The sequence below is a fragment of the Cetorhinus maximus genome, chromosome 38 (assembly GCF_964194155.1).
Source record: "Cetorhinus maximus chromosome 38, sCetMax3.hap1.1, whole genome shotgun sequence".
NCBI classification, from domain to species: domain Eukaryota; kingdom Metazoa; phylum Chordata; class Chondrichthyes; order Lamniformes; family Cetorhinidae; genus Cetorhinus; species Cetorhinus maximus.
In genome coordinates, this window is record NC_135916.1 from 5,115,671 (window position 1) to 5,259,849 (window position 144,179).

At 45.6% G+C, this 144,179-nt stretch overlaps 2 protein-coding genes across 2 annotated transcripts; both read right to left on the reverse strand.

Annotated features, from left to right (window-relative positions):
- Window positions 1–18,777: 18,777 nt before the first annotated feature.
- On the reverse strand, window positions 18,778–27,371 carry LOC144672413 (Fc receptor-like protein 5). The gene is made up of 6 exons (XM_078534258.1): window positions 27,341–27,371; window positions 27,040–27,078; window positions 25,564–25,857; window positions 22,902–23,198; window positions 21,745–21,837; window positions 18,778–18,809 (listed from the first exon to the last, which is right to left on the reverse strand). The coding sequence occupies exons 1-6, from the start codon at window positions 27,369–27,371 to the stop codon at window positions 18,778–18,780; spliced, it is 786 nt and encodes a 261-aa protein (XP_078390384.1).
- A 9,189-nt stretch (window positions 27,372–36,560) lies between these two features.
- Window positions 36,561–96,688, reverse strand: LOC144672414 (Fc receptor-like protein 5). The gene is made up of 9 exons (XM_078534259.1): window positions 95,930–96,688; window positions 94,377–94,673; window positions 89,673–89,966; window positions 88,130–88,423; window positions 51,014–51,307; window positions 44,376–44,669; window positions 40,020–40,313; window positions 36,610–36,708; window positions 36,561–36,571 (listed from the first exon to the last, which is right to left on the reverse strand). The coding sequence occupies exons 2-9, from the start codon at window positions 94,579–94,581 to the stop codon at window positions 36,561–36,563; spliced, it is 1,785 nt and encodes a 594-aa protein (XP_078390385.1). The 5' UTR covers window positions 94,582–94,673; window positions 95,930–96,688.
- Between the last annotated feature and the right edge of the window lie 47,491 nt (window positions 96,689–144,179).

A 144,179-nucleotide genomic window follows, 5' to 3' on the forward strand; every position in this document is an offset into this window, starting at 1 on the left:
GGCTGTGGTGGGGAAGAGACCGTTGTTCACCTCCTTGTGGATTGTGCCTTTGCAAAGAAAGTCTGGAGAGAGATGCAGTGGTTGCTGTCGAGGTTCATCCCGAGCAGTTCTGTGACACAGGACTCTGTGCTCTACGGGCTGTTCCCAGGGACACACACCGAGACAAACATCAACTGCAGCTGGAGGATCATCAACTCGGTGAAAGACGCGCTTTGGTCTGCCCGAAACTTGTTGGTCTTCCAGCACAAAGAGTTGTCCCCGACCGATTGTTGCGGACTGGCACAATCCAAAGTCCAGGACTACGTGCTGAGGGACGCACTAAAGCTTGGGGCAGCTGCCGCAAAGGCGCAATGGGGAAGGGTCGCTGTCTAAGACCTTTCTACCACAGCGCACCGAGAGACTGGGAACTGTTTAGAGCCCCTCGGGCTGTACAGATCAAAATGAAAGGCTGTAAATGACTGTAATATTGTTTGTACTGATGCACCTGGTGATACATTTTGTAAAAGTTTAACCTGGATTGTACCCTTGTAATGTTGTTTTTGAAATGGTTTTGAATGTGATTGAAGATTTTTATGAATAAAGTATATTTTTACAAAAAAAAAAAAAGTGTGATGGAATATCAGGGGCGACACCATGGTCCTGCCATGGCAAGGTCGGGATGGAAGGGCGATAACCAATCGCAATCCAAATCTATACCGTGGGTTACCTATCACCGTCCGAGTCACGGTGAACCACAGCGACGAAGGAGGATCACCTATGGATCGGGGCTTCTTCACCAGGAGGATCCTGTTGAAGGCGTGCGGCTTCCAAGCTACGGAGATCTTCACCCTGCACGACTCCCGCAAAGGTGGTTATTTTGACGTGACGTTCAAGCAAGTGGCAGACTGCGTCCGGCTCCTGAGGGTGTTCGAGGAGAAGAGAGACCTGCCGGAGATGAAGATCCTGACGGCGGAGCCGCACTTTTCTCTGCCGTTGCAACGGGAACGTGAGGTGATGGTGCATGTGTACAACCCCTTCGTCCCTGTCGCCGACGTGGTCACCTTCCTCACCAGGTACTTCGATAAGGTGGGGAGCGGCACCGAGATTCGAGACGACTTGGGGATCTGGACAGGCAAACGCCTGTTTAAGGTCACGCTAAAGACCGATGGTAAGGGAGCCATTTTCCACCCTCCTTCCAGTTTCGCTATCGGGGGAAACCGGGGCTACCTGGTCTACGCTGGGCAACCCAAGCATTGTCGCTCATGCGGCAAGGCTGGTCATGTGGCGGCCAACTGCAGCGCCTCCCTCTGCAAGATCTGCAAACAGGAAGGGCACCAGACAAAAGACTGCAAACAGGCCAAGTGCTGCAACCTGTGTGGCGAGGCAAGTCACCTCTACAGGACCTGCCCCAAACGCTGCCGTACTTACGCACAGGCAGCCAAAGCCGACCACGGGGAAGCAGAAGAAATGTTCCGTGTCACTCCAACCACCAAGGCCCCCAGGGAGCTCAACGGGACAAAGGAGGACACAGAGAGAGACAAGGTGGAGAAAGAGATTGAGGCAACAGAGAGCCAATCAACAGCACCACCCCCTGAACCTCCCAGTCCTCAGGAATCAATGGAGGAGGAGGCAGCAGTGGAAAAGCAGCAGGGGGAGTGGCGGACGGTGAAGAACAAGAAAAGTAAGAGGGAGCGAAGAAGAAGCAAAGGCGTTTCCCAGAGAAGCGGCAAGAGGCGTCTCCCATCCGACACGGATGACAAGGGCAGCAGCTCTTCGGATGAGGAAGTGCCAGAGCGGCACCGACAGAAGAGGCGGCAAAGCTCCAGGGCGTTGGAGGACGAGACACCCGAGCTCCAGAAAATTGGAGACAACAAGGAGACCAACGCACCCCAACTTTGCCTGCAACCTGAGGAGGCCAGTGCACCACAGCCCCTGGAATCTGGGAGCAGTGAGGCAATCATCGCACCCCAGCTCCAGGAAGCCGGGAACAGCAACCCCCCAGAGGGGGTGAGTTTTGGAGAAGCTTCTCCAGCAAAGGTCATCTCAAAATCCGCTCACTACGTGAACCTCCAGATGCCACTGGAGCAGAACACGGCCAAGGAGATCTACCTCAGCCCATCCAAAGTGAAGGAATTTGAGCTCACTACGGGTATGAAGGAGCAGACTAAAGGTCTGGGACTCTCAGAGACAGTGGGTTTGGTAGGAGAATAAATGCTTTAATATGGGTTTAAAGATTGTATCCATAAATGTGCGTAGCATTAAATCTACTACGCGATGTGTTGCGACCTTGGACTACCTAGCCAAGGTCAAAGCTGACCTGTTGTTTCTGCAGGAGTGTGCGATACCGCACCTCAGCTCCTACAGGCAATGGTCACGATGGTGGTCCCACGGGCCATCGATCTGGTCGGGCGGAAACGACTCTCGTTCCTCCGGCCTGGGTATTCTGCTGCGGGGAGGCAACTTCACCGTCTCCGAGGTCAAGGAGGTGGTGGGCGGGCGACTCCTCGTAGCAGACGTAATGTACAAGAACGCTCCACTCCGGTTAATTAACGTGTATGGCCCGGCACAAGGGGCTGAGCGGCTGGAGGTTTTTCAGCAGCTCCCACTGCTGCTGGCGACCTCCAGGCCGGTCATTCTGGGCGGGGACTTCAACTGCATCATCGATGCGGCTGGACGATCCGGCAGGGCCGGCAGCAGATTGGACGCTACGTCCAGATCCCTGATGGAAACAGTTAAGGATGCCAAGCTGCACGACGTCTTCAGCAACCCTGCAGACGGAGCGCAGCGTAGATACACCTGGTCGCGGCCAGACGGGTCCATTCGTTCCAGGATAGACTTCCTGTTTGTGTCCCGTGCATTCACAGTCAGATCCACCGAGGTCAAGCCGGTGTTCTTCTCTGACCACTGCCTCCTACTGGCAGACTGCCACTTGGAGAAGGACCTGAGGGTGGGCAGGGGGGCATGGAAGCTAAATGTGCAACTGCTGACCCCAGAGAACATTGAGGAGCTCAAGAGGGATTACAAAGGTTGGAGAACCGTGAAACCCCTCTTTGAGTCCCTGACACACTGGTGGGAAGTGATCAAGGGAAGCATCAAGAGGTTTTTCATCCGCAAAGGCACCCAGAAAGCTAGAAAGGAACAGAGGGAAATGTCCCGACTCCAGAAAAACATGCAGAATCTGCTCCGGCTGCAGTCGATGGGGGTCGATGTCAAGGAGGAGCTCCAAGAGGTGAAGGGCCAGCAAGCCTCGCACTTTGCCTCGGAGGCCTCCAAGATCATCTTCCGTTCCAGAGTCCGCTCCGTGGAGCAGGATGAGACGTGCTCACGTTTCTTCTTCCAAAAGGTACACAGAGAGAGCTCTGTGATCAGCAGCCTGAAGGAAGAAGACGGCTCAGTAAAGTCATCACGGTCCGACATTCTGAGGATCAGCAAATCCTTTTATGCCGGATTGTATGACGTGAAGCCCACGGACAGCACGGCCTCCCAGTCCTTCCTGTCCTCTATCACGGAGGTCTTAGACCACAGTACGCGGGAGAGCCTGGACAAACCGCTAACTCCTGGTGAACTGACTAAGGCCCTCGAGTCCTTCGAGAAGAGTAAAACCCCAGGAAGCGACGGCTTGCCGGCGGAGTTGTATTCGGCTCTGTGGGACTTGATCGGCCCAGACCTGCTAGAAGTGTACGAGAGTATGCTCCTGGCCGGTAGTATGTCAGAATCCATGAGGAAAGGCATCATCACCCTCATCTACAAGCACAAGGGGGAAAGGGAGGAAATTAGAAATTGGCGACCCATTTCACTGTTGAATGTGGACTATAAGATTCTGTCCAATGTCATCGCCAACCGGGTCAAATCCGCTCTGGAATTGGTGATTCACCCTGACCAGACCTGCTCTGTGCCAGGCAGGAAGATCTCTGACAGCCTGGCGCTGCTCAGGGATACGATTGCCTATGTACAGGACAGGGGTGTGGATACCTGCCTCATCAGCTTGGATCAGGAGAAGGCCTTTGACAGAATATCGCACACCTACATGGGGGATGTGCTCTCCAAAATGGGGTTTGGGGAGGGAATTCGAAATTGGATCCAACTGCTCTACACTTACATCAGTAGCGCAGTCTCAATCAATGGGTGGGAAACAGATAGCTTTCCGATTAAATCTGGAGTCAGGCAGGGCTGTCCTCTCTCGCCTGTCATTTTCGTGTGTTGCATAGAACCCTTTGCCGAGTCCATCAGGAAGGATCCGGGCATAAGAGGAGTGACGATCCCAGGCAGTGGAGGCACTCAGGTAAAAGCCTCCCTGTACATGGACGACGTCGCCGTCTTCTGCTCGGATCCGCTGTCGGTGCGCAGACTGATGCACATCTGCGACCAGTTCGAACTGGCCTCGGGAGCCAAGGTAAATCGTGGGAAGAGCGAGGCCATGTTCTTTGGGAACTGGGCTGACCGATCCTTTGTCCCCTTCACTGTCAGGGCTGACGGCCTGAAGGTGCTGGGGATATGGTTCGGAGGGACCGGGGCATGCGTTAGAAACTGGAAGGAGCGAGTGGCTATGGTGAAAAGGAAACTGGGCATGTGGGAGCGACGCTCCCTCTCCATTGCGGGAAAGAACCTGGTCATCAGGTGTGAGGTACTCTCGCTGTTGCTGTACGTGGCGAAGGTCTGGCCCATTCCAGACTCCTGCGCGATGGCGATCACTCGAGCCATCTTCCGCTTTATCTGGAGGTCGAAAATGGATCGTGTCCGCAGGGACGCGATGTACAAGCCTCTAGATAAAGGAGGAAAAAACGTGCCCAACATCGCCCTCATACTGATGGCCACCTTTGTGTGTGGCTGCATCAAGCGGTGCGTAGACCCTCAGTACGCAAACACCAAGTGTCACTACGTGCTGAGGTTCTACCTGTCCCCGGTGTTGCGAAGGATGGGGCTGGCCACGCTGCCGCGGAACGCTCCAAGTAGTTGGACCGTGCCGTACCACCTGTCCCTCGTGGAAAAATTTATGCAGAAAAACACCTTTGACCACAAGTCCATCAGGCAGTGGTCAGCACGTAACGTCCTAGAGGCCCTGAGGGAAAAGGAGAGGGTGGACCCTGTGGGATGGTTCCCCGAGCAGACTGTCAAAGTCATTTGGCAGAATGCCTCATCGCCAGAACTTTCCAACAAGCACCAAGACGTAGCTTGGCTGGTGGTGAGAAAGGCCCTCCCCGTCAGATCCTTCCTACACGCCAGGAGGCTCACCCCCTCTGCACGTTGCCCTCGAGGTGGCTGTGGTGGGGAAGAGACCGTTGTTCACCTCCTTGTGGATTGTGCCTTTGCAAAGAAAGTCTGGAGAGAGATGCAGTGGTTGCTGTCGAGGTTCATCCCGAGCAGTTCTGTGACACAGGACTCTGTGCTCTACGGGCTGTTCCCAGGGACACACACCGAGACAAACATCAACTGCAGCTAGAGGATCATCAACTCGGTGAAAGACGCGCTTTGGTCTGCCCGAAACTTGTTGGTCTTCCAGCGCAAAGAGTTGTCCCCGACCGATTGTTGCGGACTGGCACAATCCAAAGTCCAGGACTACGTGCTGAGGGACGCACTAAAGCTTGGGGCAGCTGCCGCAAAGGCGCAATGGGGAAGGGTCGCTGTCTAAGACCTTTCTACCACAGCGCACCGAGAGACTGGGAACTGTTTAGAGCCCCTCGGGCTGTACAGATCAAAATGAAAGGCTGTAAATGATTGTAATATTGTTTGTACTGATGCACCTGGTGATACATTTTGTAAAAGTTTAACCTGGATTGTACCCTTGTAATGTTGTTTTTGAAATGGTTTGGAATGTGATTGAAGATATTTTATGAATAAAGTATATTTTTACAAAAAAAAAAGTGTGATGGAATACTCTGCACTTGCCTGGATAAGTGCAGCTCCTACAACACTCAAGAAGCTGGATACCATCCAGGACAAAGCAGCCCCGCTTAATTGGCACCACATTCATAAACATTCAATCCCTGCATCACCGACACACAGTAGCAGCAGTGTGTGTACCATCTACAAGATGCACTGCAGCAACTCACCAAGGCTCCTTAGGCAGCACCTTCCGAACCCACGACTACTACCATCTCGAAGGACAAGGGCAGCAGAACCATGGGAACACCACCACCTGGAAGTTGCCCTCCAAGTCACTCACCATCCTGACTTGGAAATATATCGCCGTTCCTTCGCTGTCACTGGGTCAAAATCCTGGAACTCACTCTCTAACAGTGCCGTTGGTGTACCACACCACACGGACAAAATCCAGGAACTCCCTCCCTAACAGCACTGTGGGTGTACCTACACCACAGGGACAAAATCCTGGAACTCCCTCCCTAACAGCGCTGTGGGTGTTCCTACACCACAGGGACAAAATCCTGGAACTCCCTCCCTAACAGCGCCGTGGGTGTACCTAAACTACACGGACAAAATACTGGAACTCCCTCCATAACAGCGCCGTGGGTGTACCTACACCACACGGACAAAATCCTGGAACTCCCTCCCTAACAGCGCCTTGGGTGTACCTACACCACACGGACAAAATCCTGGAACTCCCTCCCTAACAGCACCGTGGGTGTACCTACACCACACGGACAAAATCCTGGAACTCCCTCCCTAACAGCACCGTGGGTGTACCTACACCACATGGACAAAATCCTGGAACTCCCTCCCTAACAGCACCGTGGGTGTACCTACACCACAGGGACAAAATCCTGGAACTCCCTCCCTAACAGCACTGTGGGTGCAACTACGCCAACAGGGACAAAATCCTGGAATTCCCTCCCTAACAGCGCCGTGGGTGTAACTACACCACAGGGACTGCAGCGGATAAAGGAGCTGTCTCACCACCTCCTTCTCAAGGAGCAATTATGGATGGACAATAATTGCTGATCCAAACAGGGAAGCCCACATTCTGTGGAAGATTATATGTATGTAAAAATGAACTTTGGCGATTCAATGTGTAAGTTTGACCATTGTTCATTTTTCCCTGCCTTCTGTCTTGCAGTGCAGATCGACTGAATACCTGGTGCTTTGTGCACCAAAGTTCCTCTCCAAGACCAATAAGACACCATTAATGCGGGAATGCATTCCGAAAGGCTTGAGGGGGACAATTATCAAACACAGTTTAATACAGAGACACGGAAATCAAACACGTTGTTCAAACGCATGGGCAGCCATGAGCGTCTGAATGGAAGAGAAACTGTTCCAGCGACAGAGAGGCCCAGGGAGTGAATCCTGGAGTTCCCAGTCCTGGACTCGGGTTGACATGGATCACAATGGTGTGGCTATTAACACTGGGGATGCGGAAGAGGCCAATGTTAGTTAAACACAAGGATCTTGGAGTGATTCAGGGCTTGAGAAGGATATATATATATATACTTAGAGCAGGAGACAGGTCATTTAGGTGTTGGTATGCAGGGAACAGAATTCCGAGCCCACAGCTTTTGTGAACGAATATTCACCCTTTCCTGCTGCAGTCAGCAATATGTTTAAATCGCGACATTGTGAGCGGGTCCCTGCCCTCGGAAGTCGCTCTGCAATGTGTCGACATCAGGGATCATCACTGGGCTGCCGCTCTGTATCCCCATGGGGATGGGAAACACGTGCTCACTTGTAGGAAATTCTCCAGTATCTCCATAAACACAGGAAACTGTCCTGCCAGAGTTTTCTGTTAATGAAGGAATCGGCATTAAATTCAGGCAGAGTCTAGATAATAGTAGAATATAAATATATCTGGCTTGTAGCTCTAAAAAAACATTTACATTATCGTTATAGTTAGTGCGCAAGGAGACGCCTTTGGAATACCCTTTACATATTGTATTTGCTTAGCACTGACATGAATAATTATTCGCTGTCGGTTATAATTTATATGATTAAGTACATTTTCCCCGTAGAGACAAATAAAATCTCCAAGATGCCCAACATTACATGCTGCAGAGTTACATCAGTGACGCTGGTCGCCTGTTACCTAACAATTGGTGAATGGACAACAATCAGGAGAAACACAATGATATGTTCATGGTGATCACAATGGGGGTTTATATCGTCTTTCTTATTAAAAACACCTTAACGGGAGGATTTGTATATCCAAGAATCAATTAGTTAAGTTGTGGAAATGCAGGGTTTGCGTTGGAATCCTCGATCGATGTTGGAAATTCGCACTTAAAAATTAACATGACCTGCGATTCAAAACTGTAATTGTGCTGCATCAATTGCTTTTCAAAGGCTATGTTTCTACACTCTGGACATGCAGAGTTACAAACACAGAGACCCGTTTCCGCCCTGAATGCTGATGCAATGTTCCCAGGCATTTATATCATGTTTCTCTCTACCACGTGTGCAGGAAAGATCAGAATAATTCTGCCCGGACTCATGTCCCACAATCATCGAAGAACCTATAAGCCCTGATAAAAAATATTGTGAACGGGACAAAAACAAATTAGAGACTTCGTGTAACAGGCCAAATTCCAACCTGCTCACCAACCCGCCCCATGTGCCCGGCCTTGGGCTAATCTTACCTCTCTCCGACCGTCGGTCCGTCCGTCTAGCTACACTACACTGAATAGATTTTGAGACTGAAATCGGATATAATACAAGGAATGAAAGCATGTTTTAATTTGAAACAAACAGGACTGAAATAACATTAAACGACAGGTTCCTTCTCAGGAATGTGGGGTCAGTCAACAGTCTTGAACAATTAATACACAAATTATACCCTACAATAGGAATACATTGCCACAATCATCATGGCTGCCCTGCCCGCAGGCAGGTTCTTTACTCATGGCAGTCTCTCCATGTGTCTCTATCATGTGTCAGTCCTTTCATTTGCCAAGGACAACATTCAATTTCCAAGCCATCCTGCATTGATGGCCTCTGCTTTGCTCTTCCACTTTGACCTTGAAGCTTTCGCCATATAACTCGTCTTACAAATCCATCTGCCTTTGTGATGTGCCCTACCCAAACTCTGTTGTTTACTCTCCTCAGGATATCATCAGAAGTTGCTTCTTCCGCTTGGCAGATACCTTGAAACCAACAAAACTCCAGCGGCTTCCCAATCAAACTATAATCATATCACTCCCTGATATTCCCTTTCACTTCTCCCGCACTTTCTCCTTCAGAGAGCATCTCAGTTTGTCCCAACCCTCTCAGTCAAACCTGCCCTCCTCTGCTGTTCACCAAAGCACCATCGAAGAATCCTCACCACGAAGTCTTCACTGTTTCCGTCGCTCAGCCTCCGCAATGAGAGACTTCTCGTCTTCAGCGTGTGAGGCCTTGGGTTCCTTCCCTGACATCTCCATTGGTTTCCTATTTATTCGCGGGAGGTGGGCGTCAGTGCCTCTCGCCAGCATTTGTTGTCCATTCCCAATTTCCCATGGGAAGGTGGTGGTGAGCTGCTTCCAGGAAACGCTGCGGTCAGTATGGTGCCTGGACAGCGACAGTGTTGTGAGGAAAATAATTCCAGATGTTGACCCAGCTGTTGTAAAGGAACGGTCGATATATTTCCAAATCAGAATGGGGAGTTGGTTGGAAGAGAGATTCCATGTGTCTGCTGTCCATATATCTTCTGCCCTTGTCCATCTGGATGGTTGCGGTCGTCTGTTTTGAAGGCGTTATCCAAGGAGCCTTGGTGAGTTCCTGCAGTGAATCTTGTGGATGGGACACACTGTTGCCACTGTGCGTCGGTGTTGGGCGTAGTCAATGTTGTTAGAAGAAGCGCCAAGCAAGCGTGCTCATTTGTCTTGGATGGTATTGAGTTTCTTCAGTGTTGCTGGAGCTAAACTCAACCAGCCAAGCGGAGACTTATCCATCACACTCCTGACTTGTTGCCTTTTAGATGTTGGACAGTTTTCTGGGAGTCAGGAGGTGAGGTGTATCATTCTGGCCTCTCATCTGAGATTTTCTGGCCAGTCCAGCTCAGTGTCTGGTCAATGGTAACCCCCCAGGATATTGATAGTGGGGGTTCAGTTGTGGCAATGCAATTGAACGTCAGGTGGCGATGGGTAGGTTCTCCCTTGTTGGTGATTGTCATGCCTGGCACTTGTGTGGCCTGAATGTTACTTGCCACTTGTTAACACAGGCTTTGATATTGCCCAGGTCTTGCTGCATTTGGACATGGGCTGCTTCAGTATCTGAGGAGTCACGAATTTTGCTGAACATTGTGCAACCATCAGCGAACAACCCCACTCCTGACGTTATGATGGAAGGAAGTTCATCGATGAAGCAGCGGAAGAAGAACTGGCGAGACTCGCCAAATACTCTCCAACTTTTGGATAGAACAGAGGTCCTTTATCATTCCACTCACCTTCAAATGCACGAGCACGCAAAATTTAGGAAGGAAACAATGTTTACAGCACAGAAGGAGACCATCCATCCCATCATATCTGTGTTGGCTTTCATTTGACTTCTCAGAAGAGTGAAAATAAAAGAACAGCTTGGGTGAAAGGACCGAAAGGATGGTGGCTAAATTTACTGCTCGCACAAAGGTAAAAGGGATGGTAAGTTATGAAGCGGACATAATGAGGCTACAAAGGGTTAAGGAGAGGTCAGGCGAGTGGGCAAATGTATAGCAAATAGTGAGAGTTACAGAGGGATCCGGATGTTCTAGTGCATCAATCACAAAAATCTATTGTGCAGGTAAAGCAAGAAATAAGGAAAACTAAAACAATTTTGTCATTTATTGAGAGGGGGGTTGAATACAAAATAAGGGGGGTTATGCTTCAGTTTAACAGGGCATTGTTGACACTGCATCTGTAGTAAAGTGTACAGTATTGGTTACCTTATTTGCGGAAAGATGCAAATGCGTTGGGAACAGTTCAGAGAAGGTTTACCAGACTAATACGAGGAATTGGCAGGCTGTCTTATGAGGAAAGGTTGGACAGGTTAGGCTTGTATCCAGTGGAGTTTAGAAGAGGCGACTTGATTGAATCATATAAGATCCTGAGGGTCCTTGACAGGATGGATGTGGAGAGGATGTTTCCTAAAGAACTAGGGCTCAATCTTTGAAAATAAGGCTTCGCTCATTTAAGACCGTGATGAGGAGATTGTTTTTGATCTCAAAGGCCAGTGGGTCTTTGGAACTCTCTTCCTCAAAAGCAGATGGAAGCAGAGACTTTGAATATTTTTTTTACGGCAGATGGGGATAGATTGTTGATTAACAAGGAGGTGAAAGGTTATCGGGAGTCGGAGAAAATGCGGAGTTGAGGTTACAATCAGAACACCCATGATCATATTAAGTAGCGGAGCCAGCTCTAGCGCCCGAGTGGCCTACCCCTACTTGTAAATCGCATCCATAATGACCCTGGGGGGGCTTAAGAGCAATAGTAGACCATTCGGCCCTCGAACCTGCTCCACCATTCCATAAGAACATGGCTCATCTGATTGGGGTATCAAATACATTTTCCTGCCTTCCCCCAAACCTTTCGACTCGGGTTGGCGGTGGAGCAGGGGCTGGATAAGCCCCAGTCTCCGAGGGGGGAAGAGAAGTTTATGCCCCCCAGGCCTTGGTGAGAGAGATGCTGTGTGAGCCTCAAGCCCTGGGAGGAGGGAAAATAGAGGGCACGAGCCCCAGCTCCCGCTGATGGAAATCAGATCAGGTTCGATGGGCCGAATGGTCTACTCCTGCTCCTGTTTCAATGTCCCGATGAGTTTTATTTTTCTTACCAAACTGTAATGGGGCGGCTGCATCTCTGTTGATGCCCATTCGCCTGTTATATGCCTCTCTGCCAGTTTATTGACATGTCGTGGAATGTCCTCTGGTGCAAATCAGTGCGGACCCTCCCTCCCAATTTCATGTCGTCTCATGTCGTTTATAACAACAAGGTCTAAATCGTTAATCTAACTGCTGGTCTGATGACCTGTTGCGGATGGAATCTTCTCGTGACTGGAGTAAAACAAGAAGCAGCTCATTCGTCAAATTGTAATGTATTTATTGAGAAACTGAAAGCGTGGGATTGCTTTACAACCAGACTGGGAGAACATTAAAAAACTACCAAAACATCTTAACTAACTATGACATTAAAAAAGGGAGCTTCCCCAGCAATAAACATCATTAAAATCCCGCTCAGAAATGGAAATTGATTTTGGCCTTTAGTTTCTGGGCGTTAAGAATTTGCTCGCCTTAGCACAGAGAGGTAAACCTGGCAAATTCGCAATTTGGACCTGAGCGGTGCGGGATCAATAGGGCAGTCCAAATTCTCTCAAAGAGGTTGGGAATGCAACGGGGGTCGACGTTAAGCGTCAGGTGCCCGGATACACAGTGAGATCCCATCTGGAGTAACTGTTCAGTTCTGGTCACCACACCACGGGGTTGAGAATTTGTCCTTGAAGCGGGTGCACCACAATTGATACCTCGCTCAATGTGTTAAATGATGAGAATAGGCTCGATTCATGTTCCCTTGAGGACCGAATATTGATGGGTCATCAGGTTAAGGTGTTTGCAACGTTTAACCATTTTAACAAAGCAGAGAAAGTTAAACCATTTACACTGATCAGAGACCCCTGACAGCAGAATATATAGACGTTAAATGAGAGCGAGGAAGTTAAGGAATAATATCAGGAAGCGCCAATTAGAAATTGGGAACTCCTTCCTTGTTATGCAGGGGCTGACATTGATCATTTGGAGAAAAAACAGTGAAATGAACAGCTACAGAAGCATCATGATATAATTCGCCAACAGCAAGCTAGAGGGTCGAATGGTCTCCCCCTTTCTCCTGTTTCAAGATGTTAGTTCACCTGGCACATGATGTAAACTTAATTCCAGGAGTGAGGCAGCACTTCGCTAGTAGCTTCCGGTCCTCAGGAAAGCTCTCGTAAACAAAGAGTTTCCTTGCATGATAGTGAAATGGGAGACATGTTCATGGTCATTGGGCTGATCGGCACTGGACTTCTCGCTGAGGGCCCGGCATTCCTGGGATTGTTCTACAGCTTCACCTCTGCGTAGATGGTTCTCTCCTCACTCTGGGCTTGGCTGGTGTCTCGCTGACACTGAAAACAATGGTGCAATTGGTCAGGAATTCAAACAATCGTCTAATAATCTGATAAAAATTCACCAAATTCTATCAGCAGTTGAAGCGTGGGAGAAAGAGGCAAACACTCAACAGCGAGCTTGGTCCATTGAACAGTTGCTAATGGGGAGCAGGCCTTAGTGCTAAAGGGCATCGACTGTCTGCTCACGGTTACTTTTCACAGTGAAGCTATTAGCACAGAGGGGTGTTGTTTCTCGTATTAACAAGAAGGGAATCGCCAGAAAAGGCAGGGAAACAGGAGATTCCAAATAAGGGAGGGATTTTTGACCTGAACGCAGGCGATATGTTATCATCCGCCAATGTTCCATTGACTTCAATGGGAAGGGAATCTTGCGGATGGACATTGTTTGGCCGAATCCCGATCATCAGAAGAATATACCAACACAAGGAATAGGATCAGGAGTAGGCCATTCGGCCCCTCGACCTTGCCCTGCCATTCGACAAGGCCATGGCTTATCTGATGGTGTCCTGAACTGCATCTTCTTGCCTCCCACTCCCCACCCTCGCCCCTTAACCCTTGACTCCCTTGCCAGCCAAATTTCTATCTAACTCAGTCTTCAATATATTCAATATCACAGCCACCACTGCTCTGTGAAGGACATAATTCTACAGACAAACGATCCTCTGAGGGAAGAACTTGCTTCTCATCTCCGTGTTCAATGGGAGGTATTCTTTTTCAATCTCTGCACTTGCCTCCAGGCCTAGATTCCGACAGGAGGGGAGGGATCCTCAGAGTATCTACCGTGTCACCCTCCCTACTCCTCCTAGTATCTTCTGGGTTTCAAAACGATCATCTCTCATTCGTCTGAACCCAAAAGTGTCAATGCGCAACTTTCCTCATCAGATAACCTTCTCATGCCAGGGATCAGCCTAATGAACCTTCATTGACCTGCTTCCAATACAAATTTGTCCCGCTTCAAGTATGGAAAGCAGAGCTGCACACGCGGGCTCTCGCCACTGCTCTGTGCAGCTACAGACTTACGCCCAGAGAAATTGTCCATTGTTCATCAACAAAGCATCTATAGTAGAGGCAACCCAACATTCAGGCTAGAATACAATAATGGCTGGTGTAGGATATTGACATTTCACGCTTGTTCAGCCTAGAGAATAGAAATATGACTTTTTTCGATAATAATGTTTCTTGTATTCCGCACACAAACCACAAGTGTAACAATAACTGCTGTACAGTGCTATTTCCGGTTCTTTGGGAGTGTATTTAAGATGTGCAGCAGCAATGGCGTCACACAAATTATCAATTCACTCCATGCCCTGCAGAGGGAGCAACTCTTCACTTCAGTTTGAAACATTTGTGTCCTATTGAGAATCGGCTGTTCAATCCACTAAAACAAATATCGATCAGTTGGATTCTCTTCCCCGCATGCATTTCGGTGGCAATTTTAAACACGCTAAAAACGTGATTGAAAATGCATTTGTTCGAATAAAAATTCATTAACGGACAAGAGGATCATGATGTTAAAAAACAGAAATAGGATGAAGCGGGTGAATGCAGGAATATTTTGCACACATTCCTCCAGGAGTCTGAATGAGCAAAATAAAAGAGAGCATCTGAGGATATTCAAATCGCTCCCTCACTCGCACAAACCCCACCCCGCCCGCCAACTCCCCGCCTACTGCAAGTGACCTCCATTACCCGCACGCCCCCCCCACCCACCCCAGCCGCACAGCCTCTCACCCGCACTGACACTCACCCGCACAGACCCTCACCCGCACAGCCTCTCACCCGCACTGACCCTCACCTGCACAGACCCTCACCCGCACTGACCCTCACCCACAATGACCCTCACCCGCACTGACCCTCACCTGCACTGACCCTCACCCGCACTGACCCTCATCCGCACAGCCCAATGCGCTGTATGCACCACATCCCCGCACTTCACACTTCAGGATGCCCTCCACCCATACAGCCCCTCACCCGCACAGACCCTCACCCGCACAGCCCCTCAGCCGCATAGACCCTCACCCGCACAGACCCTCACCCGCACAGACCCTCAGCCGCACAGACCCTCACCCGCACAGACCCTCACCCGCACAAACCCTCACCCGCACGCCTCACCTGCACAGACCCTCACCCGTGAACCCCCTCACCCACACAGCCTCCTACCTGCTCAGCCCCTTACCCCGCACAGCGCCTCAGCCGCACAGCCTCCTCACCCTCACAGACCCTCACCCGCTAAGCCTCCTCACCCTCACAGGCCCTCACCCGCACAACCCCTCATCCGCACACGCCTCACCCGCACAGACCCTCACCCGCACAGCCCCTGACCAGCAAACTCCCTCACGCGCACACCCCCTTACCCCGCACGCTCCCAGCGAGACAACCGCAATTGCAACTTACATGACTGTTCGGCTTTGTTTGTAGGTTAAGAACAGCGTCTAAATGAAACAACAGCATATTAAAATCACATATTGATAAGTAAGTGCTGGTAATATTCGTCCCTTTCAGTGAAGAGTTTGATGTCAATAGTAGGCCCGTTTTCTCGAGGATGCTTCATTAAGTTACCGTTACTGCCAAGAGTTAGGAGCAACTATTCGTCAACCAGCACACAGAGACCTTTGACTGCTCGTGAGGCAGCGAATACAGTTCCAAAATGAGCGTTTCATTCCCAATTTCTTCTTCAATCCAGGAAATGGATTGGGCAGGGATTTTCCAGAGATTGGGGAGCAGATTTACATTATGTTGCTCTTTATGGTTACCAACATCACAAATGCAACATTGGTGTGATAAAGTGTCTGATTGACACGAAACGGGGTAGAACATTTAGGGCTGATATGAGGTGAAAGATCTTAACTCAGGGTGAGGTGGAACTATGGAATACTGTACTACTGAGGGCTGTGGAGGCCAACTCAGAATATATTTCAGAAGGATATAGTTTTATAGACTGAAGGCGTCAAGAGGTATGGGGAAGTGCGGGGGTATGGGGTAATGGCGCGAGTATTGAGATAAAGGTCCCACTGCATGGTGGACCGGGCTCGAAGGGCCGAATGGCCTCCTCCTGCTCCGATTTTCTAAGTTTCTATGTTTCAAGTTGGTCAGTCAGTAAAACCCTCACTTATCCGTCATACTTCACCCAGCCTATTCTTTAAAGCTTTTAAATTATTCGGAACAGTCACTCCCAGGGGTGACGTGATCCATAATCCCAGCATTTCTGGGTAAACATTCCTAGTTTAAGACCCACTCCCGCGCTTCATGATGAGATAACCGAACGGACATTCCAGTGCAGTACTGAGGGGGCGCTGCACAGCTGGAATGGACTGCAAAGAAAGGCTCCATCTGCTGGCTTGGCCGATGAAAATAACCCCGGAGAGGCGTTTCGCAGAAGAGTCGGGGAATGATTTTTTGGTATCCTGGGTAATTTTTACCCAACAATCAACATCACCAAAGGAAAATATCTGATGTTTGTCAAATTGTTGTTTGTGGGAGTTTGATTTGCGCATAATGGCGTCCGGTTCTGATACAGTTGAAAACTTCAAACATCCAGTTTATTTCTGCAGTAATTGCAGCTTTGAGGAAAGTGTTGACTGTAGCTTTAAGACTCATTGTGTTGAACAGCATCGCGTGACTGTGTGAACCAATCAACTGAAAGCGCAGGAGACCTTAGAGTGGGAGTTTTCTCCTAGTTGTGGAGCTAGATGAAAGCTTGTAACTGCTGCTGCAGCCGGTAAATAAAGTTCGATTATTCTAATGAGAATCCTGTGGGTATAATCATGTACTTTACACTTGCAAAACGCTTTCAAGGCGTCCATTGGTGGTGTAAGTTGTTATATTAATGCAAGTCTTTTTTCCTTTTTATTTCAAATTAGAACTTCAGAATACATAATTGATTTACTAAGGAGATACCATATTCACCACCTCTGGTTTTGCTCTCCCCACGACCAGAAAATTTCTTATATGTTTCAAAGAACTCTATTAGATACTCCCTCAGTCTCCCTTTTTCATAAGTAGCGAGACCCAGCAATACTAAATCCCTGCTGAAAGTTGCAGCTCCTTCGATCATCCTCGTAAATATGTTAGACCCACTCAATCCTCTCTGTGCATGTGTTTTTATCCTACGCTGGTCAGCATTGTTCTCAGTACTAATTGGTGGAACCAAGGTTTGCCACAGATTCCGCTTAACGTTTTTACTTTTCAATTCTACCCCTTTAGTAATCACCTGATTGGATTGCGAAAGGAGTGTTAACTTTCATCGCTTCATTTAGCAATTTGTATAACTGAAATAATATACAAATATACATTTGCAACTCTACAACTTTTAAACTTTCATTTTCAAAGTTTTCTACAACCTTCTTATAATGTCCTGCTGGTGGTTATGCATGGAGCGCTGACAAATCTCTGAACACATAGGACAATTCAGGCTGTCGGAATATTTATCTGAACTCACATGTAACATTTTCGTTGATTAGGTCTCCAGAGGGCACCGCATTCCTTCAAACAACAGAAATGATCAGTTAGTCACTTCATCTGATATGACCCGTGTCATGAAGCACTTGAGGCAGACATTGAAATTACTGCAGGCGCGATTCCCGTGTTAAGTGTGAAAGCTTTCCTGTCTGCATGACCAGGAGCATGTTTCCATTAAACCGTTTCAAACCCAGACTTATTACAGAGAATTAAGGCAGAATTTTTCAAGGGAATGAAACCAGCACATGGGTGAAAGAGAAGGTGCACGCGCACGCAGCGCGATGGAGCACGGGCACGCAATCCGGGTGAGGCCGCGCACGCAGCGTGAGACAGGCCGCGCAGGCAGCGGCGTCAAAAGGCCAGAGGGCAGAGTCTTTAATGTTTTTAAACCAGGGATTGATGAAACACCGGATTAACAAGGGGGTGAAAGGTTATCCGGGGTGGTCGGGAATGTGGGGTTGAGATTACAATCGGATCATCCATTATCCTACTGAATGGTGCAGCAGGCTCGAGGGGCAGAGTGGCCTACTGCAGCTCCTAACTCGTTTCCCTAATTACGCTGGGTGGTTTAATAGCAAGAGCAGGCCATTCGGCCCTGGAACCTGCTCCAACTCCATAAGAACATGGCTGACCTGATTGTGCTCTCAACTCCATTTTCCTGTCTGCCCCATCGCTCCCCCGCTCCAACATAGCCCTCGACTTCATTGCCTTTGAACAACAAACACTCTCTCAGTCAGCCTTGAGTATGTTCAACATCCACTACTCTCTGGCCAAGATGATTCCAACGACTAATGTCTCCCTGAGAGGTAAAAATGGAATTGGATCACAATAGGGACTCAATGGCAGATACATCTCGAAGGGCCAACTCCTTTCTTAGCCATTGCATAAGCTTCAACAGTGCAATGGACCAAATCAGTGCAGGCGGTCGAGTAGTTTAGTGGGAGAAGGTGCATGTACGCAGTATCGGTTTAGATCCCCGACATCACCATGTTGTGCGCTGCATAATTTAAATGAGTGTGATATATAAATAAAGCACACGGAGCGCGAAAGAGAGAGAGCGAGAGAAATCGAGTGCGTATGCGAGAGAGAGAGAAAGAGTGCGCTTGTGAGTGTGTCTCTGCTCCAGTATCTCTGCCTGCCTTCTGGTATGATTCAGTGAGTGTGTGCATGTGTCACTTTATCTGCGTATATGTTTGCTGGTCTGTCCTTTGTATTGAGAATGTTAGCTGCAGACCTCGTTTCTCAAATTACAAAGACACAATGCTTATATAGAATACAAATTGGCTGAACATTGGCTTCTGATCATTATGTTTGTCATATGTCATTGAAATGCAACACTTAATGGTCTCACCTGGTTTCCATGTTACTTTGCTTCTTTCCTGAGAAAGAAACATAAGGATTAGAAGCCGAGAACAGAATAGGAGTTTGAGAAACAAATCACAGAGCAGCGAATGCCTTTGTGCTCCTCATTGCCCATTGTAACGTGAATGGTGACATACTGGTTGGTTGACTGTCCTCTTATTAAGAATCCTGGACTAAGGGTCGGAAATCATGAGTTAATATCCCACCCCGGGAGCTGGGCACTTTGAATTCAGTTAATGAAACACAATTGGAGTAAAAGACAAGTTAGAATTAGTTATGGTGACCATGGACCACAATCAATGAACCATCTTGTCCAAGAATGCACTTTCGAGAATTCAAACTGCTGCCCTGCCTAGCCGAAATGCAACTGCAGAGCCCGCAGTGATGCTCTGGATAGTAAAATGCCTCCTGGGAGTCAGTAAGGACAATGAGTGATAGTCAACAAATGCTGATATTGCGAGTGATGCCCAAACCCAATGAAGAAATAACTAAAACAAAACATGATTCTATGAAAACAAACATTTGTCAGGTGTGAAACACGCATGTTTGCGTCGGTCCTCCTGATTTTTAGAACCGGGAGAGATGAGCACCACAAACAGTGCATTGAGGAACTACTCAAAGTGCATCAATGTCTGTTAACACGAATCAGCGTGTGGTTGCAGCTGAGGTGTCGATGGATGGGGCAGCTTGTGGTCATTATAAAGAGGAATCTTTACTGCATATTTCTCAACACTGTCATTAAGATATGGGGTGTCGGTAATGTTGCAGAGCATGTTAAAGGACAGAATGACATTACCCGCGCTAAATCACCCACTATCAACATCCTGGGGGTTAACGTTGAGTCCAAACTGAGCTGGGCCAGCCACATAAATACTATGTCCAGAAGAGCAGGTCAGATGCTAGGAATTCTGCGGCGAATAACTCACCTCCTTACTTCCCAAAGCCTATCCAACATCGACAGCGCCAAAAGTCAAGGAGTGTGATGGAATGCTCTCCACTTCCAACAACACTCAACTAATTTCTACACCATCCAGGACAAAACAACCCACTTGATTGGCACCATCCACAAACATTCACTCCCTCCACCATTGACGAGCAGTAGCAGCAGTGTGTAGCATCTACAAGATGCACAGCAGGAATTCACCAGGGCTCCTTTGGTAGCATCTTTCAAACGCACGAGCGCTGCCATCTAGTGGGACATGGACAGCAGACTCATGGGAATACCTTCACGTGGGAGTTCGCCTCAAGGCTCTCACCATCCTGAATTGGGAATATAACTGCCGTTCCTTCACTGTCGCTGGATCAAATGCCTGGAACTCCCTCCCTAACAGCACCGTAGTAGTAACGCATGGACTGTAGCGTTTCCAGAAGGTCGCTTTCCCCATCTTCTCATAGGCAATTGGATATGGTTAATAATTATTGATCTAGAGAGCTTCGCCCACTTCGCCGAATGGATTAAAAAAAATCAGATTGTTGCAGAGGCGGCCGTGCATCCAAGGGAGAGAAATTCATTGGAATCAATGTTTTGATCAGGGAGGGAAAGGCAACGGGAGAGAGCAGTTCCAGGGGGAAGGTCTATACAGGACAACGATCTGAGCAATGACTTACCCGTTAATGAATGGAGAGATCCAGGAATGTATTGTTTGCTAACAAGCCACTCTAACATTCAAACCAGAATAGTCTGTTATATTGGTTGAATGGAAGCTTGTTTGGAAGTTTTTGAACATGATGTTTAGGGAGCAATGAGGCCATATGCGGCGAAGATCATCACCTTTAAACAATTTATTGAAGACGCTGAATTTAGATGCGGAGGGACGGAAAAAGACGGACCATTTCCTCAAGCAGTCGTATTGACAAGTGCATCGACTGAGTGAATTGAAGACTCGTGTGTTGGTACAGAGGGAATTGAGGAAAGGAGCTTGAGTGTAGAGGCATTTCTTTTCGGCAAGTGCACATTGATCAGTTAGTGAGACACATGAAGTGGATGAAATTAACGGTGATGAGTGGCGAGGGGTGGGGGTGGGGAGAAATGTGATGGGGGTGTGGAGGGGCGCGGGAGGTATGAAACAAAATCACAATAAATATCAGGAGGGTTACCCAAGGCGCCAATGGCAGTGGGCTAGGAGGCAGAGTGGAGTGAAGGGTCACATTGGGAAATGGGTTTTCGCCGACATTCAAAGACAAGAGTCTTCCAGGAAAGGAAAGCCGTTCAACGAGGCTTCACACATATCCCACAAGGTGTGCACAGTGCCCCAATCCCATTGCAACATCCACATGTTTTTTCAATGATTCGAAGACGGTCGACTCCAGAATAGTAGCAGGTGTTATTTCTTAGCCTGATTGCTCTTGAAGAGCTTCCTAATATCTGACCCAGTTTAATGTACAGCGGCTGGAGACTGCCTCCATTTGTCTAACCCTCATTTCCTGCGCCCTGTTCCAGATCCCATACAATGTACTCTCTGAATAACCTGTATAAAATCACTACCCTGGGCTCTCCCTCCATTCTTCTTAACTTCAGGGATTTGGGCAGACATTTGAATGTTTTGGATTTTCCAATGCGATTCCTCTCATTCTATCCCCAGCCACGGAACAATTCTAACCGGGTGATATGTCCTGGACGGCTGCCCAAAGGCAGCGGTATGGCTGAGACACGCATCATGGACCAGCCATTTGTTCAGCTCTTGTGAAAGCAATGCCGCTGGATATTGGACGGAGTGTCTGACACGTAGTCGATGTGACCTTCCCGGTCTTGCCATCCCGCCCAATGTTGATTTCTACCCAGTCTTTTGCGATTGGCTATTTCACTCTTCATTCCGGGATCGCCCTTCATTTAATGTTGGAGGTTAGGGGTTGAGTGGTTTAGGGAATTGGATCATATTGGCCACCAAGAGTCGACTGGTACCTTTGTCAATTCATCTCTAATGACCGGTTGTTTCAAATGGTCTGACCTACCTTTCCTGCAGAGACAGACACCCAACAGAGCAAAGAGGAGAATCAGGCCCACAGCAGAACCGATACCAACAGCCAGGGCAAGATGTTTATTTTCTGAATGAGCTAATGGGGGAGAGCAGGACAATGTTAACGAACAGCTTCCACAACAAAGGGAATAATCTGCAATTTAATGCAGGACAACAAATGGGGCTAGACTGCAGTAGAAAACAAAGGCTGAGAGAGAGAGAGAGAGTGAGAGAGATGAAGTGCGAGTCATAAAATTAACAGGCAGAGGAGGGAGCCTATCGGTCCTCATGCCTGTGCTGAGAACCTGAAGGGCAGGATCAATTTTTCATACTATCCAAGCCCATTCGCACTTTCTTCATCGCACTGTAACATTATTCCAATATGATTTTTGATTTAAGTATTGGAAACTACAGAATCATATTCCACAGTGTTGCAGACCACAAAAAACTCGTTGCTTACAAATTAATGCAATTACCTTTTGCCTTTTGTCTGTGTTCCCTGGTTAGAAACTCTCCCGCCCGTATATGGAACTGCTTCCTGTTTAACTATATCGAACCGTTCTATTCAATCACCAATAAAGATTGTTCCCACGTCAGGCGGTGCAGCAATGCCCACGCTGCTGATCCATTTTGAAGTTTCTCTTTAGGCTTTACATTGTATGGATAACCTGCCGCAGCCTTTGGTATCCACAGCCCGTCTCCACTCCCATCTCTAAATGGCCCGCACGAAAACACTGTTTCAAAAGCAGCCAATCAGCAATGTGGTTGGCGAGGGGTCGGGGTCGGGGGAAGGGGTGTGGGAGCCATCACGCGGGGGCGTGGCTATATCCCCGCTGGAATGAAGCGGCTGAATGATCAATTGCAATTGGCCGACTTATTATTTGCGTCATTGTATCCACTAGCTCTCCATTGGATATTAACTGCGTACAAACTACCAGTCCATTATTCTGTTAGTTCAGTCCCATGGGAACAAGTGTAATTTTCACTGGGTCAATACTGGACGTGGGAGAAGAGAACACGCTGCTCTCACTTTCAAGCCAGTTTGAATTTTTAAGTGTGTTAGTCAGTGTCGTGAGGAAATGGCACAGATTGAAACACAGCAACACCTTTTATTACGGTCGGATGGTTACGTTAACTGGGAATCCCACTCACCAGTCACAGTGATGTGCACAGTGTCACTCTGAGCCGAGGATAGTTTTCTTCCGTTAATCAGTGCTTCATAACGGCAGGTATAATTTCCTATTTCAGAGTGATCGACATTCCTGATAGTGAAGGTGACATAATTGATCCCTGAGGCAGCAGGCTTGAGACCATAGTGATTCGAATCCCCTTGTCTGTACAGGTAAAATGTAATGGCAGAATTGTCCCGGGGGCCTGTACAGTTAAATGTGACAGCTTCACTCCGAATAACAGCGCTAGAATCCACGGATATGTATGGTTCGGGAAGTTCTGGAATTGGAATCGAAGAGGTAGTACCGATTTTGTCAAAAAATGAATTTCACAAAAAAACCTTTGATAAAATTTCATAAAACAATGCTTAGCCCTCATATCAAAACAACAATGTTGCCAAGAGCCAGGCATCATCTGTGGATAGAGAAACCGGGCAAAACTTTCCAGTCCGTATGAATTCTTCGGAGTTAAGGAGAATTAGGAATGTGATGGATTAGATAGTGAAAGGGGTGGAGCATCTGGAGCAAGATAGAAGGTCGCGGGAAGGTGGAAACTGAAGAGAAATTTTAAAAAGATGTCATGGACACAAAACCAATGGAATGGTAATGACAGTGTGAAAGACAAAAAGGGCGCTCATGATGGCATAAAGGTAGGGTTACAAAGTGTTAATTGGGAACTTTTCAGACTTTTAGACTTAACACTGAGTTAAAAAAACTCAGACCATGAACTCTTTCCTCCATTTTCACACATTCCCCATGCCCTGATCCCCACAGAGCCATCTGAAACCTATTTTGCTTTCAGTGTGCTGACACCTGTTCTCCCATTAACACATTCTGCTATCTTACCTTTCTTCCACTTTTAGCACCTACTTTAGTCTTAAACGCTACAATTAACACTCCATTTGTCTTTTCTACATGACATTTTTGTCAATCTGTCCTGAGCACCCACTTATCCCTGCCCTTCTATTCTGCTCCAGCTTCTCCACACCCTCTTCAACTCTGAAGAAGCGTCATACAGACGCTAAGTGTTTACCCTGTTTCTATCTTTATAGATGTTGCCAGATCTGCTGAGCCCTCCAGCATTCAATGTTATTATTTCAGATTTCCAGCATCCGCCGTATTTTGCGATTATTTTGCTGGTTAGCCCTCATTTGAAATTTTGTGTCCCGTTATGGGCGTCACCCTATGGGAAGGATAACCAAGCCTTGTCAAAGAGGAAGAGGACATTAACTAGAATTTTTTCAGAAAGGATGGCATGTAGAAGACTGGAGAAGCTTGGAATTTTCTCGTAGTTCAGAGAAGATAAACTGAGATTTTCATAAAGATTTGAAAAATCATTAAGAGCTTGATAAAGTAAATAATGAACAATTGTTTTTAGTGTTAAAATATTTAGTAACCAGATAACATAGATTTCAGGTGATTGCAAAAGAGCCGGATGGAATATGAGAAAAACCGTGTTAATGCAGCAATTTGTTAGAATTTGGAATGTCCTCTCTGGAAGTGAGGTAAAAGCAGATTCAACAGGAACTCGCAAAGGGAGCTGGATAAACATTGCTGAGGGATAACTTGGCAGAAATTTTATGACAAATGCCTAGGAGTGCAGATAACTTGGCTTCTAAAGGGCAACGGGAATCTGAAATAAATGTTCCCCTTGCCAGCTATTACAACACCTCAGGAACGAATACAGAAAAAGTTGATAGCTGTTTCAAAGAGACACAACAGGCAGGATGGGTCGAGTGGTCTCAATCTCTGCTGTTGCTTTTTCTGATTCTGTGATTAATGGAGACACTTGCAGTAATTTGTCAGTATGTCGGATGAGGATTAGACAAGAGATGAACAAAAAAACTCTCTCTGTGACTGTTAAACAATGTGTAAAACGTTTTTATTATTCAATTAACAAGAGTGAGTGATTAGGCTTGGATTATGGAACTCAAGTCCTAAAGCATATGAATCTATCTCCGACAGTGCACCACTCCCTTAGTACTGGCACCGTGGGAGTGTCGGCCTGGATATTGGAGCTCAAGGCATAGAATATATACATCTACATCCAACAGCGCCGCGGTCTCTCAGTACTGGCACTGGGGGGCGAGCCGGACAACATTTGTGAAGCTCACGAGCTGCTGTGAAAGTTGACCCCATTGCCTGATAAATCAGGCGAGGGTCAGAGTGCTACCAAAGTAGATATTCTTTTTTTCCAGTTGAGATAGCCGAACCACATCGATTGTATCAACTTATGGAAATAAAGCCAATACAGAGGCATGAAGGTACCATTCAGCACCGAGATAAGGAAGGTATCTTTGATGTCATAACGGGCCTAACACAATGACAATTAAGACTCTGAGATCTCGCGCCAATGGGCACTAGCTTCACGCGGTGACAGAACACTTGAGCTGCTGACTGTCCCGTTAAACCATACTCCTGCATTCCCCTCCGGCCCACCCCATCCCCTGCAATCACTGTCATTGTACAGCGGGTGAATTCAGCCCCCATCGGTCACAATTGTGCCATGAGATCGCAGGTCATTTGGGCTCCCTCCCGCATTATTTGAAACGAGTCATATTGTTACAGTGAATGAAATATTGATGATTTGAGAATACCAACGCTATAAATAGAAATGTTGAAATCTATGTTTCCCTGTCGCTCACCTGCTATGGTCACCGCTACAGCCTGGCTCTGTTTGGAATCGAACTGCCTGCTCTGGACGGCAATGCTGTATTTACATTGGTATTGTCCGCTGTGGCTTGGACTGGTATTTGCAAATGTTATAGTATTAGCATTTGTGATGTATGGATTAGAGGTCAGCTGTCGATATCCTATATAAAAATAGAACCTTTTCTGGCGAATATCTCCAGTCACGGTGCAGGTCATGGTGATCGGCTCTCCTACTGCATACACCCCTGTAGCTTGATCAAGATTTAACACTGGGATTTTTAGCGGATCTGCGGTAAAATAAATTGTAGGAACAATTAGAAATGGATCAGAGTCTTTCCATGTACAGCACTAGGTTATAAACACATTATTTGATCTCTGTCGAGACAAGGTGTCTACAAGTGTTTGAGAATTCACAAATGTTGAGATCAGGAATTGATGACGAAGGAAGAAGGTAGAGCGAACACATTTATAAACGCCAATCCGGAAAGCAGAGCTTTCCTACCAGCTCCACAGCTGATAAATTCCGACTGAAATGCATTCGTTAAGTTAATCGTCAATTCCTAAAAGCAGATTTGAGCAGGGCAAGATCCCATGAACGGACGTCAATTAATGACGGGACAGTTAACGTGATGCTTCCTTCAGTGATGTTGTGATAAGGATGTGTGTTTGGCCCATTGATACGGAAGCGAAGTTCCCACTGACATGACTCACAACTATGCCTATTGTATCTCTACACGACATTGCAGTCTGTTCCCTCGTTTTTCATTCACTTTAGAAATGGGAGAGGTCAGACAGTCCCTCAGTAATGGCAACGGCCGGGGTGGCCGTTAGGGTGGGGTGGTGTTGTTTGGGATGTTGACTCAGATAACATGGCTCAAGTCCAGGGGTACATACATCTTCCTCCGTCCGTGCAGCACTCCCTCATTGCTGGCACTGTGGGGCACTTTTGGAGCTCACGAGATCAAGTGAAATTTGTCTCCATTGCAATATAATTCAGGCAAGAGTGCTCCCGAAGGAGGTAAGTTTTTTTATTCTGTTGAGATAGTCCAAGCACATCGGAGATACCAATGCATGGAAATAAATCCAATGCATGGGAATGAAGGTACAATACAACATCGAGGTGTGGAAGGGATCTCTGATGTCAGAACGGGCCTAATCCAATTCCAATTAAGACTGAGACATCTCCCGCTAATGGACACTTGGCAGAGCACTGCAGCTGCTGCCTGCCTCTTCACACCACACTCCTGCCTCGCGGGTTGCCCACCCGAGCCCCTTGCAATCACAGTCGATTTACAGCGGATGAATTCAAATCCCATTTGCCTCAATTGTGAATGAGGTCGTAGATCATTTGGACACCCTCCCCGATTATTTGAAACCGGTCATAATGTTACAGTGAGTAAAATATTGATTATTTGATAATACACTCACCATTAACAGGAATGTTTAAATCTCTGTTCCCTATCACTCACCTGCTATTGTCACCGTTACAGCCTGACTCTGTTTGGAATCTATAAAAACAAAAAGCTAAAAGCTACTGCGGATGCTGGAAATCCAAAACAAAAACAAAAATAAAAACAAAACAAACCTGCTGAGTTTTTCCAGGTAATTCTGTTTGGAATCTAACTGCCTGCTCTGGACGGTAAGTCTGTATTGATATTGGAATGATCGCGGTCGCTTGGGAGGGTAATCTTGAATCTTAAAGTATAGGAATTTGTGATGATTGGGCTAGAGGACAGCTGGTGATAGCCTTTATGAATATAAAAGGTTTACCGCGATCATCTGCAGTCACGGAGCAGGTCATGTTGATCGACTCTCCTACTGCATACACCCCTGTGGTTTGATCAAGAGATATCAGTGGGGCTTTTAGCGGATCTATGGCAAAATGAATTGAAGGAACAATCCGAATTGGATCAGTCTTCACACGTACATTAGTTTGTTACAAACAGATTAATTGATCTGTGTCGAGAGAACGTGTTTACAAGTGTCTGAGAATTCACAAATGTGGAGATTAGGATTTGATTATGAAGCAAGGAGGATAAGCAAACACATTTATAAACGCCATTCAGGGACTCGGGCCTTTCCTCACAGCTCCGCAGCTGATTAAGTCCGACTGAAGTGCATTGATTATGATAATCGGCGATACTTACAAGCAGATTTGGGAAGAGCAAGATCCCAGGAACTGAAATAAATTAATGAGGGGAGAATCAACTTGATTTTTTCCTTCTGTACTGTTGTTTTAAGGATGTGTATTTGGCCCATGCAAACGGATGCGAAGTTGCAACTGATGTGACTGGCAATAATGCAGCTGTTTATTTTAGCTCAACACGCAATTGCAGAGAGGAACCTATTTTAAATGTTCCATTAGAAATAGCAGAGTTCGGACACTCCCTCAGTACTGGAACCGAGGGTGTGTTGGGCTGGAATATGGAGCTCAAGTCCAAGATGATATATATCTACCTGAGGCAGTAAAGAAGTCACTCAGTCCTGGCAGCGGGGGCAGTGGATGCGTGGAGTTGGGGGATGGGGGGGTGGGGCCGGGTGGTTGCTGTGGTGGTGGTGTAGGCGCGGAGCTAATGTAGTGTTGGCCTGGGCCTGGAGCATATACATCTCCCACCGACAGTGCAGCACTACGTCAGTAATGACACAGTGCCCGTGAGACTTCCTGGATCATGGAGCTAAATCTGGAGGAGTGCTTGATCACAGAACCTTCTCGTTAAGGGCTGCGTGCTGCAGTCCCGGTAAGGACATGAAGGAAGATAGTCCATGGCAACTGCTGATACTTTCACCATCAAGGTGGAAAATGAAAGCAAACAGTTAAAGAATTGGACGGCACACCATGCCGCACTACATGTGGGTTTTGGGATGGGGAGTCTCTCTTGTTTGACCGCTTCACTAGTCGGCATTGGACACTCGGACCCAGAATGATATCAGATGGAGCATCACCCAAACCCGAGTTAGACCGTGACGTCACCCAACAATGGACAGCACCTCCCCGAGTGACAGAATCCTTTAGCTTCTGACTGTCCCCTCACACTCTCCTCTTGCTTTCCTCCCCTTCCCATCTCAATATTTGCGCTGGTAGTTGATGCCCAGCGGGTTAATTCAGGCCCCATTCAAATTTCCTACATTCGAAAGTGAAACACTCCCTCAGTACTGTCACCGGGGGAGTGTCGTCCTGCTTTATGTAGCTCAAACACTAGGGTATATACATAAACCTCTGACAGTGCAGCAATCCCTCAGTACTGACACCAGGAGAGTGTCGGCCTCGTTTATGGAGCTCAAGCCCAAGAGTATATACGTCTATCTCTGACAGTGCGGCGCACCCTCAATACTGGCACCGTGGGAGTGTCGGCCTTGATTATGGAGCTCTACGTCTAGAATATATACATCTGCATCCGACAGCGCAGCGCTCTCTGGGGGGGCGAGCCGGACAACATTTGTGATGCTCACGAGCTGCTGTGAAATTTGACCCCATTGCCTGATAAATCATTCGATGGTGAGAGTGCTACCAAATTAGAGCTCAAGCCCAAGAGTATATACATCTATCTCTGACAGTGCTGCGCAACCTCAGTACGGGCACCGGGGCGAGTATCGGCCTGAATTATGGAGCTCAAGCCCTAGAGCCTATGCATCTACCTCCGACCGTGCAGCGGTCCCTCAATACTGGCACCGTGGGAGTGTCGGCCTGGATAATGGAGCTCAAGGCATAGAATATATAGTTCTACATCCGACAGCGCAGCGCTCTGTCAGTAGTGGCACTGGGGGGCGAGCCGGACAACATTTGTGAAGCTCATGAGCTGCTGTGAAAGTTGACCCCATTGCCTGATAAATCAGGCGAGGGAGAGAGTGCTACCAAATTAGATACTTCTTTTCTCAGTTGAGATAGCCCAACCACATCGATTGTATCAACTGATGGAAATAAAACCAAAACAGAGGCAGGAAGGTACCATTCAGCACCGAGATTTGGAAGGTATCTTTGATGTCATAACAAGCCTAACACTATCTTAATTAAGACTCTGAGATCTCCCGCCAATGGCCACTAGCTTCCCGCGGTGACAGAGCACTTGAGCTGCTGACTGTCCCGTTAAACCATACTCCTGCATTCCCCTCCGGCCCACCCCATCCCCTGCAATCACTGTCAATGTACAGCGGGTGAATTCAGCCCCCATCGGACACAATTGTGCAATGAGATCGCTGGTCATTTGGGCTCCCTCCCGGATTATTGAAACGAGTCATATTGTTACAGTGAATGAAATATTTATGATTTGAGAATACCCACGCTATAAATAGAAATGTTCAAATCTATGTTTCCCTATCGCTCACCTGCTATGGTCACTGCTACAGCCAGGCTCTGTTTGGAATCGAACTGCCTGCTCTGGACGGCAATTCTGTATTTACATTGGTATTGTCCGCTGTGGCTTGGACTGGTATACGCAAATGTTAAAGTATTGGCATTTGTGATGTATGGACTAGAGGGCAGCTGTCGATATCCTTCATAAAAATAGAACCTTTTCTGGCGATTATCTCCAGTCACGGTGCAGGTCATGGTGATCGGGTCCCCCAATGCATAGACCCCTGTAGTTTGATCAAGAGATAACACTGGGATTTTTAGCGGATCTGCGGCAAAATGAATTGAAGGAACAATTAGAAATGCATCAGAGTCTTTCTATGTACAGAAGTAGGTTATAAACACATTAATTGATCTGTGTCGAGTCAAGGTGTCTACAAGTGTTTGAGAAATCACAAATGTTGAGATCTGGAATTGATGACGAAGGAAGGAGGTTAAGCGAACACATTTATAAACGTCAATCCGGAAAGCGGAGCTTTCCTTACAGCTCCACAGCTGATAAAGTCCGACTAAAATGCAATCGTTAAGTTAATCGTCAATTCCTAAAAGCAGATTTGAGCAGGGCAAGATCCCATGAACGGACGTCAATTAATGACGGGACAGTTGACGTGATGCTTCCTTCAGTGATGTTGTGATAAGGATGTGTGTTTGGCCCATTGATACGGAAGCGAAGTTCCCACTGACATGACTCACAACTATGCCTATTGTATCTCTACACGACATTGCAGTCTGTTCCCTCGTTTTTCATTCACTTTAGAAATGGGAGAGGTCAGACAGTCCCTCAGTAATGGCAACGGCCGGGGTGGCCGCTGGGGCGGGGTAGTGTTCATTGGGATGTTGACTGAGGTTACAGGGCTTAAATCCAGGAGTACATACATCTTCCTCCGTCCGTGCAGCACTCCCTCATTGTTGGCACTGTGGGGCACTTTTGGAGCTCACAAGCCCAAGTGAAATTTGTTTCCATTGCCATATAATTCAGGCAAGAGTGCTCCCGAAGGAGGTAAGTTTTTTTATTCTGTTGAGATAGTCCAAACGCATCTAAGATATCAATACATTGAAATACATCCAATGCATGGGAATGAAGGTACAATACAACACCGAGGTGTGGAAGGGATCTCTGATGTCACAACGGGCCTAATCCAATTCCAGTTAAGACTGAGACATCTCACGCTAATGGACACTAGGCAGAAAACTGCAGCTGCTGCCTTGCCTCTCACATCACACTCCTGCCTCCCGGGCCTGCCCACCCCAGCCCCTTCAATCACAGTCGATTTACAGCGGATAAATACAAATCCCATCGGCCTCAATTGTGAATGAGGTCGCAGATCAATTGGACACCCTCCCCGATTATTTGAAACTGGTCGTAATGTTACAGTGAATAAAATATTGATTATTTGATAATACACACACCATTAACAGGAATGTTTAAATCTCTGTCCCCTGTCACTCACCTGCTATGGTCACCGTTACAGCCTGACTCTGTTTGGAATCTAACTGCCTGCGCTGGACGGTCAGTCTGTATTGACATTAAATTGCCCGCGGTCGCTTGGGCGGGAAATCTTGAATCTTAAAGTATAGGAATTTGTGATGATTGCGCTAGAGGACAGCTGGTGATAGCCTTTATAAAAATAAAAGGTTTACCGCGATCATCTGCAGTCACGGAGCAGGTCATTTTGAACGACTCTCCTACTGCATACACCCCTATGGTTTGATCAAGAGATATCAGTGGGGCTTTTAGCGGATCTGTGGCAAAATGAATTGAAGGAACAATCCGTAATGGATCAGTCTTCACATGTACATTAGTGTGTTATAAACAGAATAATTGATCTGTGTCGAGAGAACGTGTTTACAAGTGTCTGAGAATTCACAAATGTGGAGATCAGGATTTGTTTATGAAGCAAGGAGGATAAGCAAATACATTTATAAACGCCAATCAGGGACTCGGGCCTTCCCTAACAGCTCCTCAGCTGATTAATTCCGACTGAAGTGCATTCGTTATGATAATCGACGATTCTTACAAGCAGATTTGGGCAGAGCCAGATCCCAGGAACTGAAATAAATTAATGACGGGAGAATCAACGTGATTTTTTCCTTCAATGCTGTTGTCGTAAGAATGTGTATTTGGCCCATGCATACGGAAGCGAAGTTCCAACTGATTTGACAGGCAATAATGCAGCTGTTTATTTTAGCTCAACACGCAATTGCAGAGAGGAACCTATTTTAAATGTTCCATTGGAAATAGCAGAGTTCGGACACTCCCTCAGTACTGGCACCGAGGGTGTGTTGGTCTGGAATATGGAGCTCAAGTCCAAGATGATATATATCTACCTGAGGCAGTAAAGCACTCACTCAGTACTGGCAGCGGGCGCAGTGCGTGGGGTTGGGGGATGGGGAAGTGGGGGTGATGGTTGGTGCGGTGGTGGTGCAGGCGCGGAGCGGATGTAGTGTTGGCCTGGGTAATGGAACTCAATTCCTCGAGCATATACATCTCCCACCGACAGTGCAGCACTACATCAGTAATGACACATTACCTGTGAAACTTCCTGGATCATGGAGCTAAATCTGGAGGAATGGCTGATCACACAACCTTCTGGTTTAGGGCTGCGTGCTGCAGTCCCGGTAAGGACATGAAGGAAGATAGTCCATGACAACTGCTGATACTTTCAACATCAACGTGGAAAATGAAAGCAAACAGTGAAAGAATTGGACTGTACACCATGCCGCACTACATGTGGGTTTTGGGATGGGGAGTCTCTCTTGTTTGACCGCTTCACTGGTCGACGTTGGACACTCGGACCCAGAATGATATCAGATGGAGCATCACCCAAACCCGAGTTAGACCGTGACGTCACCCAACAATGGACCGCACCCCCTCCAGTGACAGAAACCTTCAGCTTCTGACTGTCCCCTCAAACCCTCCTACTGCTTTCCTCCCCTTCCCATCTCAATATTTGCAGTGGTAGTTGATGCCCAGCGGGTTAGGTCAGGGCCCATTCAAATTTCCTACATTCGAAAGTGAGACACTCCCTCGGTACTTTGACCGGGGGAGTGTCGGCCTGCTTTATGTAGCTCAAACCCAAGAGTATATACAAAAACCTCTGACAGTGCAGCAATCCCTTAGTACTGACACCAGGGGAGTGTCGGCCTGGTTTGTGGAGATCAAGCCCTAGAGCCTATGCATCTACCTCCGACCGTGCAGCGGTCCCTCAATACTGGCACCGTGGGAGTGTCGGCCTGGATAATGGAGCTCAAGGCATAGAATATATAGATAAAAACAAAAAGCTAAAAGCTACTGCGGATGCTGGAAATCCAAAACAAAATAAAAACAGAATTACCTGGAAAAACTCAGCAAGTCTGGCAGCATCGGCGGAGAAGAAATCAGTCAACGTTTCGAGCCCTCATGGCCCTTCAGCAGAACTGAAGCATAGTTTCAACAAGGGAGAAATATAAATTGGTTTAAGGTGGGTGGGGGGGAAGAGACACATTGAGGGTGTGGTGTGAGCAGATAATCAAAAGATGTCAGAGACAAAAGGGTCAAAGAGGTGTTGAAGGTGGTGGTCTTTGTCTGAGAAAAGTGCTAATTAAGAATGCAAGACAGGATATTCAAAGTACAGCTCTAGTGGGGGTGGGGTGGAAAGACTAAAGGTTTTAGTTTTATATTTAAAAATAATGGAAATAGGTGGGGAAAGAAGAATCTATATAAATTATTGAAAAAAAAGCCGGGTGGGTGGGGGGGGGGGGGAAAGAAACGGGGTGGGGATGGGGGGAGGGGGAGTTTAAGATCTAAAGTTGTTGAATTCAATATTCAGCCCAGAAGGCTGTAAAGTGCCTAATCGGAAGATGAGGTGCTGTTCCTCCAGTTTGCGTTGGGCTTCACTGGAACAATGCAGCAAGCCAAGGACAGACATGTGGGCAAGAGAACAGGGTGGAGTGTTAAAATGGCAAACGACAGGGAGGTTTGGGTCTTTCTTGCGGACAGACCGCAGGTGTTCCGCAAAACGGTCGCCCAGTTTGCGTTTGGTCTCTCCAATGTAGAGGAGACCGCATTGGGAGCAACGAATGCAGTAGACTAAGTTAGGGGAAATGCAAGTGAAATGCTGCTTCACTTGAAAGGAGTGTTTGGGCCCTTGGACGGTGAGGAGAGAGGAAGTGAAGGGGCAGGTGTTGCATCTTCTGCGTGGGCATGGGGAGGTGCCATAAGTGGGGGTTGAGGAGTAGGGGGTGATGGAGGAGTGGACCAGGGTGTCCCGGAGGGAACGATCCCTACGGAATGCTGTCAAGGGGGGTGAAGGGAAGATGTGTTTGGTGGTGGCATCATGCTGGAGTTGGCGGAAATGGCGGAGGATGATCCTTTGAATGCGGAGGCTGGTGGGGTGATAAGTGAGGACAAGGGGGACCCTATCATGTTTCTGGGAAGGAGGAGAAGGCGTGAGGGAGGATGCGCGGGATATGGGCCGGACACGGTTGAGGGCCCTGTCAACGACCGTGGATGGAAAACCTCGGTTAAGGAAGAAGGAGGACATGTCCGAGGAGCTGTTTTTGAAGGTAGCGTCATCAGAACAGATGCGACGGAGGCGAAGGAACTGAGAGAATGGGATGGAGTCTTTACAGGAAGCGGGTTGTGAGGAGCTGTAGTCGAGGTAGCTGTGGGAGTCGGTAGGCTTGTAATGGATATTGGTGGACAGTCTATCATCAGAAATTGAGACAGAGAGGTCAAGGAAGGGAAGAGAAGTGTCAGAGATGGACCATGTGAAGATGATGGAGGGGTGGAGATTGGAAGCAAAATTAATAAATTTTTCCAGGTCCCGACGAGAGCATGAAGCAGCACCGAAGTAATCATCGATGTACCGGAGAAAGAGTTGTGGGAGGGGGCCAGAGTAGGACTGGAACAAGGAATGTTCCACATACCCCATAAAGAGACAGGCATAGCTGGGGCCCATGCGGGTACCCATAGCCACACCTTTTATTTGGAGGAAGTGAGAGGAGTTAAAAGAGAAATTGTTCAGTGTGAGAACAAGTTCAGCCAGACGGAGGAGAGTAGTGGTGGATGGGGATTGTTGGGGCCTCTGTTCAAGGAAGAAGCTAAGGGCCCTCAGACCATCCTGGTGGGGGATGGAGGTGTAGAGGGATTGGACATCCATGGTGAAGAGGAAGCGGTTGGGGCCAGGGAGCTGGAAATTGTTGATGTGACGTAAGGTGTCAGAGGAATCACGGATGTAGGTGGGAAGGGACTGGACAAGGGGAGAGAGAAGGGAGTCAAGATAATGAGAAATGAGTTCCGTGGGGCAGGAACAGGCTGACACGATCGGTCTGCCAGGACAGTTCTGTTTGTGGATTTTGGGTAGGAGGTAGAAGCGGGCCATCCGAGGTTGGGCGACTATCAAGTTGGAAGCTGTGGGAGGAAGATCTCCAGAGGAGATGAGGTCAGTGACAGTCCTGGAAACAATGGCTTGATGTTCAGTGGTGGGGTCATGGTCCAGGGAGAGGTAGGAGGAAACGTCTGCGAGTTGACGCTCAGCCTCCGCAAGGTAGAGGTCAATGCGCCAGACAACAACTGTACCACCCTTGTCAGCGGGTTTGATGACAATGTTGGGGTTGGACCTGAGAGAACGGAGTGCAGTGAGTTCAGAGAAAGACAGATTAGAATGGGTGAGTGGAGCAGAGAAATTGAGACGGCTAATGTCACGCCGACAGTTCTCAATGAAAAGATCAAGAGAAGGTAAGAATCCAGAGGGAGGGGTCCAAGTGGAGGGAGAATATTGGATGTGGGTAAAAGGATCCGTTGAACGGGGAGAGGACTCCTGCCCAAAGAAGTGAGCACAGAGACGAAGATGGCGGAAGAAGAGTTCAGCATCATGCCGAGCCCGAAATTCATTGAGATGAATATATAGATCTACTTCCGACAGCGCAGCGCTCTCTCAGTACTGGCATTGGGGGGCGAGCCGGACAACATTTGTGAAGCTCACGAGCTGCTGTGAAAGTTGACCCCATTGCCTGATAAATCAGGCGAGAGTGAGAGTGCTACCAAAGTAGATAGTTATTTTCTCAGTTGAGATAGCCCAACCACATCGATTGTATCAACTTATGGAAATAAAGCCAAAACAGAGGCATGAAGGTACCATTCAGCACCGAGATATGGAAGGTATCTTTGATCTCATAACGGGCCTAACACAATCACAATTAAGACTCTGAGATCTCCCGCCAATGGGCACTAGCTTCCCGCAGAGACAGAGCACTTGAGCTGCTGACTGTCCCCTTTAAACATACTCCTGCATTCCCCTACGGCCCACACCATCCCCTGCAATCACTGTCAATGTACAGCGGGTGAATTCAGCCCCCATCGGTAAAAATTGTGCAATGAGATCTCAGGTCATCTGGGCTCCCTCCCAGATTATTTGAAACGAATCATATTGTTACAGTGAATGAAATATTGATTTTTTGAGAATACCCACGCTATAAATAGAAATGTTGAAATCTATGTTTCCCTATCGCTCACCTGCTATCGTCACCGCTACAGCCTGGCTCTTTTTGGAATCGAACTGCCTGCTCTGGACGGCAATTCTGTATTTACATTGGTATTGTCCGCTGTCGCTTGGACTGGCATTCGCAAATGTTAAAGTATTGGCATTTGTGATGTATGGACTAGAGTGCAACTGTCGATATCCTTTGTAAAAATTGAACCTTTTCTGGCGATTATCTCCAGTCACGGTGCAGGTCATGGTGATCGGCTCCCCCAATGGATAGACCCCTGTAGTTTGATCAAGAGATATCACTGGGATTTTTAGCGGCTCTGCGGTAAAATAAATTGAAGGAACAATTAGAAATGCATCAGAGTCTTTCTATGGACAGAAGTAGGTAATAAACACATTAATTGATCTGTGTCGAGACAAGGTGTCTACAAGTGTTTGAGAATTCACAAATGTTGAGATCAGGAATTGATGGCGAAGGAAGGAGGTTAAGTGAACACATTTATAAACGCCAATCCGGAAAGCGGAGCTTTCCTACCAGCTCCACATCTGATAAAGTCCGACTGAAAAGCATTCGTTAAGGTAATCGTCCATTCCTACCCGCAGATTTGAGCAGGGCAAGATCCTATGAACGGAAGTCAATTAATGACGGGACAATTAACGTGATGCTTCCTTCAGTGATGTTGTTATAAGGATGTGTGTTTGGCCCATTGATGCGGAAGCGAAGTTCCCACTGACATGACTCACAACTATGCCTATTGTATCTCAACAAGACATTGCAGACTGTTTCTTCGTTTTTCATTCACTCTTGAAATGGGAGAGGTCAGACAGTCCCTCAGTAATGGCAACGGCCGGGGTGGCTGTTGGGGCGGGTTGATGTTGATTGGGACGTTGACTCAGGTAACAGGGCTCAAATCCAGTAGTACATACATTCCTTCGTCAGTGCAGCACTCCCTCATTGCTGCCACTGTGGGGCACTTTTGAAGCTCACGAGCTCATGTGAAATTTGTCTCCATTGCCATATAATTCAGGCAAGAGTGCTCCCGAAGGAGGTAAGTTTTTTTAAATTCTGTTGAGATAGTCCAAACGCATCGACGATATTAATACATCCAATGCATGGGAATGAAGGTACAATACAACACCGAGGTGTGGAAGGGATCTCTGATGTCACAACGGGCCTAATCCAATTCCAATTAAGGCTGAGACATCTCCCGCTAATGGACACTAGGCAGAACACTGCAGCTGCTGCCGGCCTCCTCACATCACACTCCTGCCTCGCGGGCCTGCCCACCCCAGCCCCTTCAATCACAGTCTATTTACAGCGGATGAATTCAAATCGCAGCGGCCTCAATTGTGAATGAGGTCGCAGATCAATTGGACACCCTCCCCGATTATTTGAAACCGGTCATAATGTTACAGTGTGTAAAATATTGATTATTTGATAATACACACACCATTAACAGGAATGTTTAAATCTCTGTTCCCTGTCACTCACCTGCTATTGTCAGCGTTACAGCCTGGCTCTGTTTGGAATCTAACTGCCTGCTCTGGACGGTAAATCTGTATTGACATTGGTATTGTCCTCGGTCGCTTGGGCGGGTATTCTTGAATCTTAAAGTATAGGTATTTGTGATAATTCAGCTAGAGGACAGCTGGTGAGATCCTTTATAAAAATAGAAGTTTTTCTCGCGATCATCAGCAGTCACGGAGCAGGTCATGTTGATCGACTCTCCTACTGCATACACCCCTGTGGTTTGATCAAGAGATATCAGTGGGGCTTTTAGCTGATCTGTGACCAAATGAATTGAAGGAACAATCGGAAATGGATCAGTCTTCACATGTACATTGGTAGGTTATAAACAGATTAATTGATCTGTGTCGAGAGAACGTGTTTACAAGTGTCTGAGAATTCACAAATGTGGAGATCAGGATTTGATTATGAAGCAAGGAGGATAAGCAAACACATTTATAAACGCCAATCAGGCACTCGGGCCTTCCCTAATAGGTCCTCAGCTGATTAAGTCCGAATGAAGTGCATTCCTTATGATAATCGACGATTCTTACAAGCAGATTTGGGCCGAGCAAGATCCCAGGAACTGAAATAAATTAATGAGGGGAGAATCAACGTGATTTTTCCTTCAGTGCTGTCATCATATATATAAACCACCCCGAACCTCTCGATTAGATTCCAGTCTGTAACTCACTCCCGGGTATTTGTTATTCTATATATAAACCACCCCGAACCCCTCGATTAGACTCCAGTCTGTAACTCACTCCCGGGTATCTGTTATTCTATATATAAACCACCCCGAACCCCTCGATTAGATTCCAGTCTGTAACTCACTCCCGGATAACTGTCATTTTACATATAAACCACCCCGAACCCCTCGATTAGATTCCAGTCTGTAACTCACTTCCGGGTATCTGTTATTATATAAATAAATCACCTCGAACCCCTCGATTAGATTCCAGTCTGTAACGCACTCCGGGATAACTGTCATTATACATCTAAACCACTCCGAACCCCTCGATTAGATTCCAGTCTGTAATTCACTCCCGGATACCTGTCATTATATATATAAACCAGTCCGAACCCCTCGATTAGGTTCCAGTCTGTAACTCACTTCCGGGTATCTGTTATTATATAAATAAATCACCTCGAACCCCTCGATTAGATTCCAGTCTGTAACTCACTTCCGGGTATCTGTTATTATATATATAAACCACCCCGAACCCCCCGATTAGATTCCAGTCTGTAACTCACTCCCGGATAACTGTCATTTTACATATAAACCACCCCGAACCCCTCGATTAGATTCCAGTCTGTAACTCACTTCCGGGTATCTGTTATTATATAAATAAATCACCTCGAACCCCTCGATTAGATTCCAGTCTGTAACGCACTCCGGGATAACTGTCATTATACATCTAAACCACTCCGAACCCCTCGATTAGATTCCAGTCTGTAATTCACTCCCGGATACCTGTCATTATATATATAAACCACCCCGAACCCCTCGATTAGATTCCAGTCTGTAACTCACTTCCGGGTATCTGTTATTATATAAATAAATCACCTCGAACCCCTCGATTAGATTCCAGTCTGTAACTCACTTCCGGGTATCTGTTATTATATATATAAACCACCCCGAACCCCCCGATTAGATTCTTGTCTGTAACGCACTCCCGGATAACTGTCATTATATATATATAAACCACCCCGAACCCCTCGATTAGATTCCAGTCTGTAACTCACTCCCGGGTATCTGTAATTCTATATATAAATCACCCCGAACCCCTCGATTAGATTCCAGTTTGTAACTCAACCTCGGATACCTCTCATTATATATATAAACCACCCCGAACCCCTCGATTAGATTCCAGTCTGTAACTCACAACCGGGTATATGTTATTCTACATATTAAACCACCCCGAACCCCTCTATTAGATTCCAGTCTATTACTCACTCCCGGGTACCTGTCAATATATATATATGACCACCCCGAACCCCTCGATTTGATTTCAGTCTGTAACTTACTCCCGGGTACCTGTCACAGTGAATGAAATATTAATGATATGAGAATACCCACGTCGGAAATAGAAATGTTGGAATCTATGTTTCCCTATCGCTCACCTGCTATGGTCACCGCTACAGCCTGGCTCTGTTTGGAATCGAACTGCCTGCTCTGGATGGCAATGCTGTATTTACATTGGTATTGTCCGCTGTGGCTTGGACTGGTATTCGCAAATGTCAAAGAATTGGCATTTGTGATGTATGGACTAGAGGGCAGCTGCCGATATTCTTTATAAAAATAGAACCTTTTCTGGCGATCATCTCCAGTCACGGTGCAGGTCATGGTGATCGTCTCTCCTACGGCATACACCCCTGTAGCTTGATCAAGAGATATCACTGGGATTTTTAGCGGCTCTGCGGTAAGATAAATTGAAGGAACAATTAGAAATGGATCAGTCTTTCTATGTACAGAAGTAGGTAATAAACACATTAATTGATCTGTGTCAAGACAAGGTGTCTACAAGTGTTTGAGAATTCACAAATGTTGAGATCTGGACTTGATGGCGAAGGAAGGAGGTTAAGCGAACACATTTCTAAACGCCAATCCGGAAAGCGGAGCTTTCCTTACAGCTCCACAGCTGATAAAGTCCGACTAAAATGCATTCGTTACGGTAATCGTCCATTCATACCGGCAGATTTGAGCAGGGCAAGATCCCATGAACGGACGTCAATTAATGATGAGACAGTTAACGTGATGCTTCCTTCAGTGATGTTGTTATAAGGATGTGTGTTTGGCCCATTGATACGGAAGCGAAGTTCCCACTGACATGACTCACAACTATGCCTATTATATCTCTACACGACATTGCAGTCTGTTCCCTCGTTTTTCATTCACTTCAGAAATGGGAGAGGTCAGACAGTCCCTCAGTAATGGCAACGGCCGGGGTGGCAGTTAGGGCGGGGTGGTGTTGATTGGGATGTTGACTCAGATAACATGGCTCAAATCCAGGAGTACATACATCTTCCTCCGTCAGTGCAGCACTCCCTCATTGTTGGCACTGTGGGGCACTTTTGGAGCTCACAAGCTCAAGTGAAATTTGTCTCCATTGCCATATAATTCAGGCAAGAGTGCTCCCGAAGGAGGTAAGATTTTTAAAATTCTGTTGAGATAGTCCAAACGCATCGACGATATTAATACATCCAATGCATGGGAATGAAGGTACAATACAACACCGAGGTGTGGAAGGGATCTCTGATGTCACAACGGGCCTAATCCAATTCCAATTAAGACTGAGACATCTCCCGCTAATGGACACTAGGCAGAACACTGCAGCTGCTGCCGGCCCCCTCACACCACACCCCTGCCTCCCGGGACTGCCCACCCCAGCCCCTTGCAATCACAGTCGATTTACAGCGGATGAATTCAAATCCCATCGGCCTCAATTGTGAATGAGGTCGCAGAACAATTGGACACCCTCGCCGATTATTTGAAACCGGTCATAATGTTACAGTGTTTAAAATATTGATTATTTGCTAATACACACACCATTAACAGGAATGTTTGAATCTCTGTTGCCTGTCACTCACCTGCTATTGTCAGCGTTACAGCCTGGCTCTGTTTGGAATCTAACTGCCTGCTCTGGACGGTAAGTCTGTATTGGCATTGGTATTGTCCTCGGTCGCTTGGGCGGGTAGTCTTGAATCTTAATGAATAGGTATTTGTGATGATTGGGCTAGAGGACAGCTGGTGATAGCCTTTATAAAAATAAAAGTTTTTCTCGCGGTTATCTCCAGTCACGGTGCAGTTTATGTTGATCGTCTCTCCTACTGCATACACCCCTGTGGTTTGATCAAGAGCTATCAGTGGGGCTTTTAGCGGATCTTTGGCAAAATGAATTGAAGGGACAATCCGAAATGGATCATCTTCACATGTACATTAGTGTGTTATAAACAGATTAATTGATCTGTGTCGATAGAACGTGTTTACAAGTATCTGAGAATTCACAAATGTGGAGATCAGGATTTGATTATGAAGCAAGGAGGATAAGCAAACACATTTATAAACGCCAATCAGGGACTCGGGCCTTCCCTAACAGCTCCGCAGCTGATTAAGTCCGAATGAAGTGCATTCGTTATGATAATCGACGATTCTTACAAGCAGATTTGGGCCGAGCAAGATCCCAGGAACTGAAATAAATTAATGACGGGAGAATCAACTTGATTTTTTTCTTTAGTGCTGTTGTTTTAAGGATTTGTATTTGGCCCATGCATACGGAAGCGAAGTTCCAACTGATGTGACTGGCAATAATGCAGCCGTTTTTTTTAGCTCAACACGCAATTGCAGAGATGAACCTATTTTAAATGTTCCATTAGAATAGCAGAGTTCGGACACTCCCTCAGTACTGGCACCGAGGGTGTGTTGGTCTGGAATATGGAGCTCAAGTCCAAGATGATATATATCTACCTGAGGCAGTAAAGCACTCACTCAGTCCTGGCAGCGGGGGCAGTGGATGCGTGATGTTGGGGTTGGGGGATGGGGGGAGTGGGGGTGGTGGTTGGTGTGGTGGTGGTGTAGGCGCGGTGCGGATGTAGTGTTGGCCTGGGTAATGGAACTCAACTCCTAGAGCATATACATCTCCCACCGACAGTGCAGCACTACATCAGTAATGACACATTACCTGTGAAATTTCCTGGATCATGGAGCTAAATCTGGAGGAGTGCTTGATCACACAACCTTCTGGTTTAGGGCTGCGTGCTGCAGTCACGGTAAGGACATGAAGGAAGATAGTCCATGACAACTGCTGATACTTTCAACATCAACGTGGAAAATGAAAGCAAACAGTGAAAGAATTGGACTGTACACCATGCCGCACTACATGTGGGTTTTGGGATGGGGAGTCTTTCTTGTTTGATCGCTTCACTAGTCGGCGTTGGACACTCGGACCCAGAATGATATCAGATGGAGCATCACCCAAACCCGAGTTAAACTGTGACGTCACCCAACAGAGGACCGCAACTCCCCCTGTGACAGAATCCTTTAGCTTCTGACTGTCCCCTCACACCCTCCTCCTGCTTTCCCCTCTTTCCCATCTCAATATTTGCAGTGGTAGTTGATGCCCAGCGGTTTAATTCAGGGCCTATTCAAATTTCCTACATTCGAAAGTGAAACACTCCCTCAGTACTGTCATCGGGGAAGTGTCGGCCTGGTTTATGGAGCTCAAGCCCAAGAGTATATACATCTATCTTCGACAGTGCAGCGCTCCCTCAGTACTGGCACCGGGGCGAGTATTGGCCAGAATTATGGAGCTCCAGCCCTAGAGGCTATGCATCTACCTCCGAAAGTGCAGCGGTCCCTCAATACTGGCACCGTCGGAGTGTCGGTCTGGATTATGGGGAGTGTCGGGTTGCAATTTTGGAGTTCACGAGCTGAAGTGAAAATTGTCTCCGTGGCCTCATTCAGGCGAGAGTGCTACCAAAGTAAAGTTTTTTTTGCTCGCCAATGGGAACCAGTCTCCACTAGTTTCAGAGCACTTCAGCTGCTGACTGTCCCCTCCTGCCCACTCCAGCCCCTACAATCACAGTCCATGTACAGCGGGTGAACCTAAACCCAATCGTTCACAATTGTGGAATGAACACTGAGAACACCTCAACCCCCAGCCCACAAACCGCGCCCCCTCCGTGCTGCCACCTATTTAAAATGATTCATATTGTTACAGTGAATAAAACGTTGATTATTTGAAAATACCACGATCGTAAATAGACATTTTAAAATATCTGACCCTGTCTCTCACCTGCTATGGTCACTGTTACAGCCTGGCTCTGTTTGCAATCTAACTGCCTGCTCTGGAAGGGAATTCTGTACAGAAATTGGTATTGTCCGTTGTGGCTTGGACTGGCATTCGGCAATGTTAATGTTTTGGTGTTTGTGGTGATTGGACGAGAGGGCACCTGTTGTTGTAAATCAAGATAATAAAACTTAGTGCCAGTATGAATGTGGAGAATGAAAGGCAAACGCTGAAAAAATTGGACAGTACTTCATGCCCCACCGCATGTGGGTTTTGTGATGTGGTTTCTCTATATTGCGACCGGCTCAATGGTCGGGATGGACACTCCGGCCCAGTATGATGTCAGAAGAGCTGAATCCAGTCGCAAGTTATTGCGCGACCTCACTGAACAATGGAAAGCCCTTCCCCAGTGACACAATCCTTCAGCTGCTGAAGGCCCCCTCACACCCTCCTCCTGCTTTCCTCCCCTTCCCACCTCAACAATTGCAGTGGTAGTTGCCGCCCACAGGGTGCATTCAGCGACCATTCTTTCAGGGAATGTGTCAGGACTTGAACAAAGAAATCCATGGTTTTTGCATATTCTCCTTTCCCCGAACACTGGCCATTTCATTTTGAGGTTGGGACCTGGATTTGTCAAGATGCCAAGCCTGGCGAGTAGACATATTTACAATCTTTGTTCTCTGTCACTCACCTGTGGTAGTCACGGTCACAGCTTCGCTCTTTGTGGATGTTAGATGCCGACCTTCGAACGAAATTCCGTATTGACATCGGTATGGCCCGTCGCTACTTCTACCAGTAACCTGGAATGTTCCAACATTCCCTTTTGTGACATTTTGCCAGGAGTTCCGCAGTTCTTCATCTTTAGTAAAATAGAAGGTTTTCTTCCGAATGTCTCCAATCACTGTGCAGGTAATGGTGACCGTTTCTCCTATTACATACACCCCTGTCCTTTGATTAAGAGTTATCCTTGGCTTTCTTAGCTGATCTGTGGTAAATTAAATGTGCAGAACAATTTTAAATGGGGCAGAGAATCTTATGTACCGTCAGTGTTGGTAACAGCAACTTTAGCTTTTCTGTGTGGAAAGACATTGTTTAGATCCGGATCTGAGATTCCACAAAGAGAGAGCTGGGGGCTTGATTCCAAAATATTTAAGAAATAAAAATAATTTCAAGGCGTATTTCAGAAACTGATAGCGCCACAAACAGCCAAGGAAGTGTAGTCACAGCTGTAATGTGCAAACCTTTGCAGAAAAAATATACACAGCAAGTTATAAGAAACACCAATGAGGGTGTGACAGAGGATTAGATTTATGGATAATAATACCATCAAGTGCTATGGGGGCTGCGAGGGAAAGGGCGTTCAAGTAGATTATCATCCATGATGTAATTAAATGGAGGAATAGGCTAGTCTGGCCGAATGACCCACTCCTCCTGCTATGTTCAAACCTCCTTTGCCAGGACAATGTGTTTTTTGTTTCAGTGATGTTGGTACAAGGGTAAATATTTGGCCGCAGGGTTTTGGGGTGAATTACCCACTGACATTCCGTCGAAGTTTTGGCCCACAGGTAATATATGTCTAAATGATATGCAGAACGTTGGCGTGTTTTTTTAACGCTTAATCCGAAAGATGGATCAAAATCCTTGGAACTCTCTTCCGATACACCAGAGATGCAAAGGTTTAAGAAGGCTGCCGTAGTCAGGTTCTCAGAGGGATTTAGGGATGGGCACAGAGGGGAGAGATGGTCTAGATTATGGAGACCGAGATTGCAGGAGTTGGGGTGAATGGGTGTCCTTATGACACAGATGGGAGTGTGAACATACTAAGTTGGAACAGTTAATGGTGATGGGCCAACGAAATGGAAGTCCTTGTGGGGAATAATATGCCATGAGACCTAATGATTGGAGGATTCAGCCTCCAGCACGGAGGTAGGGGCGGGTTTGGGAGATGATGTGATTACTGAAATGGTGGGCGTCCCACACTCAGGGCCGCTGTGACGTCAGAAAATGCCTAACTCCATCCCGAGATAGGCTGCGAAGTCACAGGACATTACTCAAACCCTCCACACAGTGTCAGAGTCCTTTCTGCTGCTGACTGTCCCCTTCACCCAAACTAGGCTTTGAGGGACCCAGCCAAGAGGTCAATTAGAATTAGAAAGCTTCCCATGCACAGAGACACCTGAGGTTGATCTGCTTATACCTGTTTTCCTTAGCTTGCTTTTCGTGGAACGTGTGGTTGCCCTGAAGCCAGAGGAACGGCACTCCACATCATACCTGACCAGGAGCCTCTCCTTCCCTCCCCACCTGTCACAGGTAGAGGGATGTTGGAAGGATCTGCAGGCGCACAATCTGCCTGCTGGAGTGGGATTCAAACCGGAAGCTTCAGGTTCAGAGAGAGTGACACTACCTATCAGGCCACCAGGGCAGTGTTCCGTTATCCTTCTCTCCTAATATTCAACGTTTGATTTTGTTACACGGTGTAAAAGTTTGATCTGTGGAAGTAGCAGCGGGAACAGATATATGAACACGATCTGTTGGCATCACTCACCTACTATAGTCACGGTCACAGGCTCGCTCATTGGGGAAACAAGTAAGCGACTGTTATTGGATGTGCTATATCGGCACCTGTACTGTCCTCCTCGGTATATAGCCCCAATGGAAAGTGAAACAAAACTGTCCTGTGTGGCAGTTTTAGAAAAGTGGACCAGTTCATTATTCCGGTAAAACTCGAAGGCTTTATCGCGCTTATCTTCAGTCACAGTGCAGGTGATTGTTGCCATCTCTTCTGATAAATACACGCCAGTCGTTTGGTTAAATGTGATCACTGGTTTTATGGGCGGAGCGGTGGTGGAATAAATCAAGAGAACAATTACAAATGGGCCGTGTGAACCTAATGTACATCAGTACATTTGGGAACTCAATAACCATTGATATGTGCAAAGAGAAGGTTTTCCATCCGGGAATCAGGTTCCACACATGGAGATTTCGGGATTTGATTACAACAAAAGGAAGACAACACGTTACCTTCCAAGTCGCCGCTCAGGAATTCAGGACGTCCCAAACAGCTCGACAGTCAAAGAGCTGATATTGACATGTCGTGACAGCTGTAATACAGGAAGAAATGAGGATACATTACGCAGAGCAAGATCACGCAAACAAGGATGAGTGGCTGACTGCAAAACATGTTTAAAGTGTCATTGGCTGGGGAGTTAATATTGCAACATCAGTTCCGCACTCCCTCAGTACTTGCACAGGGTGGGGTGGGGTGTTTCGACGTGGATTACGGAGCTTAAATCCGTGGGTATATAAATCTACGTCCGACAGTGCTGACACTAGGGTGAATGACGACTTAGCGTATGGAGCTCAAGTGCTCGAGTATTACATGTCTCTCCGACAGTGCAGCGCTCCTTGAGGAGTGCTACCGCCGGATTGCCGTCCTGGAATTTGGAAGTCAATACCACATTGAGCTTTACGAATCAATGACATAGTTGAATTTATTTACTGGATTTCAGTAACTCCAATTTCATATATAAGGAGCGCCAATACCATATCAATGAAGAGTTGCCAGTTCTCTATTGCAGCAAATCAATAAGCAGGGCCAAATAAATTAATTCAGTTTGTGTTCTCTTCACAATGTGAGATGTTGGATCTGAATTTATACCCTGGGATACTAGTGAACCAAGGAGAATGTTTCACATGAAATGAAGATTTCTGCTAATTTTCCCGAGGTTCGAATACGATTAGAATAGTGAAAATCTCCAAAAAGCTACGCGGATTCACACTTCAAACATTGGAGTTGCTTTGGAGAACCGGAGTTATTATGCAATCATTCCGGCCGTGAGTGCCTCTGGCCAGGCTGATATTTTTTTGCCCGTCCCTAACTGCCTTTGAGAATCTGATGGTTAGTGTCTATGGGGCGATGCAGTCCATGATGTGTAGCTAAACCCTAAATGCTGATCGGAAGCAGGAAGTGGGATTTGACCGAGCTTTGATTGAGGGAGCGCCGATATACTTGCAGGTTGGGGTTGCGTGAGACAAGGAGGGATAACTTGCGGTGATGGTGTTCACAATCATCTTATCTGCCTTCGTGACTTCGCAAGTCAACGTGCTCCCTCCACACCCTGGGCACGAACTCTATCCTGCTCAGCGTCATCTGCCTGAGGCTGTCAGGGACAGCTCACAATCTTAGTATCATAAGTGACCCCGAGTTAGTCTTTAGACTCTACGTCTGCACTATCCTTAAGTTCGCCTATATCCACCCCGTGACTCCAGCTGACTCCACCCCTGTCTCGGCCTGCAGCTATGTGCATTGCAACTCTCTCCCGTTGGACCTCCTATCTGTCACCCTGCATAAAAATGATGCTAACCAAATAACTAATTCACACAAAGTTCCATTCTTCCATGATCCCTATTCTCACTGCAATACGTTGCCCCCTCCTCTACATACACCATTAAGCAACGGCTGGGATTGAACAACCTGATGCTTATTTTCGAACCCCTCCATGGCCCTCGGCCACTCTCTATCCGTGTACCATTCTCCAGCTCCTGAAACCCTCCGAGAAATCCCTCCGAGATCTCGACAATCGGATAGTTCCGGCCCCTTGAGCAGCCCCGCTTACCGTCGGTCCAAACCTGTCGCCTTCAGCCTCCTGGGCCAAAGCTCTCGAAATTGGTACCTAAATATCTCCGCATTTCCTTCTTCCCCTTGGAGACGCTTATTAAAAATTACTTAGTAGCGACAGTTTTATTCATCTGTTCTAAAATCTCCATCCGCATCTCGATGTCAAAATTCATTTGATCATGCTTCTCGGGAAATTGGTACGTTTTACCGTTTAAAGGCGCTATATAAATACAAGTCGCTGTTGTTTTGAGACTTTCGGGTGGGACTAGTATTGTTTGGAGAATAATAGTTCATGTAGAAACAAAAATCTAGCTTTTTTTTTGTTCGTTCATGTGATGTGGGCATCGCTGGCTTGGCCAGAACTGACTGGCTTTCCTGGCCAATTCAGAGTCAACATTGCTGTTGTTTTGGAGTCTTATGTTAGTCAGAGCAGGTAAGAACCACAGATTCCTTTTCCTCAAGGACATTCAGGAACCAGGTGGCTTTTTCCACAGTCGTTTCGTTGTCATCATTCGAATTTCAATTATAGATTTTTTTGATGGGGAAGGGAGGAATGGGGGTAGGGGAGGGTGATGTTTTGACCAAGGTTGCGGTGCTCTAATACTAGAATATATATATATATCTGCCTCAGCACTGGCACCGCGGGGAATGTCCGCCTGAATTATGGAAATCAGATCCGAGAGTAGATTCCTCAACCTCCGACAATGCAGCACTCCCTCAGTTCTAACAACGGGGACGACTGTCGGCCTGGATTATGGAGCTCAATTCCTAGAGTATATACATCTGCTTCCGACAGTGCAACACTGCCTCAGAGCTGGGACCAGCGGGATCGTGGGACCGTATTTTGGAGCTCAAGTCCGAGAATAAATTCGTCGACACCCGACATTGCAGCGCTCCCGCAGTACTGACACCGGGGGGAGTGTCAGCCTGGATTATGGATCTCACGTCGTAGAGTATATATATCTAATTCCGTGTGTGTGTATGTGTGTGTGAATGTGTCCCTGTATGTGTGTCTGTGTACATCTGTGTGTGTGGGCGTTACTGTGTTTGTGTGTTTTTGCGCGCGCAGGTATGTGTGTGTTTCTGTGTTTATTTGTTTGTGTGTATATGTGTGTGCACCAGGTGGACAACAGATGTCCAAAGATGCGGCACGTCACCACCTTCAAAGTACCACCACAGGCAGGAGGGGCTGAGAAGTCCCCATCTCTGCTGCTGCATTTTCTGATTCTGTGGTTAATGGTAACACTTGCAGCAATTGGTCAGTGTGTCGGGTCAGGGTTAGGCAAGACAAGAACGCAAATTACCTCTGAGTGTTAGAAAATGTGAAACAAGGGTTTTTATTTTAATAAACCAGAAGTGATTGAATAGACACATTAATATTCGCTGTCCCTCTTCACTCAGCTCCTATAGTGACATTCAGCGATTCACTTAGCCGCGATTCTAACTCCCTTCCCTTGACAAAGGCTTTTTATTTACAATGTTACCCTCTCCTTGTTTTCTACCGGGCACAGTGAATATTTCAATGTTGTCCTTTGTGATAATTTGATAAGAGGACAAATGGTGATTACCTTTGCACATAAACAGTAATGAGACAGTGACCGTATAATGTGCACATATTGAGTGAAGTGTTCCGATGGGTTCATGTTGGGACAGAGAAGAAAGGGCGGGACTTACTATTGATGTTCTGTGAAGGCAAGAGGGACCACGTACCTGAGAAGCGGTACTCTAGGCGTTTTTCATTGTCTCACCGGAAACACGGTACTTCTGACATTACAACTCTTCCACTTTACTCTTAATGTTTTAGGGAACTTGGATCCTGGATTTAACGTCCTTTGGAGCATTTATCTACCCCCGAATCTCAGCGCTCCCACAGTACTGGCACCGGGTGCAGAGTCAGCATGGGGAATGGATCTCAAACCGTAGATTATAAACATCTACCTTTGACAGTGCAGCAAATTTTCAGTACTGGCACCAGCGGATTGTCCGCCTGGATTATGGAGCTCAAGTCAAGGAATATATGCATCCACATTCGACAGTGGAGCACTCCCTCAGAACTGGCACAGGAGGAGTGTGGGCCTGGGTCATGAAGCTCAGGTGCGAGAGAAAACAAAACTACATCCGAAGTGCAGCACTTCCTCAATACTGGCGCGAGGGGCAGTGTCTGACTGGGTGATAGATCTCTAGCCTGGAATGGGGCTGGTCGTTAACCAATGCAGGTAGTGTAGCATCAATGTGGGGAGTGAATTGAACACGGTGAATGGATTGGAATGTATACCTTGCCCCACCACATGTGGGCATTGTGATGGGATTTTTTCTATTGTGTGGCCGCCTCAATGGCCGAGGTTGGACAATCGAGCTCAGTATGATGTCAGAAAAAGCATAACCCAACACCGAAGTTGACCGTGACATCACGCAACAATGGATACTCTCTCCTCCAATGACAGATTCTTCCAGCTGCTGACTGCCCCCTCGCCCTGCTTCCCTCCCCTTCCCATCTCAATACTTGCAGTGGCAACTGATGCCCAGCGGGTGAATCCAGGGCCTATTCTTTCAGGGAAATTGTCAGGACTTGAGCAATAAAGTCAATGGTTTTCGCATACACTCCTCTACCCGAACACTGATCGTTTAATTTTGATGCAAGAATCTGAGATTGTGAATATGCCAAGACCGGTGAATAGACATATTAACAATCTCTGTTCCCTGTCACTCACCTGTGGTAGTCACGGTCACAGCCTCGCTCTTTGGGGATGTTGAATCGCGACCCCCGATGGAAATTCCGTATTGACATTCGTATCGCCCTTCGCCTCCTTTACCAGTGATCGGGAATTTTCGGGTATTGTCACGTGTATCAATTTGCCTGGGGTACAGCCGTGCACCATCTTTGTGAAAATAGAAGGTTTTCTCTCGATCATCACCAGTCACAGTGCAGGTCATGGTAACCGTCTCTCCTATTACATACACGCCTGTCGATAGATCAAGTGTTATCACTGGTTTTCTTAGCGGCTCTGTGATACACATAAAAAAAATGGACAAGACAATTATAAATTAATCACACGAGTGAAATGCACAGTAATTGTTGGTGGCAGAAATTCAATTGACCCACACCGAATGATACTGTTTTCATCAGCGAATGAGATTCGTTAAAGGGTGGAGTTGGGATGTTGATTATATTTAAGAAATAAACAATATATTTCAAAGCGCATTTCTGAAATTCGTTCTTTTTCAATATTGCAACAGAGTTTCAGGCTCTTGCTGATATATCTAATTCTGAGTGTTTTGCTGTATGTATGTGTATGTGTGCGTGCATGCCTGTGTGTTTATGTGCATGTGTGTGTGTGTGCCTGTGCGCTGTGTGCGTGTGTGCGCGCGTGCGCGGGCATTTCGTGTGCGTGTGTGCCTCCATGCACCAGATGGATTACAGATGTTCGAGGAGGTGTCTCATCACCAGCTTCAGAAGGGCAACTATGATGTGAATTACTTCAGGTGAAAGCAGACTCAACAGAAAGCTTTCTAATGGAACTGGATAAACATTGCGAAGGTCTATTTGGGCAGATATTGTGGATAAATGTTTCGGAGTGAATATAACTTACCTTCTAAAAGGGAACTAGGTAGAGGCAATTAAAATCCACGCTTGTCATTTACTGCCGAATCTCGTGAACAAATTGAATAAAAATTTGATAGCTCTTTCAAAGGGCTTCCACACGAAGGATGGGCCGAGTGGTCTCCGCCTGCGGCATTGCATTTTCTAATTCTGTGATTAATGGCGACACTTGCAGCAACCGGTCAGTGTGTCGGATCAGGATTGGATAAATGGTGTGAATTATGTCAACAGACTGCACAATGCTGAGTATTGAACGCAAATGGACGAAATTTTGGAGTGCCAAGTACATAAAATTTCGTAAACAACATGGATAATCTACTTCCACTGGTTTCCCAGTCCAGAACGAGGGGAGCTAAAGTCGGCATTAATACTAATCCTTCCAATGTCGCTGTTGACAAGCAAATACTGAGACCAGGAGTAGTTTAATGTGCTTCTGCAGAATAACTCCAGAGCCTAGGTAAATTGACAGTTTGTTGGCTAGTTTAGTTTGTTAAAGATAATGTAACCAGGATGTGTAGAATGAGAGAACAGATAGGCCAGTCACGCTGGCATTTAAAGGCAGAACAGACAATGTTAGCGCTTGGAATGATAAATTCAAGTAATTATAAAATTCAATAGACCGCAAAGGCGCAATGGGGAAGGGTCGCTGTCTAAGACCTTTCTGCCACAGTGCACCGAGGGACTGGGAACTGTTTAAATCCCTTCGGGCTGTACAGCTCAAAATGAAAGGCTGTAAATGATTGTAATATTGTTTGTACTGATGCACCTGGTGATACATTTTGCAAAAGTTGAACCGGATTGTACCCTTGTAATGGTGTTTTTGAAATGGTTTGGAATGTGGTTGAAGATATTTTATGAATAAAGTATATTTTTGCAAAACAATAAAATAAAATAAAATAAAATTCAATAGAGCATTGGTCAGTGACCATCTTGAATGCTGGATCGCTGCCTCGTCATCTTCGGCATAGGAATGAAATGGGATAAAGTATTAACAAAGGGCATTTCTAATAGCATCATCACACGAAAAACTGGTATAATGCACGCTGCATTGGAGCTATCAATGTTACAACACGATGGGTTACAGCAATCAAATTCATGTCGAAAAAAGCAAACGGACTGATTTAACAAGATGGGCATTCATTTTTCAATGTGAGGATTTTAGAGAGAAATGTCAGCACTTACCTTGAGACACGCTCCGTGGAACCGCAAAAACCACTGAAAAGAGAGAAGATGAATTGATAAAATGAAAACCAGCACATTCCCTTGTACACTAGAATCAGAGAATGATACAATACAGTACAGAAAAGGCCCTTCATCCCATTGTACATTTGTCAGCTCGTTATGGTACTTTACAATTTACCCCAATCCCTGCATTTCCCAACATCCATGCATTCTGTTCTCCATACAGACAGTTATCTAATTCTTTTTCAGATGCTCCTAATTCCATTTTAGATGGTGCATTCCAGATCACAACAACACGCTGTTTGTGTAGACATTTGTCACCCCTTTGGTTCTTTTGCCAATGATGTTCAATAATGTGTGCTCAGGTTACCGACTGTTCCAACACTGGAATAATTTCCTCCTTCTGCAAACCATCAACATCCATCCTGACTTTGAACATCTCCATCAAATCCCCCCTTGCAATTTAAAAAAAAAATTATCTCAGTAGAAAAAGCTCAGCGTGCCCACTCCCCCCACACAACTGCAGTGTCGGACTGGGAGGCACGGGCATGACGTTAGAACTGGACACTTCAAGAGTGAACCTAGGAAAATAGGGAGATATAAAGTTGGAGCTATCGTCTGCCAAAGACGAGGAAACTGGTTGACTTGTTTACGAATTAAGGGCATTATTTGATATCGATCAGAGACTGTCATGTAGATTTGCTTTGTTTTTAACCTTCGTTCACGGGATGGGGACATCACCGACTCGGTCAATATTTATTATCCAATTGTTCCTGAGTAGGTTTAATAAACAACCACGCTGGTGGGCGACTGGTGGCATGTCAGAACAGGCAAGTTTTCCTTCCCTAATTGAAATTTTACAACAACAGAGGGAGGTTTCATAGTCATTTCGGATTTTTTATTGAATTGCAATTTCACCACCTGCTTTGGCATTCGAACCAGCATCCCCAGAGAATGAGCTGGGGTTGCTTGTCCCGTGAGAGAACCACTACATCACCACTTCTACGTCGTTGAATCGCAGTGGTGGATTTAATGGCGTCACAGTCTTGCAGTGATAAATGACCGATTCATTTTCCTATATCCTGTTCAGTTTCCTGATCTGTATTTACTCGGCCGAACCTGACACCTTCTGCCACTCCTGAAAATTGTCCTGAATTGAAATTTTAGAAAAGAGTGAAGAGCATAGAAGCAGACTTCAGATGGACATTGGCAGCCTTGGGAAATGAAGATGATATTTCATGAAGAGAAGTGTGAGGTGATGCATTCAGAGGGGACACAGGAGAAAAGGCAACCTGAAGACAATTGTAAAATGTTCCAAAGTGTGCAGAAAGAGAGTTCAGATACACCAATATTCCAACATGGAGGAAACAAGTTAGAGAAGCTCATTTAACAAGTTCAGAGAAGCTTTACCAGACTAATACCAGGGATGGGTGGGTTGTCTTGTCAGGAGAGTTTGGACAGGCTAGGCCTGTATCCGCAGGTGCTTAGAAGTATAAGAGGCGGATTGATTGGGGGATAGAAGATCCAGGGGGAACTTGACAAGGTGGATATAGGGAGGATGTTTCCTCTTGAGGGATAATTTGGAAGGAGGAATCTCTGTTAAAAAATATGCGATTGACCATTATAAAGGAAAATAAGGCGTTTATGTTTCCTTCTCTCAGAGGGTCGTGAGTCTTTCGAACTTTCTTGCTGAAAAGGCGGTGGAAGCAGAGCGTTTGAATATTTTTGAGGCAGAAGTGAATAGGTTCTTGGTAAGCAAGGGAGTGATAGGGTATCGGGGCAGGAGGGATGTAGCTGAGGTAATTATCAGATCAGCTATGACATTATTAAATGGCGGAGCAGGCTGGTGGGGCCGAATGGCCTATTCCTGCTCCTTTTTTGTATGGTCGTATCTAAACGTTGAAAATATGGGGCAAAAAAAGCCTGCAGGAATTTTCGCTCTGAACATCAACGCATCAAAATACAAAAGAGAGGAAGTGATTATGAAAAATATATAAATGATCGGCTAGGCCTCATCTGGGACATTACGTCCAATTCTGGCATCAGTTGTAGGGAAGATGTCAAAGACGTCAATGGGTGGAAAGGACATTGGACACATTGGTACCAGGGATGATGGAGAGATAGGAAAAGCCGGGATGGTTCTCCCCATTCCATAAAATTCAATAATTGAACAACAGACTTGGACGCACATACTGATACAGAACAGGGAAGACTATGAGGACACTTGCTGGAGGTTTCCAAATCATAAACAGGTTTGATCGTGTAAATAAGGAGAAAATGTATCCACGAGTGTGAGGGTTGGTAAGCTGATGAGCCGGATTTCTGGCGATTTAAAAAGAAAGCAGTGGTGGAGCTGGGGAAACATGGCGCTACCTGGATATGTTGTCAATACGGATTGGAGTCTGGAGGAATGTATTGTGACAGGCTCCTCTGGCATTCCTTTTCCGTTCAGGTTGGTTCTGGGAGATGGACGCAGGGTTAGCGTGATGTTATTCTCCAAATTCAGCCTTGCCCCTGCCTCTCTAATTCTCATCATTTGACATTTACCTGCAAGGTTCAGCTGTCACACCAGGGCCGCTGAGCTCACAGAGAATAAACGTTGCGTGAGGATCCGAAGGATCTTTAAAAAATCTCTTTGGTTAAGGGATCTTTGCATAAATGTCTGTCTGTGTATCTGTCTCTGTCTGTGCCCGTGTGTCTGTCTCTCTTTGTTCTTATGTGTCTCTATGTGTGTCTGTCTCTGTCTGTGTGTCTGTCTCTCTGTGTTTTTATCAGCCTCTCTGTGCGTCTGTCTCTGTCTGTGTATCTGTCGCTGCCTGTGTCTATGTTTCTGCCTCCCTGCGTGCGTATGATTCTCTCTTTGTTTATGTCTCTGTCTGTGTGTCTTTCTCCCTGTGTGCTTATGAGCCTGTCTCTGTGTCTGCTTCTGCCTGTGTGTCTGTCTCTCTGTGTGCTTCTGAGTCTCTCTTTGTTCCTGTCCCTGTCTGTGTGTCTGTCTCTGTCTGTGACAGTGCATCCATCTATGTCTGTGACTGTTTTTTTAATGTCTCCCTATGCTTGTTTGCCCCTGTCTGCTTGACAGTCTCTACCTGTGTGTCTGTCCCTGTGTGTGTCTCTGTCCCTGTACTGTGTGTATGTGTGCCTGTCGGTGTATCTGACTCTGTGTCACTATATTTGTTATGTGCCTGACTCTTGCATGTGGCTGTCTCTGTCTGTGCCTCCCTCTAAGTCTCTCTCCCTGTCGGAGTGCACCATAATGAAATGAATTTAGGCAAAAGCAGTAGCCTATGAAGTTGAATAAAAAACATCAGGAAGCTGCGTAATAAATTTTGAGGAGAAAGCTGTTGCTGCAATGTTAGTCTCCGCCCGTTTGCAGATCTCTATCTCAATGCTGTGACCAACTCAAGCCGACTAAAGGAGAAGGTGCCGTCTAAATAATAAGAACCGAGCAGTGTTTCAATTGATGATAATAAGAGCAGTTTACTGACTGTCACAAGCATCACACTTCGAATATCATCTAAATGGGTAGTGAAGGAAATTAATTATCAAAAGGCGAAACATTCTGAAATGTAACTGAATATTACAGAGGCAGTAAGGGTTTCTAACGCAAACCTGTGTTTTTACAGCAGAAACAAATCATTTCAGGCACAAAGCAATTTAAACCTTGACAGTAGAAACAATGGATCAGAGAGAGACATGTATTGAAACACAATTAATGAAAACATATTGCGAGAATTTGTATTATACACTTTGAACATTTTAAATAATTCATTCTGCAATATAACACCACCAGTGGTGCGGATATACAGACTGAATCATCCTGCACTGAATTACTTAAACAATTTAATGCAAGCTACTTCAAATACAAATCAGTTGTTAAACATTCCGCAAAGCAGTTCAGAAGTTGTTAATAAGCAGACACACTACATTATGCCACCTTTTGGAGGATTCGAACGGCATATCGCAGTCATTTTACAGACAGAAAAAAAGCATGAACAAATGTGTAAAAAGGAAGATATCTGCCGAAGTGAGCATTGGTCGCTGAGATGGGGAGGCTGGCGAATTAATAATGGGAAATAAGTGAGTAGCAGAGGTTTTGAGCAAGCATTTTAAATCCGTATCCACAGCCAAAGAATGGCAGATAATCAAGAAGTAGCCTTAAAACAAGGGATAGCTGCGACATATATGTTTCATACGTTTACGGGGTTTGGGCGTTGCTGGCTAGGCAAATAATCCCTAATTGCCCCATGAGAAGGTGCTGGTTAGCTGCCTCCCTGAACCGCTGCAGTCCATTTGGTATAGTTGCACCCAACAGTGCTCTTCGGGAGGGAGCTCCAGCATTTTGTCCCAGTGACAGTGAAAGATGTACTGCTTGTAATCTTCCAAATTACACCAGATTTTTAAAGGTACCAGTTGCTTGGAAAATTGGAAATCGAACATCCACTTATTAGAAAGGAGGAAGATAGCAAGCAGGGAACTGTAGACCAAATACCTAACATCTGACAATGAGATGAGAGTTCACATACACGAAGAAGTTTATGAATCTATGAAACAACAAATAAAAACTTACTTGATATTCATGTATTAAAAAAAACAAAGAGAACAAATAAAAGAGAAAATTGTCAAAAAACATAAATGAATCGCCGGTTAGGTCTCAGCTAAGTTATTGTGACCATGTCTGAGCAAAACAATTTAGAAAGGATTTCCAGGCCTTTGAAATGTTTAAATGGAGAATGTCCAAAATTCTATTGGGTATGAGGGCCTTCGATTTTACATTCTATTCCGGAGTTTGGGAGGTGGGCTGTTCGCATGGACTTGTGTTACGGATGTTTTAACATGGATAGGTATCTCCATCTCTCCATGATCCATAATGGCCGTTTTCCTTCAGGCATCATTGTTCCAGTGGTTGCCGCATGGTACAAAGAGCGGCAAAGGTGAGGGAAAATGAAACAGTGAGCGAGGGCCTGGTCAAGAATGTTTCTCTCTGGATAAGTGGCTTGTGTAAATGCCTCAATGTGTGGGGCTGTCTCTTTCTGTGTGCCTGTTTCTGTCTGTGCTTCTGTCACTGCCTGTTAGCCTGCGTTTCTGTCACTGCCTGTATGCCTGTGTTTCTGTCACTGTGTGTCTGTCACTGCCTGTGTGACTGCCATTGTCTGTGTGCCTGTCCCTGCCATTGTCTCGTTCTCTGCCTGCGTTTTTGTCACTGTCTCTGCGCCTTTCTGGGTCTGTGTTCCTTCCTGTGCCTGTGCTTCTGTCACTGCATGTGTGCACATCTCTGCCTGTGTATATGAGACGGTCTGTGTCTGTCTCTGTCTTTGCGCCTGACTCTGTCTGTGTGTCTGTCACTGTCTGCATTTCGGTCATTGTCTCTATGTATTGCAATGCCATTTTGTCTGTCACCGCCTGTGTGTCTGACACTCTCTGTGTTCTAGTCTCTGTGTGCATGCCTGTCCCTGTCGATATTTAGGTCGCTGGTTGTGCGACTGTCTCTGCCTGTGTGTCTCTCGCTGTCTCTGTCTCTGCCTGTGTGGCTGTCACTGTCTTTGCCTCCATGTTACTGACTGTCTGTGTCTCTGCCTCTGCATGTCACTCTCTGTGTCTGTGTTACTGCCTGTATGTCTGCGTCACTGTATCTGTATCTGCCTGTGTGCCTGTCTCAATCTGCGTTTCTGTCCCGGTCTGTGTGTCTGTGACTGATTGTGTTTTTCTTTGTCTTTGTATCTGTCTCTGTCTTTGTGCCTGTCTATTTATGTGTGTCTGTTACTGCCTGTGTGACTATCACTGTATTTGTGTTTGCCACTGTTGGTGTTTTTGCCTGTGTGTTTGTGCATCATTATGGAATGGCTTGCTTTACTAACAACAGATTTTATATTGGAACCAAGGAAGGAAACAGGATAAATGTAGGCCAGAAAGGGCAGCTGCTGCAATGTGTTAACTGACGGAAATTGGTCTCCGCCCTCTATACAGATCTTTATCTCCGTCCCAAGGATGTGAGCAACTCAAGCAGTCCAAAGGGCCAACTAAGAAAATGAGATCTGATTAGTGTTCCAATTCAGGGTAACAAGAGTAGCTTTCTAGCTGTCACCAAGGTCAAACTTCGTGTACCAACCTAATGTAGAGTGGAAGAAAATTAAATATCAATCTATAAAACACTTGATAATGTATCTGCCTGAATTTCAGAGCGCCAGCAAGTGTTTGCAATGGAAACCTGGCTTCAGATCAGAAACGAATCATCTTAGACAAGGAGCAATTTAATCCTTGATTGGAAAAGCAATTGGATGAGAGATAGAAATGTGTTAAAACAGATTGAATGAAAATATATTATGGCAATCTTTATTCCATACGTTGAAAACAAAATATTAATTAGTTCTTGGAAAAAAAAGACCAACAATTTTTGTAGCCTTACATTCTGAATCTCATTGCACTCATTTATTCATGCAATTAAATGTAACATACTTCCAATAAGAATAACGTACTAACTATTCCACACAACACCGATGAGTCTGTTAACACATACAGATTACATCATGCCACGCAAGAGGATTTGTATGTTATATAACAGTCTACAAACTGGCAGAAAAAAAGCTTCAAAAAGTACCTGAAGCAGGAAACATAAATAGCCAAATTTGAGAATTGGTCCCTTCGAGGGGGAGACTGGCGAAATACTAATGAAGAAACAATGAAATGGCAAATACTTTCAACAAGTATTTTTAAATCTCCATTCGCAATAGAAGACACAAAGAACATCCAAGGCATGGGTGAAAATCAAAAGGGAGGAAGCTAAAACAAACAAGATCACTGGAGATAAGTACTGGGAGCAATACTGGACCTAAAAGCTGACAAGGCTTGTGGAATCGAGGGCCTGAATCCTGGGCTCCTGAAGGACGGGACAACAGTGATAATGAATACATTGGTTGAAATCATCAAAAATTCCCATTGATTCTGGAAAGCTCCCAGCTGCTTGGAAAATTGCAAATGCAGCACCTAAAATCTAAAAAGGAGGAAGGCAAGATACAGCAGGAAACTATAGACCGATTACATAACATCTGACCTTTAGTAAATCCATCATTAAGGATGTAGTAGCAGGATATTAACAAGACTATACTGCAACCAGGCAGAGTCAACATGGCAGGTAAAAGGTTTGGCAAATGTAGGTGCTCTTTGCTTAGTGAAAATGCAGGGCTGCGCTGTCTGTCTGTAAGGAAATTAGTAAATTCCTTATCCAATTTGTAAGGATGCAAAGATAAGCAAGAAAGCAAGTTGTGAGGAGTGTACTGTGAGTCTGCAAATGATCCAAGCAGGTGAGTGACTGGTAATCCATTTGTCAAATGGAGTATAATCTGGGAAAATATTAACTTTTCCACATGATGAAAGAAAATGGCTTAGGAGAATATGAATTACAATGGGGAGAGATGTCATAATGCTCTGACAGAGAGGGACCTGGGTGCCCTTGAACCGGAATCATAGATAAATATAATAAAGGTACAACAAGCAAATTTGAAAGAAAATGGAATATGGTCAGTTTTTGGCAAATTCAACTGATGGGAACGCCAGTGCATTTGCACAGAGCATCGGTGAGACCACACCAACAGCACTGTCTGCCATTTTGGCTTCCTTATGTAAGGGATGGCACTACCATTAGGAGCAGCTGATACATGTTTCACTGATACATGGGTTGAAGAGATTGTCTTCAGGAAAGGCTGAGTAGATCGGGCCGACACTCAATGCCGCTTAGCAAACTGAGATCTGGTCTTATAGAAGCATACAGGTCACTGAGAGCATTTTACAGCCTAAATTCTAGGAGAATGTTCCTCTCATGGGGGGATTGAGAGCAACGGGGCAGAGTTTACAAATAAGCATTCCCCCAATTAAACGGCGCCAACGAGGAATTTGTTTTCACTGGAGTTATATTCACCAGGGTGCAGTGGAGGCTGAGAAATTTAATAAATTCAATGCTGTGATCTACAAGGACCTCAAGATGAATGGGGGAAGGCAAGGAAGTGGAGTGAATACCACAATTAGATTAGCCATGATCGTATTTAATGGCGGAGTAGGCCCATGCGACTGAATGGCCTACCCCTTCTCCCATTTCTCGTGGAATAATGATCTTATGACCTTAGATAAGGATTGAAAATGCATGGAATTTTTAGCTTTGTAAGAGGGACATTGAAAGTGTGGTGCAAAATTATTTCATGTGGACTTTACAAAGACTACTGTGATTGTATTTCAATAGGGCGAACTTGTATCTTGGCGAAATTAAAACAGGGGCATTTTACCACATTTTGCTGCACATTAAAAAATGCATCACAGAAAGGGCGGGACGAATTACTCTCTCTATAATAGGCTTTCTATACTTATAATCATGTTTGTTGAATTGAGTTTCCATTTGCGAACAGTATCAAAAATCAATGGCTGTCCTCAATGTATCCCCATGTCTTAATGGCAGAACTCAATTAAAATAAGTTTAAACATCAATAAAAAATATTTTACTGATGGAATGAAAGCTTCAGTGAAAGTCAAAGGAGGGCAGCTCTGTTGAATGCAAACACTGAGCATCTTTGCAGATCCCCACATGTGTCCAGACCAAGGAATATAATGTGAATGGAAGTGTCAGAGCTCGAATGTGGAACAGATTGAGGCGCTGACATGGAATTCAAACAGTGAAATATGGTAATTGAGCAGTGAATTCTCAGCACAAGATAGAATGCAGCACTCTTGGTCAATAATCTCAGCCCACCCTGCAGATCTCTATCTCAGTGATGTGCTCAGCTCTAGCAAAGTGAATGAGGAAATGGAGTTAATTCAATTTTCCAAATGGAAACGCTGCCTGGGTTATTCACTGGAAACCTTTAGTTTTACAGGTTGTAAAATCACGGCTCGCAACTAACCCAAAGTGTATTAAAACAAACTGAACGCTGGGAAAATGACCGAAAGAAAATATGCAAACATTCTGAAAGTGGCCAATATTAAAGATAGCACTTAGGCGAGAGAGCGGAAGGGAGTGGTTTCAACTTCTTGGGGCTTCAGTTCAAAGAAAAAGGAACTTAGCCACTGTCAGTAAAGGCATTGAATTAAAATTAACAGAACAGCCCAAAATAAATTTACCAGAATGTTCCCTAATTGGTTTCGTGCTTTTTTTTTTCCAAAGTAAATTTCCGAAGCACCAGATGACACTCGTTCAAAAATGAAGCCTTCCACGCTAAGTCCCCCACCACATTAACAGATTGAAAGCAGATATTGATTTGATCACCTGCCCCCGGACATTAGTGGTGTTAAAGGCCTATAGGCCTTTTAAACTGTTTCTAATGTTTCTTTATTCATTCATGGGATGTGGTCATCGTTGACTACGTCAGCATTTATTGCCCATCCATAATTCTCCTTATTTAGTTGATATTTATATGGGCCAACCACATTGCTGTGGGTCTGGATTCCCATGAATGCCAGGCCAGGTAAGGGCCGTAGATTTCCTTTCCTAAAGATACTCACCCTCCTTCCACGCATGCCCACTTCGCAGCACAGAACATATATCACAGAATAATCAGCACAGGTGGCAAAACACCTGACGATGCTCATTTTCTATAGCTTTGCAACACCGAGCTCACTGGTAGTCACATAGGACACCTAGGACTATCCAGGCTATCGGCCCTGTTGAGGCCATGGGCATGCCCACAGGCCCCCATTTCGAAAGGAAAAATCCACTGTTCTCCATGCCATGTCACAGAGTCAGTATCTAGCTATAAAACCGAGATATCAGAATGTACTTCAACATATGCAAAGTGGAATTCAGGAGATATCTGTTGACCCAAGGGGCGGACAAAATATGGAGCATGATACCTTATGGGGTATTTGAGGCCGAGAGAATTGATATCTTTGAGGGGAAACTTGTTTGGAAACATGTGGGTGAATAACATTATGAGGAAGTGCTCATAACCTTGGATAAACCAGAGTGGGAAGAAGATGTTTTGGAGTATTAACAACAACATAGAGCTTTTGGGCCAAATGGTGTGCTTCTCTGCCGTAAATGCAAAATAATGTCAATGGATATTCGCAGTAAAGAGAGAGAAAATCTCTGGGTTCAGCCTCGGAACCCTTCAATTCTGATCAAGTGAATTGTAATCGTCACAGCAATAATAGTAGATGAGAGTGAGGAACTTGATTGAACACACTGAATAAAAACGTAATGTGACAATATTTTTGATAACATTTCGGTTCGAAACAGCATTACGCCATTCTAAAAGTATCAGCTCGATCAGAGCATCAACAGCAGCTGCTGGTGCTCAGGCGTTTATTTATCATCAAAACTGAATTCAAGCCTGTTAAATACAGAAACATGTTTAAAATTTTACCAATATCTTCTAACACCTTTGGGGGCATCACGCAAATTAAACGAGTTTAATTGAAGGGTATTTTCAGGCACACTGCAGTTCTGTGAAGGCGTGGCCGCAACAGAACAGACGCACCAGGGCAAGTCATGATTTCAGCTGGTCCATCCGCTGAGAGAGAGAGTGCAGATTGTCAGCTGTTTACTGAGAATGAGGTCACTGAAGGAGGTGGTGGATATGACTGGAAAACTAGCCCCAATGTGGGCATGCGTGTGAGGACAGTGAAGTTATAACGTCAAGACTGAGCATCAGATTTCAGAGAGGGGAGAGCCCCAAAGAGAGTAAAAACGGAGTGCAGGGGGCTAGTGGAATGCAGCAGATGCAACTGAACGGATGGCATTAGTCATCGTGGCTACAGTTACATGGCGAATCCAAAGCAGATGGGACTGTTCTCCATAGCACACAGAATTTTTAGTGGAAGTTTAGGGAATTTTACTAGGGGTGAGAGGCTTCAGCGCTGTGGAGGACTGGAGAAGCTGGGATGGTTCTCAGCAGATATGAGGAGTATAAGTGCACATTTCCCTGCTTCGCATTGAGGAATGTGAATTAATTTAACAGGAGAGATGGGAATCAGTTAGGAAAGTTGTTGAGGATCGGAATGGGAGAAATAAATGTTCAGAATACAGGAAAAAACCCGAGCAAAGCAAAGAAGCCGAGCGTGCTGCAGGCTGAGGCTAAGAGTGTCACTAAAATGTTACAACGGAAATCTTGTGGTTTCAGCTCAGAGACGCTTCATCTCGGACATAAAACCTTTAACCCCTGATAGGTTGAATGATACATCAGGACCAAGCCTGTAGATGAAAGTAAGAAACGAAAATGCATTGTTGCATTCCAGTTATGTGCGTTCAGCCAATTAATTAATGAATTTCTCTAACACCACCAGAGATAGGATCCTAACTTGAAAGGCCCCGCTGCTGATCCCCAATGTTGTGCGGAGCCAAGGTGGACTAACGAAAGGGAAACCATGTTTGACAAAACTGTAGAGAATTTTGAGGTGTGTAAATAGCAGAATAGATAAAGGTGAACCAGTGGATATTATGTATCTGAACTTTCAGAAGGCTTTTGATAAGGTCGGGCACAAGAGATTAGGAAATAACACCAGTGCGAATCGCATTGTGGTTAATAAATTGGCATGGATTGAGAAATGTTTTCAGATAGAAAATAGAAAGTACATATAAATGGGTCATTCCAGCTGCTCATGCAGTGATTAGTGGGGGAGTAAAGGGCAGTGGGACAGTGGTGTTGTTATTGGATTGTAATCCATCAAACCCAGGATAATGCTTTGTGGAACCAGGTTCGAGTCCCACCACAGCAAATGGTGACATTGGAATTCAATAAAAATCTAGGATTATAAGCCTAATGATGACCATGAAACAGTTGCCATAAAAACCCATTTGGTTCACTAATCCCCTTTGGGGTGGAAAGCTTTTGTCCTCACATGGTCTGGCCTACATGTGACACAAGATACACAATGGCGTGGTTGACTCTTATATGCCTTCGGAACAAGGACAATTGAGAATGGAACAGCAAACGAACATTAATAAAGTAATGAAATGGCAGTCTCAGGCATATTTGTGCCCCACCTGTTCACCATTTACATCAAAGATTTGAGCGATAGAAACATAGAATCTGGGAGGGGAAGTAGGCCCTTCGAGCCTGCTCCACCATTCATTATGATCGTGGCTGATCATCCAACTCAATAGCCTGCTCCCGCTTCCTCCCCATACCCTTTGCTCTATTTCGCTCAAAGAGATAGATCTAACTCCCTCTTGGAAACATATCATGTTTTGGTCCCAACTGCTTTCTGTGGTAACGAATTCCACAGTCTCACCACTCGCTGGGTGAAGCAATTTCTCCTCATCTCAGTCCTAAATGGTCTACCCCATATCCTCAGACTGTGACTCCTGGTTCTGGACTCCCCCACCATCGGGAACATCCTTCCTGCATCTACCCTGTCTAGTTCTGCTAGGATTTTATAGGTTTCTTAGAGAACCCCCTTACTCTTCTGAACTCCAGCGCATATAATCCTAATCCACTCAATATCTCCACATATATCAGTCCCGCCATCCCAGGAATTAGTTGGGTAACCCTTCGCTGAACTCCCTTCTTTACTGCCTGCTGCACCTGCTTGCTTACCTTCAGCGACTGGTGTACAAGGACACCCAGGTCTCGTTGCACATTCAGCTCTCTCAATGTATAGCCATTGAGATATTAATCTGTCTTCCTGTTTTTGCTACCAAAGTGGATAACCTCACAGTTAGCCACATTATACTGCATCAGCCATGCATTTTCCACTCACTCAGCTTGTCAAAATCACACTGAATCAACTCTGCATCCTCCTCACAGCTCACCCTCCAACCCAGCTTTGTGTCATCAGCAAATTTGGAGATATTACATTTAGTTCCCTCATCTAAATTATTAATATATATTGTGAATAAGTGGGGTCCCAGTACGACCCCCAGTACGACCCCACTAGTCATTGCCTGTCATTCGGAAAAAGACCCGTTTCTTGCTACTATTTGTTTCCTATCTGCCAACCAGTTTTCTATCCACCTCAATACACTACCCCCAATGCCATGCGCTTTAATTTTACATGCCAATCTCTTATGTGGGACTTTGTCGAAACCCTTCTGAACGTCCAAATAAAACACATCGACTGTTTCCCCCTCATCATCACTACTAGTTATATTCTCGATAAATGCGGTAAAGATAATATTTCCAAATTTTCTGTTGACACACAGGTATGTCCAAATATTGTTGTGAGGCTGATGTGGGAGCATTAAAGGGGATGTCGACAGGCTAACTGAGTGGGCATGAAAGAGAGAAATCGAAGGTAATGTGGAAAATTGGAATCCACTTTGTTAGGAAAAACAGAAATGCAGAGGTATCGTTAATAGTGAGAGCTGGGAAGTCTGGTGACTTGGGTATACTGTTCATTTGTCACTGAAAGTTAATGTGTGGAATCAGCAAACAATTAGGAAAGAAAATTATATGTTGGCCTCCATTGCAAGATACTTTTGCACATGATTTAAAAAAAGTGTTGCTGCATTTATTTAGAACCACGGTTAGGCCGAATCTGGAGCATTATGTACAGATGTCACCTCCTTATCTGAGGAAGGAGATACTTGGGGTAGAGAGGGTGCCGCGCAGGTTCACGAGAGTGATCCCTGGAAAGGAGGCAGTGTCCTCCGAGGAGCCAATGAGGACATTGGGCTGGTGTTCTCGATAGTTCCCAAGGATGAGAGGTGGCCTCTTTCAAACAAACAGCATCCTCATGGAGCTCGACAGATGGATGTGAGGAGGAAGTCGATGGTCTCGAACAAGGGGGCTCCATCTCAGAGTTAGAGGGCGGGGGGGGGGGGGGCTTCTATTTTGCACTTATATAATGACGAATTTCTTAAGCCAGAGGAAGGTTGGCTCTATGGAACCCTGTACCCCAGAGGTCTGTGGAGGCTCATTCATTGAGTATCTTCAAAGCAGATATCGATAGGTTCACTTATTCAGATGACACCAATGGTTATCAGGACAGTGCATGAAAATGGCAGTGAAGTAGAAAATCATCCATAATTTAATGGAAACGCAGAGCAGGCTCCAGGAGATTAATGGTCTACTCCTGCTTTTATGCCCATTTGAAATTCAGACAAACCACGCCTGGACTGTGTCTTTGAAAGAGCAATCGAATTATTGACTCTTCGATGTTATTTCCAAAAGTCCTGTAGTTTTAAAAAAAATGAGTTAAATAAGCATCCATTTTGTAATTGAGTGCATCCTTTACTTAAAGACACATGGAATCAGCTGGGTGAAGTATGTGGTCAAATATGGAACTTCTTTAGAGATCTCTAAACAGAATGTCCACTGCAAGTACTGGAGTTCCATTATGGAACGGATGGAGGTGTTGACGGTGTCAATTTGTGTTGTTTAAGATGGAGATTGAGAGATAAATTCTGAGTGCAAGGAGAAAGCTGAAGTCCTGTATTAATTGAAGGACATTAGTCTCCGCTCACTATCCAGATACATATCTCAGCGTTATGCTCATTCCAAACTAGGTGAATGAGGAAGTAGAGCTGATGCATGGGACAAGATCTGAAGGCTGACGGAATTGTCCGCTAGAGATGCACAAACAACCTACAAACGCCGCACAATATCACAAAGTGCCTGGAATTCGATGACGAATGGGTAAGAAATAGAAAAATTAGCAAACATGCTAAAAATGATCAGTGTCATGGGGGTTGTTAATAGCACTTTGCATCATAGCAGAAGATAACGGTTTGAACTCTTGGAGCTTCAGTGCAAAGAAAGAGGAACTGAGCAACTGTCACTAAGTACTCAGAAATAAACGGACCTCTCAAAATAAATTCATGAGAATGTTCCCAAATTGTGTGAAAATACCCTACCAAACAGTTTGGTCTCATCTTCGGGGAACGCTGATTCGCAAAAGCAAATCTGCGCCTTCACAAACTACAGTTATCTGTTCATTTTTATCTCCAGACACAGTGTGGGTTGCTTGACCTGAGGTCAGTGGTGACAGTGGCGGAACTTTACCCTCCTATCGCGCATGCTCGCCCCCATGTGTGTAGCAGACATTGAGGGGCGGTGTGACCAAATTTCGCTTCCATCAGTGGCTCCGGAGCTCTGAGCTGATTGGTCGCGCCAGCATTTCCTTTCGATGGAAATCGTGCAACTGAGAAGAACAGTGCATGAGAACCGTGGACGTGCATAAAAAGGATTGAATTAAAATATACTGTAAGAACCTTCCTGCTATGCTTTCATCGAAAATCACAACAGTTAACTATTATTAGGCCACAACTTCTAGACCAAACACAATCGAATTTCGTCCCGTTTGTAAAGCAAAATTGTGGTTCCCAGACATTTAGCATCAGTTAAAACAAGTAATATTCACTCTCATGGCCTCCTAACCTACAAAGAAGGTGAAACAATTCGCCTGACAGTGAATGGACAATGGAGGATATAAACACAGCATAATTCAGTTTTGCGAAAGGAGGACAGGATATTAGCAGATTGAAAGGTAAGCTTTCAGTCCAAGAGGCAGCTGGAACACAGTTTGCCGGACATTAGTGTCCATTCACAGTGCACATCCATATCTCAATGACATGCTGCACCCCAGAAGACTAAACGGGGAAGTGGAGTGAATACAAGTTATTACAACTTATCTTAGCCTGAATCATGCTCCCGCCTTATCTGTGTTCGCAGCAGAGAATAATATCCCTTTTTCAAGCAACACTTAGACAAATCAAGCTAACAAACGCAGGGATGTACTTCTGAAATGGTAGTACTGGCACTGAAACCTTCAAATTGGCAACAATCTAAGGATCGTTTCTAGAAATGGTGAGGTGTCCAGACATTTTGCACACAGAAAATCACAGGTATCACAATGCGCCTCAAATTCAGTGTCAACATTGAAAAGGAATGAAATGTAAGGAAAATTGTCGGCACTGAAGGAACAGTGACACATTCGGTGTATCCGAAGTCAGCATTTATAACTTGGAGAAGTGCAGGTTTAAGGAAGGCTGGACATAATATCCATTTGGGGCGCAGATGGGGCGGGGCGCGGCGGGGTGTGCTCACAAAATGCCATTAAGACATTTACTAAATATTCACGGACTTGTACGACGCGCCTCCTCCCATTTGTCTCTCTATGTCTCCTCTATATACACATTCCCGACAGGAGATGTACACCACGGCCGCCCTCCAAAATCACACAGCAATAGGTGCTCATAGTTGAGTTCAGACACTGAAAGAGTTGCTTCACCTGAGATAAGCACAGATGATAGAGGTAGGTATTCAGCCTCCAACTGCGCATGCGCGCATCCAAGGAGCTTAAGAGTGAATAAGGATAACGGAGTGAATATCGATTGAGGTTCCGTCAGTGACTCCGGGGGAATTGGGACCAATGTCAGTATGTCCCCTTTTTGGGGATCTCTCATACAGCAAAAAGTGAATGTTGGTCCTCGAATCTTACTTTAATATAAAGGAGAGGATTTTGGCATCTGACAACACAGTTGGAGGCCATTCCCCCATCCTGCTTTTCAAGGTTCTGTGAAACAGTTGTCCAACTTTCTCCACATATCCCCGCTTCATAGCCGATACTATTCAGTTCTATGCAAATATGTTCTCAAAATTCTGATCAAATCTGCTTCCACCATTCTTGAATGTAGACAATTCCAGATCACTCGGACCCTCAACTGAATAATTTCCCCTCACCCAGTTATTGCACCTCTTTCATCGATAATTACAGATCCATTTGCGAAATGAAATAGGTTCTCCCTGTGCTCTCTGTGTAATAACAATAGAATTTTGAATGCATCTCTCAGGTCCCCCCCTTAACCTTTTCTGTATTAAAATTAAGGAAAAGAGGAGAAAAATAAGATCCTGAAGTCTCCCAACTTCACTGAATCATTTCATCTCTGGTAACAATAATGTATTTTTTTCCATTGACGGACTGGACAATGTTCAATTCAATTCAAGGCCTCTGGGTATCCTTCAAGTTAACCAGCTGAACTCGTGACCAGACACAATCAGAGACACACAGCAGCGTTAGTGTTTGATTTCTCCATCATGCCCTCTTTCCTAACCGAAACTGGTGACTTACCTTTGACCACAGTTCTAGGGCAAGTGCCTCTCCGCCTTGTCCTTCGCTGGTAAGGACATGTTTGGTGTCTGAGCTCGGCCGCTGTTTTCCATTGAAACAGGCTGACTACAGAAGGTGTAAAACAGGGCGCTAACAGCATCCTCAGCGGACATCCACTTAGTTACGCTTTGAAACGGTGCCAGGAGGTGACTGTCGACAGCAGACACGATATCTGCTCTCTGGCCTGATCTAAATCGCTCACACCTCCAAAAAGTAAAAGCAGATTCTCTCCTACACCGTTCCTCACGGAAAATTCAACAGTCAATTTCTGCTCCGATAATCAAACCTGATACAATGCAAACCAGACCAGTTGATGCTTCAATTCACTCAGCTACCAGAGATCGGACACCTTGGGCCTCAGTCCCTCACTCGCTGTGCTAGTTACCCCACAGCCACCACACAGACAGCAGTGCCAATACAAGTTTGCTTCACGACTCACCAAAGAGCAGTAACGAGACGCTTGTCTCCATGTTCCAGTCCGAGCTGCTTCGAGAGATGAGAGCTGGAAGGAACAGCGGCTGATTCCCTTTCCCGGAGGCACATAAGTTCAAACCAGGAAGCGTTGAATGAGAGAGGAAACAGAGTCTGGGAGGAAGTGAGGTGGTCATCACAGTTAAAGCAACAGCGCTGAGTTTTGTACAACATGGAGAGAAATCTGGATGTGATCCCTGCATGATCGAAAATGTTAACATTTGTAAGTCAAACAATGATCACGTGTTGAATGGACTGCAATAGACTATCAAGCAGGATGGACAACCTGAAATATTTGGTGTTCGTTGGGAGTTTGTCTTTCACCATGCTCATGTAGTCTAAATCTTGGAGGGATCGTTCCTCATATCATCTCCCGGAGCCGATTTAAAACACACTATAGTGAACATCAGGATTTACTAAACTAACGAAACAAACTCACAAAAACGGAACAGAGGGCCTCAATAGGAATATCAGCTGAGCACCCCCTGTTGTTTTGTAGAGTTAATTTACACGAGAGTGTGTGTTGTGCCGGAGAGATTGAACTGTATTTAAATTATCTCCCATTTTGTTCCAACACCCAGCATCCGAAATGAAGGCGATAGCAATATTCATGACATTAAGTTGCGGCGTTCCTGCTCTCCTCAGTGGAACAATAATTAATTGAAAACTTGCCGCCTGAATGATTGTTTCACTTCTCTCTGGTTTTAGAATTCCGATCCGAAATTTGCAGAAATAAGGGGATGAGGCTTGAAAGATTCAGTTAGCAATTTAAACTCTTTCCCACACTTTTCCAATTCGTTCATTAAGCACCCTCTTGTTCGAGAGTTAGGGCAAACCGTTATAGGATTGACAAGGCGCTGTAAGTACAGAACACCTACACATGGTCAGTTGGCGATGATTGCAGCCTTCACTGATTGACCGGATCACAGCTTCCCCATCTCTCCCTCTATCTCTCCTCTCGCACTCTCTCTCCCCCTCTCTCTCTCTCTCGCTTTGTCTCTGTCTCTCTCTCCCTCTCTCTCCCCCTCTCTCACTCTGCTTCTGTCTGCCTGTCTGTCTCTCTCTTTCTCTTTTACTGCAGTTTTTTTTCGTAGGTTGATTGCTTCTGCCCCTTACGTAACGAATTATTCAGCAGCATGCACTTTGTTGGAAGCGAATCTTCACTTTCCTAAGTTCTTCGGTTGCATTCTATTGGCAATTTTGGGTGATTCGTTTGTTTTCTCGTAACGAGTTGTGCTTGTCAAGCCTCAAGGGACAAGACTAACACAGTTCTGGTTTTGAAGACTCTCAAGGTTTTGGTTTCAGACTTATAATCAAGTGTGGACACCCTGTGAAAGTCACATCTGCAAGTGACATTATTGTTTCGATAGAGTTAATACCCCAGAACCCCGAGTGAACTGCATTGACACAATTAGGGATTGGATCTAAACCAATCATGTTGATTTCGGAGCAGTTGAATGAAGATGTGGTGAGTTATCTGTACAGTTCTGTTAATCATTCATCCCTCCATAGCCAAGCATAGCCATGTCAACCAAGTGGCTCGGGTCTCCTGCAGAGAAGGGCTGGAATTATAATAGTTTGATTAATGAAATTCAGTCATAAATTTCACTCAGATCCAATATAAACTGACCTCAGAGCCAAAACATCTTTGGCCAATTTTGCAATTTCAACGAGCATGAACACTTATTGATGATCAGTGGAAGAGAAATTTGAGGATAAAATGTGGGAGCTTGAGACGGTTTCCATTTCTTTTCCAGTATTGGATCTAACAGAACGGAACAACTGAACAGTTGACGTTTTGTGCTGAAAAACATCGATCCGAGAGCGACAGATTATCTTTATAAATCATCCTAATGAAGGAGCTCGTTCCTAAAAACTTCAGTGGCCACATTTTCTTTGTAATTTCTCAGTGATCTGTGCTGCCCAAATATTTCTTTCTCTATCGTTCAGGCAATCAGCAGCGACTGGAACTTTGAAAATATTGTAGTGCAAGGAGAGGTTCAAAATGTCGAATCCGGAACTTAGAGTCCTGGGTCCACATGTTGCACGGCAACCATTGGTGCAGCAATTAAAACGCTGGATGTGCCTTTCAATTATGCAGCTTATTAGGTTAGAATGTTCTAGGATTATTGCTTTCGATTAGGGTAAGTGATGGGGCTGGTTTGACCTGCTCTGCGGATTGCCTGACAGTAAGCCTGTCTAGTTTGATGTTTAGAGGTCAAAGTGAGGCCTAGATTATTTTTCTGGAAAGATATTGCAAGGCATCTACGTTCAGAGACAATGCCAGCAACGCCTGATTGAACAATGAGTAGATTGCAAGTCATCCAAAGTCCTAGAAAGTTGTTGAATGTACCGACTTATGAACAGTTACGCTATAAGCCTTTGAATATGAGAGTTGAGGTCATGAAAATGTCATTATTTTTTCCACCGCAGCTGGGGAGAAAGCTGAATAAACCATTTTTTAAAAAAAATTGGATCACAGGTTTCCCTGTAAAGCAATGGACATCGCAGAGAGGCAGCAGCTCAGTTAGGCGAGCAGAGGCAAAAGATCGCTTGGCTAGCAGAGATAGCAGAGCCAGAAGCCGAATGGAGACAGCATCCAGCTAAACAGATGTGTCCTGCAGCTTTCTATGGATTCTGAGAGAACACCCTGTCATGGCGAGGTCTAGGTAGAATCATTGGAACAATCTTTACTGCTGGTGCTGTATTTAAGAACATCTCCGAGAATTGCGGAAAGCGCCGTCACACGCAGTTACTACTCGGTGAAGTGGGAATACAGGGGCCCATTGGAGGCTGGGAGCATCCGTGGATTGCTGTAAGAACCGGAATTCATTGGGGAGCCCGATGTACAAATAGCATAAAATGGGGTGCGGTCTCCGCTGTAGATTAAACTTTAAGATGCCTCTGAAAAGAAAATGTTGTTTGCTGTTAGTAATACGGTATTGTAAAATATTTTAAAAGGTGAAATCCTACTTGGTAATTCATGCATCTGGAACCTGGATTTCAAATCGCTTTGTCAAATTTATCGGCCTAAATGGAGATCGTGATATCTGAACGACACCAAGATCAGAGGAGCACAGAGACCTGGGAGTGTAGCAGGGCCGGCAGTCGTTATAGATACAGATAAAGCAGGAGAGACATCATCTTCGTGTTTTTCTGTGTACAAGGATGAGAATTCCAAAATGTATGTCACTGGACTGATGAACTAATAGTTACCCAAGCCCTGTTGCAGCCAGGAGCAGCATCTTTAACCCACATGTTTGTGAGATGATGCTTTCGTTCAGAAATGACTTTGCCATGTGCGAATGTCTGCCTTCAACACAGGGCTGCCTCTCGGCAAACCAATTGGGCCGTGGGACCTGTGCCCGATTGTGAGAACTTCTTTCGGCTTCTCCAGAAATGGAAATGGAATTCAAGCTGAGTCGAGTTAATAGGTGTAACTTTAAATGGGTCTAAGGTTTCTTCGAGGACAATTGATGACTTTGGTGAGGGGGCTGATGTGGTCAGAATATTTTTGAACAGAGCGTTGATTGACACAACTCTGCTCCGGGCGTCATTTGCAAACGGCTACCTCTCCATATGGGCTGCAGTTTTGTTAAATGCGTTTCAGAGTGAACAGCCAAACATCGCTTTTAATCTTTAGGTGAAACATTTGGCGGCCAAGACTGGCAATATTTCTGTCCGTGTTTTGGCATTTCCGCTTAGTCTGATTTGAGTAGGTAATTGCAATTCAGCTACAATCTTGGCAGAACAATTGGACAGGAACAACTGTAGCAGCTGATAAAACGTCTGAGCTACGGTTATGCGGAATATATAACAGAGTGTAAACTATTTCAGGTTCTGATGTTGTTTTCTGCAGGCCCAGAAACCCACTTTTTGGGATTGTGCTTGCAAAATGTTCAGTCATGTGACACATTTAATAAGGTCAAATCCGAAGAAAAAGTGCAAGTTTTTAGTCTCAGTAATGTTGACCGTGAAACAATTGCCGATTGTTGTTTAAACCCATCCGCTCCACTATTGTCCTTCAGGGAACGAAACCTGCCGCCATTACACGGTCTGGCCTCCATGTTACTCCAGAGCCACCGCGATGTTTTTGACTCTTAATTGCCCTCTGAAAGGCTGTGGGAATCCATTCGGTTCAAAGGTAATTAGATTTGGGCAACAAACTCTGGCCTTGCTCGCGACGGCCACGTCCCATGAGAGGGTAAACAAAACCGTGGGATCTATAATCGAAGAAGAATATTGTGCTTGTTAAAGTTGGGTATTGCGGGTTCTGAACCCCCAATTTTATTGATGGCACTTGCAAATCGTACAGCCGTGCGACACATTTAGTTGGAGCAAAATAGAGTAAGGTTTACAAGCTGTTCAGGCCAACTATATCTATGATCTCAGGCAGCGATTTACAATACTGCATGCGCTATAGCGTTATTGTTTTATGCCTGAATGGGGAGCGCACGGTGAGATCTCTGGCTGCAGCGCTTAGTCATCGGGCACATCTTCTCTGTTCGCCTCTCTCTCCCTCCCGATTATCTCTTGCCTGAATTGTTCTCGTTTTGCTTTCTAGATTTCTGCACCGCTCAAAGATAAAGTCCTGGTCTCCTTTGTACCGTTTCTAATCCAGTTAACCTTCCCTCTCCCCAGTCATTGGTACCCCCGCGTTTGACCGTGGTCTCCTGGACCTCCCAGAAATCTCACATATGAGCAGCAAGGCATTCAAACATGTTTCTCACATCTATCTTTGTTCAAATGTCTTTTCTCTCAAGGTTCCAAGTTCTCTTATCCCGAGATGGTGCTAGAAACTCCAATCGTCACTTTTTACATACACAAGCAATTCTAACAGGCAGCCTCAGTGTCTCGCTTTTTTGTGCGATTAGGCATTTTATTTCCAAAACTTGATAGGATTTATATGTCCTCCGCTATCTTGACATTGTTTATCTATACTTCACACTAATTCTAAGTTTTCGCACTTTATTATAACACAGATTCAAATTAATACGGAAGCTAGATGTTGGTTTCTAAATTTCGTTTAACAATTAGTTTTCTGGTTCGAACTCGAACAATCTTACGCCAGGAAGAGGGAATCAAAACATCCAATGCTGGAAATGCTCAGCACTTCAGGTAGTATCTGTGGGAAAAAAATGATCACGCAAATGTTCTTTGCTCAGAGCTGGGAGATGCTAGAGAGTTATATGTTTATAAACAATTATCCAGCCAGTTTGTCAGCAAGTGCAATAACTTTTTTCTGTCCTTGCTCAGAAACCTTAAATCTCTAAATTCTGAAATTTGTGATGAGCCTTCGTCCAACTGATTTGTTAACTTCTCCCGCAATTCACACAGACGATTCCTCATATGTGAGCACATTGTATTTTTAAAGTTCGCCTTCACATCACTAACAATGAACACAAATTCAATTATTCGTGCATTTAGATAACTGTTATTCCTGAAATCCTTACTTAATCGTTAGAGTTAGTGTATGCAACGAATGGTTTGAAATGTGCTTTATATATCGTATTCCGTTAATGGTGACAAGGACAATTATTTACAGTTATTTAGCATTTCAATCATGTTTTTGTTTTGTTTTCCCCGTGGAGTCAAATTAATTCCCCTGACGTGTCAAAATAACATGTTACTTATTTAAATAGTGACTCTCAGTAAAGTTGGTGCCTGATATCTGACATTTTGAGAAAGGGACCTTGTTGGATAATGACCTACACACAGTAGGAAAACAAAAAACATAACCAGAGCAATGAAAACAGAGATTTGTATAGTATTTGTCATTCGAAGACCAGTACACTATGGATTCATATATTCAGGAATCAATGCTTCAAAATGTAAAAATTGGTCTCCAGGATTTGCATTCGAAACATTGGCGAATATGGAATATTCGTCTCTAAAATCTAAAGTGAACTGCCACCGAAGCCTTACGCTGTTCTCAATCGATATTCTGACAAGCACAATATCTCTGAACTTCGGGATATGCAGAACAGTAAAAACAAGCACCCGTTTCCACTTTGAGTGTAGTTAAGACTTTACTCAGCATTAGATCATGTCTCTCTCTATCATACGTGCAGCAATTTTCGAGAGCTTTCTGGCTATCGTCACGCAGATGACCCATGAGGATCCAATAGAAGATGATATAAAATTAATTTCATCAGAGCCCCAACTATTTAGAGCGTGCGCACAAAACATCAAGTTCCAACCTGCCCGCCAGCCTGGGCAGCTTTCGCCACTTAGGACTCATCTTGTTTCACAACATGTAGTGAAAAGTTATTCAAATATATACAGGGTAAACAGCAAAGTCAAGAAATACACCATGACATTTGAAAACAAAGTTTCATTTCAATGAACAACTTGAGTCATTTCATTTCTTCTAGCTACAATGTATACCTGTCTACTTTATATTATGTTGGTGTGTCCATGTAGCGTCCTGTCTCTATACTATTATATGCCTCCGAACAAGTGGGCATACCGACTACTTTCGAATCGTTTTTTTCAAATCACATCTGACGTAAAATATACAAGTGCATGAAATTTAAATTTGTGCGGAGATCAGCCTGTATTAAAAATGCAATCCCTGTAGCCGAAACAGGTCAACTGTGAGACAAAACTATGAACAACTTACACCCATATCACAGATAGAAACCAACAATTCAACTGCATTAATGAAATTACAAATAAACATGTTATACAATGTAACTTATCAGAATAGATATGGATCATTATATATGGCAAGCCTGCTCTCCGGCTCTCTCTCTTACACAGAGAAATAAACACACACACACACGCGTACATACAAGAATACATTTACACTCAGAAACACACACACACACACACACATCACACACACACATATTCGTTTGGGCATACACATTCACACCACGTGCACACACAATCACACACGCACTCATGCACACACGTGCGCACAAAATCTCCCACAGAAAAACACAGATACGTTCACTGAGGCACACACATTCTCTCTCTCTCTCTTTCTCACACACACACACACAGACACACAGATGCACACACGTTCATACACACGCGCTCACACTTACAGACAGAAAGAGACACACACACACTCAGGTACACACATTCTCACACACACACACACACATACAGGAGCATGCAAATAAACTGAAAACGATTAATGTAACGGTAAAAGTTATCGTACTGGTAATTAGATGAACAAAATAAAATTCGTTTGTACAGTTTTGTGTAATACCAATCTTAATTCTGTTTTAAAATGTCGGATATCTGTAACATCTTGAATAAAACACTCTCACTCTGTCGCCTCTTCATCGTCATTTGCGACAGAATGTACTCCATCAGTATCGTCCCCTGTGAAGCAGAAGGAAAATGTTCATCTACAAGGCTGCAAAAGTAACTGATATACTGTCTCTGAACTCCTCCAGTAAGAACAAGCAATACAGATACAAATTATTTTAAAAAAATCTTCCTGAGACAGAATGTTACAGTTTTCGAAACTTTCCGACAGATTGCTGACTTTACTTCCAGGATCCTGTGTGACGATTTGCTGTGGCAACTTGTTATATCGTCAACTGCCATTCAATTAGACGATATCAATGTAATGACAGAGTTAGGGGGTTGATGGGGGAGGGGCGATGGTGTGGCGCTTTGAACTAAAATACTATCCGTGCACCCATGAGACCATCGCCATTTTTTGCACCTCTGATCTGATTCCATTTATTAGCTAATTTTCGGCTACACCAGGAAACATCTTTTTTGATTCAAGTGTTCGTCTGTGTGTGCATTTATGTGTAAATTCCGTCATCAAGATATTATCCCACAATTCAGAATTCTGAGTCAGTATTTCATTTCATATATTGATCGACGACTTCCATTTATAAGAGTTGTGGATTGATTTTATCAGACTCCGTATTGGGAAAAGTGGATCAATTCAACAAATGCAACCGTATCGACAGCCAGTGATGGGGCGCAGTGTCTGTCACAACTAAAACCGACTGCTTCTATCAAATGCAATTCGAGCAACTGTATATGGTTGGAATATATTTCGCATGATGTTGCAGAGAGATGTGAGAGTGAATGATGAACATGCTCATTTAGTGGAAACGGGGCTGAGGTGTAACACTTCAGGGTTCTGTCGCAAGTAGCAATTTTGACTAGCTTTGCTAAATATATACATTTTACGTGATATGATATGATATGATGTGATATGATGCGATACAAGATGATATGATATGATGAGTGTAGATTAATTCAGGGAATTTGGAGAGGAGCAAGCAGAATGAATGTTTTTTCCATCCTCATGCACAACGTCTTGACGTTTCGATAATTTCCTGGAATCAGTCACCTCTTCAGTTTCTTTGCCGTCGGCTCTCTTGCACTAACAATCACTGAGAGGAAATTGCCTGATTTCTTTCAGCCTATGGCCTGCCTGAATTTAATATGAACTTCTGATAATGAAGAATTATTAATTTTTTGAGCATTGTGTGCACAGCATTGTGTGATTCCTTTTCTCATTCTAACATGAAATATACAATGGATCCAGCAATTGCCAAGCATACCTTTACAACCCTTGTTTCCCTTGATCGGATTGAACTCTATTCCCAGGATAACCACAATCCCAAACATGATCAGTGCCGCGAGACCCAAATGAATTGGTGTAGAACTGTAAGCTAGAAGATGATCAAAATTGGTGAGAGTTAATATGAAATAGTCTTTTTTAAATTGCAATGACCATTCACACCGTAATACTATCTCAACTTCCCCTTCCAGATAGGGGAGCTTGGAGACATTGTCCTATGCCACTCATGGTCAGGGACACACTCATTCCGGGATGACATTATTCGGCCTCTATTTCTCTATGTTGGTCCCCCTTCATAAATTGGACACGTAATCCAAAGGTCGAGATGAATGATAGAGGGATATGAATTCCTAAAATTACTGGGGCAGCTGTGCATCTTCAATTTTACTTATGTGTCAATAATGGTGACGGTGAAAGAACTGAACTTATATGTTCAAACAAAATACGTCTGGTTCACTGATGTCCTTTGTGGAATGAAATCGGCCGTCCTCGCGTGATCTGGTTATCATGTGACTCCAGATCCTCAGCGATGTGGTTGACTATGAGCCGCTCTCCAGTTGGCCAAGCAGTTCACTCAGCGATGCATGCTAAATGCCTGTCAAAGAGACCCATAGAATCCAGTGACGAAAAAAGGGAAAATGGACAATGCTTGAGAAGGAGCCGCAGAACATAATGCACTTATACCCAACAGTGAACTTAATCTGTTTAACAGCGTTAACAGGCTCCATCAATGGTTTCCATGCTCAGCGCGAGAATATTGTTGGCCTGGAAACTATTCCGGAAAAATTGTAACAAGTGGAGGAAGTTTAATTGCACAAACCATTTCTCAAAGTCTCCAATGTCGGTGGAGCGGATCTAATATACAGTACATTCAGCTACACTGTAATATGAATTACCAGCAAACCAGACGACAGGCCGCAGGCTAGTCTGATTCTGGGAAGAAAAAAAATGATCAACAGAATGGGAACACATCTTGCAATCATGTAGCAAATCACATAATTGATCTTTGCTGAAGGTGGAATCGTCATACTAATGTATCACTGCTTCATTATTTTTTTGAAAAGTTATGTTATCAACTATTTTCCCCATTCATCCATAGGTCCAGTCATTGGTTTATGCAGTGTTTAATTTCCTCATTTGTTCATTTTCATTATTCATTCATTGGAATAAATATGTCATTAGGAGCATTTGATTTTAGTTATAACATAAATCCTATTTGATTTCTGGCTGGATTTTAATACTCAGTTAAGTCTAACCCTATTAAGACAGTGACAAGCTGCCAGTAAACTAAGATATACAAGCTTGTATTCTGTCCAAGCGGTATTAAAAGGGAACAGACTTCCAAAATCCCATGAATATTGTGAAATGTCACATCTCCTGTAGGCTTTCACGCCATCCAGAAATTCTTCAAACTTTTCCGAGTTGAGGCATTAACATGAAATTATCTTTTCTAAACACAATGACTACAGCAAGCATGGATTAATCGAATTCCTCTGGAATATAATACAGCCATGAGGATCTTTAGAACCGGTTATCAAGCCAGAGGGATGATTTAGAAGATCAATATGTTACTGGGAATGGTGTTGCGCGCTCTCTCTCTCTCTCTCTCTTTCAATCTCGGTAGTAATGTGTCTGGACTTTAATTTTCAAAGTAACCATAATGGGGAGAGGAATCCATTGCAAACTAATATCCTTTGGGAAGAAAACGTTGAAATCTTCTCCATACACCAGCACCCAGGAAGACAATGGAACAATAAGGCCGCATTATCGAATCACAGCACCGAGGCCACATGAAGGATAGTCAATCATAGATAAATTCGCTTTATCAACTTCACAATATGTTGAAAAAAACCTTAAGCTTTCCAATAATACTATCATTTGCTCTAGAATGAGTGTGTGTGCGTGTGTGTGCGCGTGTTTGCGTGAGGCACTATGTCAGCCTGTGTTTGCATGTGTCTGTATGTTTGTGTGACTGTATGTCTGCTGGTGCGTGTGATTGTGTGAGTCTAATAGTGTGTCTGTATGAGTGCATGTTTGTAAGTTTGCGTGTGTGAGTGAGTACAAGCTTGTGTGTGTTTGCAAGTGTATGTGCGATTCTGTGTAAGTGTGTGTGTAATGTTGTGTAATTGTGTGTGCGTATGCTTGTGTGTAAGTGTTTATGTGTGTGTGCCTGCTTGTGTACGTGTGCGTGTGTTTGTGTGTCAATGTGTCTGTTTGTGTGTGTGACCATGTGTGTGTGTATAATTGTGTGTGTGGGTAAATATGTGTTCGTGAGTATGTGTGTGTGTGAGGGAGAGAGTTCATGTGTGAGTGTGTGCTAGTCTGTGTTTGTAAATCTATATGTGTGTGTGTATGTGTATGTTTCTGTGAGTGTGTGAGCGTGTGTGTTGATGTGTGTATGTGAGTGGTTGCGCGTATGTTTGTGTGTATGTGTTTGTGTGTGAGTGCGTACTTGTATGTGCTTATAAGTGTTTGTGCGAATGTGTGTATGTGTGTGAGTGCGTGTGAGTGAGTGCTTGTGTGCGTATGTGTCAGTGTGTTTGTGTGAGAGAGAGTTAGTGCGTGAGTGTTTGCTACTGTGAGTTTTTAAACATATCGTTGAGGTTGTATGTGTGTGTGTGTTTGTGTGTGTGTGAGCGTGTGTATTGATGTTTGTGTATCTGAGAGTGTGTGTGCGTATGATTTGGGGTGTGCGTGTGTGTGTTTATATGTGAGTGCGTGCTTGTGTGTGATGGTAAGTGTGTGTACGGGTATGTGTGCGTGCATGTGAAAGTGCGTGTGGGTGAGTGCTTATATGCATATGTGTGAGTGTGTGCCTAAGAGAGGGAGACTTAGTGTGTGAGGGTGAGCTAATGTGTGTTTGTGAATGTATATTTGAGTGTGCCTTTGTGAGTGCGTGTTTGTGTGCGTGTGGGTGCGTGTGTTGATGTGTGTGTGCGCGAATGTGTGCGTATCTGTGTGTATGTTTTAGTAATTGTTTGAATGCGCATGTGCGTGTTGGTGTGTGTTGGTGTGTGTGAGTGTGTGTGTGTGTGTTGGCTGTTTGCGTGTGCCTGTTTGTGTGTGTGTGCGTGCCTGAGTGTGTGTGTGTGTTTCTATCTGTGTGTGTGAGAGAGAGTGCGTGTGCGCGTGTGCGAGTGAGTGTACGTGCGTGTGCGCGTGTTTGTGCTTGTGTGCATTGTTATGTTTGTATGTATGTGTGTGTGTGTGCGAGTGAGTGCGTGTGAGTACGTGCTTGCGTGTGCACCTAAGGGTGTGTGTGAGAGTGTGTGTAAGATTGTGTGCAATGTTGTGTAATTGTGAGTGTGTATGTTTAGGTGTGAATGTTTATGTGTGCGCCTGCTTGTGTTTGTGCTTGTGTGCCAAAGCGTCTATTTGTGTGTGTGATCTTGTGTGTGGGGGTAAATGTGTGTGCGTGAGTGTGTGTGTGTGAGAGAGAGAGTTGGTGTGTGATTGTGTGCTAGTCTGTGTTTGTAAGTCTATATGTGATTGGGTCTGTGTGTGTATGTGTATGTTTGTGTGAGTGTGAGCGTGTGTGTTGATGTGTGTGTGTGAGTGTGTGCACATATGTTTGTGTGTGTGTGTTTCTGTGTGAGTGTGTGCTTGTATGTGTTTGTAAGTGTTTGTGCGAGTGTGTGTATGTGTGAGAGTTCATGTGAGTGAGTGCTTGTGTGCGTATGTGTCAGTGTGTTTGCGTGAGAGAAAGTTAGTGTGTGAGTGCATGCTAGTGTGTGTTTGTAAATGTATCGTTGAGTTTGTCTCTGTGTGTGTGAGTTTGTGTGTGCGTGTGAGAGAGTGTGTGTTGCTGTGTGTGTATTTGAGAGTGTGTGTGCATATGATTATATGTGTGTGTGTGTGTTTGTGTGTGTTTATGTGTGAGTGCGTGCTTGTGTGTGTTTGTAAGTGTGTTTGCAGGTATGTGTGCGTGCGTGTGAGAGTGCATGTGTATGAGTGCTTGCGTGCGTATGTATGGGTGTGTGTGTGAGAGAGAGAGAGAGTTAGTGTGTGAGCTAGTGTGTGTTTGTAAATGTATTTTTGAGTGTGTTTGTGTGAGTGTGTGTGTTTGCGTGTGTGTGTGAGTGCACGTGTTGATGTGTGTGTATGTGAATGTGTGCGTATGTGTTAGTAATTGTATGTGTGCGCGTGTGTGTGTTGGTGTATGTTGGTGTGAGTGAGTGTGTGTGTGTTTTGTCTGTTTGCGTGTGCCTGTTTGCTTGTGAGTGTGTGCGTGTGAGAGTGTGTGTGTGTTTCTGTCTGTGTGTGTAAGAGAGAGAGAGTGCGAGTGTGTGTGTGCATGTGTGAGTGAGTGTATGTGAGTATGCATGTGCGTGTGTGTGTGCTTGTGTACATTGTTATGTTTGTGCATACGTGTGTGTACGTGTGTGTGTGAGTGAGTGCGTGTGAGTATGTGCTTGTGTGTGTTCATAAGGGTTTGTGTGAGAGTGCGTGTGTGTTTGTGTGCGTTGATGTGTGTGAGTATGTGTAATTTTGTGTGTGAGACTGTGTGTGTGACTTTTGGTGTGTTTGAAAGCGTGCATGTCTGCGTGTGTGAGCTTGAGTGTGTGTGTAAGTCCATGAGTAACTTTGTGTGTATATATTTACGTGTGTTGTCTTGTTTGAGTGTATGTGAGTGTGTTCGTGTTTATGTGTGCATGAATGTGCCTGTGACTGTTTGCGTGAGTGTGTGTGTTTGTATGTGCGACTGTGTGTGTTGGTGTGTGAGTGTGCGTGTGTATGTGTATATGTGTGTGTCTGTTTGTGTATGAGTGTGTGTGTGTGTGTTTGTGTGTGCATCCGTGTGTGCATGACTCTTTGTGTGTGTGTGAGTGTGCTTAGATTTGTGTGTGAGGGCGTATGTGTGTGCTTGGGCGTGTGAGAGTGTGTGAGAGTCAATGTGTGTGAGCATGTGTGTGTGAGTCTGTATGAGTGTCTGTGAGTGTGCGCTTGTCTGTGTTTGCGAATGTGTGCATGTGTATGTGTGTGTTGATGTGTGTTGATGATTGTGGGTGTGTGCAAGATTGTGTGTTTGTGTTTTTGTGTGTATGTGTGTGTGCCTGTGAGAGTGTGTGACAGAGAGAGACTGCATGTGATTGTCTGTGTGTGACTGTGTGTGAGAGTCTGTGTGCATGTGTGAGTATATGTTGAGGTGTCGATCAGTTTATGTGTTTGTATGTGTGTTTGTGTGTGTGTGAGTGTGTCTGTGTGTGTATGTGTCAGTGTGTATGTGAGGTTGTATCAGTGCGTGTGACTGCGTGTTTTTGTGTGTTTGTGAGTTTGCGTGTGAGAGTGAGTGTGTGCGAGTTTGTGTGAGTGCTTTTGTGTGTGAATGTGTGAGAGAGAGGGTGACTCCGTGTGTGAATGTGTGTGTGTGTTTGAGCGTGTGTGCGAGTGAGAGGGTGTGAGTGTTTTCGAGAGGGTGCCTGAGTGAGTGTGTAAGTTTGTGTGTGTTTGTGACTGTTGGTGCGTGAGTGTATGCTAGTGTGTGAGTGAATCCCTGTGTGTGTGTGTATTTGTGTGTTTGTGTGTTTGCATTCTGGGTGCTTGAGCGACAGACTGTGTGTGCTTAATTTGTGTGTGACAGTGTGTATGAGTGTGTTTGTGTGTGTGCGTGCATGATTTTGATTTGTGTGTATGTGCGTATGTGTGTGTGATCATGTGTCAGTGTTTGATTGCCTATGTGTTAGTGTGTGAGTGTGTGTGTATGCATGTGTGCGTGCCTGTTTGTGTGTGTGAGCATGTGTTTGTGTGTGTGAGAGTTTGTATGAGAGCTTGTGAGTGCGTGCTTGTATGTGTTTGTGTTGATGGGTGTTAATGCTTGTGAGTGTGCCTGAACCTGTTTGTGTGCATGCCTGCGTGTGTGTGTATGAGTGTGCATGTGAGTGCATGTGTAAGATGGAGACTGTTTGTGTGTGTCTGTGTGTGAGTTTGTGTGAGAGTCTATGGGTGCATTCTTGTGTGAGTTTCTGTATTTGATTGCATGTGTGCATGTGTGAGTGTGTGTTGACATGTGTAAATCTGTGTGTGCGTTTGTGCATGTGTGCATGTGTACTTCCGTGTGTGTATGAATGCGTTAGAGTGCGTGCTTGAGTGTGTTTATAAATGTGTGTGTGAATGTGTTCACATGTGTTGATCTGCTTGAGTGTGTGTGTCTGTGCGTCTGCGTGTAAGAATGTGCATGTGAGTATGTGTGTGAGTGACTGTGTGTGTGCGTGTGTGTGTATGTATGTCTGAGTTCGAGAGAGTGTGTGAGAGAGAACATGTTTGTTTTTGAGAGGGTACATGAAGAAGCGTGTAATTTTGTTTTTGTTTAAGCTTGTGACTGTTAGTGTGTGTGAGTGTCTGTTAGTGTGTGTGTGTGTGTTTGCATGTGTGTGTGCATGTGTGTGAGGCAGAGTGTGTAAGTGTGTGCCTGAGGGTATGTGTGTGTGTGAGTATGTGTAAGTGTGTACACATGTTTGTGTGTGTGTGTGTGTTTGTATAATATTATGTGTGTGTGTGTGTTTGTATAAAATTGTGTGTGTGTGTGTGTTTGTGAGAGAGTGCGTGTGTGAACGTTAGCCTGTGGTTGTGTGCACGTGCTTGCTGGTGTGTGTGTGTGTGTGTGCATGCGTGAGTTTGAGTGTGTGTTCGTGTGTGTGAGTGTGTGTCTGCGTGAGTGTGCGTGAGTGTGTGTCTGCGTGAGTGTGTGCTTGTGCTTTAGTGTACATATGCTTGCATGTGAGCTTGTGTGTGTGTTTGTTCGTGTTTGTGTGCGTGTGAATGTGTGTGTATGTGTGTGTGCGTGAGTGTGTGTGCATGTGTTTGTATTTTTTTCTGTTTGTGTACATGTATGCAAGTGTGTGTCTGAGTATGTGGGTGTGTGTCTGTGAGGGAGAGAGAAGGACAGAGAGAGAGAACTTGTGTGAGCGTGTGCTTCTCTGTGCTTGCAAGTATATGTGTGAGTGCATTTAAGTGTGTGTATCTGTGTGTGTGTGTGTGCGTGTGTATGTCTGTTTGTGTGAGTGTGTGTGTTTGTCTGTGTGTGTGTGTGTGTGTATGTCTGCTTGTGTGAGTGTGTGTGTGTGTGTGTGTGTGTTTCTGTGTATGTGTGTGTGTGTATGTGTGTATGTGTGTGTTTTAGTGCCCAGGGACAGCGTGTGACATAAGCATGGCAGTTGCCATTTACCAATGGAAAAACTTCAGTAGGTTTTATATCTTCTGCGATTGCATGGAAAGGTGCCGTAGCAAGCTATTGGTGGTGACGGAGTGCGTGAGTTTCTCTTGGAGCAAATGCTGGCACGGGAGGTGAAGGGAAAACGTATTTCGTCGTGGAGTAATGCTGGGGTTGGCGAAAATGGCTGAGGATGGTTACTGCAACTCACTTGCACCTGCATACATTTAGTCAACTGGATTCACTGGTCAAAAAGCGCTCTCCACTACATTGGGAACACCAAATGTAGATTGGGTGACAGATTTTCAGGACACGTTTGATCTGTCCGCAAGCATGAACCAGACCTTCCTGCTGCTGCCATTTCAACAGGCCATCCTGCTCTGATGCCCACATGTCCACCCTTGGCCTGTGGTAATGTTCCAGTGAAGCCAATGTGAACTGGAGGAACAGCAACTCATCTTCTGATTAGGCACTTTACAGCCTTTTGGACATAATATTGAGTTGAACAAGATCAGACAATAAACTCTGTCCTCAATTTTGATGTTTTTTTTCCATCCCTGTTCCCAACAGAACCATCTGTAACTTTGCTTTCACCGCTTGCTGACTCTTCTTCTGGTATAAACACATTATTCTACATTAGCTTTATGTCATTATTAGCATATTTTAAAGACATTAAAGCAACTATTAACACCCAGCTAGGCCTTGTGTGCATGAGATCTTTATCAAATACAAAATGAGCTCCTACCTTTTCATTTCTGTCTTCAAATTTCTACTTTCATTTTAGTTTTAATTGTTAAGTGAGCTAGTTAGTGTAGTCAGGAAATGGCACAGAATGAAATTTAAACAGGAACAAATTTTCTTACGGTCGGATGGATATATTGACTGTGAATCACACTGACCTGTTACAGTGATGAGCACAGTTTCACTCAGAGCCGAGGATAGGTTTCTTCCGTCAATCAGCGCTTCATAGCGACAGGTGTAACTTCCTTTCTCAGAGTGATGGATATTCCTGATGGTGAAGGTGACAGAATTGATCCCTGAAGGAGCAGACTTGAACCCATAGTGATTCACATACCCTTCTCTGTATAGGTAAAATACGCTGGCGGGATTGTCCCCGGGGCTTGTACAGTTAAATGTGACAGCTCCACCCAGAAAAACAACGCTAGATTCCACGGATATGTCTGGTTCGGGAAGTTCTGGAATTGGAATTGAAGAGGTAGCAACGATTGATTCAAAGTTCGAAACTGACTTTTATTCCTTATTTTCTTTATCATGCTCTTAATGATTTTGCAAAGCTCTATGAAAAACTCTCTTAAACTTCCTTGATCTACGAGAAAATTCGCAGCTTCTCCAGTGTCTTTGCATACCAACGTTGGTATGCAAAGAGACTGGAGAAGCTGGGAATTTTCTCCTAATTCAAGAAAGCTTATGTATGGAAATAAGCCAATGCGACTGAATGAAGGTAACATTCAGCACCGGTGTGTGGAAGGGATCTCTGATGTCATAATGTGCCTAATATAACCCCAATTAAAACTGTGGAATATCCCGCCAATTGTCGCTGGCTTCCCCCAGCGCCAGAACACTTCAGCAACTGACTGGCCCCTCACACCATTCTCCTGCCTTCCACTCCTGCCCATCACAGCCGCTGCAATTACAGTCGATATACAGCGGGTACATCGGACACAATTATGGAATGAGGTCGCAGAACATTTGGACAACCTTCCCGCTAATTTTTAATGACGGACATTGTAAGTAAATGAATCATTGATTATTTCAAACAGCTAACACAATAATTAGAAATGTTGAAATCTCTGTTCCCTGTCACTCACCTGCTATAGTCACCGTTACAGCCTGGCTCAGTTTGGAATCGAACTGCCTGCTCTGGACGGTAATTCTATATTGACATTGGTATTGTCCGCTGTTGCTTGGACTGGTATTCGGGAATCTTAAAGAATTGGTATTTGTGATGGTTCGTCTAGATGACAGCTGTTGATGTCCTTTATAAAAATAAAACATTTTCTTGCGATTGTCTCCGGTCACGGTGCAGGTCAAGGTGATCGTCTCTCCTGCTGCGTACACCCCTGTGGTCTGATCAAGAGCTATCACTGGGGTTTTTAGCGGACCTGTGGTAAAATGATTTGAGGGAACAATTAGAAATGGATCAGAGCTTTTCCATGTACAGCAGTAGGTTATAAACACATTAACTAATCTGTGTCGAGACACGGTGTTCACAAGTGTTTGAGAATTAACAAATGTAGAGATCAGGATTTGATGACGAAGGAAGGAGGATAAGCAAACACATTTATAAACGCCAATGAGGAACTCGGCCTTCCCCAACAGCTCTACGTTTGCTAAAGTACGCCCAAAGTGAGTTCATTAATTAGTCTATAAGCAACAGTCATAAACAGGTATGAGGAGAGCAAGATCGCATGAACAGAAATCAATTCGTTACAGGAAAACCGGCGTGCTTTTTCCTTCAGTGATGTGCTTTCAAGATGAATGTTTGGCCCATGGATACCGAAGCGAAGATGCCAATGATTTGAACCACAACAATGGAGCGTTTTGCGATACCTCAACACGGAAGACTGGGCACTCGTTTTAATGTCCTATCTAATTAGGGGACGATACACAATCACGCAGGATTGGGACCGGGTAAGTGACTGCCTGGATTATGGAGCTCAGGCCCTGGAGCATTGACATCTGCCTCCGACAGTGCAGCACTCCCTCAAAACTGGCACCAGGGGGAGTGCCGGCCTAAGTGATGGCTCTCATTTCTAGAGCCGGAATTGATCACACAAGCTTCTGACTTAGGATAGCGTGCCGCATTCTTATTAAGGGCATGAATGAAGATAGTCCATGACAAAGGCAGTTAGTGCCAGCATCAATGTGGAGAATTAAAGACAAACAGTGAAACGATTGGACGGTACATTATGCCCCACCACATGTGGTATTTGTGATGGGGTTCCTCTAATGCCTGACAGGCTCATTGGTCGCGGTTGGGCACTCGGGCCGAACATGATGGCAGAAAGAGCATAACCCACTCCCGGGATGTGCCATGATCTCATCCAACAATGGACGCCCCCTCACTCAGTGACAGGATCGTTCAGCTTTTGATTGGCCCCTCACACTCTCCTCCTGCTTTCCTCCGCTTCCCATCTCAACACTTTCACTTGTACCTTATGCCCAGCGGGTGAATTCAAAGCCCATTCTTTCAGGGAAAGTGTCAGGACTTGAGCAATGAAGTCGTTGGTTTTCGCATACAATCCTGCCCCCGAATAGTGACCGTTTCATTTCGATGCAAGGACCTGAATTTGTCAATGTGCCAAGCCCGGCGAAGAGACATATTAACAATTTATGTTCTCTGTCACCCACCTCTCGTAGTCACGGTCACAGCCTCGCTCTTTGGTGATGTTAGATGTCGACCCCCGATGGAAATTCCGTATTGACATTGGTATCGCCCTTTGCTACTTCTACCAGCAACCGGGAAAGTTCCAGTATTGACATTTGTATCAATTTGCCTGGAGGACTGCAGTGCATCATCTTTGTAGAAATTGAAGGTTTTCTGACGATCATCCCCAGTCACAGCGCAGGTCATGGTGACAGTCTCTCCTACTACATACACCCCTGTCGATTGATCAAGTGTTATCAGTGGTTTTCTTAGCGGCTCTGTGAAAAATAAAAAATAAAATAAGATTGGCAAGACAATTATAAATGAATCGCACTAGAACAATGCACAGTAATTGTTGGTACGATAAGGTCAATTGAACCATTCCGAAGGAGGCGGTTTAGAACAGCGAAATAGTTCGGAACAAGGGTGAGTTGGGGTGGTGATTAAAATGACTAACTAAATTATACATTTAAAGCGCGTTTCAGAAACTGATTCTCGCTTAGATATTGCAACAGAATTTCAGCTGTTTGCTGACATATCGAATTCTGTGTATTGCTGTATGTGCCTGTGTGTATGCGAGCAATCCTGTGTGTTTGTGTGTGTGCGCGCGGATGCGTTTAAGAGTGTGTGCGTGAGAGTGTTTGCGAGTGTATGTGCGTGTGTGTATGTTTCTCTGTGTGTTTGCCTGCGTATGTTTGTGTGCACGTGTGCGTGCGTGTGCGCGGGCGCAGGCGTTTCGTGTGCGTGTGTGCCTCCATGCAGCAGATGGTTTGCAGATGGTCAAGGAGGAGGCTCATCACCACATACAAAATGGCAACTATGATGTTAATTTCTTGTGCTGAAAGTAGATTCAACACAAACCTTCAAACGGAACTGGATAAACATTGCTAAGGGGAAATATGTCAAAAATTTTGAATAAATGCTTGGGAACGAAAATAACTTCGCTTCAAAAGGGCAACTAGGAAGATGCAATTAAATTCTGCCCTTGCCATTTCCAGCCACATTCTGTGAACAATTTAAGAAAAAGTTGATAGCTCTTTGAAAGAGTTTTCACAGGCAGGATAGGACGACTGCTCCCGCCTGTGCTGTTGTATTTTCTCATTTTGTGATTAATGGTGGCACGAACAGTGTTGTTCAATGTGTCGGATCAGAATTAGACAAGCGGTGAACACAAAGTCATCCTGAGTGTTAGAGAATGTGAACACTGGGTTCCTTTAAAATTATCAGCACTGATTGGAATAGATATATTAATATTCGCTTTTCCCCCTCAGTCACCCGCTGTAGTGAAATTCACAGATTCACTGAGCTGGGATTCTAACTCCCTTCCCTTGACTGAGGCTCTATATTTACAATGTTACCGCGCCCCCCACCCCCCGCCCCCCCAACCCCCTCCCACATAATAACCCCTTGGTCTGTGTCGGGCACAGTGAATGTGTCAATGTTGCCCTTTGTGACCAGTTTTTAAGAGGACAGAGGTTGATTATCTTTTCACATAAACACTAATGGGACAATGACCGAATTGCGTGCACATGTTGAGTGATAATGTTCTGTGAAGTAAAGGCAAATGGGACCACGTACAGACACCTGAAGTTGGAGACACCAGACGTTTCTCACTGTTTCATCTGATACACTGTCCTACTAATTTGCAACTATCCCACTTTACTTTAACTGTGTCAGGGAACTTCAACAGAGTTCTTGTCGCCGGGGAAGTCCAGGCTGGATTATGGAGCTCAACTCCTTGAGTATATACATCCACCTACGACAGTGCAGCACTCCCTCAGCACCGGCACTGCCGGCCGGTATGATGCTCTCATTTCTAGAGACGGGGCTGATCACACAAGCTTCTGACTTAGGGTAGTGTGCCGCATTCTTAGTAAGGGCATGAATGAAGATAGCCCATGACAAAGGCAGCTAGTGCCAGCCTCAATGTGGAGAATTAAAGGCAAACGTTGAAGCGATTGGGCGGTACAGCGTGCTCCAGCACATGTGGTTTTTGCGATGGTGTTCCTCTATTGTGTGACCGGCTCAATGGCCGTGGTTGGACACTCGGGCGCAACATGATGTCAGAAAAAGCATAACCCAATGGCGAGATATACCGTGACGTCACCCAACAATGGACGCCCCCTCAGTCAGTAACAGGATCCTTCAGCAGCTGACTGCCGGCTCACATCCTCCTCCTGCTTTCCTCCGCCTCCAATTTCAACACTTGCAGTGGTAGCTGATGCCCAGCCGGTGAATTCAGGGCCCATTCTTTCAGGGAAAGTGTCAGGGCTTGAGCAATGGAGTCAATGCATTTCTGAAACACTCCTCTCCTCAAACACTGACCGCTTCATTTAGTTGCAATAATCGCAGTTTGTCAACGTGCCAAGATTGGTGTAGAGACATGCTAACAATCTCTGTTCTCTGTCACTGACCTCTGGTAGTCACGGTCACAGCCTCGCTCTTTGGGGATGTCAGGTGCCGACCCCCAATGGAAATTCCGTATGCACATCGGTCTCGGCCTTTGCTACTTCTACCAGCAGTCGGGAAAGTCCCGGTATTGACATTTGTATCAATTTTCCAGGAGTTCTTCATCTTTGTAAAAATTGACGGTTTTCTCTCGATCATCTCCAGTCACAGTGCACGTCATGGTTAAAGTCTCTCTTATTACATATACCCCTTTAGATTCATTAAGTGTTATCAGTGGTTTTCTTAGCAGCTCAGTGATAAAAATAATAAAATAAAATTGGCAACACAATTATAAATGAATCGCACGAGAGTACTATACAATAATTGTTGGTGCGATAAAGTAAATTGAACAATGCCGAATGATGATGTTTACATCAACGGAAAATATTCGATCAAGTGTGAGTTGGAGTGCTGATTGAAATGACCAAATAAATAATACATTTCAAAGCGCAATTTCAGAAACAGGTTCTTGTTTCAATATTGTGACAGAATTTCAGCTGCTTTCTAGCATTTCTAATTATCTGTGTATTACCGTATGTGCCTGTGTGTATGCGTGCAATCATGTGCGTGTGTATGTGTGTGCGTGTGTGTTTAAGAGTATGTGTTTGAGAGTGTTTGTGAGTGTGTGTGCGTGTGTGTATGTATGTATGTCTGTGTTAGTTTCTGAATGTGTTTGTGTGCGTGTGTTTGTGTGCCTGTGTGCAAGTGTGCGCGTGCCCAGGCGTTTCCTGTGCGTCTGTTCCTCCATGAACCAGAAGGATTGCAGATTGTCAAGGAGCAGGCGCATCACCACCTTCAAAAGGGCAACTATGATGGGAATTACTTGTGCTAAAATTAAATGCAACACAAACCTTCAAACGGAACTGGATAAACATTGCTATGGGATAGTTTGTCAGATGTTTTAGATAAATACTTGGGAGCGAATATAACATAGCTTCAAAAGGGCAACTAGAAAGATGCAATCGAGCTCTGCCTTTTCATTTCCAGCCACAAACCGTGAACAAATGAAGAAATAGTTGAGAGGCCGATTGCTCCGGTCTGTGTTGTTGAATTTTCTCATTCTGTGATTAATGGTGACACTGGCAGTGATGAGTAAATGTGTCGGATCAGGATTAGACAAGAGATGAATATAATGTCCTGCTGAGTGTTAGAGAATGTGAAAACTGGCTTCTTATTAAATTACCAGGAGTGATTGAATAGACATATTAATATTCGCTGTCCCCCCTCATTCACCTGCTTTCGTGAAATTCACAGATTGACTGAACTGGAATTCCAACTCCCTTCCCAACACGGGGGCTGTATATTTACAATGTTACCCCCCACATTTGTCTGTATCGGGCACTGTGAATGTTTCAATGTTGTCCTTTGTGACGATTTGATTAGAGGACAGAGGTTGATTATCTTTGCATATAAAGAATAATGAGACAATGACCGAATTGCGTGCACATATTGAGTGATGTATTCTGAAGGATCAATATTGCCACACAGGAGACAGAACAGGACAGGACTTCCGATTAATGTTCTGTGAAGTGAAGGCCAGTGGGACGACGTCCAGGCACCTGAGATTCGAGGCACCAGAGGTTTGTCACTGTCTCATCTTAAGCACGGTCCTGATAAACTGCAGCTCTCACACTTTACTCTAACTGTGTCAGGGAACTTCAATGCTGGAGTAGCTGTCGCCGGGCGAGTCTCGTGCTGGTTTATGGGACTCAAGTCCAAGAGTATATAAATCTACCTTCGGCAATGCAGCACTCCCTCATTACTCACACCGGTAGCGCAGATGGCGGGGAGGTGTTGGGATGCGTGGCCGGGGGGCATTGCTGGGGAGTGCCTGTGTGCATTACAATGATCAAATCCTAGAGTATATACACGTCACTCCGACAGTGTAGCGCTGCCTCAATGCTGTCACTTTGCCATGATAAACGACCCAACTCGCCACCATGGTCCATTTCCGCAATGCCAGAATACTTCAGCTGATTTCGTACATTCACACGCTCCTCATGCTGCCTTAACTCCTCTCGTTACCTCAGCAATACAGTCAGGCCTGACTCACTCAGGCTTTCTGGCTTTCATGGAATATGGCAGGAACTAAGCAATGAAATCCAAGGTCATTCCGTCTTACCCCTCACCTCTATTATCGACAGTTCTATTTTCTGACAGCAATTAGCACATGGAGTTTTGGAAGTCGCAATGACTTTGAAAAAAATCATTGTTCACAATCTCTCTTCCTTGTCACTCACCTGCTACAGTCACCATCACAGCTTTGCTCATTGGAGAAAAGAACTGTGAAATCCCAGAACAATATCCGCATTGATACCGCCCTCCATGGTTAAAAGCAGGAATCGAGAACATTACACGTTCACCCTGTTTGGAAATTGGAGAACGGCTGAGTACTTGATTATCCTTGTAAATGCAGAAGGCTTTATCATAATAGTTCACCATCATTGCCTGCACAGTGCAGGTAATGGTGACATCCTCTGTTTCTAAGTAAACACCAGTCGGTTGGTCAAGTGATATCTTTGGATTTCTTCGTGCATCTGTGGAGGAAAAAACATAAAGGTCTGTTAGGAATGGATCTCCAGGGTTTCAGTTACAGTGGAAATTTGGTGACTCAGTTCGTGCTGAAGGAAGATGATTCCATTGGAAATGAGTTGGAACAAAATGATGTTTAGTGATTTGTTAACTGAGAAATAGTGTGATATTTGAAGTAACGCGATGGGTTTCAGTAACTCCTGGCGTTGCAAACAGCTACTTCTGAAATATTGGAAATCAAATGGTCACGCCAAAGAAACGAAATCAGTTAGACATTTGATCAGAAATGTTACCCTGGCATACAAGTGAATGGAAGAGTTTGTTTGATGAGCTTTCAATATTTATAGTCAATTTGGCCGAGGAGAAAATGTGACTAAACATAATGAAATTCTCCTTTAAACCGTGTGGATTTGAATTTCGAACAATGGAGTTGCCCTTGTGAACCGGAAGTATTATTCAATCATTCCGGAAGTGATTGCATTTGGCCAGGCTGACATTTGTTGCCCATCCCTCATTGCCTTTGAGAATCTGATTTTGAGTGTCTCTGAGGCGATGCAGCCGGTGATATATTGCTAAACGAAAGATGCTGATGGGAAGCAGGACGTGTGATTGGACCCCCCAGACACTTAGCCCTCACCCCCAGTGGCCCCATTCCAAGCCATCAACTCCATCCCGCTCCCTGGACAATATCAGGCACTGAGAGAGCCTCTTTACAACGTTAGTTCCACCTTTGACCCTGAGTTGACCGTACACGCTCCATCACTCTGAACACTTGTATCCGCCTCAGTGGCATCACCTGACTCCACCTCCGCGTCATTTGATCTGCTCTTGTCACCTCCAGCCATGTCTATTCCACCTGCACCCTGAGGAAACCCACATATTCCACCGGGTGTAAACTTGAAATTAACTAAACATCTCCTGTCCTCTCTTCATTCGCAACAAGCTCCATTGATACATGACACCGGTTCAAACAGAAGTACATTTTCCCACGTCGCCAGCCCATGAAGGGAAGCCTAGATTTCACAATAAGCTCATTCTTGTTGTCAAATCCCCCCATGGCCCTCGAAGCCTCTCTATCTGTGTAATCTCCTCCAATCCCCCCTGCCCTCCGTCATCTCTGCGCTCCTCTCGTTCCGGCCGTTTGAGATTTCCATCGCTCCACAATAGGCGTATTCAGCTGCCTGGGGGGCCCGAAGCTTTGGGCTTTCCTCGCTGCACTGTGTCACCTTTCCCTGTCTTACTTTAGGATACACCTTCATACCTGCTTGTTCGGCATAGAATTTGGCCTCCGGCCCAAAAATCTCCGTCCGTTACATGGTGTCTAATATCGTTCCATACTGGTTCCCGTGAAGCGCCTTGGGCCATGATACTCTGTTAAAGCCGCTATTTAAGTGAATGCAAATTGGTGTTGCTGTGAGTCTATCAGAGGGAATTGGTGCTGGGTGGACAACTACAGATTATACAAAATAAAATGTGATTAATGGTGTTGGATGGAGGGGAAGGTGACGAGGGAGCACTAGAGGGTATTGAACTCTCAGAATAAGTACTGCAGTGCGACCGAAACAGCTCCGGTGTGTCAGGGAAAAGTTGGCATCAGGACGACGGGGTGCGACTATACTGAACAAGGTCTTAGTCAAAGCTATTAGGAAAACACAATGCATAGAAATGAGTAACGCGTTTATTTTAACTGAGAGAGCCATTATTCGAGGTGGAAAGCGACAGTTGCTCTGTTTGATCCATTGAAAAATTCTCGATGGTGATGCAGGCTTGGCTCAGTGGACAGGGACGATATTTGTGAGATTAGACCTCTGAAGAATTAGAGAAAAATTTCCAGGCTAATTGGTGTGAATTCTGACAGCAGTCTGCATGTACAATGCTGAGCGTAGAAGATAAATGGACGAAATGGAAGTGCTTCAGGTAAATTAACTGTTTCCTGAACGGGATAGAGCGATCCTGTGTCCAATATTTTCTTGTGCAGAACGAGGAGAAATAAATGCCAAAGTAAAACAACACCTTCCAATGATGATTTTGACACAAAGCGCTGAGGGGAGGAAAAATTTGCACCTGCTACTGCATAATGGCTCCAAAGCCGAGGTACATTGATAGTTTCCTGTTTAATTTATGTAGTTAAGGGTAATGTATCCAAAGCTAATCAAAGGACAGAACCAATAGGCCAGGCACGCTGGCATAGAAAGACAGAACAGATATAAAGGATACAATGGCCTCCTCTGTCCTTATAGCAAATGTGGGGACTCTGAATGGGGCATTCAAATACATTTTGAAATCATTATAACATTCATTGGAACATTGGTCTGTGACCATCTGGAAAACTGGATTGCTGCCTCGCCATCCTCGGCCCAGAAATGAAATGGGATAAGGTGTCAAAAAGCACATTTTTCACTGCCTTATCGCACTGGCAACTGCTAGAATGCATGCTGCATTGCAGCTATCAATGTTTCAACACGATGGGTTACAGCAATCAAACTCATTTCCATTAAATTAATTGAACAGTATGGGCATTATTTATTCAATGTCAGGATTTCAGAGAGAAATGTCAATACTTACAGTTAGACACGCTCCGCTGAACTGCAAAAGCCACTGAAATGAGAGAATATGAATTGATTAAATGAAGACCTATACCTTCCCTTTACCCTGGAATCAGAGAATAATACAATGCAGTACAGAGAAGGCCCTTCCTCCCATTGTACACTTTGCAGCTTGTTTGTAGAGCTTTGCAACTAATTCCACTTCCTGCTATTCCTAATATACATGTATTCTGCCCTCCGCACAGGCAATTGTCCAATCATCTTTCAAAGGTTCATAATTCCATTGGAAACAATTTCTCCTTATCCAATCCGTCAAAAACAATCATAATTTTGAACATCATCAAATCTCGCCTCATACTTTTTTCTGCTCTCAGTAGAACAAGCCTAGCATTTCTACTCTACCCACGCAACTGCAGCGTGGGACTGGAATAGACAGACAAGGCAATAGGTCCAGAGCCTTCAGGAGTGAATCGTGGAATATAGGTCGGTATAAAGTTGGAACGATCTTCTGTCATATGCGAGGACAATGCTTTAATTATTTACAAATTTAAATATGATTTGATATGGATCAGAGGCTACATGTGGGACTTATTTTTTTAACGTTCGTTCATGGAATGAGGACATCATTGGCTGGAAAATTATTTAGGATCTAATTATGCTTGAAAACGTTTAAGAAATAAACACATTGTTGGGTGCCTGGGCCCAGGTCAGATTTTCTTCCCGATTTGACAACAACTCCTTGGTCATTGCAAATTATTTATTAAATAGCAGCACCACTGCCAGCAGGGTGATTTGAACCCTTGTTTCCGAACACAACAACCAGAATCACGGATCAAGTAATTACACCAACGCTTCCACCTGACTTTTGCTATGATCTAATTAAATTATGTCACAAGCGTTAAGTGCTGAATGGCCTAATCATTTTCCTATATCCTGTTCAGTTTCCTTTGCCTGTATTTTCGATGCCGAACATGTCACCTTCTGGCACAGCTGAAATTGTAGTGACGTTGAAATTTTAGTTAACAGTGAAGGCCACAGAAGGAAATTTGAAGAGACATGGCGGCCTGGTGAAATGCAGGTGAGATTTCATTCAGAGAAGTGTGAGTTGCTGCATTACAGACGACACAGGAGAAAAGACAAGCTGAATAAAATTGTGAAAGTATTCCAAAGTGTGCAGGAATGGAGTTCACATACTCCAATATTCTAAGATAGCGGAAACAGGTTGGAAGCAGTTCAGAGAAGGATTACCAGACTGATACCAGGAAAAGTTGGGCAATCCATGCATTTAACCGATGGATTTCAGAAGAGTTAGAAAGACTTGATTGAAACATATAAGATTCTGAGGACTCTCGAAAGCATGGATGTGGAGAGGATGATTCCCCTTGTGAGAGGATGAAGGACTAGGGGTCACAGTTTAAAAATAAGAGTTCGCCCATTTAAAACGGAGTTAGGCGATTTTTTTTCTTTGAGTGGATCGTGAGTCTTTGGAACTCTCTCAGCAAAAAAAAAAACTTGCAAGGAATTGTAGTTCGAAACATAAGCGCAAAAATAACAAAAGGAGGAAGTGATTCTCAAAAAATACATAAATCATCGGCTAGGTCTCATCTAGGATATTATCTCCAATCCTGGCATAAACTTTAGGGAGGATGTCAAAGAAGTGTGGAAAGTACATTGGACACATTGGTTCCAGGAATGAACGGGCATCAGTTATGTGGAGAGATAGGAAAAGATGGGATCGCTCTGCTAATTGCGTGAAATTCAATAACGGAACACATAGACTCAGGCACACGGACTGAGGCAGACACACAGACTGGTACAGAACAGAGAAGGCTATGAGGACACATCACAGAATGATAGAATCACACAGTGCAGAAGCGGCCCTTCGGCCCATCGACTCTGCACCGACACGTGAGAAACACATGCTGGATGTTTCAAAATCGTCAACGGGTTTGATCGGTTAAATAAGGAGAAATTGTATCCACTGGCGAGAGGGTCGGTATCAGATGCCCCAGATTTCGAACGATTTGAAAATAAAGCAAAGGGGGATCTGGGGGAACATGGTGCTGTCTGCGTATGTTGACAAGCGGCATTGGAGGGTTGAGGGGTGTGCTATGAGGTTCTGATTCCTCTGGCATTCCGATCCCACTCAGGTTGGCTTTGGAGAAGGACGCAAGATCAAGGAGAACAATGTCTTCAGATTCAGTTCTTTCTCTATCTCTCAATTCTCATTATTTGCCATTTACATTCAAGATTCAGCTGTCACACGGAGCAGCTGAGCTCACAGTGAAGAGACAGTGCGCCAGGGCCTCGAGAATCTTAAAATTTTCTCTGCGGTTAATTGAACTTTGTACAACCTTCTCTGCCCGTGTATCAGACACGCTGTGTCTGTGTGCCTGTCTCACTTTGTGCGTATGCGTCTCTCTCTCTATGTCTGTTTATGTGTGTCTTTCTCTGCCTGTGAGAGTTTACCTCTCCGTATGTCTGTTGTTGAATGTCTCTCTATGTTTATTTGTCTCTGTCTATGTGAAAGGCTCTAACTGCGTGTCTGTCTCTACACGTGCCTCTATTCCTGTTTGTATGCCTGTATGTTTATCGTTGTATCTGAATCTGTGTGACTAAATTCGTGTATGTGCCTGACTCTGTGTATGTACCTATCCCTGTCCACGTGTTGTCTCCGTCTGAACCTCTGTCCCTGTCTGCCAGCACCGGTATGGAATGAATTAATGCATTACCAGTAGCCTCTGAAATTTAAAAAAAAAACTTGGGAAGGTACATGATAAAATTTGAGCAGAAATAGCAGCTGCTGCAATGTGTTTTTTTCTGGACGTTAGTCTCCGCCGCTATACAGACCTCTATCTCAATGATGTGACCAACTCCAGCCGACTAAAGAAGAAGGTACCGTCTGAATAAGAGGAGCCGAGCAATGTTTCAATTCACGTTAACAAGAGTAGTTTACTGACTGTCACAGGCATCGCATTTTGCATATCAACGAAATGGATAGTGAAAGAAAATTATATATCAATAGATTAAACATTTGGAAATGTAACTGTCTGAATTTTACGCAAATTATGAGTTTTTATAACAGAAACATGTGGTTTTACAGCAGAAACACATCATCTCAGACACAAAGCAATTTAACCCTGGACAGTAGAAACAATGGATCACGGACGAACACGTCTTGAAATACATTGAATGAAAATAAATTGTAAGAAAGTTTACTAAATTATTTGAGCATATTAAATAATTTATTCTGTGATAAAACAACACCATTGTTGCAGATAAACAGATTGGATCATCCTGCACTCACTTATTGAAACAATTTAATGCAAGGTACTTCAAATACATATCAGTTATTAAACATTCCGCAAAGCAGCTCAGACAAATTACATTATGCCAACGAGTTGAGGATTCGAGCGCCATATCATAGTCTATTCACAGGCAGAAAAAAAAAACTTCATTAAGTATGTGAAAAGGAAGATAACAGCCAAAGTGAGAATTCGTCCCTGAGAGCGGGGAGACTGGCGATTTAATGAAGGGAATCAAGTGACTGACTGACTTTTGAATAAGCTTTGCTTAAATCTGTATTTACTGTGGATGACACAGAAATATCTAAACAATGATATAACATCAAGGAAGTCTAAATTAAATCAAACCCAATCATTGGAGAAAAAGCTGGTGCAGCAAAAGACTGACAAGGCTTCGGCAATTTTGTGGCTTGTATCCTTGGGTCTTAAAAAAAGGAGCAGCTGCGATATATACATTTTTAATTGGTTCATGGTATGCGGAAGTCGAGGGCTCGTCCAGAATTTATTGCCCATCCCTAATTGCACTTGAGCAGATGGTAGTGAGCTGCCCCCTTGAACCGCTGTAATCCATGTAGCGGCGGTCCACCCACAGTACTGTAAGGAGGGAGTTCCAGGATTTTGAACCAATGATAGTAAAGGATGCACTGCTTGGAATCTTGCAAAATTCCCTAGATTCTGAAATGTAACAGCTGCTTGGATAATTGGGAATGTAACTTCTATTTTTCTAGAAAGGAGGAAGACAGTAAGCAGGGAACTGCAGACCAGTTACCTAACATCTGACACTGAGAAGTGAGTTCACAAAAACGAAGCATTCAAGGGGCAGGAGAATTTGAAGAATCAGTGAAAGAATTAAAAAAAAACTGAATGGGTATGTAGTTGTTAAAAAAAAATCAAGGAGAAGAAACGAAAGAGAAGATTTTCAAAAACATAATTGAATCAGCGGTTAAGCCGCAGCTGAGTTATGGTAGCCATATTCAAGCAAACCACTTTAGAAAGGATTTCCGGGCCATTTAAAATATTATAAAGGAGATTGTCCAAATCTGTAATAGAGATGAGGGTCTTCGGTTTTACAATCCCAATCCGGAGGTTTGGAGTGTGGGTCGTCCGCAGGGAGTGTGTGACTGATGTGTTAACATGGAGAGTTCTCTCTATCTCTCCATGATCGATTACCGGCCGTTTACCTTCAGGCCACATCGTTCCCGTGGATACCCCACAGTATAAAGACCGGCAAGTGTGAGGGAAATGAAACAATGAGTGAGGGCCAGGTCAAAAACGTTTCTCTGTGGATAAGCTTGTGCAATTGTCTCAGTGTCTGTGACTGTTTCTGTCTGGGTGCTTGTCTCGCTCTGGGCATCTGACTCAGTCTGTGTGTCTGTCTTTCTCAGTGTCCCTGTCTGTGTGTCTGCCTCTGCCTGTGTATCTGCATCAGTCCGTGTGTGTCTCTCACTCTGGTCATCTCCATTTATTTGTCTCTTTATCTGTGTCTGCCTCAAATCGTGTATATTTCTCTTTTTCTCTGGCTGTCTCTGTCTGTGTCACAGTCTTTATCTTTGTGTCTGTCTCTGTCTGTGTGTCTGTCTCTGTGTAGTGACTTCGGTCTGTGTGCCTATTTACGTTTACGTCTATGTTTGTTCATTTGTGCCAGTGTCTGTGTGTCTGTCTCTGTCTGTGTGCCTGTCTCTGTCGGTGTCTCTGTACTTCTGTCTGTGTACCTGTCTATCTGTGTGTCTGTCATTGTGTTTGTCGGTGTTTGTCTTTGTGTCTTTGTCTGCGTCTGTCTGCCCCAGTCATTGCTTCTGTGTGCCTGCCTGTGTTGTTGTCTCTGTCTGGGTGCCTGCCTGAGTGCATACCTCTTTCAGTGTGCCTTTCAAGGTCCGTGTGGCTCTCGCTGACTATGATTCTGTCTCCGCCTATGTTCCTGTCACCTTTTGCGTGTCTGCCAATGGGTATGTGTGGAACTGTTTGTGTTTCTGTCACTATCTGTTTGCCTGTCACTATGTGTGTTTCTGTTACTGACTGTGTGCCTGTCTCTGTATGTGTAATCAAGATCTGAGCCTCTGTCTCCGTCAGTGTGCCTGAAACTGTCGATGCAGCTTTCTTGACTGTGTGCCAGTCACTGTCTTTGCCTCTGTTATTGCCTCTGTTTCTGATTCTGTCTCTGTCTATGCTTGTGTGTCACTGACTGTCTATGCTTGTGTGTCACTGACTGTGTGCCTCTCTCTGGCTTTGTGCTGTCTCTGTCTGTGTGCCAGTCTTTGATTGCATGTCTGTCACTGTCTGTGTGTCTGTCCATGTCTGTCTGTCTGAGTCTTTTTTAAACATTGTGATAGGTCTTGCACTGACAGCGGACTATTATATTGGAAGAAATGAACGTAACACGATAAATGTTTACCATAAACGGCAGCTGTTGCAAGATGTGAACTGAAGTATATTAGACACCGCTCTCCTTACAGATCTATATCTCAACCTCAAGGATGCGACAAATCAAGACACTAAAGGAAAACAAGAGCAGGTTACTAACTGTCACATACATGAAACTTGCTGTATGAACGTAATAGAGAGTGGAAGGAAATTAAATCTCAATAGGTAAAAGTGGTTGATAAGGTACCTGGCTGAGCCTCAGAGTGACAGCAAATGTTTGCAATGGAAAACCATGGTTTCAGATCAGAAACACATCATCTCAGACAAATAGCAATGTAACACTTGACTGGAAATGCAGTGGATCAGAGACAGACATGCTCAAACATATTGAAGGAAAATACATTGTGAAAATCGATGTTAAATACTTTGATTAATTCTTTGATAAAAGGCCACCAAATTCAGTGGAGTTACAAACTGAATCTCCGTCCACTCATTTGTTAATATAATTACATTAAAGCCACTTCCAATACCAATATGTTACCACATAATCCACACAATATCTTTGAATCTCATAACACAAAGACATATCACATCATTCCAACGGATTGAGGATTAACGCCCCATAAAGCAGTATAAAACAGACAGAAAAAAGGGCTTCAAAATGTATTTTTAAAAAGAGAACTTATAAATATACAAAGGGAGAATTGGTCACTTAGATCGGTAGGCTGTAAAATTACTAATTGAAAATAAGGAAATGCCAAATATTTTGAAAACATATTATACAATCTGTATTCGCAGTAGAAGGCAAAAAAAAAATGGCATGGAAGAAAATCAAGAGGGAGGAAGCTAGAACAAACACGATAACTGGAGAATAAGTACAGGTGGCACCGATGGAACTAAAGACTGACAAGGCTCATGGAATTGATGGCCTGTACCCTGGGCTCCTAAAAGCGGGGACAGCAGCGATAATGGATACATTGGTTGCAATCCTCTAATATTCCCTTGATTCTGGAAAGTTTCCAGCTGCTTGCAAAATGGCAAATGTAATACCCATATTCTAGAAAGTATAAAACAAGAAATATCAGGGAACCTTGGAGAAAAATGTCTGAATTAATTATTAAGAAAGTGGTAGCAGGGCGTTTAGAAAATGTTACGACAATCAGGAGGAGTCAGCATGTTGTTTTTTAAGGGGAATGGTGTTTTGCAAATGTAGATGCTCTTTGAGGATGAAACGAGCAGACTGGACAAATGGGAAACTGTAGATGCTGTGTGTTTGGATTTGTAAACCGTAATCCGCTACATAAACAAAAGTGGCACAAAATAAGAGCTCGTGGTCTTCTGAGTGATATATGGCAAAGGGTAGAGGATTGGCATTTACCAACCATATGAATTCTTCATTGATGGACTGGGGCTGCACTGTAACCCAGTCTGTAAGGATGCAAAGGTAGGCAGGAAAGCACGCTGTGAGGATGATGTAGTGAGCCTGCAAAGCATAAAAGCAACTGAGTGACTGGCCATCAATTATATCATTTGGAGAAGACCTGGGAAAATGTGAACTTTTCCACCTAGCAGAGAAAAATGGAAAAACACAGAATAATGATTACAATGGGGAAAGACTGCAAATGACCTGGTAGAGAGGGATCTGTGTGCTCTTGTACATCAATCACAGAGGATTATAATGAATGTACAAAACGACCGATGAAAGAATTTGAAATATGGTCAGTTTTGGGCAAAGGAGATTGACTTGAAATGTAGCGAATCTCGCTGCAATTGTACAGAGCATTCGTGAGGCCACAAGAGTATTGTCTACAATCTGGTTCTCCTAACGTAAGGAAGCGTCTACTTGCATAGGAGCAGCTCACACAATTTCCCTTGATAGCTGGGCCGAGGAGAATTCCTTCAGCAAAAGCTGAGTGGATTGGGCCTATTCTCAATCGCGCTTAGAAACATGCGGGATGATCGCATGGAAGCATACAAGGCACTGTGTGTTTTACAGCTGAGGTACGAGCAAAACGTTCATCTGTAGGGGACTGAGAGCTAGGGGGCACAGTTTACAAAGAAAGATTCTCCTAGTTAAACGTAGTCGACGAGGAATTTGTTTCCCCTGGAGTTATCTTCATCAGGGAGTAGTGCAGGCTTGGGCAATTAATTTATTCAAGCCTGTGATCTCCAAGGACGTCAAGCTTTATGGGATAAGGCGAAGAAATGGACTGAAGGCCATAATTTGATCGGCCATTTTCTCACTGAATGGTGGAGCAGGCTCGAGGCTGAATGCACTATTCCTGCTCCTATTTATATTGAGCTATTGATCTAATGGCCTTACGTCTGGGCTTAAAAAATGTATGGAATGGTTAACGTTGTGAGAGGGACAAAGGAATTGTGCCGCAAAATATTTCCATATGAACTTTACAAAGATGCATATGTACTTCGATAGTACTAATTTGTATCTTTGCAACAATAAAATTGGGGTATTGGACTGTATTTGACATCACTTAAATATCCAGAAACCAAAAGATGGGCATCATGCCCTCCTCTGGTATAGAGTTTACATGATTGAAATCATATTTGCTTTTTTGGGTCTCCATTTGAAAATACGACCAACAACCAATGGCGATCACCAATGTATCACCTTTGGCCCAATGACAGAGCATAATTGAAATAAGTTTAACAATCCACAAAAGATACATTTACTAACCAAATCAAAGTTTCAGTGAAAGTCAAAGGGGAGCAGCTGGGTGGTGTATGTGAGCAAACACTGAGCATCTTTGCAGATCCCCACATGTATCCAGACCAAGAAACACCATGTGAATTCCAGCGGCAGAGCTCCAATATTGAAGAAATTGAGGCGTTGACAGTGGAATTGAAATAATGGAATATGGTGATTGAGAGGGGAATTCTGAACACAAAAATAGACTGAAGCACTGTTGGTCATGAGCCTCCGCCCACTCTGCTGATCTCTGTCGCAGTGATGTGCTCAGCCCCAGCAGACTGAATGAGGAAGCAGAGTTAATTCAAGTTTCCAAATGGAAACGCTGCCTGAGTTATTCACTGGAAGCCTTTAGTTGTACAGGCAGTAAAAACACCGGCTCATTATTCATCCAGAGTATATTCAAACAAGCTGAAAACTGGGAACATGACTGAAAAATAAGCAAACATTCTGAAAGTGCTCAGTATTCAAGATGATAGTAATAACACTGAGGCGTTAGAGCGGAAGGGAGCGGTTTCAACTTGGAGGGTCTTCAGTTCAAAGAATCAGGAACTTAGTCACTGTCGGTGACGACATTGAGTTTAAAGTAACAGAATAGCTCAAAATAAATTTATCAGAATATTCCCTACTTGTGATCAATTGTTTTCCTCGAATTTAACTTTCCAAATAATCCGATGATGCTCATTGCTGAATGAACCCCGCCCACGCTGAATTACCCAACACGTTATCCGAACCAGATTGAAAGCAGAAATTGTTTTGATCACTTAGCCAGGGGACAATAGTGGTGGCACAGGCCTACAGGCCTTTCGAACGTTTTCTAACTCTTTGATCCTCACGCTCCTTCCGCGCATTCCCACTTTACATCACGGAGCAAATATCACAGAATATTCAGCAGCTGTGTCATAACACCTGTCCGATGTTCCGTTTCTGTGGCTTTGGAGCACTGAGTTGATTGGTAGTCACATAAGACATCCAGGGCTAACCAGGCTAACAACTGACTCCCTTTTCCAAAGGATAAATTCACTATTCTCCAAGTCATGTCACAGAGCCGCCAGCATCTCGCTATAAATCTGAAAGATCAGAATGTACTTCAACATGTGCAATGTGAAATTGAGGGGATATCTCTTGAACCAGGGAGTAGACAGAATAGGGAACATGGCACATCATGGAGCAGTTCAGGCCAACAGAATTGATCCCTTTTAAGGGAAACTTGTTTGGAAACATGTGGGAGAAAAACATTATGAGGAAGTGTGAGAAAGTTGGAAAACCAGGGTGGGAGGAGGATCAAAGCAAAATACTGCGGATGCTGGAAATCTGAAACAAAAACAGGAAATTCTGGAAAAGCTCAGCAGGCCTGTGGAGTGAAAAACAGAATTAAAGTTTCACGTCCGTATGAACCTTCTTCAGAGCAGATGGGTGAGTGGAAGAGGATGGTGTGGAGTATCATGAACAACATGCCGCTGTCGATCTGAATGGTTTGTTTATCTGCTGTAAATGCAAATTATTTCAATGGATGTTAGGGGTGAAGCGACAGAAAACTGGAAACCTCTGTGTTCGGCATCGGAGTCCTTCACATCTGATCAACTGAAATTTAACCCTCACAGCAAGAACAGTACATCAGAGTGAGGTGCCTGTTTGAACACACTGAATAGAAACATATGGTGAACATATTTTGAGATGAATTCAGACTTAAATATAATTAATCCGTTCTAAGAGTGCCACCTTTCTGAGGGCAACAGCAGCAGCTGCTGATTCTCAGGCATTCATTATCATCAAAACTAATTTCAAGTCTGTTAAATACAGACACGTATTCAATATTTTACAAGCATCTTCCAGCATCCCAATGTCTGGATGCATTTGGGGACATCGCACTAATACAATTGGTTAAATTGAAGGGTAATGTCAGGCACAATGCAGTTCGGTGAAGGCATGAACGTACCAGAGTCGACTGGAAAGTCATTATTTCAGCTGGTTTAACCTCCGAGAGGCAGTGGAGATTGCCAGCTGTTCACTGAGAATTAAGGCATGGAAGGGTGTCACTGCAAAACTAACCCCACGATGGGCATGTGTCTGAGGACAGGGGAGTCATATTCTCGGGGTTGAGCATCAGGTTTAAGGTAGGAGAGAACCCCCAGGAGACTAAAAGTGGGGACCAAGGGAACAGTGGAATGCCGCAGATGCAACTGAACGGATGGCATTAACGCATGAAATGGAAACGCATTGTTATAATCTTTTGCTGTGTGTTAATCTTTTTAATTAATGAATTTCTCTAACACCACCACAGATAGGGTCGTAAAATTAGAGACCTCTCTGCAGACCTCCAATGTTGTGCGGAGCCAAGGTGGATTTATGAAAGAGAAATCATGGTTGACAAAATTGCTAGAGATTATTAAGTGGTGTAAATTGAAGGATTGATAAAGGGGAACCCGTGGGTGTGTTGCATCTGAATTTTCACACGGCTTTTGACAAGGCCCAAAACAAGATATTCCGGAAAAAAAGCAGTGCGAATGGCATGGATTGAGAAACGTTTTCAGATAGAAAATAGAAAGTAGAAATGAACGGGTCATTCCAGCTACTCACGCAGTGGTTTGTGGGGGAGTGGGGGTGGTGTATTGTCACTGGACTAGTAACCCACAAACCCAGGATAATGCTCTGTGGACTCTGGTTCCATTCCCACCATGGCAAATTGTGAAATTTGAATTCAATGTAAATCTGGAGTTAGAAGTCTAATGATGACAATGAAACCATGTCGTAAAAATACACCTGGTACACTAATGTCATTCAGGGACGGAAATCTGTAGTCCTCACCTGGTCCAGCCTACATGAGACTCCCGAGCTGTAATGGTGTAATTGACTCTTAAATGCCCTCTGAACAAGGCCAAATGAGGATCAGCCATAAATGCTGGCCGAGCAGGAAACGAATATTAAAATGGCTTGCCACAGGTTTCATTGCCTGCGCCCCTCCCCCCTAAGCTGGGGTGGGTGGCTGGCTCTTTTGGACATGGATAAGGAGGAATTTATTCACCCAGAAGAGGGTGACTCTTTGTAATTCTCTACCCCAGACGGCTGAGGAGGTTCATTCATTGAGCATCTTTAAACAGACATCGATAGTTTGACTGGTTCAGAAGATGCAAAATTTACATAGATAGTGCACGAAAATGGCGGTGGGGTAGAGGATCAGCCATAAACTAATTGAAAGGCAGGGCAGCTTACTGGCCTCTTCCTGCTTCCATTGTCCTTTGAAATTCAGATAAGCCAGTCATGAGTGGGTCTTTGAAAGACCAATCAAATTATTCACTCTTAGACGTTATTTCCAGAAGATACGTAGTTTACAAAACGAATTTTAAAAAATCACATACATTTTGGGACTGAGTGAACCCTTGATGGAAGGACGCTTGAAAACAGCTGGGTGGAATATATGCTCATATATGGAGCTTCTTTTGAAATCACCAAACAGAATTCCCACTGCACGTGCTGGAGTTCCATTCTGGAATGGATGAGCTGTTGATGGTGGCATTTTGGGTTTTTAAAGATGGAGATTGAGAGATAGATTCTAAGGAGAGGAGAAAGCTGAAGTCCAGTTTTCTTTGAGCGACATTAGTCTCCGCTCATTCTGCAGATCCATATCTCAGTGTTATGCTCCTACGTAGCTGGGTGAAAGAGGAATTGGAGTTAATGGAAAGACTCAGACCTGAGGGCTGACTGAATAATCAGCTAGAGATACCAACAACATGCACACGCTGCAGAATATCACAAAACACCCAGAATTCGATGACAAGAAGGGAACGAGATAGAAAAATCAGCAAAGATGCTGAAAATGATCAGAGTTACAGGGGATAGTAACAGCACTTAGCATCATAGAGGAAGTCAATGGTTTCAACTCGAGGGAGCTTCAGTACAAAGAAAGAGGAAATGAGCTACTGGCAGTAAGGTCAGTGACTCAGAAGCAAAGGGATCTCTCAAAATAAATGTATTACAATGCTTCCAGCTGATGGAAAATATTCTTCCCCTCAGTTTGTTCTCATCGTCCCGAGGACGCTGATTCACAAATGCAAACCTGCGCCTACTCAAACTACTCCTCCAGCCTTCTGTTCATTGTTGTCTCCAGACACAGAGTGGGTTGTTTGACCTGAAGTCAGTGGTGACACTGGCGGAACTTCACATTCCTACAGCGCATGCTCTCTCCCCTGCTTGGAGGTTAAGTGGTTGTGTCACGACATTTGGCTTCCATCAGTTGCCTCGGAGCTCTGGGCTGATTGGTCGCGCCAGCATCTCCTCTCGATGGAAATCGGGCAACTGAGACGAACAGTGCATGAGAACCATGGACGTGCATAACCAAATTGAATTAAAATATACTGCAAGAGTCCTCCAGCTATGACACCAATGGACGCTCATAACAGTTAATTACTATTAGGCCACAACATTGATGCAGAATCAATAGAATTTCATCTCGTTTACTAGACATGTGCCATCAGTTGAAATATTTAATTATCCCCCTCATGGCCTCCTAAGCTATAAAGAAGGATGAACAATTCGGGTAAAAAATGAATAGAGAATGGAGTTTCCAAGCACACCACCCTTCAGTTTTGCAAACGGATCGTTGGACATGAGGAGATTCAGAGATTAACTCTGAGCATCAAGGGAGCTGGAACACAGTTTGAGGACATTAACGTCCATTCACAGTGCAGATCTAGATTTCATTGAAATGTTGAACCGCAGCAGACTGAAAGGGGAAGTGGAGTGAACAGAAGTTCTGAAAATGCCACTAAGCCTGAATCATGCTTCTGCTTTAGGTGCGCTAACATCACAGAGTAATGGAAAAGTTCCGGAGTCCACCAACATTTATACAGATAGAAGTAGCAAAAGAAGGCATTTCTTTCCGAAATGGTAAAACTGATAAAGAAAACTTTACATTGAAAATTTACAAAAGATAGGTCTTGAAGTTTTCAAGTGGCGGAGCTGTGACTATTTCTTTTCACAGTTTATTCCATTGTGGGATTGCCCCTGGGATGAAAGATGTCTGAAACACCGCCTTTGAAATACATCCCCTTTGCTGTTTAATTTTAAGATGTGTGCTCTGCAGCAATGTAGAGGTGTCCGGGCTTTAGTCTCAAAGTCAACCACAAATATCACAAAGCGCCTCAAATTCAGTTTCAGTGTTGAAAAGTAATCAGAAAAGTGGAAAATGCTCAGCGATGCAGCAACAGTACCATCAACAAAGGCTGTATAGCCGAAGAAGGTATTTTTAACTTGGAGAAGTGCAGGTTCAAAGAAAGCGGGACATGCTGTCCCCTTGGGCGCGGTTAGGATGGGGAGCGGCGGGGTGTGCTCACTGACTTTAACGACATCCCTTCCCCCATTTGACTCTCTATGTCTCCTGAAGGTGCTCACTCCCAACAGGCGATATACGTGGGCCGCCCTGCAGGAACCCACAGCATTAGGTGCTCATGTTTCAGTGCAGACACAGAAAGGGTCTGAGGCAGAGCTTCACCGTCGAACTGCGCATGCGCGCATCCAAGCAGAACAGCAGGAGGAAGGATAATGGAGTGAATATTGACCGAGATCCTGTAAGTGAATCCGGGGAAATTGTGCCCAATGGTAGGGTCAATATGTCCCCTTGTTAGAGATCTCTAACACAGCGAAAAGTGAATGTTGAACCTTGGATATTGCTTTAACGTGTAGAAGAGGATTTTGACATATTACATGACAGAAGGAGGCCATTCCCCCATCCTACTTATTCTGGCTTTCTTAAACAGTTGTCCCAATTCCCCCACATATCCGAACTTCATGTCCGTAATTAATCACTTCTGTTTAAATACTTTCTCAATGCTCTGGTCGAATCTGCTTTCTCCATTCCTACAGTTAGACCATTCCAGATCAATCTAACCCTAAAAGTGACAATGTCTCTGCTAATTTCCCCTCACCCAGAAGTTTTAACTCATTCATTGATAATTACAGACCTGGTTGCGAAAGGATATAGTTTCTCCCTGTGCTCTCTATCAAATATCAATAGATTTATGAATACACCTGTCAGTTTCCTCCTTAAACTTCAGAGTCCTAAAACGAGGGGAGAACAGAAAAAAAAAAACACATTTCTCTAGTCTCCCAAATTCACTGAAGTATTTCATTTCTGGTAACAATCACCGTTTCTCCAATACGGATAGGACTATATTCAATTTAATTCAAGGCCACTGGGGATCATTCAAGTTAACCGGCTGAAGTATTGACCGGACACAATCCGACACAAACAGCAGTGTTAGTGTTTGGTTTCTTCATCACGTCCCCTCCCTTAACCGAAAGAGGAAACTTTGCCTTCAACACAGTTCTAGGGCAAGTGCCTCTCTGCCTTGACTTTCGGTGGTATGGAATTGTTTGGTGTGTGAGCTCGGCCGCTATTTTCCAGCCAAACAGGCTGATACAGAAATTATAAAACAGGACGCTGACAGTATCCTCAGCGGACATCCACTTATCGAAGCTTGGAAACGGGGCCAGGAGGTCACCCTCAGCAGCAGACACGCTCTCTGCTCTCTGCTCTGATCTAAATCGCTCACATCTCCCGAAAAGTAAAAACAAATTCACGCCTACAACGTTCCTCACGGTGAATTCAACACAGCCAATTTCTGCTCCGGTAATCAAACCTGATACAATGCACACCAATCCAGTTGTTGCTTTAATTATCTCAGCTACGAGAGATCGGACACCTCAGGTCTCAGTCCCACTCTCCCTGCGCTAGTTACCCACTCAGCCACCATACAGACCAGAAACCCAGTACAGCCAATACAAGACTGCTTGAAGACTCACCAAAGAGCATTAACGAAATGCCTATCTCCATGTTCCAGTCCGAGCCGCTTCGAGAGATGAGGGTTGGAAAGAACGGCGGCTGCCTCCCTTCATCCAAGGCTCAGAAGTTCAAACCAGGAAGCGTTGCATGAAAGAGGAAGCAGAGGCTGGGAGGTAGTGAAGTGGTCACCACAGTTAAAGCAACAGCTATGAGTTTTGTACAACATGTAGTGAGATATGGATGCGATCGCTCCATAATAGAAAATGTTAACCTTTGTAAGTTAAACAATGATCACGTGTTTAATAGCCCACAATAGCCTATAAAGCACGAAGAACAACCTGAAATATTTTTGTCGTTGGGAGTTTTTGTCAGTCATCATGGTCAGGTAATCTAATTCTGGGGGTGGGGGATGGGGGGGTGTTGGGGGGTGCGGGGCGGGGGGTGCGGGGGCGCGCGGGTGTGGGGTTGGATCGTTCTTCACTTCCATCTCCCGGCGTCTATTTAAAACACTCCAGAGTCAACCTCATGACTTCCACAATAAAAACATAACAAATAAAAACAAAACAGAGCGCCTCAGCAGGAACCTGAAATGAGCAGCCCCTGTCGTTTTGTGCAGCGAGTGAACACGGTGGTGTTTTTTGTGACGGAGAATTGGAGCTGTATTACAGTTGGTAATCATTAACTTGAGGTCTCCCCCATCTTGCTCCAGGACTCTCTCATCCATCAGCAGAAATGGAGGCGACAGCAATATTCATGACGTTAAGCTGCGGCGTCCTTGCTCTCCTCAGCAGAACAGCACTGAACTGAATCCTTCCCGCCTGAAAGACTTCTTTTCGCTTCTCTCAGATTTTAGGATTCCGACCCGAAATTTACAAAAAAGAATGTGATTATGCTAAAAAGGGCCAGTTACCAATTTAAACCCTCCCCTCCTCTTTTCTAATTCTCCTACACAGCGCCCTGCTATTTGAGCTTTAGGACGCATAATAATAGGACAGAGTGGGTGCACAACACCAACATATGATCAGTTTGAGATGAATGCAGGTTTCACTGATTGACCAGATCACCTTTCTCTCTCTCTCTATCTCTCTCTCTCTCTCTCTCCTCCTCTCTCTGTCTTTCTCTCTCTCCCTTACTCACTCTTTCTCTCTATTTAGAGCAGTTTTCAGGAAATCGAATATTTCTGTATCTTACATACTCTATGATTCTGCCGCACTTGTTTTGTTGAAAGCAAATCCTCACAATCCGAAGTTCGTCGGAAACGCGCTGTTGTCATTTTATTTTTTTCGGATCTGAACCCTGAGCGATTCGCTTGTTGGCTCATAACTAATTGTGCCTATAAAACCTGAAGAACTTCGAAGAAGACAGGTCTGTTTTTGAACGCTCTCAAAGTTTTGCTTTCAGATTTATGGTCAAGTCTGTACACCCTGCGCAAGTCTCAACCATAAGCGACAATTCTGTTTTCGATAGGTTATCCTGAAACACGCAGTGTAATGTATTGGCACATTTACAGATTTGATCTAAACCGATGAAGTTACTTTCGTAGCAGTTGAATGACTGTGTGGTTAAATATCTGCACAGACCTGTTCCTCTGTCTGATTTCTCCCTCCAAACCCATGCTGTCAATATTTGAGCACGCCCCACCCCAACCCCACCCATTTGATGAAAGAGTTAATTTTCCTTTTGATATTGATGGCTGACCTCTATCTATAGGAGTTTTTGCTTGAATTATATCAGACTCCGTATTGGGAGAAGTGGATCGATTCAGTAAATGTGACTGTATTGACAGTCAGTGATGGGGCGCATTGCCTGTCACGCTTGAAACCGATTAATTCGATCAAATGAACTTCCAGCTGTTCTAGATGGTTGGAAAGCATTTCGGGTCATGTTGCAGAGAGATGTGAGAGTGAATGATGAACATGCTCATTTAGTGGGAACCGTACTGACGCGTAAAATTTCAGGTCCCGTCACATGTGGAAATTATAACTAGTTTCCTCAATATGAATAAAGTTAACTATATATCTGGTAAGATCGCTGTAGGCCAATTTAATTACCTGCTGCAGGTAATTTACCTACCTGCAGAGGGGCAAGTTGAATGAAATTTATTCTAAAGTGATTGCACCCAGGGATGCGGTTCTAATACAAAGGAGAATAAGGGATTTGATATCGAAGGACCTCTGGATTCTGCAACAACTGTACAGCTTATGATTTACTGTCAAGTTGTAATGATGATTGCACTGTAGGTATTACAGCAACATGCGTGTACCCAGTAAGATCACATCAAGAGCAATCAATCAGTGCTACCAAATTAGTTAAGGAGAGTCTCTTTGGAGTTCATGCAACACGAGAAGCTGCTGTGCCAGCATCTTTGTGGAAATTGAAGTCTCATGTGTAATAATGAAGGAACGGTTCAGCATTCCCCACCTCCCGGGGGTGGGGAAAGCGAGACGCTGTCATCTTGTCAATGGGGGTTGGAACAGGACACAGAGTGAGACTGCGACGTCACACTGGACTTAACCCAGCCCCCGGATAGACTGTGACGTCAACCACCAATGATCAGATTTCCCCCAGTTATAGAGCCCTTCAGCTGCTGACTGTCCCTTCACTCCCTACCGCCAACCACAGCACCTGTAGTGACTGCTCATCTACAGCTAGTGATTACAGTCTCATTCTTTCAGAGCTTCTGTCAAGAGTTGAACGATCAAATAAATGGCCATTCGGATGTGCCATTCCCTCCTGATACTGAACATTTCATTTGTTTGCAGGAAATTAAAGATGGATTTGTGAATATGCCAAGCCCGTTTAATAGACATATTAACAATTTCTGTTCCTCGCCACTCAACTGCTATAGCCAGTGACAGAAATTTGCTCACTGAGGATGTTAGCAGCCATCTCCTAATGGAAATTCCATGCTGACACTAATATTGCTGTGACTTCTTCTGCCAGTAACCTGGAATGACCCAATGTTTCTCTTTGTGTCAATTTGCAGGGAGGACAGCTGACTGTCATCTTTATAAAAGTGGAATGTTTTATCCCGATATGCTTCAGTCACGGTGCAGGTAATGGTGGCCGAGTCTCCCATTAAATACACCCCTGTCGGTTGATCAAGAGATACAATTGGTTTTGCCAGTGGATCTGTCTTAAAATGTATATTCAAAGCAATTGTAAATGGAAGAGTTAGATAGAATTTTGACTGACAAGGGAGTGAAGAGTGATGGGGAGGGGTAGGAATGTGGAGTTAAGGATGCAATCAGATTATCTATGACCTTTTCGAATGACAGAACATTATCGAGGGACCGAATAGCCTACTCCTAAACTAATTCCTTGTGTTTTTATATTCTGGTGATTGGGATTCGGCCAAACAATACACATCCCGCAAGGATCCCTTCCCATTGAAGTGAAAAAAAGCTTGTGCGGGGAGTGGTGGGGGCGGAGTGGCGAGGGGGTGCCGGTGCGGGGGGTGGGGTGGTGGGGGGATTGTGGTGTTTGGTAGGGGTGGGGGGGTGGGGTACTTATCGCTCAGGTCGTAAACTCCTCAAATTTTCGGAATCTCCTGTTTCCCTGTCTTTGCTGGCGAGCCCCTTCTTGTTAGTACGAGAAACAGCTTCCCTCTGTGCTAATAGCTTCACTGGGAAAAGGAACCGTGAGCAGACAGTCACTGCCCTTTAACATTGAGGTCTGCTCCACATTAGCATCTGTTCACAAGACCAAGCCCGCTGCTGAGTTTTTGCCTCTTTCTGCTCCCTTCATCTGCTGATAGAATTTCGTGAATTTTTATCTGATGTTAAGACGATTGCTGAATTTCTGACCAATTGCACGATTCCTTTCATCATCAGCGTCAGAGAGACACCAGCCATGCCCAGAGTGAGGAGAGCACCCTCTACGCAGCGGTGAAGCTGTAGAACAATCGCAGAGCTCCTGGGCCCTCAGCGAGAAGCCCAGTGCCGATCTGCTCAATGACCATGAACGTGTCATCCAGTTCCACCATTACGCAAGGAAACTCTGGATTTACAGGTAGTTTTAACGAGAATTCCAAGCTACTGGTGAAGTTCTACCCCAAAATATAATCTCCACACATTCACCCTCCCCCAGTACATGAATAAATTGATAAGGAGGGAGATGGAAAGTGAAAATTTAACTCTCCACAGGTTGGAGAAACTTTCCTGGAATGAAAGTGATCCAATGCCACCATCTGCTGGCGGATCACGGATACTGCAGGCGCTGCTCTTTGCCAGTCTCAGAGAGGTTCAGTCACTGGCTGGCTGGGTCTGGGCACAGGCTGATGGGGCGTGAACACTGCAAAGGGAGTGAAATTTGCAGCGGGCGCTCGGCTGGTGCATTCGCCCCTTTAGCAGCAGACACTGCCCATGAGCTCTGCTCCTTTTTCCCCATTGGAGATATTGTCTGGAGATGGAGTTTTGGGGATTATTAGAGACTGCAATGTGGACGTTTGGTGCAGATTTCAAACACTGCTCCCAGTGTTAGGCTAACGTTGCTGAGTCTCTAAATCCATTGTAAGACATTTTAATTGTTTAACCACAACGCCCGCACCTCCCCAACTCCCTCGCTCCACCGACACACACTGCATCTTGTTAAAGATTTCCAATGTCTACATTCCCAGGATAATTTTCTCCATTTCTCACACTGATTCTTTACCCCAGGAACAAGCATTGGAAACACCCACATTTAATGCGGCAGAATTGAATTTTTACACCTTTACCGCCTTTATTCACCCTGTGTCTGTGCCGGACCAGGAGACCCGATTAATACAGACCTTGCCCATATTGCGGCTCCTGTCCTATGAACCTGTGGATTACAGCGATACAGCCCGACGGGCAGAATCGAAATACAAATGCCCCACCTTCACTGTTGACACCCCCCCCCCACCCCCTAAACATTTTACCCCGCCAGTTCTAACCTCACCCAAAGTCTCCAGCAGAATTGTCAGCGAGAGTCTCCGTTTCCAAAACCCGGCGTTGACTCTGGTGAAACAGGTGATTCTTCCCAACCGCACAATAAACAAACAGAGTCTCAATGATTCCCCTAATTATTTTTGGTGCAGTTGAAGCCCCAAATATTATCCCCACACCTTAGCCCCTCCCCCCGCCCACACAAGTAAATGTTTTATTAAAATCCCAAATAGAATCTCCACAAATTTATACCCCCCCGCCCAGTAAATTAATAAATTGATAATGGGGGAGATGGGAAGTGAGAGTTTAACTCTCCACAAGTTGGAGGAACTTTCCTGATTTGAAAGTGATCCAATGCCACCATCTGCTGGCGGCTCACGGATACTGCAGGCGCTGCGCTTTGCCAGTCTCAGAGAGGTTCAGTCACTGGCTGGGCTCGGTCTGGGCACAGGCTGATGGGGCGGGAATGCAGCAAAGGGAATTGAAATTTGCAGTCGCCGATCAACTGGCGCATTCGCCATTTAGCAGCGGGAAGTGCCCATGAGCTCTGTTCCTTTCCCCATTGGAGATATTGTCTGGAGATGGTGTTTGGGGGATTATTCCAGGCTGCAATGTGGGCGTTTGGTGCAGGTTCCAGACACTGCTTCCAGTGTCAGGATAACTTTGCTGTGCTCTGTAAATCCCTGCAAGACATGGTCAATGTTTAAAATCAAACACTTCATCTTGCTTATGGTTTCTAATGAAAACGTTCGCAGGATAATTTTCAACATTTCTCACGCCGACTCCTTATCACAGGAACAAACATTGGAAACACCCACATTTTATGGGACGGAATTTAATTTTTACATCTTTACCGCCTTTATTCACCCTGTGTCTGTTCCGGACCAGGAGAGAAGATTTATACAGAACTTTCCCAATTTGCAGCTCTTGTCCTGTGAATCTCTGGGTTACAGTGATACAGCCAGACGGGCAGAGTCGAAATACAAATGCCCCGCCTCCACTATTGCACCAACCCCCCCACCAACTCCCCCCGCCCCCACCCACCCACCCACCCCCCCCCCCACCTCCCCCCCCCCCCGCCCCCCCCACCACCACCCCTCCCCCACCACAACCTATTTGCCCAGCCTATTCTAAACCTCATCCGAAGTCTCCAACAGAATTGTCAGCGAGAGTCTCACTTTCTAAAACACGGCGTCGACTCAGGTGAATCTTCCCCTCCCCAGAATTAACACAAAGCGTCTCACTGATAACAACAATACTTTTGGAGCTGCAAATTTCTATCCCGTTACAGCGTTCACACCCCATCAGCCTGTGCCCAGACCAGCCACCCAGTGACTGAAACCTCTCTGAGACTGGCAAAGAGCAGCGCCTGCAGTAGCCGTGCTCCACAAGCAGATGGTGGCATTGGATCACTTTCATCTCAGGAAAGCATCTCCAAACTCTGGTGAGTTCAACTTTCACTTTCCATCTCCCCCATTATCAATTTATTCATTTACTGGGGAGAGGGTAAATGGGTGGAGATTATATTTGAGGCTTCACGACAACATTTACTGGAGTGGGGGATGAATGTATGGAGATTACATTTGGGGCTTTAATACAACATTTACTGGGTGGGGCCGAATGTGTGGGGATTACATTAGGGGCTTTAACAGCTCCAAAGTTAATGGAGGCACCATTGAGACTCTGTGTGTTTATTGTGCGGTGGGGAATATTCACCTTTCACCAGAGTCGAGAGTGTGTATGTGAGAGAGAGAGAGAACATGTGAGAGAGAGAGAGTGTGGAAGAAAGAGGTGTGTGTGGGAGAGAGATGGAGCATGTGTGAGAGAGAGAGTGTGTATGTGAGAGAGAGTGTGTGTGGGAGCGAGAGAGCATGTGAGAGAGAGAGGGTGTGTGAGAGGCAGAGAGCTTGTGAGAGAGCGTGTATGGAAGAGAGAGCGTGTGTGAGAGAGAATGTGTGAGAGAGATGTGTGTGGAAGAGAGAGGTGTGTGTGGGAGAGAGACAGTGTGTGGGAGAGAGTGTGTGAAAGAGAGAGTATGTGTGAGAGAGAGGGAGTGTGTGTGAGAGAGGAAGAGTGTGTTTGAGAGAGGTAGAGTGTGTGCTTAGAGAGAGAGCATGTGTGGGAGAGAGTATATGTGTGACAGAGAGAGTATGTGGGGAGTGTGTGTGTCTGTGTGAGAGAGTGTGTATGGGAGACAGTGCGTGTCTGTGAGAGAGAAAGTGTATGTGTGAGAGAGAGAGTGTGTGTGTGAGAGAGTGTGTGTGTGAGAGAGAGAGTGTGTGTGTCTATGGAAGAGAGTGTGCATGGGAGAGAGTTTGTGTGAGAGAGAGTGTATTTGAGAGATTGTGTGCATGGGAGTGCGTTTGTGTGAGCCAAAATTGGATGTGAAGCTGAAGGGAAAAATATTTCCAGAATTACAGGGAAAGGGCTGATGAGTGAGACCAGTGAAATCTTTCTTGCAAATGGTCGACAGCAGCTCGATGGGCTGAATGGCCTCCTTCTCTGTTGTAAATTTCTGTGATACACAAACAGGTTAACTTTTCAGTCTTGAATAAGCTTTATTCTTTCCTCCATTGTGGGTTCCAGCACTTTCACATCACAATTTATGGAAGGGATCTCCCTCCGTTGAAAAGTTGGAGAAGGGATCTCCCTCCATTTTAATGATGGAGAGGGAATATCCCTCCATTTAAAAGATGGAGACAGGATCTCTCTCACTCTCGCCCATCACTTTTTCTTTTACGCGATGGCCTCTCTATCTCTCTCCCTCTCTCTCTCGCTCCAACTCTCTGAGGGAGGGATTTGAAAAGAAGGATGAGAATTGTAGGGGCTGGAGGAGGTTACAGAGATAGGGAGGGAGGGGGGTGAGGAGGGGGGTGAGGGGGAGTGGGTCCCATTTCCCTCTCACTCCTTCCAGCCCTGTCTGTGAGGTTTGGGCTGAGCTGTGGAGGGAGAGGAATGTTCTGTTAGACTGGGGCCTGTTCCTGTCCCTGAGCTTTAATGCAGCCTCTATGACTAGGCCCAATTCAAGGCCTAATTTCAGGCCCCTCGGGAGGGGCTGTGCATTGTCTGAACTCCCCAATAATGCCTGTGTTTTAGGTCATGAATGTGACGGTGAAACAAAATGTGGAGCAGCCACTTGAATTCATTTGATTTGAGGCTGTGATTGTGAGTTTTCTTGCTGTCTCTCACTCCCTGTCTCTGCCCCATCTTTCTTTTTCGATTGTGAGTTATCAGGGAGGGAGAGAAAGAAAAAGGGGAGAGGGAGGGAAACAGGGAGAAAGAGAGGCAGGGAGGGAAGAGACAAGGATCTGGGGGTCTCCGGCATGCAGTCACTGCCCAATTCCCAGCCTCTGGAGAAAAGACCCTCACTCCCAGCCTCCCAGAATGTTTTATTAGTGTCTCGAAGCTGTATCACTGAGGGCCAATCTGTGCCATTTTGTGTTAAGATGTTTCCTAGCCTTGCCTTTTCCATCAATTCTCAACCCTAAAATACTTTGACCTGACTGTGAGCACGTTGCAGTGTGTGGGATCTTTCTGTGGGCAAACACCGAACAGGGTTCCCTAAATGACCAGCAGGGAGCACACTTTGAAAATTAATTCAGCAGCTGGTGAAGCAGGCAGGAGGGGCCTGAAGTGAAACTTGTTCACGTGAGGCTGTTTCCCCGAATAACGCTGCTGTTTTAGACACTGCGATGAATTGAGGCTTTAACGAAATGTCTGGGAACCATTTTGAATTGAGTTTATTGAGGTCCTGACTGTGGTTTTCTCTCTCTCTCTCTTTGCCTCTCCAGATTCTGGCATGTGAGAAACAGAGATGGAGGGAGGGAGAAAGGTGGGAAAGAGGAGAGATTGAGGGAACTGTTGAGTGGCGAGGTAACAGATGGTGGAAAGGGTTGATTATGAGGGAGAGAGAGAGAGAGAGACGGGATATTGGGTTGGTCCAGTCCATGTCCCTCGTGGGGCTGTTTGTGGGATCCTGCTGTGCGCTACAATTGTAAACATTGACTTCTTGACTTTCCAATGTTTCTGTGGTCCTCGAATTAAATTTCTAAATGTGAGGCTGCGTAAAGGCCTGTAATTTTTATATTGTTCATTTATTGTTATATTTCCTGTGTTGAAGGCCAGATGATGAATTGGACTGGGGGAGGAGAGGGTGTTGAATTCCGCTCACTGAATTCTCTGGATTTTTGATATATTTCGCAAAACAATCAGTTCCCAACCAACACCCCCCTGCCCAGTTTTAAAGAGGGAGATTCGCCTTTTCTGGGGGTTGTGCGGCGAGGGACACCTGGCTAACATCGCCTTGCTTGTGGGATCTTGCTGTGCCTATCTGACCTGCAGCCTGTCCTGCACTGCATTGTGGCTGCCCTCCCCGAATTCAGTTTACTGATGGGCTGATTGAGGATTGCTCCCACCCCCCCCCCCACCACGTTTCTCTCAGTAAATCATGGATAAATATAAAACATGGCCACAGTGCATCATTATTTAAAATGGTCAGACAGAAGCTTTTCAGATGCACTTGAATCCAGACTGACCCTGAGGTAGAGAGAAGGAACAGAGATAGCAACAGATTATCGAGCGTTAGAGAGAGGGAAGGATGAGCAGAGATAGAAGGGTTTAGACAGGTACAGGGAGAGGGGGAGAGAGACAGAGAGAGAGGGAGGGAGAGAGGTGACAGTGTTAGAAGTGGAAAGTGCAATGTAAATATTTTGTGTCCAATCAGCAGCAGCCTGGAGTGAGCAGGTAGAGGGGGTGAGGACAGTGAATGGGAGAGGGACGGAAGGGGGAATGATCAGTGTTTGTGTGGTTTTCACAATGAGGCAGTAAAACAGCTGGAGATGGCAGGTTAAACACAGAGGGAGAGACACAGCCTCTGGGAGTTGGGGGACAGGGGAGGCACTGGGGTGGTCTCCAGTGTTTAGTCACAGCCCAGCCTCTGAGAATAAACCCCCCTACCCCCACACCTCCCCCTTTTGATTGAGATTGTGGCTGTGAGTCAGTGAGAGTCCTGGGATCTTGCTGTGTCTTTTTTTATTCAAAATTCTTTGCTTTATTTTTAATCAATTTCCATTTCTCTCTCTCTCCACCCCGAAAGAGAATTTATTTGGAAGCTGCAGCTTTGACGATGCAGAGTGAGAATCAATTCTCCGTGAGGAGTCCTCGGACAAGAGCTATAACCGGAGAGAAAACTAATAACAAATGTATCCGTGTCTTTGTCACTCATTCTCACACCCAGAGGAAGGACGTGTGGAATTTTCACACTGACGATTGGGGTCAGTGGGGGCCGAGTGGTGGGGAATGGGGATGTTACTCAGGGGGATCCAGGTTGAGACACGGTGCTGCAGAGAGTGCAATATAATCCCATCGAGTTCAATCCCTCCACCTCTTCCTGCGACTCTATCTCTGCTCCTCCCTCCATGTTCCTCACTGTTTCCCCACATCTTTCTTTCAATCCCCATCTCTCCGTGTCCTTTGTATCTCGGCCCCTCTGAATTGTGACATGTTTCCCATTTTATCTCTTCCTACAACTCTCTCTGTATCTTTCTCTCTGAAACTTTGTCACTCTGTTCTTTCCAATCTCCCTCCCCATTCCCCCCCACCCCACCCCCCCACCCCCTACCCCTCACCTCAGCTCCTCTATTTCTCTCGGATCCTCCTGTTTTCCATCTCTCCCAAATGTTATTCCCATTAAGTTGTGGAAACAGGGGGAGGGATGTGTAAAGGGAGCAGCCATTGCCAAGCACCCAGTTGGCACCATGACACCGAGTCTAATTCCAGCCCAGCGCCATCTCTCCCTCTCGACGTCTCTGCTCCCTCACTGGGGGTGGGGTGGGGAGGGGATAGAGAGGCCATTAAAATACAGGGGACTGCTCGGGGGAAGGGTAATTAGAAAGTGGGAGGGGGAATTCAATAAATGGAGGGGGTGGGTAATTGGAGAGATGGAGGAAGTTAGACAGAGAGGGGAATTAGATACATGGCAGGAGGAATTGGAGAGAGAGGGGGGAAATTAGACAGAGAGAGGGAATTAGAGGGGGGAAATTATACAGAGAGGGGGAATTAGAGAGAGGGGGGATTAGACAGAGGGGGAATTAGAGAGAGACGGAGGAATTAGACAGGGGAATTAGACAGAAAGGGAAAAATTACAGAGAAAGTGAGCATTACAGAGAGGGGAGATTAGTGAGCAGGAGGATTAGACAGAGAGGGGTAATTGGAGAGAGAGGGGAAATGAGAGAGAGAGGGGCAGTTAGACATGGGAAATTAGATAGAGGTGTAATTAGAGACAGAGGGGACTTAGATAGTGGGGGACTGAGAGAGAGAGGAGGGACGTAGAGAGACAGAGAGGGGAGATTAGAGAGCAGGAGGATTAGACAGAGAGGGGTAATTGGAGAGAGAGGGGAAATGAGAGAGAGAGGGGCAGTTAGACATGGGAAATTAGATAGAGGTGTAATTAGAGACAGAGGGGACTTAGATAGAGGGGGACTGAGAGAGAGAGGGGGGACATGGAGAGACAGAGGGGGATTAGAGAGAGGGGGAGTGTTAAAGGGAGAGGGGGGGACTTAGAGGGAGAGGGGGGACTTAGAGGGAGAGTGAGAGAGTGGATAATTGGAGAGAGGAGGTGATTAGAGAGAGAGAAAGAGGGGGGAAATTTGACAGAGATGGAGGAATTCGACAAAGGGGGGGAATCAGACAGAGTAGACTGGGAGAATTAGACAGAGGGTAATTACAGAGAAAGGGGGACTTAAGAGAAATGAGGCATTTAGAGAGGGAGGGGTTATTTGACAGAGAGGGGGAAATTCGAGGGGGAAATGTAGGGAGGGGTTAGAGAGATAGGGATGGGAGTGAGACAGAGGGGCAACTAGACAGAGAGAGGAGGGGAAGAGACAGAGAGGGGGGAGATAGACTGAGGGGGGCAAATCAACAGAGAGAGGAGGGGGAAGAGACAGAGACGGGAGATGGACTTGGGGGGAGATAGACAGGGAGAGAGACAGAGGAAGAGGAGAGAGAGGGGGGAGTTAGACAGAGAGAGGGGGAGTTAGACAGAGAGAGGGGGAGTTAGACAGAGAGAGGGGGAGTTAGACAGAGAGAGGGGGAATTAGACAGAGAGAGGGGGAGTTAGACAGAGAGAGGGGGAGTTAGACAGAGAGAGGGGGAGTTAGACAGAGAGAGGGGGAGTTAGACAGAGAGAGGGGGAGTTAGACAGAGAGAGGGGGAGTTAGAGTGAGAGGGGGAATTAGACTGAGAGGGGGAATATGACAGAGGGAGAGGGAGTTAGACAGAGAGAGGGGGAATTAGACTGAGTGGGAATTAGACTGAGAGGGGGAATTAGACAGAGAGAGGGGGAGTTAGACAGAGAGAGGGGGAATTAGACAGAGTGGGAATTAGACTGAGAGGGGGAGTTAGACAGAGAGAGGGGGAGTTAGACAGAGAGAGTGGGAATTAGACTGAGAGGGGGAATTAGACTGAGATGGGGAATTAGACTGAGAGGGCGAATTAGACTGAGAGGTGGGTGTAAGTTAGAGGCAGTAATTAGAGAGAGGAGGAATCAGTGGGGGAGGAATTAAAGGTTGGATTTTTGAGAGGAGGTCGGAGTCAGACAGAGAGAGAAGGGGCAAAAAGACAAAAAGTCAGAGAGTGGAGGGGGATGAGGTAGAGTGGGCAGAGACAGACTGAAGGGGGAGATAGACAGAGAGAGAAGGGCAGGAGAGAGAGGGGGCAATTAGACAAGGAGAGAGTTGGGGTGTTAGTCAGGGAGAAACGAGGGTTGTTAGGCAGAGAGGGGAGGTAGGGTCAGACAGAGGGAGGTGTGACGGAGACAGATAGAGAGGAAAGTTTGTTGGGGGGGTGGAAATTTTACAGCGGGAGTCCAAAATATGCAGGTGGGAAATTTTGGAGGGAAATTTGCTGGGGAATTTGCAGAGGAAATGTTGGGTGATTTGCCGGGGGTGGGGGTGTGTGGGGGTTTAATTGGCAGGCAGAGTAATTTGTGGTGAAGAACATTTTTTTTTGGTGGGGGGAGAGAAATTTTGCAGGAGGAAATAATGTGCAGGGGGTGAGGGGAAGGGAGGGGGGAAAATTTGCCGGGGAGAAAAAATTGCTGTACGGGGGGGGAGTTTGATTGGAGAAAAGATTTTTAGGGGAAAAATTTGGCAGGGGCATAATTTGCATGGGGGGAAATTGCGGCAGTAAAACTAAGGGGGACTAATTTGCCGGGGTGGGGGGTGCAGAAATATTGCAGTGGGATACTTTGCAGAGGGGGACAATTTGCACGGGTAAAAATTTGTGGGGGTAAAATTTGTGGGGAGGACAATATTTGCGGGGGGGAAATTTGCGGGGTTGAAAATTTGCGGGGAAAATATTTGCAGGGGTGGATAAAGAGACAAGCAAGCGTGAGAGAAAAACAAGACAGGGAAAGAGACAAGAGAAAAGAGAGAGCGAGAGACAGCACAGAGAGACAGCGAGAGGCAGAGAAAGCGAAGGAGATAAATTAAAGTGTTTCATACTCGCCAATCCACAGTCCGACTTCCCTTGACGGACTCTCACTCCTTCCATCTCCTCTCCCATGGTGGGGAGAGTGAACCTGGACCTGGGGGTTTCGGCTGTGTGGGGGTATTAAAACACCACAGCTGGGACTTGGTTCAGGCAATATACACACGCACCAACACACACAGAGACACAGACACACAAAGGCAGATAGATATTCTAACCTCACACAGACACTTATACTCACCCAATGCAGCATGGCCAAGACTTAGAGCAATGGCTGATCCAGACCTTTTACATCTCCATGTCTGTCACTCAAACACTCCACCTCCCAAATCTCCCCCATCCAACCAGCTTTCATTTCTCCACACCTGAGACATACCTACCCAGGTGTAGCAGAGCCCACCAAGAATCTTTCTGTGTGACTGGGGGTGGGGGGGTTGGAATCCACCAGGCAAATGGTTTAACCCAGGGTAATCTCTCTGAACATCTCTCCCTTCCCCCTGCCCAGCCTCCACACCCCAGGAACAATGGAGCTGAGACAGATGCAACCTGAAATTTAGCAGATAGCAGCTCAGGATCATTCCATCCACACGTTTTTCCTACTGGACTAAACCAGGTAAAGTTTGCCAGCAACCGCTGGTTAATATTACATTCTATAAGGTTCAAACCTCATCACTTTCTTCCAATAGTGTTTGTTACTCACTACATTTCCAATTACACTTCATCTTTACCAGACATCCCCTGTGTCCATTGGACACCCAGAGTGCAGCTCTTTCTAGTTCAAACCTTATCGGTGCCAATGAGACTGCAGCAGGTTTAATGTATCAGGTCAGGCACCTGAGATCTGAGCTGGCAGGAGTTTAGACACTGAAAACATTGAACACAAGGAGCTGGGGAAGGTGGGGGAGGGGAAAGAATTAAAGAGCAGCTTCCCTGTGATCAAATGGTGTGATGTCCCTTCATGAAGCTGCTGTGGATCAAACTGCGCTGGTTTCTGCCCAGGCTCATCCCCGGGCTGGAAACTGTGCAATTAGCTTTCCAAAGAATGCACTTTATTCAGGAAATCTGAGGGTACATTATATGACTTCCACGTTGACATAAAGTGCATTGCAATTCACTCTCTCTCTATTTACTGTGTGGGGCACTCTGAGGGACTTCAATATTGGCATTGGCTATATTTACAATTCTCATTTCATATCAAACATTCTCTGAAGCCTTGCGTTACAGAGATCAGACTGACAACACTGCACAACTATATCCCAGATCTCCTGCAGGCTTTGCCATGTCTTCACTGAGTGACAGCTATACTCATTTTCCAGCTTTGAAGAGAGTGACTTCTGAGTTTCATTTCTGCATTGATTTTCTCACCTCTCCAACTCCCACTCAAACCAAGCTGTGTGCTCACAGCTCAGATCTGTGAGAGCCAATGAAAATGTAGTGAAACAACTTCACTGGCCTCTGTGCCAACACTCAAGAGCACTAATCTCGATCCTCTGGGATCTCACGTTGTCTTTCAGATTAAACAGGGAGCTGCAGACACAACAGCTCATTCCAGGATGCATTGGAGTCCGTCAGCATTTAGAAGATATTTACACATGATTCCAGGCTTTCTTGCAGTTGGGATCTTTCTCCATTCTGTCCACACGGGGTGTTCGATATCAGAGTTTCTCCCGTGGATATCAAGCTGTGTTTCATTCCTGAATTGAAATGTTGAATCTGGTGATTTCACACGATGGGTTAAACATGCTGACAGCAATGAGCTGCCTTTCACTGACTTCATTCACTGCACTATTACAGACTGAACTGTGGCTCAGTTTATAGCACCCTCGCCTTTGAATCAGAGGGTTGTGGGTTCATATCCCACTCCCGGAAACCAAGAACTGTGATTGTACTCGAAAAAGTTGAAATCTGTTGATAACTCGAAAGAATTACAGACTGAACCGTTCGACAATAAGTGATTCCATTCATCAGACACTTACAACATTTAAAATATAAAGTTGGTGATCATTGGTAAAGTGTACAACAGGAGCAGCGGATTCCATGGGTACAGGTTTACACATCACTTTCAAGAGTAATCAGGTTAACAAGGGCAGGAAACAACAAATGAGACACTGATGCAAATTTCCCCAGGTATAGAGTTAAAGAACAGAGATATTATATCAATCCGCAATGTAGCTCTTTTTTACACACTCATCCTTACTATTCCATACCTCTGCTGGATGCTCTCAGAATTACACACACACCTTTACTGATCTACCCCCTGCTGGATATTCTAAGAATTACACACACACCTTTACTGATCTACCCTCTGCTGGATGCTCTCAGAATTACACACACACCTTTACTGATCTACCCCCTGCTGGATAATCTCGGAGGTACACACACAAACATTTACTGATCTACCCCCAGTTGGATGCTCTCACACTTACACACACACCTTTACTGATCTACCCTCTGCTGGATGCTCTCAGAATTACACACACACCTTTACTGATCTACCCCCTGCTGGATAATCTCGGAGGTACACACAAACATTTACTGATCTGCCCCCAGTTGGATGCTCTCACACTTTCACACACACACCTTTACTGATCTACCCCGCTGCTGGATGCTCTCAGAATTACAATCTCACCTTTACTGTTCTACCCTCTGCTAGATATTCTCAGAATTACACACTCACCTTTATTGTTCTACCCTCTGCTAGATATTCTCAGAATTACACACACGCCTTTACTGATCTACACCCTGCTGGGTGCTCTCAGAATTACACATATACATAACTTGGCATGGGCTTTTATTGTACTTTGGCTGGATGTCAGTAACTCAAGGATCGTTACCAAAAATAGTCCATGATCTCTGGATGATGATCCGCAATTGAGGACTGTTCATTCTGTCTTTGCGTATGAAGCGTGGTGCGTGAGTGGAAGGGAGGATTTGTATATTTTCTATATCTCAGAGATATGCAGGGATGACAATAAGTTATAATCATGGAGTAACTTTATTATTATTTTTTACTAAATTCTTCAGAATGTCTCCTCTGTGCTCCAACTCAGTCTCTCTGAGTTTCCGGAGTGTCTGCTTGTTTTGCTCTGAATCAACACAGAGGCTGAATCAATCAATTAAGATCAGTTAACTGACTCAAACAGTCAAACAGAAGAATTGAACTGGACAGGAGGGACATGGGTTAGGCAGCTGATGGAATTGTCTCAATCTTAGTGACAAAATAGTCAACGGGAACATCGCCATTGCTGCTGAAGCTGAAGGTGGAGGTGATAAAGGAGAGCTATTTAAGAAGATTTGTTAGATTTGGGAAATGACGCCGTGGGTCACCTTTGAATTCCAGTATGATCATGGGACAGTGAGCGGTTTGAGGAGACGAGAGGACAACCGATATTATTTTGACTCAAGGCCAGGCAGATGTGGCGGTGAATGGATGAAACAAATGCCCGTCATATGTTCTCAGGAGACTGTCCATTGGAGTGAAGTGGAAATGGGACCTGTACCAGGAGAGAGGAGCAGAATTGATGAAGCAATGGTGTTCCTGCAAGGCAGGGAATCTGATTTGGGTACTTTACACAGGAGGAGAGATTAAGGGGAGATAAGGGGGCGGTGAACTCAAAGGGGAGAGAGCACAGAAGACGAGGAGTCACTTATTGTCGAGGTTGAGTGAGGATAACAGTGAAAACATCGTGGTGAGGATTTTTAGATGGTACTTCGGTGCACGGCAGAGGAGGGCTTTTGTGAATGAGAGGGGAGGGGCGAACAGAGATGGTCTCAGAAGGAGAAAGTGCGAGTGAAGTGAAAGGACACACGAAGGTCTAAGTGCCAGACTGGCGCTGTGGTAGTCTGGACAGGCTGGAAGGATTAGAGAGACAGCTTTGGGGGAGGGGTGGAGGAGACTGGAGTGGTGGACTTCATTCACGGCACCATCAACCTTTGTACAGGTTTCCATTTAGGCCGTGGTGTGCATGTCATCATTCACAATAAACTCAAGGCTCCCAAGGGTCTCTCAGTTGTTTAGTCGCTGGAACAGTGGTGGATATATTATTCACTCTATCAATTCGGTCTAGACACCCTCCAGATTTTAAACGGCTCTCCGGACCGTTCTGTCAACCTTTTCTCCTGCACGGAGAACAATCCTATCTTCTGCAATCTACCCACATGACTGAACTCCCTCACCCCGGTCAGCCTTCCCGTCAATGGCATCTGCCGCCGATCTCAATCTAGAATTGGATTCACTGTTCCAGTTGATGTGCTGACCTCTCTGGAGCAACCTGCAAATTTCCTGTGTTTTTCCAGCTTTGATCGGAAATAATATGTCGAGGCCTGGAATATCGACGGGTAATATCGCGACACCCTGAGAGCTTTGTGTCCCATTTCACTGCAGACAGACGCAGGAGGGTGCACACTGTCTGGGTGCAAGCCTCAATTAAACAACAGCAGTGTGGGCTCTGGAAATGCGAATTGTTGTGGTTGGAATCTAATGCATTATTGAGTTCCCTGCTACGAATTTTGATTTGTCCACCCATGAAGTGAGGCGAACCGAGTGACGCCGGTTATGAGAATGTTGATACTGGTGTATTCAACATTTGCAATGGGGAGATGACGGGGGTCGAACATAGGACCGCATACATGCGACGGAAGCGTTCTAACACTGAGCTGCATGACCTTTAACCACAATTAGCTCAGCGAACAAAGTGGGTCATGAGGCCATTTTGACCCCCGAGGCCGCCCTATCGTTAAATTACCCACTTGTAAAGTTACTTCATTTACCTGCCCATTTCCCATTTTGTAACTTCGTCACATTCATGCCATGCACGATCCTGATGTGCTCCCTTTTCACACAGTGAAACGGGCAGCATCCCAGTTGGATAGATTGAAACATGAAGGTTCAGCACTGATGGACACCGATGTGCGAGCAGGCAGCAGGTTGATGGTAAATTGGAGAAGAAATGGAGATTGGAGATGTGGGCAGCGGGCTGCAAGAACGGAGGTTTGGCGAGATTTTATTTTTAAGAAGTGAATTGGTGGATGCAGTTTGAAGGAGAGGGCCGTGTTAGGAAATGGAGGTCGTTTAAGTAAGTTATATCTGTATTTGTCAGTGTTAGGAATGAGTTTTTAGCTTTAATTGTTAATTTTGGTTTTCATTTATGCATCTGCCTGTAAAGGAGAGGTCAAGTTTAGTTCTGATTTCACTTCCAAAGCTGTTTGCATTTGAGGATTTTACCACTGTTGTAGCTAATGTAAATATAGAAGAGGACAAGAATTGGGTTGTTTAATTGAGTTGGGGGCTTTAATTTATGATTGCAACAGCGGTGATGTTCAAAGGATCCATTAACAACAAGGCCTAATATACATCTCCACACATTCACCCCGCCCCCAGTAAATGTTGTATTAAAATCCCAAATATCATCTCCACACATTCACCCCGCCCCCAGTAAATGAATAACTTTGCTGTGCTTTCAAAATCCTCTGCAGGACCTTGTCAATGTTTAACCCCACCTCCCACCGCGATACCCCCTCCCTTCCCCCACCCCCCCACCCCCGCCCACACACCCTCCCCCTCCCTTCCGACCCCGCCACCCACCCCCCTCCATTCAGCACCCCCCCCTCCCCCACACACACACATAAAAGGTTTCTAATGAACACATTCCCAGGATAATTTTCTCAATTTCTCAGACCGATTCGTTATCCCAGGAAAAACGCTGGAAACACATCATTTATTGCGGTGGTGCGGCTGGTGGCGGTGGTGCGGGTGACGGTGGGGGGCAGGGGTGGGATTTAATTTTTTACATCTTTCCCACCTTTTCTTCGCCCTGTGTGTGTGCCCAGCCCGGGAGGAGGTGATGGAGACAGAGCAGGGCCCCCGCTGTGTGGCGAGTTGGGAGGGGTCTGACTGGAGCGGCGGTGACGGCTGATTTGTACCTAAGAAGATGCGGCAGTTCCTCTGAAAAACAGAACGGCTTCTCCCAGGCACTCTCCGCACACACTGATTCTCTTAGCAAGGCCACTCGGCTTTATAAAGAAGTTACAGAATATCACTTAAACCCGCCGGCTCACATCCAGGGACACTCAACCCTCCATCGTCACAAGGTCTTTGGCAGTTTCACATTTAGCTCCGGCTCTCTCTCTCTCTCTCTCCAGTCAGAGGAGCAGCAAGAAGATCATCGCTTCCCAATGTCTGTCTCTGGGACCAAACCCATTCTCCAGGAGGCAGTGGTCTCCATTCTGCTGCTGATGGGTAAGTGCAGCCCCTTCCTTTTTAAAATTGGTTAGCAGCCACATGAGGGATTTCATTTTAAACAACACCAGCCCCCCCATCTCTCCCTCTCTAAAACTCGAAATGAGGAAGTTTCAAACTGGGTTTCTGCTCCAAACTCTCAAACTCTTTTCTGAAGCGTTAAGAATTGAGGCCGGACATTCTCAGGATATTGTTTCTCAACCCAATGCTCCGCTCCTCAAAACTTTCAACTCCAAATCTTTCCTTTTAGCTCAGCGATGGCTCTGATTCCCCTGTCCTGCACATCGAATTTAAAACAATTTCCTTCAGATTAAACCCCATCAGTGTCTCTGTAACCCCCTCCATCCCCTACAATCCTCATTCTCCTGTTCAAATCCCTCCCTCCCCCTCCCCCTCTCCACATCTCTGTAACCCCCTCCATCCCCTACAGTCCTCATCCTCCTGTTCACATCCCTCCCTCACCCTCCCTCCTCCACATCTCTGTAACCTCCTCCAGCCCCTACAGTCCTCATCCTCCTGTTCACGTCCCTCCCTCACCCCTCCCTCCACATCTCTGTAACCTCCTCCAGCCCCTACAGTCCTCATCCTCCTGTTCAAATCCCTCCCTCACCACCTCACCCCCTCCACATCTCTGTAACCTCCTCCAGCCCCTACAGTCCTCATCCTCCTGTTCACATCCCTCCCTCACTCTCCCCCTCCACATCTCTGCAACCTCCTCCAGCCCCTACATTCCTCATCCTCCTGTTCACATCCCTCTCTGACCCCCACTGTCATGCAGTATTCCCCTCCCCCTCCCTTTCTTATTTATCCCTTTCCCCTTTCCAATGTTGCGATCAGATCTTCTTCCTGCTTTCAGTCAACTGGTTCCAGCTCACAAAATTCCAACTGCATCAAAATGAAACGTTCTCCCCCCGCCCCCACCCCCGCAATGATCTACTCCTGCATTAATTTCACCAGTTTGAATTTGCAATCGCTGCCCTGTGATTTCACAGCAATGCCTCTGCAGCAACATTTCCAGTACAACCTACTAACCGATGTCTTTACTGATCTGCTTCCATTTCCATGCGGTGCATTGCAGCGGTGTCGCTTGGAGCTCAGCACGGTGAGTAATTCAATGAGTCTAAGGCTCTCCTGTGTATGTTTACAATTCAGTGCAGAATGCGGCCAATTCCCACTGGCCAATCACAAACAGCGATATCTGATGGGACACCTCATCAAATGGCTTTTGGGAATCAAAGTACCCCCCACATGGCCCCTTTATCCAACTTGCGAGTCACTACACCAAAAAACAACCTCTTGTAGGTTGGTAAAACATGATTTCCCCTGTAAAAAGTCATGTGGGCTCTTTCTGATCAAAGTGTGATTTTCTAAGTAACCTGCTATAACCTCCATAAATGCCTCCCAACAGACTGATGTGTTCGTGGAGCCTGGAGAGGGACAGGATTTGGTACAGGCTGCACAATTACCCACCCAAGTGAAAAATTATAAAAGAAACGATGTCATTAAACATTTTGTATTAATGGTTGCAATAAGGTTAGATAGTTTAGTGTTTAACATGTACAATAATTTGCGAAGACTTCAGATGTAAAGTGTGTTTATGTTTAATTTATAAACGTCATTTCCTATGCAATTATGTACAACTAGAGGGTGGGGAATCACAGTGATTATGTTCCGGGACTCGACATCATGAAACATGGATTCGTGACTAGAGGCGTGAGTTGAAGTCCTACTACATAAATGAGAAGTAGGAGCAGGAGTAGACCATAAGGCACCCAGTCCACAAACATTCAAGCCCTCCACCACCGACACACAGTAGCAGCAGATTGTACCATCTACAAGATGCACTGCAGCAAAACACCAAGGCTCCTTCCACAGCACCTTCCAAACCCAAGGCCGCTACCATTTAGAGGGACAATGGCAGCAGAAACATGGAACACCACCACCGGGAAGTTCCCCTCTAAAGCCACTCACCATCCTGACTTGAAAATAGATCGCTATACCTTCACTTTCACTGGATCAAAATCCTGGAACACCCTTCTTACAGCACTGTGGGTGTAGCTACCCACCATGGTCCAAACCCTGGAACTCCCTCCCGAACAGCGCTGTGCCTACAACACAGGGACAAAATCCTGGAACTAAATCACCAACAGCGCCGTGGGTGCACCTACACCACACGGAGATATTCTCGGAACTCCCTCACTAACAGCGCTGTGGGCTTACACTTACACCACACGAACAAAATCCTGGAACTCCCTCCCTAACAACGCCATGGGTGTACCTAAAACACAGGGACAACATCCCAGAACTCCCACCATAACCGCACTGTGGATGTACCTACACCACACGTACAAAATCCTGGGACTCCCTCCCTAACATCGCAGTGGGTGTGCCTAGACCACACGGACAAAATCCAGGCCACTGCTGCTGGCGACCTCCAGGCCGGTCATTCTGGGCGGTGACTTCAACTGCATCATCGATGCGGCTGGACGATCCAGCAGGGCCGACAGCAGATTGGACGCCACGTCCAGATCCCTGATGGAAACAGTTAAGGATGCCAAGCTGCACGACGTCTTCAGCAAACCTGCAGACGGAGCGCAGCGTAGATACACCTGGTCGCGGCCAGACGGGTCCATTCGTTCCAGGATAGACTTCCTGTTTGTGTCCCGTGCATTCACAGTCAGATCCACCGATGTCAAGCCGGTGTTCTTCTCTGACCACTGCCTCCTACTGGCGGACTGCCACTTGGAGAAGGACCTGAGGGTGGGCAGGGGGGCATGGAAGCTAAATGTGCAACTGCTGACCCCAGAGAACATTGAGGAGCTCAAGAGGGATTACAAAGGTTGGAGAACCGTGAAACCCCTCTTTGAGTCCCTGGCACACTGGTGGGAAGCGATCAAGGGAAACATCAAGAGGTTTTTCATCCTCAAAGGCACCCAGAAAGCTAGAAAGGAACAGAGGGAAATGTCCCGACTCCAGAAAAACATGCAGAATCTGCTCCGGCTGCAGTCGATGGGGGTCGATGTCAAGGAGGAGCTCCAAGAGGTGAAGAGCCAGCAAGCCTCGCACTTTGCCTCGGAGGCCTCCAAGATCATCTTCCGTTCCAGAGTCCGCTCCGTGGAGCAGGATGAGACGTGCTCACGTTTCTTCTTCCAAAAGGTACACAGAGAGAGCTCTGTGATCAGCAGCCTGAAGGAAGAAGACGGCTCAGTAAAGTCATCACGGTCCGACATTTTGAGGATCAGCAAATCCTTTTATGCCGGATTGTATGACGTGAAGCCCACGGACAGCACGGCCTCCCAGTCCTTCCTGTCCTCTATCACGGAGGTCTTAGACCACAGTACGCGGGAGAGCCTGGACAAACCGCTAACTCCTGATGAACTGACTAAGGACCTTGAGTCCTTCGAGAAGAGTAAAACTCCCGGAAGCGACGGCTTGCCGGCGGAGTTGTATTCGGCTCTGTGGGACTTGATCGGCCCAGACCTGCTAGGAGTGTACGAGAGTATGCTCCTGGCCGGTAGTATGTCAGAATCCATGAGGAAAGGCATCATCACCCTCATCTACAAGCACAAGGGGGAAAGGGAGGAAATTAGAAATTGGCGACCCATTTCACTGTTGAATGTGGACTATAAGGTTCTGTCCAAGGTCATCGCCAATCGGGTCAAATCCGCTCTGGAATTGGTGATTCACCCTGACCAGACCTGCTCTGTGCCAGGCAGGAAGATCTCTGAAAGCCTCGCGCTGCTCAGGGATACAATTACTTATGTACAGGACAGGGGTGTGGATACCTGCCTCATCAGCTTGGATCAGGAGAAGGCCTTTGACAGAATATCGCACACCTACATGGGGGATGTGCTCTCCAAAATGGGCTTTGGGGAGGGAATTCGAAATTGGATCCAACTGCTTTACACTAACATCAGTAGCGCAGTCTCAATCAATGGGTGGGAAACAGATAGCTTTCTGATTAAATCTGGAGTCAGGCAGGGCTGTCCTCTCTCGCCTGTCCTTTTCGTGTGTTGCATAGAACCCTTTGCCGAGTCCATCAGGAAGGATCCGGGCATAAGAGGAGTGACAATCCCAGGCAGTGGAGGCACTCAGGTAAAAGCCTCCCTGTACATGGACGATGTCGCCGTCTTCTGCTCGGATCCGCTGTCGGTGCGCAGACTGATCCACATCTGCAACCAGTTCGAACTGGCCTCGGGAGCCAAGGTAAATCGTGGGAAGAGCGAGGCCATGTTCTTTGGGAACTGGGCTGACCGATCCTTTGTCCCCTTCACTGTCAGGGCTGACGGCCTGAAGGTGCTGGGGATATGGTTCGGAGGGACCGGGGCATGCGTTAGAAACTGGAAGGAGCGAGTGGCTATGGTGAAGAGGAAACTGGGCATGTGGGAGCGACGCTCCCTCTCCATTGCGGGTAAGAACCTGGTCATCAGGTGTGAGGTACTCTCGCTGTTGCTGTACGTGGCGCAGGTCTGGCCCATTCCAGACTCCTGCGCGATGGCGATCACTCGAGCCATCTTCCGCTTTATCTGGAGGTCGAAAATGGATCGTGTCCGCAGGGACGCGATGTACAAGCCTCTAGATAAAGGGGGAAAAAACGTGCCCAACATCGCCCTCATACTGATGGCCACCTTTGTGTGCGGCTGCATCAAGCGGTGCGTAGACCCTCAGTACGCAAACACCAAGTGTCACTACGTGCTGAGGTTCTACCTGTCCCCGGTGTTGCGAAGGATGGGTCTGGCCACGCTGCCGCGGAACGCTCCAAGTAGTTGGACCGCGCCGTACCACCTGTCCCTGGTGGAAAAATTTATGCAGAAAAACACCTTTGACCACAAGTCCATCAGGCAGTGGTCAGCACGTAACGTCCTAGAGGCCCTGAGGGATAAGGAGAGGGTGGACCCTGTGGGATGGTTCCCCAAGCAGACTTTCAAAGTCAGAACTTTCCAACAAGCACCAAGACGTGGCTTGGCTGGTGGTGAGAAAGGCCCTCCCCATCAGATCCTTCCTACACGCCAGGAGTCTCACCCCCTCTGCACGTTGCCCTCGAGGTGGCTGTGGTGGGGAAGAGACCGTTGTTCACCTCCTTGTGGATTGTACCTTTGCAAAGAAGGTCTGGAGAGAGATGCAGTGGTTGCTGTCGAGGTTTATCCTGAGCAGTTGTGTGACACAGGACTCTGTGCTCTACGGGCTGTTCCCAGGGACACACACCGAGACAAACATCAACTGCAGCTGGAGGATCATCAACTCGGTGAAAGACGCGCTTTGGTCTGCCCGAAACTTGTTGGTCTTCCAGCGCAAAGAGTTGCCCCCGACTGAGTGTTGCGGACTGGCACAATCCAAAGTCCAGGACTACGTGCTGAGGGACGCACTAAAGCTTGGGACAGCTGCCGCAAAGGCGAAACGGGGAAGGGTCGCTGTCTAAGACCTTTCTGCCACAGCGCACCGAGGGGCTGGGAACTGTTTAAACCCCCTCGGGCTGTACAGCCCAAAATGAAAGGCTGTAAATGACTGTAATATTGTTTGTACTGATGCACCTGGTGATACATTTTGTAAAAGTTGAACCGGATTGTACCCTTGTAATGGTGTTTTTGAAATGGTTTGGAATGTGATTGAAGATATTTTCTGAATAAAGTATATTTTTGCAAAAAAAAAGTCCCATTTCCCACTCACTCCTTCCAGCCCTGTCTGTGAGGTTTGGGCTGAGCTGTGGAGGGAGAGGAATGTTCTGTTAGACTGAGGCCTGTTCCAGTCCCTGAGCTTTAATGCAGCCTCTGTGACTAGGCCCAATTCAAGGCCTAATTTCAGGCCCCTCGGGAGGGGCTGTGCATTGTCTGAACTCCCCAATAATGCCTGTGTTTTAGGCCATGAATGTGACGGTGAAACAAAATGTGCAGCAGCCACTTGAATTCATTTGATTTGTGATGTGATTGTGCGTTTTCTTGCTGTCTCTCTCTCTATCTCTCTCGCCTATCTTTCTCCTTCGATTGTGAGTTATCAGGGAGGGAGGGAGCGAGAAAGGGGATAGGGAGGGAAACAGGCAGAGAGAGGGGCAGGGAGGGAAGAGATGAGGATCTGGGTGTATCCAGTGTGCAGTCGCTGCCCAGCTCCCAGCCTATGGAGAAAAGACCCTCACTCCCGGCCTCCCAGATGTTTGGATTTGTGAAAAGAAACTGTGTCACTGAGGGCCAATCTGTGCCATTTTGTTTCAATATATTTCCCTGCCTTGCCTTTTTCATCGATTCTCAACCCTAAAATACTTTGACCTGACTGTGAGCACGTTGCTCTGTGTGGGATCTTTCTGTGCGCAAATACCAAACAGGGTTTCCTAAATGACCAGCAGTGAGCACACTTTGAAAATTAATTCAGCGACTGGTGAAGCAGGCGGGAGGGCCTGAAGTGAAACTTGTTCACGTGAGGCTGTTTCCCCGAATAACGCTGCTGTTTTAGACACTGCGATGAATTGAGTCTTTAATGAAATGTGTGGGAACCATTTTGAAATGAGTTTATTGAGGTCCTGACTGTGGTTTTCTCTCTCTCTCTCTCTCTCTTTGCCTCTCCATATTCTGGCATGTGAGTAACAGAGTTGGAAGGGGGAGAAAGGAGGGAAAGAGGAGAGATTGAGGGAACTGTTGAGTGGCGAGGTAACAGATGGTGGGAGGGTCTGGTTGTGAGGGAGAGAGAGAGAGAGACAGAATCTGGGGTTTCTCCAGTCCATGTCCCTCGTGGAGCTGTTTGTGGGATCCTGCTGTGCGCAACAGTTGTAAACATTGACTTCTTGACTTTCCAATGTTTCTGAGGTCCTCGAATTGAATTTCTAAATGTGAGGCTGTGTAAAGGCCTGTAATTTTTATATTGTTTATTTATTGTTATATTTCCTGTGTTGAAGGCCAGATGACGAATTGGACTGGGGGAGGAGAGGGTGTTGAATTCCGCTCACCGAATTCTCTGCAGTTTTGATATATTTTGCAAAACAATCAGTTCCCAACCAACACCCCCCTGCCCTGTTTTAAAGGGGGAGATTCGCCTTTTCTGGGGGTTGGGGGGGCGAGGGACACCTGGCTAACATCGCCTTGCTTGTGGGATCTTGCCATGCCTATCTGACCTGCAGCCTGTCCTGCACTGCATCGTGGCTCCCCTCCCTGAATTCAGTTTACTGATGGGCTGATTGAGGATTGCTCCCAATTCCCCCCCCCATTTCTCTCAGTAAATCATCGATAAATATAAAACATGGCCACACTGCATCATTATTTAAAATGGTCAGACAGAAACTTTTCAGAGAGCATTTGAATCCAGATTGACCCTGAGGTAGAGAGAAGGAACAGAGATAGCAACAGATTATCGAGCGGGAGAGAGAGGGAAAGATGAGCAGAGATAGAGGGGGGTTAGATAGGTACAGGGAGATGGGGAGAGAGACAGAGAGAGAGGGAGGGAGAGAGGTGAGAGTGTTAGAAGTGGAAAGTGCAATGTGAATATTTTGTGTCCAATCAGCAGCAGCCTGGAGTGAGCAGGTAAAGGGGGTGGGGGCAGTGAATGGGAGAGGGACGGTGAGGGGGGAATGATCAGTGTTTGTGTGGTTTTCACAATGAGGCAGTAAAACAGCTGGAGATGGCAGGTTAAACACAGAGGGAGAGACAGAGCCTCTGGGAGTTGGGGGACGGGGGTCGGGCACTGGGGTGGTCTCCAGTGTTTAGTCACAGCCCAGCCTCTGAGTGTAAAGGCCTCCCCCACCGCTCCCCCGCCACACTTTTGATTGAGATTGTGGTTGTGACTGAGTGAGAGTCTGGGATCTTGCTGTGTATTCTTTTATTCAAAATTCTTTGCTTTATTTTTAATCAATTTCCATTTCTCTCTCTCTCCCCCCAAAGAGAATTAATTTGGAAGCTGCAGCTTTGACGATGCAGAGAGAGAATCAATTCTCCGTGAGGAGTCCTCGGACAGGAGCTATAACCGGAGAGAAAACTAATAAGAAATGTATCTGTGTCTTTGTCACTCATTCTCACACCCAGAGAAAGGACGTGTGGAATTTTCACACTGACGATTTGGGTCAGTGGGGGCCGGGGGGTGGGGAATGGGGGTGTTACTCAGGTGGATCCTGGTTGAGACACGGTGCTGCAGAGAGTGCAATATAATCCCATCGAGTTCAATCCCTCCACCTCTTCCTGCGAATCTATCTCTGCTCCTCCCTCCATGTTCCTCACTGTTTCCCCACATCTTTCTTTCCATCCCCATCTCTCCGTGTCCTTTGTATCTCGGCCCCTCTGAATTGTGACATGTTTCCCATTTTATCTCTTCCTACAACTCTCTCTGTATCTTTCTATCTGAAACTTTGTCACTCTGTTCTTTCCAATCTCCCTCCCCACCCCCCACCCCCACCACCTCAGCTCCTCTATTTCTCTCAGATCCCCCTGTTTTCCATCTCTCCCAAATGTTATTCCCATTAAGTTGTGGAAACAAGGGGCGGGATGTGTAAAGGGAGCAGCCATTGCCAAGCACCCAGTTGGCACCATGACACCGAGTCTAATTCCAGCCCAGTGCCATCTCTCCCTCTCGACGTCTCTGCTCCCTCACTGGGGGTGGGGTGTGGAGGGGATAGAGAGGCCATTAAAATTCAGGGGACTGCATGGGGGAAGGGTAATTAGAAAGAGAGAGGGGGAATTCAATACATGGGGGGGTGGGTAATTGGAGAGATGGAGGAAGTTAGACAGAGAGGGGAATTAGATACATGGCAGGAGGAATTGGAGAGAGAGGGGGGAAATTAGACAATGAGAGGGAATTAGAGGGGGGAAATTATAGAGAGAGGGGGAATTAGAGAGAGGGGGGATTAGAGAGAGGGGGAATTAGAGAGAGATGGAGGAATTAGAGAGAGATGGAGGAATTAGACAGGGGAATTAGACAGAGAGGGGAATTAGAGGGGGGAATTAGAGACGGGGAATTAGAGGGAGGGGGGAATTAGAGAGAGATGGAGGAATTAGACAGGGGAATTAGACAGAGAGGGGAATTAGAGGGGGGAATTAGAGACGGGGAATTAGAGGGAGGGGGGAATTAGAGAGAGATGGAGGAATTAGAGAGAGATGGAGGAATTAGACAGAGAGGGGAATTAGACAGAGAGGGGAATTAGACAGAAAGAGAAAACAATAAGTGGAGGGAGAAAGGGATTTAACGTTTGGAATCCGCCTGATTCTTCTCGGTTTCTGATTGAGTCAGTGGTCAGGGGCAGGCGGGTCTGAGGCAGGCGAGGGGGACCCAGAGAGCAGCAGAGCAGGGGTGTGAACCTGTGCAATTGTCCAATCGGCTGGAGGCTCTGTTTGGATGAGAGCAGGGAGCTGCCGGGTGGGTGAGCAGACTGGCCATTGCACAGTGATACAGGAAGCCATTCAATTGGGGGCAGCAAACAGAAATGTGGTGGTAGTTGGGGACAGTTATAGAGAGGGGGGGATTGACACTGTTCTCAGCAGCAAAGAGCGAGAGACCAGGCGGCTGTGTTTCCTGCACGGTGCCAGGGTTCCGGATATCTGCCAGTTGTAAACCTCACCCAAAGTCTCGAACAGAATTGTCAGCGAGAGTCTCCCTTTCAAACACTGGCGTCGACTCTGGTGAAACAGGTGAATCTTCCCCACCGCACAATAAACACAAACAGTCTCAATGATCCCTCCATTATCTTTGGAGCTGTTAAAGCCCCAAATACAATCTCCACCCATTCACCGCCAACCACCCACCCCCATTCCCAGAAAATGATAATGGGGGCGATATCAGTCTCGACATGTTGGAGAGACTCGCCTGAGATGAAAGTGATCCAATGCTACCATCTCCTGGCCGCACACGGCTACTGCAGGCGCTGCTCTTTGCCAGTCGGTATGAGAAATGGAGAAAATTATACTGGCAACGAATTCATTTGAAGCCTTGAGCAAAATGCAGTGTGTGTGTTGGTGGGTGGTGCGGGGTGGGGGTTAAACATTGACAATGTCCTGCAGAGGGTTTACAGAGTACAGCAAAGTGATCCTGACACTGGGAGCAGTGTCTGAAATCTGTACCAAACGTCCACATTGCAGCCTGGAATAATCCCCCCAAACACCATCTCCAGACAATATCTCCAACGGGGAAAGAGGAGTAGAGCTCTTGGGCAGTGTCCACTACTAAAGGGCCGAATGCACCATCCGAGCATCCGCTGCAAATTTGAATCCCCTTTGAAGTGTTCACATCCCATCAGCCTAAGCCCGGACCCAGCCACCTGGGTGACTGAACCTCTCTGAGACTGGCAAAGAGCTGCGCCTGCAGTAGCCGTGAGTCGCCAGTAGATGGTGGCATTACATCACTTTTATCTCAAGAAAGGTTCTCCAAACTGCGGAGAGTTAAACTTTCATTTTCCATCTCCCCCATTATCAATTTATTAATTTACTGAGGGAGGGTGAATGTGTGGAGTTTATATAGGTGTCGACTCTGGTGAAACAGGTGAATCTTCCCCACCGCACAATAAACACACAGAGTCTCAATGAAACCCCCATTATCTTTGGAGCTGGTAAAGTGGGGAGTTAATAGGAGATAATACGGAAATGGCAGATGAAATGAACAAATATTTCGCTTCTGCCTTCACTATAGAGGATACAAAAGTCATTCCAGTGATAGCTGCAAATCAGGAGCTGGAAGGGAGAAGGGAAATCGGTGAAATTACAATCACTCGGGAAACAGTGCTGAGCAAACTGATGGAGCTGTGGGGCTGACAAGTCTCTGGGTCCTGATGGATTTCATCCTCGGGTCTTCAAAGATGCGGCTAATGAGGGAGCCGATGCGCCGGAGTTAATTTTCCAAAATGTGCTAGATTCTGGAAAGGTCTCATCAGGACCATTCTTGTAAACCTCTTCTGCACTTTCCCCAAGGTGTTCACATCCTTCCTATAGTGTGGCGCCCAGAACTGTCCGCAATATTCCAGCTGAGGTCTAACCAGTTCCTGATATAAATTCAGCATAACCTCCTCGCTCTTGTTTCTCCCGTCTGGATCCTGTTGTCAAAATTCCCACTCACTGGGTGTGATGTGGTTTTCTCTCTCTCTCTCTCTTTGCCTCTCTATATTCTGGCATGTGAAAAACAGAGAGAGAGGGAGAGAGAGGGAGAGATGGGAAAGAGGAGAGATTGAGGGAAATAGTGCTGAGGGTGGGGGGTGGGATGTGGTTGTTCTGAAAGGGGGAGAGACAGGATTTGAGGATTCTCCGGTGAGGCCATGGTGGGGATGTTTGTGGGATCCTGCTGTGCACTGCAATTGTAAACATTGATGTATTGACTTACCAATGTATCTAAGTTCCTGGAATTGAATTTCTAAATGTGACGCTGTGTAAACGCTTGTATTTTTTATATTGTTTATTTATTGTTATGTTTACAGTGTTGAAGGTCAGATGATCAGTAGGACGGGAGCAGAGTGAGGGATAGGCAGGGGTTTGAATTGCACTCACTCATTTCTCTGAAGCCTTCCAAATTTTTGTAAAACAATCAGACCCCCACCCCCTCCCAAGTTTTAAAGAGGGAGATTAGCATTTTCTGGGTCTGGGGGAAGGATACCTGGCTCACATCACCTTGATCATGGGATCTTGCTGTGCCTACGTGGCCTGCAGCCTGTCCTGCACTGCAGCCGTGGCTACACTCCCTGAATTCAGTTTACTGATGGGCTGAGTGAGGATTGCTCCCATTTCCAACCCCCACCCGTCACAGCCCCCATTTCTCTCAGTAAATTATTGATAAATATAAAACATGGCCACAGTGAATCATTATTTAAAAAGGGAAGGCAGGAACTTCTCAGAGCCCAATTAAAAAGGCCGGAACTTGGACCCGGGTCTAATTCACCAAGAACACAGGGCCTGTGTCTGAGAGCAAGTGATGTAGGGTTAAATGTAAAGGCCCGGCAGCCAATTTAATTCACTTCACTGATCTCTGATTGTAAAATTCTCAGTCTCTTCTCTCTTCCTCAGTCTCTCCATCTTTCTCCCTTAATAAGGGAGATGGGTGAAGAGAGAGAGAGAGAGACGGGGGGAGTGAGTGAGGGGAAACAGAGGGGTAGAGATAGTAAAACAGAGGAGGGGGTGGGGGTGAATAGACACAGGATCTGGGGGTCTCCGATGTGTAGACTCTGCCCAGCTCCCAGTCACATCCTTCTAGAAAGGCCGAATTGCAAAAATTAATCCAGGGACAGTGAA

Excerpts from the sequence above, each read along its gene's own strand:
- LOC144672413 (XM_078534258.1), bottom strand. The coding sequence starts at position 27,371 with ATGACCTGCTCCGTGACTGCAGATGATCGCG. Across the intron at positions 27,079-27,340 it reads CGTGACTGCAGATGATCGCG|ATTCCAAACAGAGTCAGGCT; the intron begins GTAAACCTTTTA and ends TTGTTTTTATAG. Across the intron at positions 18,810-21,744 it reads TGTCTGTCTCTGCAGGAAAG|GAAAGAAGCAAAGTAACATG; the intron begins GTAGGTCAGACC and ends TTTCTTTCTCAG.
- LOC144672414 (XM_078534259.1), bottom strand. The coding sequence starts at position 94,581 with ATGATGGTGAACTATTATGATAAAGCCTTCTGCATTTACAAGGATAAT. Across the intron at positions 88,424-89,672 it reads TGTGACCGTGACTACGAGAG|GTCCGCTAAAAACCCCAGTG; the intron begins GTGGGTGACAGA and ends ATTTTACCACAG. Across the intron at positions 40,314-44,375 it reads TGTGACCGTGACTACCACAG|AGCCGCTAAAAATCCCAGTG; the intron begins GTGAGTGACAGA and ends ATCTTACCGCAG.